Consider the following 144179-nt stretch of genomic DNA (forward strand, 5'->3'; position numbering starts at 1 on the left):
AGCATATCTGGAAGTGACCTGTGGAGGGTCTACTGACACAAGGGGAGACTCAGGGTTTCCTCCTTTGTCTGACATGCTGATTCTAGTGTGGTGTAAGTGATGCACCTACCTACACTATATGTTTGCCTACTGATCCCTTGCTAAGAGTTGTAGCCAAGGTGTGCTAAGCCTTGAGGAGCTACAACAGCTGGTTCAGTAGAACTCAGAGTATTCTAAGCTAAGTTATATGTACCTGGAGTACTTATGTGATCTTTCACAAGATATTCTTAGGATACGTGTGGTAAAACAACAGCAAGCTCAAATCCCAACCGCTGCTCACCAATGTGAGAAGGTGGCCTGATATGCAGTGCTCACTATTCTAGTGATCACTATGTATCAGTCCAACAACCCTTATTGATGATTGGTTGTAAGTCAACCTTATAGACCAGCTATCCTAGTAGCATGGATACGAGCAGTCTTCGGGCTAAACTCTAGAGGGCGTGTTAAGCCAGCTGTTATACCATCACATATACCCCTTGAACACCAAGTGAAAGGACACCACACAAGTGTTATGAAAATAAACAGTGTATTTATTAAAATCACAACAGCCCTGTACTCTTTATGAGGACAGGGTACTAAGCACACAACAAAACTCGTACGAAAATACTTTAAGTTGCACAATTTACACAAATGCCCGAGGGGCACGAAAAACCATATACTATGGAAGTGGAATGCGAAATTACTAGCAGGTAAGTACTGTACTAATAGGCTTTGGAATCGCTAGGACTACGTTACTGAACCTTCAGATTACTAGTAGGAGGCCTATGGGACTCGTGTGCAGAGTGTGCACTCTCACGCGGGATGCGGGACAAAGTCTATGGTAGCTAGTAAAGACTAAGTTAGTGTTCTCGGGCGAACCCGATCAGGTAGATCGAAAACGACAGTGGATTCTGACCCTTGGATAGTGAGGTTATGCTGGGGCACCGAAATGCCGAAGTTACCTAGCCCAGGGGCTGCAGCTGCATATGTCTCAAAAGACGTCGGGAATCCTCGTAGACGAACCAGGAGCCTGAAGAAAGAAGTTGCTGGCAGGCGACCAGTGAAGAGAGTTCGAGTGATCCAAGCCTGGATCGAAGATGGATGACACCTGAAAGCAGAGGGGACCAAGTTCGTGACTGACTACTAGCCAGTAGTCAGGGGGCACCCGGAGGGCACCGGATGGTAGTCACCTCGACTAGGTGAGTGGGCGACGCTGTGCTCTGCAGATCTCACGGACCAGGAGGCGTTGTCGGCGACCAGGATGGAGGAGCGAGCTGTCCCACGATGGATGAAGCTGTCGACGTCGCTGGACCCAGGATTGGGGCAACAAGTCTTGGCAAATTCAAGCCCACGCGGTGGACTCAAAATGGCGTCTGGAGTGGACCAGGAGGGTCCGGGGTGCTCCTCTTTTGGAAGGCGTAGACTTTTTCAAGCCTTTAAAAAAAAAAACCAAAAAACTGTGATACTCATTTTTGAAACGTTTTTGAAAAATATGATTGCTTTCAAGGCTTCTTTGTAAATCAAAGTTATTGCATTGTAGATACAATTTATATGTTCTTTGTCGTGTGTGTATATATGTAAATAGCGTGGTTTGTGAGTGGTATGATTGAATGTATGTAGTATATGTTGTCCAAAAAAGTTCAAAACTTTCTATTTCTTGAAAAAAATTGTTTTCTTGTTTGAATAGGAAATCCTTTGTTGTTGTACATAAGGTCTTTAAAAAAAATTTCGTTTGAAATTTCTAAATGGGTGAGATCTAAATATAAAATAAATATTTCTCTAAATAAAAGAACCCAATTGAAAAGGACACAAATTGGTCAATTGCAACATTTGTTTCATGGTCATATGTTCAAATCAAAATAAAAAAGTTAGTGATTGGCAGCACCTGCAATCTCCGTTGTTGTTTAGCCTCTTTTGGAAGGGAGCAAGGGCCAGTCTGGAGCAACCAGACCAGCAGCAGTGATGTCGTCGGGCGTCGTTGAGAAGGCCACAAGCCAGCGGGCTAGTAGCCAAACAACGCGGTGAGCAGCAAAAAGCAGAAGGGCCCCACGCAGATCGTGGAGATGCTGGGAGGCTGGACTTCGGTGCTGGAGCTGCTCAGGGTCGGGGCTTCTAGGACCCCAGAGCACTCACCAGAGGATCCCTCGGTGGTCGTTCTGGATAGAAGTCGTGCAGTTTTGATGATGGCCGGTCCCTCGAGGTCTCGTCGCACCTACGGTTCTCAGCTTAGCTGTAGAGGTAGGTAGAGGTCAGAGGAGCCAGGGAAGCCGGGTCTCGTCGTACTGGTCGGTCGGATTCTTGAAGAAGGACGTGCAGCAAACCGCTGAGTTCTTAGATGGTGCCTGCGGATGCAGGGTGACTACTCCTTAGCCAGAAGGGAGAAATCTTGAGAAGAGTCTTGAAGTCCTTTTGTAGAAAGTCGTTTCTTGATTCAAAGATGATCTAATTTGGAAGGGTCCCCGCTCCTGCCTTTATCCTAAAGAAAGGGGTGGGTACGCGACTAGGTCCTGCCCTAGGGGTGGGACCAGGAAGGGGGGTGGTTACATCCCTCTCCCATGCCGGACTTCTCCAGGCCAGGGGCTGGTGTGCCCCTGGAACTGGTTCTAGCCAGCAGATGCGTAGTGAGCACCGGGGTGCCACTCAGCAGTCACCTTCCTGTAAAACCCTGCCTACCCAGGATACACAAAACCCTGTCTGGGATGGTGCTAGCACCGCCCCTGACAGGAAACCCTTTGTCCAAGCTCTCCTCGCTGGAAGGACTCCCAGCAGCAGGAGGTCAGACTCGTGTCTGTGGTGGCAGCATCCATTTTGTGGAGCTGAGGCTTCAGTTAACTTTAACCGGGGTTCACAGTTACACACATGTCGTGTCCCTTTAGAAGGGTGGAATGCTAACCCCGTCGCCAGAATTGGCGAGGGGTTAGTATTCCAATTTGTATGACACCTTACTCGACATGTTTTGATAAAGCAATACCAAAGATAGCATTTAACCGCGAGGAATATAATGCACTTAAGAGTATATGGTATGCGTTATCATGGAACAGCTATTAGGACTTGGTTCCGCAAGCTGCATATGGGCTCAGCTCATGCCAGAGCACCATTTCACACGATTCCAAGCACTCTGCCTTCAGGATTGTCAAGACCTGCCATAGGAGTGACTGATAGGAATCTGTGTCTCCATTTTAGGGTTAGATATAGGTATACTATATCTATAGCAAGGGGTGATTACACCACCTTGCCCCAGCTGTCGTGCAGCCAGTTGTGTCAGATTTAGATGGCCATCCAGGGGTGGCATAATACATGCTTCAGCCCCTGGTAGGCCCTGGGTACACCTATGCCCTGAGTTACAGTGTCTGATAAGGTGGCCCAGTCCCAATTGGAGAATGCACCTAAGGTACACATGTCAATTTAGTGAGAGAACAGCTAGGCTGTGGGTCTGATTGGCAGCCCCACAGCCAGAGAAAGTCGTAAACCAGTGAAACAAAAGCAAAAAAATCTGGGTGATCATAGGATTGCAGACCCTACTCTCCTACAGTTGGTTCTCTAACGTAGGAAAATATTTTGTAGGTAGAATACTGATGCCAACAGTGGGAGTAGCCCTGCTGATTTTAGGGATAATAATTTGTTGCAAATGTCGCAAGCATAAAAAGACATAGACAGTGAATAAGAAAGGAAAGAAGATAAATGTTAATGACATTGAATTAGAAGAGTTGAATGGACATTTGTACAGAAAGTGAAAAACTTTCACATGAATAAAGTTTGAAGAAATTGAGTTGGGAGAAATGTGAAAGTTGGCATTTGTTTCATTACTATATGATGATATAAAATATCAGCAAAGAGGGGATTGATGGAGCAAGGTTACGCACGTAAAGCTACTTGCTTGTATAAAATAATATTAATGTACTACTAACATGTTTAGTCATATTAATATTGCATTATACAACATTTTTAGTATCTAGGGGAAGCTTTCCAATGTGCTTTTACTAAATGTAATCAGCTCGCATTAAAATGGTTGCTGCTACGCAGGATTTTCTATTGCGCATGCGTCTGTCAAACTCACGTGACATGACGTATTACTCTGCTTGGTGGGAAACTTTTGCTTCGACGCACTAAAAATGAGATGGCTGCTCTGTGTCTTAAACGTGCAAGAAGCTTGCATTGCTGCTTTTGCTAATCTGTTCGTTCTGCCTAATCCTTAATGCAACAGTTAAAATAAAGTAATGGGAATAGAGTAGAGATAATTGGTATACAGTGCATTCATTTATTCTGTGTTCTAAAACTGTTTCTCTTCTATTTTCGAACGTAACGCATTTGGGCCTGAAATGTACTTCTGAACTCCATCTTTGGAGGAACTGCGCCTGTGCATAGAAGCTCAAGCTATTGTAACCGTGGCATTGAACCATTGCCAGCATCAGACACGATCTGTGAAAACTATGAGAACATGACCTCTTAACCCTGCCAAAGGAAGCTGAATTGTACAATTTGTTAAAACATTGTATTTTATTGATACATTCACTGCCGGGTGGAATAAAAGATGCATGGGAAAATAAAATTATGGGAGGGAACGTAATTTAAATAGAATGCAAGTTACCTCATATCAATATGGTGTGATGATCTCTCCTCGTCTTTTGACCAATCAAATTGTGGGATTCACAATTTTGCCTCATTGGGGAGTGGTAAACTGCCCTGGTAAATAGTATATCTAAGGTAGGCTTAGCTAGTTAGATTGTCCGACGTGTCCGAATAGCTGACCTGTCACTGACCCAACGCACTCAATAGGCAATTGAGAGCAGAGGTGCTGGCGGAGCACTCTGTCAGAAGATTCGAAATCCAAATCGGGGTTCTGGAAAGGAGCTCAATAACCCAATCGGGGTTCGACTGTTATATGCAGAGAGGGTTTACAACTCTGGTATTTGAACTTTTGCTGTGGTACGGGTCTTAACCTGTGGTGGTCCTGTCCTTATTCAATTTGGTCTGTACCTGTCCTGATTGCTGGTCTGCACCTGTTTATTCGTGCTGGCACCTACACTTTCGGATTCTATCCTTTAACCCAGCCTGTGGCCAGGGTTGGTCTGCACACCATTCTAGGTAACTATAAAATATATGTGGGTACGTCTTTGTACTGTTTCCCCTTTTCTACCCTTCCCATGTTTCTATGCTTAAAAACGAAAGTTTACTCATTCTATTCTGCTTAATCATAATTCTTGTTGATTAAATCATGTTTTTCGATTATTGCAGTTATGAACATTGACATTTAAAATTTTACAGAGATAAACAGTTAAACTTTTCCAGAGTCTGTGGTTATTTAATTAGTGCAAACGGTATTGCCTATCATGCTAACACCCTTGATCACTTAGGACTTTAGATACCAGCGATAAGGTTTTTTAAGTCAATGGTATAGGTCCCGAATGGCTAAACAAAATTGATTGAGTGTAGGATTACTTGTTCAATGTGTATATAGTTGTATGGGCCCAGGTGAGTATCATAAAATGAGCAGATGAACACGCGCTCTATCAGTGCCCTGCCATCGGGGGAAGAGCTGGGTGTAGGTAAAGTCATCCCATTGCTAGTAGAAATCCATCAACGTGGAGGTGCCTCATTGCAGGTCAGGTATGTACAGAATCACGCCATCGTTTTCATTATTGCTTAACGGTTTGGTTCCTTTGCCTCTGAAACACAGAGAGTACAGCATAAGTTTACGTACATTTAGGGGTTGCCCCTCCCCCTCCAACCATGTGTACCTAGTAATCTCGCTATCCCAGATTTCCTGGCATGGGTGTTTATGCTAGGATTGGCCTCCCTCCCATGGGACTCATTTCCCCCATGTGATCGAGATGAGCAGCCCTGCACTGGATTTCCATGTCTGGGGTCCATTTGTTATTAAAGAAGGTGGTCCCGAAGATGTTATGGGCCACCTTGGGACCACAGACAGGGCGGAAGCAGACGTATGTGTGCACTGGTGCAGTGGTCTTGCTACCTCCAGGAACCTCTTGTCTACAAAGTCAAACAGTGTTCTCCCCTATGGTGCCCCTTCTGCGCATCCTGTCTACGTCAGATTCGCTAGGCTCGGTGAAGAGATACAGGGCATTGGGGTTGGTCTCATACTGGGTGATGTTTACTATTGTCCTAAGGGGTTCTACTCTATTGGGTTTGATCTTTACCCTGATCCTACATAGGTTTATATGAACGAGGCATTTTCCTATTTCAGGGGCTATCTCCTTGGATAGGTAACACCTGTCTGCGCTACGGTGTGGGGTTTCAGTGAACATATATACCATGACCTGTTCGAGCTTGAGTGCCTACAGCAGTCATGTGTTGGTCCGAGGGGCTGTGTAGGAGTGTGCTGTGTGGTGCATGAGGAATACTAGCATTTGGTTCAGTGTAGGTTTATGAGAGATGAGAGAGGTCGCTGCACGTGTATTGGATGAATGTAGAAGTAGAGTTTATGAGATTAGGTATATGCCTGCCTCCGGAAGGGCTCAAGAGAACCCCGGCCAAATAGAAATTGTACAGAAATCCAAAAACACATGACTGAAAAACATTTGTATGCTGTAGTATCGTCTCAGGGTGAGGTGTCTGTCAAACTTACTCTGGTTTCTCTTCAAAACGAAAAAAAAAATTGCCTTTGGGTGAGGTGTCTGTCATCTGATTGCCCAGCGGCGTCTTGTCTTGGTGCAGTGCAAAAATGACTCTCAAAGGGTTGTTGCAAAGGTGCACAGTCAAAATATCAAGTCAATGATGTCGACTTGCAGTAATATCGACTCCTAAATATCTAAGGTAAAAAGTTTAGATGTTTTGTATATCGAAGTATAAAATATTGTTTTTGATTAGTGTGAATAATATCGAGGTAAGTAATGTTGACATACATTTTTTTCTAAATGTTAAAATATAGTATTATGATTTATAAGTTGTAATTTTGTAATTTTTATGTATGGTATTTTTTTAAGAAGTATTTAATCAATTTTAACTTTTTAAAATGTTTTAGGAGCGGGATGTTGGGTTTATAGGGGATAAGGGTGGGAAGTGTTCTAAAAATGTGTATTTAATTTAGAAAATAATTATTATTAAATAGGAAAATAAACGTTTTAATTTTTTTTTTTTTAATAAATGTTAGGAGTGGGATGTTGGGTTTATAGGGGATCAGGGAGGGGAGTGTTTTAGAAAATAATATTTATTTTTTATAAAATTTTAATTGAAATAGGAAATTAAAATTTAGGATTTCTGAATTAATTAAAAATTTTAGGAGCGGGATGTTGGGTCTATAGGGGATATGGGTGGGGAGTGTTTTAAAAAATATTATTTATTTTTTATGAATTTTAATTTGAATTAGTAAATTAAAATTTAGAATTTCTTAATTAATTTAAAATTTTAGGAGGGGGATGTTGGGTTTATAGGGGATAAGGGTGGAGAGTGTTTTAATGTTTTTTATTTAACTATTAAAAAAAGTTATTTTGAAATATGAAATCAAAATTTAGAAGTTCTAAATTAATTTTAAATTTTAGAAGTGGGATGTTGGGTTTATAGGGGTTAAGGGTGGGGAGTGTTTTAACATTTTTTATGTAATTATTATAAAAATAAATTTGAAATAGGAAATTAAAATTTAGAATTTATAAATTAATTTAATATTTTAGGAGTGGTATGTTGGGTTTATAGGGGATAAGGGTGGGGAGTGTTTTATTTTTTTATGTAATTATTGGGAAAATACATTTGAAATAGTAAATTGAAAATTTAGAATTTCTAAATTAATTTGAAATTTTAGGAGCGGGATGTCGGGTTTATAGGGGATAAGAGTGGGGAGTGTTTTAAAAAATATTTATTTTTAAAAAAAATTAATTTGAAATAGGAAATTAAAATTTAAAATGTCTAAATTATTTTTACATTTTAGGAGCGGGATGTTAGGTTTATAGGGGATAAGGGTGGGGTGTTTTTTAAAATGTTTTATTCAATTATTAAAAAAATAAATATGAAATAGGAAATTAAAATGTAAAATTTCTAAATTAATTTTATATTTTAGGTGCAGGATTTCGGGTTTATAGTGGATAAGGGTTGGGAGTATTTAATAAAATTTTATTTATTTATTACAAACATTATTTAGAAAAAGGAAAAAATATTTTAAAATGTATAAATTAATTATATTTTTTAGATTTGAGTGGAAATAGTAAATTAATTAGGTTCAGTGCCTAGAACCTACCCTAATTAAATGTAGATTGGTTTGGGAATAACAAATTAATTAGGTTCAGTGTCCAGCAACTACCCTCATTAAATGTAGATTGTAGTGGGAATAGTAAATTAATTAGGTTCAGTGCCCAGCACCTACCCCCATTAAATTTAGATTGGAGTGAGAATAGTAAATTAATTAGGTTCAGTGTCCAGCATCTACCCTAATTAAATGTAGATTAGAGTGTGAATAGTAAATTAATTAGGTTCAGTGTCCAGCACCTACCCCAATTAAATGTAGATTGGAGTGGGAATAGTAAATTAATTATGTTCAGTGTCCAGCACCTACCCCAATTAAATGTAGAATGGAGTGGGAATAGTAAATTAATTAGGTTCAGTGTCCAGCATCTATCTCAATTTAATGTAAATTGGAGTAGGAATAGTTAAATAATTATTTTTATTGTACAGAATTTATTGTAAAATAAATTTATATTATAGTGGGAGTAATGTTTTAGTTAGGTTTATTTCAAATATTTGTTATAGTTAAGTGTCCAAGGGGGGCGTGGCTTGGACGTCGATCGGGATGGCGGCGTGAGCTCGCAGCTCCGCGCGGAATCCCGCTAATTCTCCTGTTTTCGGAACCCTAGGCGACCCGGAGACGACGCTCCTGCCCTCTGAAGTGTAAGGGGACAGCTGGGCACAATCGGAGAGTCGCTGGGGGACTGCTGGCCCCGAGAAGATCGTGTTGAAGAGGCGGCCGAGGTGTTGCCGAGGGTGCGAAGAAAATGGCGGCGAGGAGGTCGGACGGCCCCGAACTTCAGCCCTGAGCCAAGTTGTCGCAGACTGGCAAGAGATCCTGCAATCGGCTGATTGAGGCACTAGGATCGGCGGTGCTGTGTCCTGGGACCAGGGGACGCTGACTTGATTCGCCCGGAGCTTGGGGACCCTCGTTGGCCACCGCCCTAAGACTCATCCTTCCCCCCTCAGGCTTCCGAGGGGCGCGGCGGAACGGAGCTCGTCTAACTGGTCATTGCTCCTGAGAGCGTCGGTGGGGACATTGCACGGCCCGGTGCCCGGAGACTGGCACGGAACTACGGGCGCCAACGCAAAACGGGCTCCTGGACCTGTGACGCAGCACCCTGGGATGGCGGCGATCGGAGGGCCGATGGCTGAGAGACGAGCTGAGGGGGACTCGGCGACATCAACTCGGCTGGGCGAGAGTCCCTCCCCGGAGCTCGACCAAGAACAGCGGCTGAACCGGCGTTTGGATGCCATACTTGATGCGATCACCTCAACTAAGGAAGCATTGCATCAAGACATTGCCCAAGTGGCCACGGGCCTGGGGCTGCTACGCGCGGATCATGCGAAGCTAGCGGACAGGGTCAAGTTTCATGACCAACTGTTGCTGGACCTGAAGCCCTCGGTGGTGACCGCAGAGCACAGGATCACGGACATATTGGCCCAGCTGGACTCGCTGGAGCGGAGGGCGGAGGATGCCGAAGGCCGCAATAGACGGAACAACGTGCGGGTCGTAGGCCTGCCGGAACGGATTGAGGGGGAGGATGCGGTGGCCTATATGGAGAACTGGTTCCGCACTGTGGTAGCGCCGGAGGGGCTTACTCCTTTTTTCACTCTGGAGCGAGCTCACCGGGTACCTGCTCGCCCGCCGGGGCTTGGCCGCCCCCCCCGACCGATGGTGGTGCGGCTCCTCCACTACAAGGACCGGGATCTCCTCATCCAGCGGGCCAGGATGTCGGGCCCGTATGAGGTGGAGAACAGTAAGGTTACAATCTTCCCGGACTATACTCAAGCGGTCCAGAAGAACAGGGCATCGTTCCTAGCGGTGAAGAAGGAGCTCAGGGAGGAAGGCATCCAGTACTCCTTGCTCTACCCGGCTAAGCTGCGGATCATTATGGATGGCTCTACGCACTTTTTTCAGACTCCGGATGAAGTTTGGCAATGGCTGGAGTCGTATAGAGCGGGGACGGACAGATCGCATAAAAGTAGGCGAGACCAACCCAAGCAGCCCCGGGTGAGGCAATCACAACGCATCAGATCCCGCAACAGGCGCCAGCGGGAGAAACGGGAGGCTCAAATGGCGGCGGAGAAGAGGGATGCGCTCGCAGCGACGGCGGCCATTACAGGGTCGCAACAGAACAGTGAACGGGCAGAAACGGACTCGGGAGGGGAAGGTAGCAGGACGGAAGAGGAACTCTCAGAGGCGGAAAGTTCGAAGGGGCCGATAGTGACCCCACAGACGTCGGATGGTATCTTCTGCGGCTGAGATTGAATTGGGACTACATCGAGACTTCATGGTAGGGTGGTATCCTGTTGATGGAGGGCGGGATGCCGGGTAGGGGAGCTGTGTGCTTCGGAGGGGATGAAGGCGCGGGGCGCGGGCTCCGCTTGCTGGGGTCGGCGGTGACTCACCCCCCTTGGGCCCTTAAGGCCGACTGTGGTGGAGACCACAGGGTAAGAGTGCGAGACGTTGGTTCAAGGTTTGGATGGGGGCGGACATTGGGTTTGTGCGCTCTGTCCTGGGGAGTGGGGTTTGGGAAGTTTTTCTGTTTTGGGTATGTTCGGGGGGGGGCAACTGCATTGGGGGGGCTATGAACCATCGTTATTTGAATCGGACTGTACAAAGCTGGAATGGGGACATTACCTAATTTGAAATGCCTGACGTGGAATGTCCGGGGGCTGCGAACTATGGTGAAACGTCACAAAGTCCATGCCTATCTAGTACGCAGGGGGGTTCAGATTGCTATGCTCCAGGAGACTCATCTCACTAAAAAGGAGTGCGGTGCCCTGCAGAAAAGATGGCGGACCAGGTGTTCGGCACCACTTACTCAGCGTATGCCAGGGGGGTGTTGATCTGGGTGAGGGCGGGGATACCCTTTCAAGTGCTGAATCAAGTAGTGGATCCGGATGGCCGGTTTGTGGCGGTGGAGGGGAGGTTATATGGACGGGATGTGGTTTTCTGCTGTGTATATGCACCAAATACTGATCAAGCTCGATACTTTGAAAGCCTCTCGGGGTCCTTGGCCTCTTTCCTGGCGGGCCCGATAGTGTTAGGGGGGGACTTCAATTCGATCACGGATGTGGCTCTGGATAGGTCCCATCCCCCCCTGGTGGACTCCCCGGTGCGCAGGTTGGCTGCACACAGGAAGGACTGGCAGGATAGATGGGGGTTGCTGGATGTCTGGAGGGAGCGGCACAGGGGAGCCAGGGATTATTCCTTTTATTCTGCTCTCCATGATCTGCATGTCAGGATTGATTTGGTGCTCTGCGGTGGATCCCTAGCCCCATTGATTTCCCATGCGGAGTACCTGGCTAGGACTATCTCTGATCATAACCCCCTATTGGTACACATTCAGTGGCAGAGAGAGCGCTCAGTGATACCAACATGGCGGCTTCGGCCGGAGACGCTTGAGGATTCTGTGTTCAGCGACGCGGTTTGGCAAGGCATTGATAGCTATTTCGGAGTGAATGAGGGCACGGCCACGAGTAGGTCCACTGAATGGGATGCGATGAAAGTGGTGGTGAGAGGGGTGTGTTTGGGTAGGTTCTCGAATGCTCGCACGACTGTGTTGAACGAACTCACGAAAGCGGAAGAAACTTTGAGGGACTTGGAGCGCCGCAGGCCGGCTAGGCCAGATTTACAGACCCAGTTATTGGAAGCGAAGGAAGTGGTTGCCACCGAGACGGAACGTTTGAGGTGCTATGACTACAGGCAGTATATCATCAGGGCACATGCAGAAAGGGACAAGGTGGGTACCCTCTTGGTCAGACTAGCTAACCCGGAACTTAGGGGCTGCCCGATCCTCAGCATTAGTAATGCGCAGGGAGACATGGTGTACTCCCAGGCAGCGGTATTGGAACGTTTTAGGGGGTATTATGAGTAATTGTACCAGAGTCAGCTGGGAGTGGAGGTTCAGGACATTGCGGAATACCTGGGGGAGAGGCAGCTTCCGGTCCTGGACGAGGAGGACGCGAAGGAGCTGGGTAGCCCGATCACGCTCACAGAAATACGAGTGGCCATCAAACATATGGCCCGCAACAAAACGCCCGGGGTGGACGGACTGCCGATTGAATTTTATCAACAGTATGTGGATAGCTTGGCTCCCAGGCTGCTGGTGGTGTATACGGAAGCTTTCGAGGCTGGGGTATTGCCTGGGTCCATGCAGGAGGCCTTGATTGTACCGCTCCTAAAGCCTGGCAGGGATGCCGCGGATGTGAGGTCTTATCGCCCGCTATCCATGCTGACGGTAGATTATAAGATTCTGAGCCGAATCCTAGCCACCAGGCTGGCCCCACATATGACGGGCCTGGTACACAGGGACCAGGCCGGGTTTATACCCACGAGGAGCCCGGCGCTGAATATCCGCCGCCTAGTGGGAATAATGGACGCCATCTTGGACGAGGATGGAGCTCCGGCGGTCCTGTCCGTAGACATCGAGAAGGCCTTTGATAGTTTGGAATGGTCTTTCCTGGATGGAGTGTTAGAGAGGTTTGGCATGGGCGAGGGGTTCCACAGGTGGACGAGGGTCTTGTATACCTCGGCGACGGCGAGAGTGCGTTTGGGCGGCCTGGTGTCTGCGGCGTACCCGGTGGGCAGGGGCACACAACAGGGTTGTTCTCTGTCCCCCCTATTGTTTGCTCTGGCGCTGGAACCCTTGGCGGTCCATGCGAGGTCAGGTGACAGGTACGCGGGGATAGCCAGCGGCGGGCAGTGGCATTACATATCGCTATATGCGGACGACTTGCTCCTGTACCTCGCTGACACCTCGCGGGCATTGGTCGGAGCGATGGATCTGTTGTCTGAGTTCGGCCGGCTGTCGGGCCTTAAGGTCAATTGGGCGAAGACTTGTGTGTTCCCGCTGCGAGCGGGATCGCCAGACCCTGGCGGCGACTTGGGCGTGGTGTGGGAGCCCTCTTGCTTCACCTATCTGGGTGTTCGCATCTACCACGCGACTGCGGACTTATTGGAGGGCAACATTGGTCGCTGTGTCCGGGCACTGAGGGGCAGCTTGTCTTTCTGGTCGACCCTCCCGCTGACGGTTCTGGGTAGGATTGCACTTTTGAAAATGGTGGCGCTCCCCCGCTTCCTCTATTATTTCCGAACGCTGCCTGTCTGGATTCCCCAGGGGGTCTTTAGAGACCTGAGGTCCATGATTATTGGCTTCCTATGGGGGCATGGCCGCCGTAGAGTGGCCCTGAGCACGCTACTTCACCCCAAGCTGGAAGGGGGCATGGCTGTGCCCGACTTCGAGCTGTATTATCTAGTGGCGCAGTTGCAGGTCCTTACACAGAACGTAGCTAGGGTGTTTCGGGGTACAGAGGAGGACCGGGACCGGGGGATTCAACGCCACGTGCTGTCCTATATCATCATGCAACAGAGGCTCGAGTTGCGGGCCCTCACCATGGAGGAGCGGACGCTCCGGCTGTGCTGGCAGAGGAGCCTTCGGAGAGCGAAGGCGTCGCGGCCTTATGCACCGGAGATCCCGATTGGAATGCTGACGGCCTTGCCGCACGGGGGTGACTGGTCCCCGTTGCTGGATTGGGAAGAGGCGGGACTGCAGGTAGTAGGCGACTTATACATAGACGGAGCTTTGGCGCCGTTCGAAGCGCTCCGGGACCAGTTCGGGCTGCCCGATGGGGGGTTCCTCCTACACGCGGCAGTGGTGGCTGCCATGCAGAAGCACTGGAAAGGGGGGCTCATGGAACCAACAACGACTATGGCGTGCCAATATGTGGTGATGGCAGCAGGTACGTTCAAAGCTGTGACGTGCCTCCATAATAGGATGCTGAACGAGGGACTGGAACCGCTCCGAGGGCTCAAGGCTAAATGGGAGGAGAGCGTGGGCCGGCCTATACTGGATACGGCATGGGGCCACATCCTGCGGCGCACGTGGAAGGGCACGAGAAATGCGCGCTTTCAGCAAGTACATTTCTATGTGCTTCATAGGGCTTATTTAACTCCTGAGAAATTACAGCGGTACTTCCAGGTACCGGATGCCCGATGCCCACGGTGTTCGTCTCTAGGAGCGGACATGGACCATTTGTTTTGGGGGTGCTCACACTTGGGGACCTATTGGGCGGAGGTAGGGGAACTCCTGAACGAAGTGACTGACAGGGAGGTGGAATTCGATATGGCGGCGTGCCTGCTGCTCTGGTTCCCGCATACCAAACACACCAAGGTGACGAGCAAATTCATTGACCTGGGTCTGATATTGGCGCACAGGGAAATAACGTTGCATTGGAAGTCCAGGGGGGGACCCTCACTGCGTAGATGGAAGAATGAATTGCTGCGGTGGTCTGACTGCGAGAGTGTGCTCCGGATGAAGCAGGCTGTCAAGATGGGGAATGAGAAGGCATTGGATGCGGCGCGTGCATGGGAGTTAGTGGTACAGGCTTTGCGTGATTCCTTGGTAGAGGATGAGGATGGTGAGAACTAAGCCGGTGGACACCGCGGGGCGAACACAAGAGTATTATACCCCGCACTGTAGTGGATCCATTTAGCTCGACAGGACGAGGCATACACCTTAGCAGTTGCCAGGGGAGGGGGGGTTTTGGGGGGTCTGGTTAATGGGAGTTTGGGGTGGGCCGGAAGCCATTAGATGGTAGCCCGCTAGGGCACCTTGGATCTACTAGGATGGTGGGTACTGTGTGGAGTGTGGAGTGGCTGGGGGGAGCGGCCAGGTGTGACAGACCCATAGCCCCTAGGGCAGGTCCCGACAAGGGCTGTACCACTGATTATAACTGGGATGGCTGACGGGAGTGATGTTGTGGGTGGGGGGGTAAAAGCAGATACGCAAAACGACATTTCAACCATGGTCCCTATGGGACGTGCACAGTGATGTTTTCCTATTGAGTGAAGTAATATGCCGCCCGGCCTCCGGGATGCGGGCTGAATGGCTGTGTACGATTTGGATTTCTTATTGAACGGGGGGATGTCACGAGTGAACTGGCTGATTAGTTGTATCCTGTGGTTTATAACTCTGCAATAAAAATATATTTAAAAAAAAAATAGTTAAGTGTCCAAAGTGTCTAATGTTTAATTTAAAATATATTCAAAGTCATATTTAATATAATAATTTTTAAATGTCATGTTATAATATGTGTTAAAATAATTATTATTGTAAACATACTTTTTATATGTTTAAAAAAAAGTTTTATTTTATTTCATTTAAAATGTTGTAATACATATAAATATATATATATATATATAAATTGTAAAAAGATATACATTTTTGTACAATGGTAGTAATAGTTATTTTAAGGTAGTCAAAAGAAATTACAAATTAAAAAAAATATATATATTATATAATTCAGAGAGTACATAAGTAAAAAAAAATATTTATTATAAATAACAGTATAAATGTTTAACTAATTTATAAGTATTTGTATTTTTTTATTTTATACAAATTATTTTTCATTTGTATAGTTGTTGAGACACCTACATTTTAGGCACATAGAAACAGATTAGTGAATGAAAATACATTTAACATTTAAATATATTTTGTACATATAGGGGGTCATTAGGATGACGGGCGGACTTAGTTCGTTCAGCATCCTATCGGGACTAGGGACTGCCCGCGGTGGTCCCAATGGTGGAATTAGGATGCGCCCGCCACAATGGCGGGCGCATCCCTCAGTTTTAACATTGTGGCGGGCGGTGCTCTCTGCACCGCCCGCCTCAATGTCAAAAATGAATGTATGCATTTGCATACAAGAAGCGGCAGGCACCGCGCGGTGCCTGCTGCTTCTTGTATGCAAATGCTGGGGTACCCCCCATGTGCACCCCCTACTCACCTTCACTCTGGGGGCCCGCAGGGGGCCCCCAGAGTGAAGACCGCATGCCTTTCTGCCGCCACGGAAAGGCATCTCCTTTGGCCCATAATAATATGTCTGGCGGTGTCTATTAGACACCGCCCCCATACTATACCTTTTCCGCCCTGGCCGCAAGGCGACCGGGCGGAAAAGTGGCGGACGTCCACCGCGGTCCCCCCGCCATCCTAATATGGCGGGGAATTCTGGTGATGATGTCGGGCCCCCGGTATATATTTTGTTATATGTTTTACATATTACTTTATTGTTAAAATCATGGTATACATGTTAATATACATTTACACGGTGCGTACCCCTGCGATCATGGGGTGTACGCACCATACCCCATGTACGCTGGGTGTACGCATGGTACCCCATGTATGATGGTACACCCATCGTACATGGGGTACGGTGTTTACACCCCATGATCGCAGGGGTACGCACCGTAACCCTGTGATCATGGGCTGTATGGACCATACTGTATGTATGTGTTTGTGTGCTTTTCCGTACGACTCGCCCTTACCTGACATGGACTGTACAAATCGTGTACTCCTACCCCGGTCCGGATCATACTCGTCGGGTCGTACAGCATGTGTATGAGTCGTACGGCATGTGTCCAAATAGTACGGTTCACGGTTTCAGCCTTTCAATACGTACGGATCGCGACGATTCAGACGGATTCACGGAATATGGATCGTACTACGCGACTTGGACGGACGGGAACGATTCATACAGAGAGGGCTCCGGATACAAATCGTACGGACGTTTTATTTTCCCGAATCGGAATCGACCCCTAGGTGGATGGTTGTGTTCAGTTGTATTTATTACACTTGTTTCCCTGGTTGTTGCATGCCCATAACATTTGTTTGAGTAATACTTAGAAAATTTCCAGTTTACTTTAAGGTCTGTTTGTTTTTCTTGAGTATAAATATACCCTATATAGCACAACAATTATTTCCCTTTCTGAGATGTAATACATTTTGCATCTTCAGTCATTGTGGACTTCTTAATTCTAGGAAAAATTTAGAAAACATTATAAGAAAATGTATTTATACTTTAGGCATTAGTTATAATATATGTACTTTAATTTTATACTTACCAATTATAATTTAGTTGAATTTGGATGTAGTTTTGGTCTTGTTTGGTCAATGCTCTTCTGTATTTTAGTGGTCTGTGGAAATAAAGTTAAGTATATTTTAGTGCATGTTTAAATGTATATTTGGTGTTAGCATTTTGGCGGATACAATATTTTATGAACAATATGTTACATTTATTTTATAAACATTTTATACAAGTATTACAAAAATAGAAAAGTTATTTAATGAAGTTAAATTTTAACATTGTTATATAGTAAGCATGAATAATAGTACATGTGTATTTTTTATATACTTACCAAGTGTTTATTTGCAGTTCAATGTTGATGTTTTCTTAATATTTTGCTGCTTTTCTATTTTAAGTGGTCTGTGGAAATAAAGCAAAGTATGTTTTATGCTATGAATTTTATTTATATGCGAAGTTGGCCTTTTTTTAGGAGTAATTTACATTATCTGTGTTTTAAATATGTGTTAACACTTTTTGACAATTAAGAATGGAGTTTGTTTGATGGTTAGAACATTTTAGCAGTTTTCTTGTTTTTTACTTAGGGGTCGATTCCGATTCGGGAAAAAAAACGTCCTACGATTCGTATTTGTGGCCGTTTCCGTACGATGCGTAAAATGCCCTCAGAATTGCGATGTACGATCCATTTACAAAGATTCCGTCCGAATGTTTACGAACCGTACGAAAAACCAGCGAAGAACCGTACGATACGAACTCAGCTAGTGAACCGTACGATTTGTAAACATGGTGTACGACCCGCCAAGTACGATCCTGATCGAAGATCGTTACCCCGATTCGTACGTGAAAACGCCGCCGAATATGAGCTGCGATTTGTATGGAAAACATTGCGTATGAGTGAGCCGCACAAATAAATAGAAAGTTAACCCCCATTAACGAAGCGGTGCGTACCCCGCAAATACATCGCATATGAGAGAGCAACACAATAAAGTACGAATCGAACCCCCCTCAACGAAGCGCACGCATACCCCGTAAATACATCGCGTATGAGAGAGCTACACAATAAAGTACGAATCGAACCCCCCCTCAACAAAGCGCACGCATACCCTGTAAATACATCGCGTATGAGAGAACTACACAATATAGTACGAAATGAACCCCCTTCAAAAAAACACACGCGTATTTCAAAAACAGCACAAGGAGTGTTCAAAAGAGTCACACAACACTACAAAACATATCTCCTGCGTACAAAGTAATGTCCTGGCCAAATCAAAAGTGGCAAACAGAGGGCCCGACTCAGACCCACCCCTTATAACACTTCCACCCAAAAAAATCAAAATAAGCCACACCCACAAATGGACCAATAAAAAGGGCCCACACCCACAAACCAGCATCCTTTGCAACATACCCATTTACCTACAGAGACTGACAACACACCAACAACTGCACACATCCACCTTCACACATACCCACAATCATATTCAGACCCGCACACCCCTTCACATTCTGACCCACACCCCCATCCATACACACAGTCACCCCCCAATCACATTTTCCCCACAACAAGACTACACCAAAGAATCCAAAGTTCACAAACCAGGAGATGGAGATCCTTGCAGATGAAGTCATCAGAGTAGAGCAACAGCTGTTTGGCGCATTGGTCAGACAGACCAGCATAGCTGACAAAATCCGGCTGGGGAGAGGATCCTCAATAGGGTTAATGCTGTTGCACTCATCAGGCGCACCAGGAAGGATTGCCAGGCCAGGTGGTACGATCTGTGGAGGATGGTCAAACGCAAGATGGATGAGGACTAAGCCAATAGCCAGGACACTGGAGGTGGTGGTCTCCACAGACCAGTACAGTTCCAGCCCTGGGAGGAGAAGGCCCTGCTACCACCGGTGGAAGCACATGGAATTCCAGAAGTCGTGGAGCCTGGTGAGTATACAAACAACTCATGTCACATGGGTGGACCACCAGCATTGCCCAGACACATGAGGGGTGGATGGATATTACTCCCTGCACTATCCAGACATAGGAGGGGTGGCTGGATATGACTCTCAGCAGTGCCCTTACATAGGAGGGGTGGGTGCACAGGACTCCCAGCAGTGCCCAGACATAGGAGGGGGTGTGGATATGATTCCCAGCATAGGCCAAAAGTAGGGGCCTGGTGGATATGACTTCCAGCAGTGGCCAGACATAGGAGGGGTGGCAGGATATGACTCCCAGCAGTGCCCAGACATAGGAGGGGGGTGTGCGTAGGACTCCCAGCAGTGCCCAGACATAGGAGGGGGTGTGGATATGACTCCCAGCAGTGCCAAGACATGGGAGGGGGGTGTGCATATGACTCCCAGCAGTGTCCAGACATAGGACATAGGAGGGGGTGTGGATAGAACTCCCAGCAGAGCCCAGACATACGAGGGGTGGTTGGATATGACTCCCAGCAGTGCCCAGACATAGGAGGGGGTGTGGATATGACTCACAGCAGTGGCCAGACATAGGAGGTGTGCGTGCACAGGACTCCCAGCAGTGCCCAGACATAGGAGGGGTGTGTGTATATGACTCCCAGCAGTGACCATACATAGGAGGTATGGGTGCACAGTGCTCCCAGCAGTGCCCAGACATAGGAGGGGTGTGTGGATATGATTTCGTAGCATAGGCCAAAAGTATGGGGCTGGTGGATATGCCTCCAAACAGTGCCCAGACATAGGACATAGGAGGGGTGGCTGGATATAATTCCCAGCATAGGCCAAAAGTAGGGGGCTGGTGGACATGACTCCCAGCAGTGCCCAGACATAGAAGGGGGGTGTAGATATGACTTCCAGCACTGGCCAGACATAGAAGGGGGGTGTAGATATGACTCCCAGCAGTGGCCAGACATTGAAGGGGGGTGTAGATATGACTCCCAGCAGTGGCCAGACATAGAAGGGGGGTGTAAATATGACTCCCAGCAGTGCCCAGACATAGGAGTGGGGTGTAGAAATGACTCCCAGCAGTGCCCAGACATAGAAGGGGGTGTAGATATGACTCCCATCAGTGCCCAGACATAGGAGGGGGGTGTGCATAAGACTCCCAGCAGTGGCCAGACATTGGAGGGGGGTGCGGATATGACTCCTACCACTGGTCAACAGCATGGGGGTGGGTGTAGGTCTCAGGGCCAGAAGGCTGCAAGGGAGTGGTGAAGAATCTTAAACTAAGGACAACACTGTCACCACTACTGTGTACGCACAAGCCCAATTGCAAGCATCCCATATGGACCAGGTACACACCCATGGACCATGCTCAATGTACAGGGAGTGAGAAAGTACTGACAACATAGCTGACACTGGGCCATGGTGTATGCTGCAAAAGGTCATCCTGTGACCAGTGCAAACAGTAACATCAGGACAACAAGGTGAGATATCTTAAACCGGAACTCACAACCATGGTCATGGCACCATGCTCCATGGGGGGACAGCCACACCATGAGGGAGGCACAGTTCCAATGCATACTCAAAATACCAGCACAGCCTGTCACACACACACCCCTTACATAAACATAGCCAGCTAGGGCAGGCAATGTAGTGGCCCACTGTCACCACCCTCATGTAACACTACAAATACAGATTTCAAGAAGCATCTAAGCCAAAAATGCACAGGCCTGATTCACAAGTCACTTGCACTTATACCACGATGCCATAGCTTCACGTTATTAACGCAGCAGACGCACAAATATTACTGATATGGTGTTGGGTATTGACAAGGTGATACACATGGGAGATGTGTCACGTTGTAAAGCCCTGCGGCAGAAGTATGTGGACTGGTCATGGTGTGGTTGTGGTGTGGTGTGCATTGGCTGCCTGTGAAAGCACAGCAACACCTCCCAAAAGTGGCTGACTGAAATATTAACAATTCCACTCAGCCACTTTCATGCGCATGCTGCCTCAAAAACATGTGCATGCCTGAAGCAGACGTAAGGTTTGACACAGTATTGTGCAGATAGGGCTGCACAGAGCATTGCTGGATCAGCGTTGCACCAGCGACACAACTCAAGCAATGTGCCACATCCATGGCACAGATGCAGGAAACACCTGTACTGTTATCACACTATGGGGATCCACAGTGTGAAAGTATTGCATACATGCTGACATAGGTATGGTGCACAATGACTGTCAAATCACTGCTGAAATGCCTGCCAGTGCCATTCAATGTAAATAGACCCTCACATTAAAATGTGTCCTGAACACAGATCAATCCGACAACACCAGTGAACAGTGTGAAAAATCTAAAGCAGGTGTAACAGTGATAACGAAAATGTATATGAAACATATTTTTTTGCATTAAATGCCATTAACATCGTCTGTCTCTCACATACAGGGCAATGTGCACAATCTACCCCCAACCAGGGGGGAGAAGGATCACAGTCACAGGCTCCACAGGACCCTGATCCCACCAACAGCGACGTCTCTCATCACTCCATGGATGACACAGACCAACCTGGCACCTCTGGATTCCAAACCAGTGCAGCAGCTGGATCAGGGGCATCTGCGCCAACCACCACACCCATTCCTGCCACATCCCAGCAGACAGCTCGGAGCCCTGCCTACAATCCACAACTGAGCCAGTCTGACAATGAGGGAGAAGCTTCGACGGACACCCAGGAGAAAGCAGACAACACCACCACTGTCAACCCTCAGGGGTCCAGTCGAGCTGATGTGCCCACAACAGCAGGCCCGGCTCGTGTGGGCAGGGGTGGTGGGAGTGGCTCAAAGCAGAGGCAAGAACCTGAGCTGCAAGCTGACGGGCCCGGTATGTCTGAACTCAGAAACATCTTGGAGGGATACCGGCGGGATACCAGGGAGTTCAGCCAGGGAGTGAGGGTCCTCATTGCTTTAAAAAAAACAGCAGGCCGAGCAACACGCCAGTCAACGACGACACCAAGGACGGATGGAGGCAAGACTGGATGAGCTCTTGGCTGTGCAGAGGGACATCAGCCATTCACTCTGTCGGATTGCTGACAACATGCAGCACCCTCTATGTGTCAGTAGGCCACAAACATCCAGGCAGAGACTGCCAACAGGCACAGGGAAGGAGGAGGAGTTGGATACATCCAACGGAGAGTCCCAGGCATCGTCAAAGCCTGCATATGAGGGTCCCCCAAGGAAGGTGGGTCATCCACGGAGAAGACGTTGAGAGGCAGAGGGCCATGCACATCTCCCAGGTCACCTGGTCTGGCATCTTGCCTTTCTGTGCAACAGCAACACCTTATTGACTCTCACACTCTCCCACATGGGCTTGCTGGTCGCAGTGTCACCAATGATGCCAAACACTGTGTTCTGGACTCTGTTGACTGAAACTGCAAGGCATCACATCTCCTTTTGTGAACTTTGGATTCCCCACATGTTTGTTCAGCACCTAACACCTACTCACATTTCACTCACAAGATGGAGAATAAAATAAATATTACACAATATGTATTGATGTAGAAGTATTTTTTTCACGGAGTCAACAACATACGTGTTGGGATATGTCAAAGTATGCCAAAGTGTTGAACAAACACAAGCCATGCATACACTGGGATCTGAGTCTGGTTGTGGACACACATAGGTCACAATGTATGATCAACTACATCCATTGTGGTAAATACTCACAATGATGGTTACTATCTGCTGGGGGGGGGGGGGTTGCCATACTGCTCTGACAGACAGTCACATAAGAGTCTCATGCAGGTGTACAGGTCATGGGTAATGTGTTGGTGTGCAGGGAGGGACTACCAGGTCTGTTTCTTGATGTGGGATATCTATCAGCCGCATGCAGTTGTACTGTGAAAGTGATGAATGTTGTCCAGGGCAAGGGTGGCTGGATGGACTACAGGCAATGTGGTGTTGGATGGGAGACGTCCATATTAATATTTTTGGGTTGTGGTTGTGGAGTGCCTACTGAGTGCTGGCTGAGGAGTATGAAGGTCTGCCCGTAGTTGACAGTGGCACTCTCACACAATCAATCAAGCAGGATGTTTCTAAAGTGCGCTACATACCTGTGATGGTTTGAAGGCGCTGGGTGGAGGGGAGGGGGCTACTACTGATCGAAGAGGCAGGTATTGAGGAGTTTTCTGAAAGGCAACAGCTCCTGGGTCTGATGTAGGTTGTTTGGGAGAGTGTACCAGGTCTTGGTGGCGAGGTGGGAGAAGGATCAACTTCTGGCGGTGGATTTCTGGATGCGTTCAACAGTGGCGAGGGTGAGGTTAGCAGACCAGAGGCTGCGGGTAGGGGTGTAGAAGCTGAATCGGTCATTGAGGTATGTTGGTACGGCGTTGTGTAGGGATTTTTGTGCGTGGATGTTTGAAGGTGATCCTCTTGTTGACGGGGAGCCAATGCAGCCCTCTCAGGTGGTGTGTGATGTCATTGTGTTGGGGGCGTTGAGGATCAGTCGTGCCGAGGCATTCAGGATGTGTTGCAGCAGTCTCAGGAGCTTGGTTGATGTTCCTGCATAGAGGATGTTCCCGCAGTCCAGTCTGCTGGTGATGAGGGCCTGGGTGACCGTTTTACTTGTGTTGGAGGGGAAACTTTTGAAGATCCGGCGGAGCTATCACAGGGTGTAGAAGAATGATGCGGAGACAGCGTTGACTGGCTTGGTCATGGAGAGGGCGGATTTGAGGATGAACCCCAGGTTGTGTGCGTGGTTGGTGGGTGCTGGGCCTGTTCCTAGAAATTTTGGCCACCATGAGTCGTCCCAGGCTGATGGGGTGTTGCTGTGCTGAGGATTAGGACCTCCGTCTTGTCTTAATTCTGCTCCAGCCTGCTGTCCATTATTCATTCTGCAAAGGCCTTCATTCCCCTGTGGAGGTTGGCTTTGGTGGTGTGGGTGTCTCTCGTGAGTAATATGATCATTTGGGTGTTGTTGGCGTAGATGATGTTGAGGCTGTGTTGTTGAGCAACGTGGGCGAGTGGTGCCATGTAGATATTGAACTTTACTGGGCTGAGGGATGATCCCTGTGGGATGCCGCAGATGATCTTGGTGGTCTTGGAGCAGAAGTGTGGGAGGCGTACATTCGGGGTACTGCCGGAGAGGAAGGATGTGGTCCAGGCCAAGGCCATCTCTTGTATTCCAGCTTCATGGAGGCGTGCTGTTAGGGTGCAGTGGCTGACCGTGTTGAAGGCTGCTGATAGGTCCAGAAGGATGAGTGCGGCTGGTTCTCCTTTGTCCATCAGGATCCAGATGTCGTTGGTGGTGGTGATGAGGGCCGTCTCGGTGCTGTGGTTGCTGCAAAAGCCGGACTGGGATGGGTCCAGGATGTTGTTGTCTACTAGGTAACGGGTCAGCTGTCTGTTGACAATCTTCTCCGTGAATTTGTCGGGGAAAGTGAGCAAGGAGATGGTCTGGAAGTTATTTAAGTCATTTGGGTCTGCCTTGTGTTACTTCAGTAGGGTGTTGATCTCGGCGTGCTGCCAGCTCTCCGTAAAGGTTGCTGTCTTGAATGAGATGTTGATAGTTTTTTGGAGATGGTGTGCGATGGCTGTGCTTGCTTTGTTTAAAACATGGTGAGGGCATGGGTCAGGTGGGGATCTGGAGTGGATGGAGTCCATGGGCTTGATGGTATGTTTGTCACTGACGTTGGACCAGGCGCTCCGGTGACTAGTGCGTGTGGGGGTGGCAGGGGTGGTGGTCTTGGTAGTGGATGAGGGAGTATCGGTGTTGAAGCTGTCGTGGATGTTGGTGATCTTGAAGTGAAAGAAAGTCGCCACTGATTTGCACAGGTCTTGTGATGGTGGAATGTCATTGGTGTTGGAGCTGGGGTTGTAGAGGTCTTTCACGATGTTGAAGAGCTCTTTGGTGTTGTGTGTGTTGTAGTGTAGACGGTCCTTTAAAGTGGGCCTCTTGGTAGTCCTGATCAGTTGGTGGTGTTTGCGGGTGGCATTCTTGTGGGCTGTGTAGCTGTCTGGTGTACAGTTGCAGAGCCAGTTCTCCTCCAGTTTTCGACAGGTGTGTTTGGAGGGCCGGAGGTCTTTGATGAACCAAATTGTCTTTCTTGTTGTTGTGATTGGTTGCGGAGGTCGTGTGGGTGGGGCAAGGGTGAGTGCGCAGTTGTTGATCCACTGTATTATGTTGATGGTAGTGGGATTGGGGTTGGTGGGGGCGGTGGGTGGGCCCAGGACGAGGGTGGTGGTCCCTTGGTCCTTGGTGACCTTGCCCTGGCAGAGGCGTGGAAACTGTTGGGTAGGGTGGTGTTTGGTCTGCTTCCTGAAGGTGAAGTGTATGCATTTGTGGTCCATCTACTAATGTTTGGTTGTGTGGTTGACAGAGACGTGGGGACTTGGTGACAACATGGGGTCCAGTGTGTGTCCAGTGGCGTGTGTGGGTGTTGCCACAAGCTGTTTGAGTCTGAGGTTGGCAAGGTTGTCGATCAGGGCGGTGGATTTATTTTTATTTATTTTATTGTTTTCATTTGTATGGCGCTCAGCTACCCAACAAGGGTTTCCCGGCGCCTTTGACATTAAGTTGGATGAAGGAATATGCTGAGTTGGATTTTAGCACAGTTGTTTCTGGAAAAGCCAGGTTTTTACCTGTTTCTGGAAATTAGCGTAGCTTTCCTCTTTCTGGATGTGTGGGGGGAGTGAATTCCATATAATTGGCCCTTTGACAGAAAACGATCTCCCGCCAGTTCTTTGCAATTTGAATCTGGGTACAGCGAAATTCGCTGCAGTTTGGGAGCGGAGGTTTCTTGTTGGCAGGTAGGGGGAGGCCAAGGCTTGCAGATAGGTAGGTGCCATTTTGGTTTTGATTTTGAACATGTAGCTCAGGGTTTTGAAGCTGATCTGATGTTCTATCCTGAGCCAATGTAAATTGTTCAGGTGTTTTGATACTCTTTCAGACTTTGGTATCCTACACAGGAGTCGGGCGGCAGAGTTTTAGATCATTTGGAGTCGCTTGATCACTGCTAGGTTCGCGCTTAGGTAGAGGATGTTTCCGTAGTCAATACGCGATGTTATTAGTGCGTTGACTACGGTTTTTTGTGTGACAGGGGGCAGCATCCAGATGATTTTCTTCACCCATTTTATTATGGTGAAGCAGAGGCCTGCGACTTTGTTTGCCTGCTGTTTCATTGACAGAGTATTGTCAATAATGACTCCTAGATTTCTTACCTGTGTAGCTGGATAGGGAAGATTGCCCAGCTCAGGTGGCCAATGGCAGGGGTTCCAGAGCTCCTTATTCCTTCCCAATAGGAGTACCTTGGTTTTATCTCCATTTAGTTTCAACTGGTTGGTGGTCATCCAGTTGAAAATTTCCTGGAGACCAGTTTGGAGTAGAGATGGGGCTGAGGGTTTTGACTCTGATAGGGAAAAAATGATTTGAGAGTCATCAGCGTAGGTCATTAAAGTCAGACCTGCGCAGTCCGCCAGGTTGGCCAGTGGTCTGAGGTACAGATTAAAAAACAACGGGCTCCGGATGGAGCCCTGTGGAACTCCATGTGGAGCGAGAAACGTGTCTGAGCATGCGATACTGGATTTGATCTGGAAGGTTCTCTCGGTGAGAAAGGACTTAATCCACTGTAGAGCATCACTGCGAATGCTGTTTCTCTCTAGAGTAGCCAGGAGAGTTTTGTGTGATATGGTATCAAACGCCGCACTCAAGTCTAGAAGAATGAGTGCGACCATTTGACCCTCATCCAGGAGTTTCCGAATCATTTCCGTTACTCCCAGTAGGGCGGTCTCCGTGGAGTATCCCGCTCGGAAGCCTGATTGTGATGGGTGGAGGAGATTGTTTTCCTCTGTGAAGGCAGTGAGGGCGGAGTGGATGTGCCTTTCCATGAGTTTGGAAAATGCAGGGAGCAAAGATATAGGTCGATAATTAGAAAGGACAGTGGGGTCGGCTGATTTGGCGTTGTTGTTGTTTTTAGAGTTGGAAGTTCAGGTCCCTGAGGAGGATAAAGTCCGTGGATGCAAGGGCGTGTGTGCTGATGAGGTTGGTGATGGTGTTGCTGAAGTGTGGTGGGGGTCTGGGTGGTCTGTATACGAGAGTCACTCTGAGGCTGGTTTTCGGGTCGGTGTGGATCTGGAAATGCATATGCTTGGCGGTGCTGAGGGTGTCATTGGTGTTGTTTGTGACTCTGAGGGACTCCTTGTGGACACCCCCATGCAGCACAGCCCTCCAGCTGTTGGCGCACCCCTGCCCTGCGCCACAGGCTCGTCCCTGACCTTGGTGCCCCCTCGATGCCGCTGGTTCTTCCTCCCTCGTAGCTCTCTGCATTTTCACCAGCTTGTCTCAAATTGTACTTGTAGTTCGCCAGTCTGTCTTAACTTGTATTATTTCTTTATTAATTTAATGTTGTGCCTCTTGTTGGATTGTACCCTCTGTTGTGTGTCCCCCCGCTCCCCGCTTCCTGCCGCTGCCCCCTTGCGGCCCCCCCTTTCCTTTCTGTAAACCCCATTGTCCGCCCCGCTCCCGCCTCCAGCTGCTCCTCCCTCCCACTTCGCCTCATATAGAGACCGCACGTACGTGCAGCGGGCGCGCCGATTGTGCAAAGAAGGCGCCCCAAAGGCAAGCCCGCCTGCGCCCATCTGCGCCTGGACCGCGCCCAGCGCCAGGACCCCTGGTTCCCGACGAGGCCAGCGCACCCGACGGACCTACAGCACCGCCACCCTCTACGCACTCAATGCCAGCCGGAAACCCGCCTGCTACCGAGCCACCCCGAAACGCACCCACGGACCCTTCACCTGCCAAGCTTGCCGATTCACCTGCCTCCGGACCTGCACCGCACCGCACCCACCAAGCCAAGCACCAGCAACAACCACCTCAAGTGCATCCTGCTCAACACCCGCTCCGTCCACAGGCACACCGTAGAACTCTGGAACCTCCTCGACACAACCTCACCAGACGTTGCCTTCCTCGCGGAAACGGGAATGAACGCCTCCTCAGCCCCCGACATAGCCATAGCCATCCCAGACGGCTACAAGATCACCCGGAGGGACCGCATCAACCAGACCGGAGGAGGCATCACCATCGTCCACAAGAACACCATCCGCATCACGACCAACTCCGACGACACCCTCACCGCTGCGGAGTACCTTCACTTCCAGATACACACCGACCCCAAGACCACCCTCAGAGGCACCCTCATCTACAGACCTCCGGGACCATGCAAACAATTCAGCGAAGCCATCGCAGACTTCGTCAGTCCACACGCCCTCACCTCCACAGACTACATCCTCCTAGAGGATCTCAACTTCCTCCTGGAGAACAACAATGACAGCAACACTGCCACCCTGCTGGACAACCTCGCCAATCTCGGACTCAAGCAACTGGTGAACACCCCCACTCACTACGCCGGAAACACGCTTGACCCCGTCTTCTACATCTCTTTCAGCCACTCCACCGGACTACACTGAACAGACCACAGCTGCATCCACTTCAACTTCAGGAGAACCATGGCCCACCACCACCCACAACAGGTTCCCCGCGGAAGCTGGAGTAAGATCACCGCCGACCAGCTCACCACCGCCCTCAGCCAGAACCCGCCCACCAACACGACGGACCCCAATGAAGCAGCCTGCAACCTCACACAGTGGCTCACCAACTGCGCCGACGAACTCGCACCACTGAAGAATCCTGCCAGCAGACCCGGCAGCAGGAAAGCCTCGTGGTTTACCATCGACCTCAAAAACTCCAAGAAAACCTGTCGCACCTTCGAGAAAGCCTGGCGCCTTTGACCTGACAGCAGAGAACATGACCGTACTCAAGAACGCCACCCGCAAACACCACCAGCTGATCCAAAGCACCAAGAAGACAGCAGTTAAAGAAAGACTGGACAACAACACCCACAACAGCAAGGAGCTCTTCAGCATCATCAAAGAGCTCTCAAATCCCTGGTCCTGCAACACCGACATCACTCCCTCGCAAGACCTCTGCGACTCCCTCGCCTCGTTCTTCCACCGCAAGATCGCCGACATTCACAACAGCTTCGGCGCACAAACAAAGCACCCAACCGCCGAACCAGCGCCACCAACCACCACCCTCTGCACCTGGACCCCTGTCAGCAGCGAAGACACCACCCGCATGATGAACACCATCCACTCCGGCTCCCCCACCGACCCCTGCCCACACCACATCTTCAACAAAGCCGACTCCACCATCGCACCCCAACTCCGGAACATCATCAACAGCTCCTTTGCATCCGCCACCTTCCCGGAGAGCTGGAAACATGCCGAGCTGAGCGCCCTCCTCAAGAAACCCACAGCAGACCCCACGGACCTGAAGAACTTCCGCCCCATCTCGCTCCTCCCCTTTCCAGCCAAAGTCATCGAGAAGATCGTCAACAGACAACTCTCCGCCTTCCTCGAGACCAACGGATCCCTCGACCCCTCACAGTCCAGCTTCTGAGCAAACCACAGTAACCTGTGTCAATCAATGACCACAGGGCCTTGCACTGTGCACGATGCATGCGCTGACAGGCCTGCCTTTGTCATGGATGTGGTGGAACTGTGGCACGGACAATCTGCTGTCTGCCTTAAGAATAGATTGATGGATGGTGGAGCATATTGGAGGCGTGTGCGTTGCAGAATCTGACCACTGGCTTTTTGTAGTGTCACTGGGGATGCAGCATCCGGAAAGTCTGAACACATGATGGCTGAAGGTGTGAGACACCATGCAAAAGTGGCACACAAAGACAAGGATATTTGCATAGCAGCATGTTACATGTGTATGGAAAGGAAGGAGTGTCTGGTTACTCATGGGTCACTGCTAGAAAATGTGAGAACAATCACCAAATATGACGGACACAGGACCAGGCACCAAAAGGCCAAGCGGGGTACAGGACAAACAGCGTCAGCAAGTGTTGCATGTCTGTTGTGGGTATTAAGCTCAAACAATACATACACAACCATGTATGTCAATCACAATATGGACCATGACATATTAAAAAAACCATGCATGATGAACCAGTACACATAACCACATATGCACAATCATTGTAAAGTATTTCATAGATGACGCATGCAGACTGACAAGAGATCTGCGGGGACAGTAATGGGGCACAATATACACTTTGGAAAACATTTCATACATAAATGGTGCAAGTTTGTTGTGGGGCCATGCTGCTTTAGGCAATGTACATGGCCATGGCATTGCTCAGAAGAAAATAACTGTCATGCAATGAGGGTACCTGTAATGCTGGTGAAACAATGTCCACACGACTGCCAGGGACTGTCGGTACCTTTGATCCTCTGATTTGTTTGATGCTCAAAGCGGTCCATCTCCAGATAGCCCCTTGGTCTGAGTATGAATAACAGACTCAAAAGGGAGATCCGGCGAGGGAAGGAGAGGATGGGAACAGAAGGGAAGGAGATCTGAAACAATGGTAAACAAGCATTACAATTCAACTGTTCTTGGCACTGATTCACATTATACTAATGACTTACTCTGTAACTGTTAAACCTGTGTACATTAACCACAGCCACTGTATCCAATTTGTCTGCACATGTTTAGACTGTCTGCACCGGCTCTTACCTGGCCGTCGGTACCTCTGATGGTCTTCCAAGCCGTCAGGAAGGTACCGATGCCTGGAGCCCCAAATGTTTATAAAGAGGCCATGGAGAATCCCAAGCGAGACCGGCCTCCGCGTCGTCACACAGAGCGAGATCCCGCGGCTCGGGAGTTCTCGCTACTCGCGAGACCACGCGAAAATTAGCCTAGTGGCAAACCCCGAATCATGGGAAATGTAGTTACCTAGACTGAATGTGCCTATTGTATGCATTGTACGTAATATATATGCCTGAGACATTAAGTATTCATAAAAAATAAAACAAAAGAGGACACAACCTACATGTAGATAGGCATGATTATCTCTGTGTTCATATTGGTCATAGTTTCTAGAGCCTATATTGAGTGGTTGCAGATAGTCCAACATGCCAGACACACAATGTATCTAGAGCGTAGCATGATATATGATATTACACCTTAGCCCTAGTACTTATTAACTAATATGGCTCATGACTTCTGGTGTCACATTAATCTCCCAGTTGGTATTGTTAATGAGTACCCTTTTTGCATATGTAAATGTATTTAACCTTGTATATACAAACTGGAGACTGGAGTCAGGTGGTATTCCTAAGGGTCTTAGAATCTGATATTTCCCAAAAGAGCCCTGTCGCTATTTATCAGAGCAGGATAATAATATATATGTATCTGGATATCTTACATCACAGAGTGAACCACGGAATAAATTAATTAAGCCCCTTAGTGTCGCTCTTGAGCCTAAACACCCATCTCTGTTCCCTTAATAAAAGGAATTTAGATATGTCAGTAGTGTGCTCTGGGATAAAGGGTTGTTCAAGAATAGTCCAAACCATGTCCTCAGGCCGATTATTCATCTCTAGGTAATGGGAAGTCAGACGTGTAGCTTGTTTCTTACACCTCACGGTGCTCATGTGTTCCATTATTCTAAGCTTGATTTTTCGAGTAGTCATCCTTACGTACTTCAAATTGCAAGGGCAAGAGATCAAGTACATTGTTGTGTAAATGTATTTAACCATTTATATACAAACTGGAGACTGGAGTCAGGTGGTATTCCTAAGGGTCTTAGAATCTGATATATTCCAAAAGAGCCCTGTCGCTATTTATCAGAGCAGGATAATAATATATATGTATCTGGATATCTTACATAACAGAGTGGACCAGGGAATAGAGTCATTAAGCCCCTTAGTGTCGCTCTGTTCGCTCTGTTCTCCAAGACTTTTCTATTTTTCTCTGTACCTTTTGTATCTCCTATAGATCTTTCAAAAGATACGAGGATTGCGAACTGTGAGAACTAAGCTGTAAGGTTGTATTGTTCCACAGTGTATCCTTTTTGGTACTATTTCCCGTTTTTGTGTTATAATCACTTCACGTTGCAGTAGCATCAATATTAATTAGGTCCTGAAGAAAGCATTAGGTGTACATTTGCCTTTACATGCTGAAACATGTTGACCGATTGATTAGTTATGGACAGCTATCTGTTGAAACTGTTCTTTTGCACTGTTTTTAACCCTTGACCGTATCAGACAATAATAAATTTGGGGTCTAATTACGCTTCAATTTTAGACTTCACATCACTTATTGCACTGCACTTTCCCATACACTCTATTAACATATTTGCTCACATCTGTATTGACATCTTAAAACATCCTTGGGCTCCTCCATCATTAGGGTGGAGTTGTAGCCCTATGAAAAGAGATCCAGATGATGAAGCATGTCACCTGGAATGGTGAGTGATGGGAATCCATACAATTTTCGTATATTACAGTGAAGTCTTTGACAGTTAGAGTATTTGTGGTCCTGATTACTAGACCTCGGGATATCTGTTGTGTTTTTGTACGTTTTGTATGGGGCTGTATATCCCGCTGAGTCTCTAAATATTGGCCTCTGACCTTACCCTAAGTATAGTGTGTTTTGTTCTTGTGCAGCTACGGCTGTGGGTTTTTGTGATAGGTCTTGCATTGCATCTGGACCTTGTTTGAAGCCACACAAATTGTGTGACTTCGCTCCGTTTTCTCATTCTTCTGTTTGTTTGTTGACACGATAGAGCTTTTTCACTCTCACACATTCTTCATCATGGCAGGGAATTGGGGTCTGGCTTACGATGATGACGGATTACAGTCCATCTTATCCCTCAATCCCAGTATTCTGGATAGTCTTCCATCTACGGCGGCAAGTAATGAGGACGAGTGGTATAACATTCGAGGCTTGAAGGAATCACATTCATGAACTATTGTCCATGGCCTTGCCATGGCAGAGTATCTAAGAGGGAACTGTGCTCCAACAGGCCTTGTGGTAACTAATGCCCCAAGATTGTTCCTTAAGGATAAACAATTCGTGAAGGACTGGTCCATGATTGCGTGACGCTGCACATGCGACTGGCTTACATTAATCATCAAAACAGCCAAGCGTGTGGCAGACACCATCTTGATCGCAATTCAGGTGCTAGAATCCCAAATTAAAACAACTATTAGTACGTCTTTTAAGAAAAATCAAGACAAAATGAATAAAAGCAATAGAGAATTTAAAGACAACATTCTCTATACAAAAATTGAGAAATTCAAGAAGGATCTCGCCAAACTTACTTTTGATAAGGTGTACCCATATCCAAGCAATAGCTATGTCCCTCAAGAATATAACACCAAAGGACATAGGCTAGGGTCCACATATGGTTCATCATCATCGGATGATAGATCGAATTCAAGCGATTCTGACACATCCTTGAAGAGTGGCCAACAGGGTAGAGGGAGAGGCAAGAATTATCAATCAAGATGGCATGGGGGTCCACCTAATCACTACCAACAATGGTGGCAACCTAACCCATGGCAACCTCATTTCCCCACAGGCCCAATGAGGCCAATGGGACCAATGGGGCCTGTCCAGCCTAACTACACTGGGAATTTTCCTAATAAGCCTTTTTTAGGGTTTGGCCAGGGACCCCCGAGGGGGAGACGCAGAAATCAAAGAACCCAGGTCCATTGGAGCCCACCAGCATCTCCCCGCACTCTTTGCAGTTCCAAGAAGAAGGAGGTGGGGCAGGCAAGGCCCAGCACGGAATCGGACTAGTCATAAATCTCATTTCCAAAGTACTGAGTGCAGATGAAGAAAATGTGCTCAATAGAAGACTCGGATTTGTCACAACAACAAATGGAGATCCTTTCAAGACAAACTGGCAGATGGCAAACTTCTTCCATAAGTTGAGACTGCATTTTTTCTTTAAATATAAAAATGAGGAAGTAGAGCCCATTGACACCAATACAGGATTGAGAGAGAAGTCTACCTTTTATCCCCCCACTCATATGGTACCACCTCAGGTACTAACATTCGAGAAGGCAGTGAGTGACGACATTTCTCGTATTCTTGACAAAGAGCAGAAGACATTTTCTAATCTATCTAGAAAGGAAGAGATAGCCTTGCCCAGCCTCATGTCAGACTCTAAGATTACTATCAAACCGGCTGACAAAGGCGGTGCGATAGTCCTTTTGGACTCTGAGACTTATCTGACTGAATGCTTGAGACAGCTGGGAGTGAGAAGTGCCTATCGCCCTCTGAAAGAAGACCCTACTGAAAGAATTAAGAGTAACATCTCCACTATGGTGGAAGAAGCATTGAGTGAGGGTTGGATAACAGCACATGAGGCTATTTTTCTACAGACCAAGCACCCAGTAATGCCTTATTTCTATTTTCTTCAAAAAGTCCACAAACCCACTAGACCACCAGTGGGTCGCCCAATCATCTCTGAGATTGGTTCACTTTTAGAACCATTGTATACCTTTGTAGTCTTTTTCCTCAGTGCCATAGTCAAAGACATGCCGAAATTTTTACAGGACATGACAGAGGTGTTGAGACTACTTCCTGATGTCGAGTTTGATTATGAAACAGATTTACTTGTCTCTTTTGACGTTCAATCATTATATACCTCAATTCCGCAGGATGAGACACTTGACAAAGTCAATCCGTTATTACAACAACGGGATCGTTTTTCTGGAGAGAGGATTACTTGTAAATTTGCCTGCTACAACTGGGAGAGACTGCCGCTACTGCTTGCCGAACCCGCTTCGCGGGTGCCGCTTCGCCATCAGGAACAAGTAGCAACTAGATACACGCCGAGATTTGTGACCTTGGGCAGTATCGAGCAGGAGAACCAACCGGCCATTTAACGCTAGCAGGGACTCAATCTACCAGGAGTCCCTGCTTTACTACGCACACCTGGTCCCGCGTTCCGCCGCCAACCACGCCCACAGACCACTAAAGGAAGGTTAAAAAGCATCTGGCGCTTTAACTCCCTGGGTGTCGTTTTTCTGGAGAGAGGATCACTTGCAAACTTGCCTGCTACAACTGGGAGAGACTGCCGCTACTGCTTGCCGCACCTTTGCCGTCAGGAGCAAGTAGCAACTAGAGACACGCCTAGATTTGTGACCTTGGGCAGTATCGAGCAGGAGAACCAACCGGCCATTTAACGCTAGCAGGGACTCGATCTACCAGAAGTCCCTGCTTTACTACGCACACCTGGTCCCGCGGTCTGCCGCCGGCCATGCCCACAGGACGTCCCATTGGGAAATAAAACATAATATGGTATCCACTGCGCTGGAGTGCACGGGAGCGTCCCGGGAGAAGCCCGGGACAATGGCGGGACCGTTTTGTGGCCGTTCTGGGGCCGGAGGAGGCCAGGCTGGGCCGCCCCCTCTTGGCCCTACGAAAGGATATTCCTGGGACATCTTGCATCCTGAAGTAAGACTTATCACCTACTGGTTACCCCAGACTGCTTCTGACTTCTGGTAACATATGTTATAGAGAAACAGAGTAACTCTTAGCGCAATTAGTCTTAACCCTGGATTCTTGCATTTGGTCATCGTGCATTGATCCTTTTTAGCACTTAATACAGGGGAAAAATTAGCTTACAAACTAGTCTACTGAAATGCCTGCCCCAGTAACAAAGAAGCAGGGGTTGTTAAAACCCACTCTACCCAGTTTGACGGCGATCAACCGCATGCTCCAGAAAACGGGGTGGTGGTAAACGCCATTGAGCATACGGAGAGACGCCTTTCACTTCCTGCTGGGTCTCTTCCCCCTTTGTCATCAACTAACATATCTGTGACCACCATTAACTCACAGGACTCATTTCTTGCTCCATCTTTCGAATCCCTCCCAGGCATTCACCATGCTGCAAATACGTACATAAGTCCCTCCACTAGAGGCAAAGTGCCCTTGGAGTGACAGCCCCTGCCAACCAGATTATCCCTGTCTCCTCCCACGCACAACAAACGTTCATCTCTGGGGACGACCAAAACAGTTATTACTCCATCAGACCAGAGTGGGGGGGAAATTTTGAGGTTGACATTAGTATCCCACTTCAGTTACGAGATCAGAATAAATCAATGGAATTGAATAAAGATACATCACAGGTAGATATACCATTAGAAATGTCATCTGAGGACCAATCTCTCGTTGATCCACCCATACCTACCCCTCCTAATAACAAACAGGCCCAGACCAACCCGCAAAAAAAGAGAAAACGTAGGGGGGGCAATCATCAATGTAGGAGCGCTAAGACACCAAAAGTAGCACAGAGCCCATCTAGGAAGGAAGGTACACATATGAAGCCATGCACTCCAGCTAGGAAAAGTGGGTCGGAGTATCAACCCCCGCATTCCCTCTTCATGAAAGAATTAATGGGGAATATGGAACAATTAGTAAGATCCCTAATACTTCCCCTAGTACAGAGGGTCAAAATTATGTCAGAAAAAATGGGGGAAATCGAAAACATGATAAAGAATAGTGTAGACCAGACCAGGGAGCTAATAACAAACACACATAAAAACCTCGGGGCATATTATCAAGGGGGTTTATCTCCGCTTTTTTGGCTTTAAAAGCCAAGAAAGCGGAGATAAAATTATCTCCCTATTACCAAGCTGTCGCTAACACCAGTTAGTGACAGCTAGTAGGAGATAGCGACCATCTTGGGCCCCACTTTGCATGTCAGTGATATTTATCACTAATGACATGCAAAGTGGGCGTGCCAAGATGTTAGCGACTGGAAACAGTCCCTAACATCGTTATCTCCTATTACCAACTTTTGGAGATATTCGCGCTAAGCTCGAATATCTCCAAAAGCTAACACCTGCCCTGAGCAGTTCTTAGCCATGTTATCCAATGGGAGGTGGATAACATGGCTAAGAGAATTTGCTCGATAATGCATGAATATCGCTGACTTTTCAGCGATATTCATGCATTTCGGCCGTTTTTTATCGCATTTGCGATAAACCTTGTTAATAGCAAAGTTTATCTGCGATAAAAATCGCCAATGTGCGGCGATAATTTTTGTCTCTAAACAAGTTAGAGACAAAAATTATCGCTAGTTGTTGGTAATATGCCCCCTCATTTGTAATCCATCCTCATCATCCCTACCATCCGACAAAAAACATAGCGAGGAATTACAATCTGCATCAGAGCAGGAAAAGCAAGACCACTGGTAAAATAGTCAAGGGTCACACAAATACCAATGGAAAAAAAGGGAAAGGACAAGCCAAAAAATCAGGAAATGGCCAAATTGGAAAAAGCCAGATGGAAGAAAGCAGGACTCAACTCCACCTTAACCCCCCAAGGGCGCATAGGATGAAGGTAGACCTTCCTCCACAGGCTGCCCCCTACGTAGTGATTCTAACGGGGGTACCAGAATTAGAGGAAGGAAAGACTGAAGACTTTTGAACCCTGAAGAACAAGGTGGTTAATTGGTTGGCAAACAATAGGCCCCTGCCTCCAAATATAAACGGGGAAATACTCCACGTTAGAAGAATAGGATGGCTGGGCCACAGACCCAAGGACTTAAGGGGGGATGTGATCATCATAAACTTTAAGGATTACAGAGTAACTAAACACATTGGGGAATGGTTCAACGACAGAGGTGGGGAAGGAATTATTACATGGGACTTAACCTATTTTTACCCCCAGTCGCTAGTGTTAAGACCCCCTCGTCCACCTTTCATATGGGGTCTTAATACTAACCACCCAGGCTCTAACATCCCCACATTTAACCGTTATTCCATGCTTGCGGGGATGGAAGGAGTCAACTGACTCTACAGCCGGGACTTGGGGGACTCTCCCAAATGTAATTATTGCGTAAATATAGAAGCCCCAAACATTGAGAACAGTGGTAGCTCACTACAATCTCAGGATATGGGCAGTCAACAGTAGGACAAAAGAGTATGGGAAAACTCGTAGTAGACAACAATAATCCTAGTACCAATGAGGGTGGATCTCCCTCTCCTCTATAAGAAAAGGCACAAGTAGGTAAAAAAAGTGGCAACCCACAGTTAGCAAAGGAAGGAATGCTACAAGATAAAGTTCAGGTAAAGGATGGACCTGCAATAACGCTTCTTTTCTGTAATATAGCTGGTCTCCGCTCCAAGATAGAAAATGGCACAGCGGTGGAATTCATGCAAGATTACAGCATAATTTGTCTCCAGGAGACCTGGTCAACCACCGAAATTCATTTGACAGGGTATAAAACCTACTTCTCTCCCGCAATACCGGCAGCTTCTGGCAGGGCGAAAGGTGGTTTAACCATTTTTATATCAAATACAATAGTCTTTCAAGATTTTCTCTATGCGGTCCAGGCAATTCACTGATTGAGCGGCGCCATCTTCAAGATCTGAGGTGCGACCTTCTGTCGTATCCAACCTTTTATCATGGATGTCCACTTTCGCCCCAAGTGAGTCCAAGCACTTTATGAGCATAACAAATCTGTTGTCAATCGATTGGAACCCAACCCTGAATTCTGCCAGTAGAGCTGTGTGAGAGGATCAGCCCCCATCACTGCAGCCTGTCCTTGGTCAACATCCACCATAGTGACGTTAGTATCCTGTGCTATTTCTGCGGCAAGTGGAAATGTTAGCACTCTCTGCTTGGGGTCTTTTCTGCCCATACCTGTGTGCCCGTGGCCAGAAGATTAAGCTGCCGTGACCCATAACAAAAAAAAGAGAGAAAGGCTGGGTCCTGTCTCTGACCGGCTGGACCACTCTTTTATACCAAACACAAGAAAGTGCCGGACAGTCTGAATAGATGCAAACAAATGCACACCTAGTATAAGTAATTGCTAGGTGGACAACCCATTCGTGATTGATCACTTATATTTTATGGAAAAGTTTTTTGAAACGTTTTTGGCATCAGAGAATACACACCACATTCACAAAAAGTACACAAATGCATTGAAACCAAAATACAGTACATAACATTACAACATACACATATAATGATTGTGATTACAATGAACAACTGTGCAATGCCTCAAAATGTAACGTTATACTGAGGCACCAATCCTGAATTACAAATGAACAAGTGGACAGAGAAATGAAATACTAGCCTACTTGTTTCCACCACCCTAGATACGTGTTAATTTTAACATGTGGTACAAAAATAGGAACACACAAAAAACTAAGCAGACATGTAGAATTTGTGCGAATTCTGTTCCTATTGTGCCCTAATATTCGCAGTATCTGGGTGGAGCAGGACGCCGACGCGTTTCGAACCCATAGAATAAGTAGAGGGTTCTCCTCAGGACAAGGATTGGGGGTCGTTGTTGCTGTGAATTTAAAAAAAATGGTATCAATGGAATGTTGACTACCACCTTACTGAGACTACCACACTGTACATACACGTAAGGGTACCTTAGACTTGCAATGTCAGGAAACTCTCTGTGGGTTTTCCTGTGGGTGAGATGATATAAACCCTAATTAATCACTATGCCACATACAATACGTAAGGGTGGTGGAAACAAGTAGGCTAGTATTTCATTTCTCTGTCCACTTGTTCATTTGTAATTCAGGATTCAAAAAACTTTTCCATAAAATATAAGTGATCAATCACGAATGGGTTGTCCACCTAGCAATTACTTATACTAGGTGTGCATTTGTTTGCATCTATTCAGACTGTCCGGCACTTTCTTGTGTTTGGTATAAAAGAGTGACCCATAACAAGCAGAGATGAAGGCACATGAAATCAATGACAAATTTAGACTCGGGGGCACCTCGGTCCTCAAATGGAGAGGTACTGGGTGAAGGCTATATGGTAACCCTACACCCACCTCAGTTACCGGCCGCTAATGCAGGCCCCTGTCATAGCCACTGAGGCATCAGGATCAGGAGTCTGAAAGAGAGTTACCCTGCCAAAAATGGGCCTGTGGGATCGGTTCCACAAGAGAGTACAGGCCGCAGCAAATGAGCAGGTCGCAGGCAGAGATCTCACACAGCGCAGGGAGGGGCTGCAATGTCACTGCCAGCCACAAAGCTATCCCCAATGCAGTTAAGGGCCCTTAGAACGGAGTGTTACTCCCAGGCGCCCATCACCTTTCGTGCGGTGCAGACAGGGAAGCGTTCCCACTTGGGGGCGACTCAAGTAAAAAGGTAAGCTTCAAATACAGGTCTCCAGTCTTCACAGCCAGACCAGGCCTCTATCCAGTGGATGGTAGGGGCATCAGCATTCCAGAGCCCCCCTCATTTCACACACACAGCCGGATGGCTGCCTCCCTGGCACACCCGAGGACCCTGTCTCTGCGGGGGCCTACGAGAGCATCGACGGAGCAATATGTGGCCCCCACGTCAGCTTGCAAAGAGGGGGGGTGCACTGCGATGGCCGCCTGGGGGCAATGGACTGGGGAGATATTCATACGAAGCGCTCGCCGCTGCTCAAATACCACCGCGGGGATACTGTGCACCACCAGTGTGCTCCCGCAACTGTTCCAGCCGACGGCATCATAGGCTGCACTGGCTCCGCCCCCTCAGGTCTCCAAGCAGATTTCAGCTTGTTGGAGGCAGATTTTGTGGACAAAATATCACCGGCGCCGCTCTATCGGGTACGGTTTTTAACTGCCTTGTTTTGCAAAATCGCAACAAGCCGTTTCAGCAGAGACAGCCGGATCGATGCTGCACCACCATTCGGAGCCTCATGCCCCATGGCCATCTTGGTCCGCGGCTTGGCCACGCCCAGAGTCTGATATCTTGTTGATTATTTTTAATAATAATGTTTTTAAACAAGATGTGTGTGATATAATTGATAATTTGACAAATTTCCAGGAGAATTTTTATCAGTATTTAAGTAGGGAGGTTGTCTGGTTGTGGGCAGGGAATTTTTATATTTAATTTTGCCCCCTGGAAGACAGTTAACTGTGTGATTTTCCTATAGAAAACAATGTTAATAGGGCACACTATACACACTAGGGGATGCCTTGAACACCCTTATATTAAAATATGATTCCATATTCACATCTGCTGTCATACCAACAGTAGGTGAAACCATCCCTACATTTACAGAAAGTTGCCCACAGAGTACTATTGGTTTTATATTAATATCTGAAGAAGTTTCTTCACTTATTTTGGATTTTAAAATTGTTCCTTAATTCTTTAGCAACCATAATCCATTGAACATTACACTAACAAGTAAAGTAAAGATAACCCTTGAGGATAAAAGTCACAAATCAGTTTACTCAAAAAATAAACGGGTGAGAGCCCAGTGGGACACAGTTGATTCTGTGAAATTTGAACCAAAAATAAGTAAAGATAATATGGAGTCTGTTTTGATTTACATATATTCTGCTATATAAGTAGAGTTTGACATTAAGGTAGGTCAATTGCAGTTGGATTAACTATAAACTGCCCAACCTCATGAGATACCATTACAACAATGGTTTAGTATGGCATGCTTCGCTGCTCATAAATGGCCGAAGTCCACACTTAAATGAACCCCCTAATCCTTAGTAGATGTTCAAAAGGCTAGATGCCAATATAAAGAGATACTAGAATAAAGGAAAAGGGAGATAAGGAAACATAGCAAGGGAGGACTTATCAGCCACTGTAATGTTGAGGGGCAGCACTAAGTTATAGGAGGTAATAAATCACCTGTTTTATTAATGATTATGATACATCAAAAGAGGAATCTCTGACTCCGGAAGATGAGTGGATGAGTCACTTTACTGAAGTATGCCAGCCAAATGAAAGATGCTTGCAGGTTAGGGATGATCTGTTAGAAATTGGATTTCTGGTTGGCTGAGGCTTGCGCCACAGCCAGGCAGAAACCACCACTCTAGTTAGGGCAAGGAAGCTACACTCCAAAGATAACCCCTGCTCACCCCCTTGGCAACGTGACACGAGCAGTAAGGCTGATCCCCGGGGAAATGCAAGTTAAGTATTTGCGCACGCACCCACGAGCAACAACATCCAAGGCTCCCCATAAAAGGAACTCCACACAAGGATATATAAAAATAGCCTTTGTATTACCAAACACATCAGATAGTAAACACACACTTTACAATGTGCCAGAGGCACGGGCAGAATTTACAGGGGATTATATACATAGGACATGGTCACATGGACCACTGTCAGGAATAAGCACTTTTAGAACTAGCCGTTGGTAGAATTAGCACTTTGTAGGAGTAACACTTTTAGAACATGGAACATATAATAACTGGCGGCAGGTACGGACCGTGCCTTCCGTTCTGGTGGCGGGGGACCTCCTCGGCAGACCGGAGCGGGCGGGAGGCGGTCGGTACGCTACAAGTGTGCGGGTGTTTCCCGCCTCCCAAAGGGGGCTCTGGGCTTTTTCTGAGGCTGGGGCGACCAAAGTGTGCGACTCAGAGGAAGAAGGGGCAGGGTGCGGGCAGCCCAGCGAAGCGGGCGTGGCTCAGAGGAGAGCGGCGCGGCTTGAGGCATTTAGGGCGGCCAGGCACGGGACAGGGTGCGGGCGGCCAAGCGAAGCAGGCGCGGCTCAGAGGAGAGCCGCGCGGCTCGAGGCATTTAGGGCAACCAGGCACGGGCTGCAAAAGGGGGGCGAGCGAGGCACACTTCATGCGGGGCTCCAGTGGCACCAGGAGGTCAGACAAATCCCAGCAACTTGGCAGGGAAGGCACAATAGAGTCCACTTGTCCTGGGACTCTGGTCAGGGGCGAGCTCAGTATCAAGCCCTTGGAGATAGTTTTAAGCACCAGATAACAAATGTATCACACAACCAGTATCCACTGGTAAAAGGTAAGTACCACCTACGCAACCCTAACTACCTTAGGAAAATATCACGTAGGGAACCATGAACTCACTAGCATAACTATACTAGGAAAAACAGCCACCTAAGCATAAAGATACATTTAGGGGTATAGGCCAGAAACTTTATACATGATGCATAAAAACACATTCAGAGGTGTCAGAACACAGGGTGCGCAAAATATACTACACACAGTACATTTCCTAACACCCAAAGCATTAGCACATAAACCATAATACCACATAAATCACATTTAGTGCAGACATCACATGTAGCACATAACTCACATCCAAGTCCAGGTTGCGACACTGCGCCAAAACCTAAACGTAGCAGCTGCCCACTACTTGCTGGGCAGCTGGGGACAGAACAGGGCCTAAACACTGCAGCTGGCACTAAGTGCTGTGCAGCTGGGGAAGGCCAAGATAGGGATGAAGGAGTGCATCTCACTCCTAAGTCCAGAGACCTGTCCTTAGGAAGAAAATCTAAACGGAGCAGCTGCCCACTACTTGCTGGGCAGCTGTAACTCAAACTGCGACATGGGCCCTCACTGGCCCTTGGAACCAACTCTGCGACAACCGGGAGCCTTCTAGACTCTGGGACAGACATGTGCGCCCTTATGGGAGCCTTTCTAGCCTCTAAAACAGTGTGTCCCCAGAAGCCCCTCGTGGGCTCTACACAATAATGCAGAAATGGGGGGAAGGCTTGGGACCTTTAAAGTAAAGATGTCCTCAGCGATAGGGCCACACACAGGCTTGGGGCCGAAAACATCACCCCTCACGTGGGAGCCACGTGGCTCGGGTAGGAACTTATGCCCGTGGAAGTTCGGGGTGGCCCACTGCCATCGGGGCCGCCCGTGAACAATGGCACCAGTAAGAAGCAATGGGGTCCCCACTACCCGGGGACCTCTAACCAATTATTTCACTGTTGGAGCGGCCCCCAGCACCAACGGGGCAGTCTGACCGGGGCCTCTCTGCTTACCGGCACTGCGGCTGACTCAGGACAGCAGTCTTCCCTTTTACGCACCAGGGCTCTTGATGCTGCCGGTCGGCTTTCTCTCCTCTCTCGTGGCGCCGCAGGACTCCTCTGTCGGGGCTCCCTCCAGGACACGGGAGCCCTGCAAAACTTGGGCTATTGCTGTTGGCGGCCCCATGGCTCTCCCTACTTCACGGGGGCCACGGGAGGGCGTTCCTCTCTTCTTACAGGGGCTCGAGGAGGTGGGGTGAGCTCCCGACCTCCTTTCTCGAGGCATCACTTCCGCGTTGCCGCGTCACTTCCGTCCGGGGGTCCTGCCCACAGTCAGGTGGGCCGCGGACGGCGGCGGCCTCCTTTGGGCAGAATATGAGGGGTAGGCTCCCTCGTAGTATGAAATAAAAGCAGACATGGGGTGGGCACCCGGTATAGGCTCCTATAAACGGGGTGGGCACCCGTGTAAATTTATAAAGAGGAATCGGCCACAATGCAGGGTGGGAACGTGTAATGCCTGGACAAAATGGGGGAATCCCTACACTGGGATTCCCTCGGTGGCGATCACAGCCCAGCGCTGCCAGGGGGGAGAGACAGAAGCGCTCCCAAAGTGGTCTACGTGCTCTCCATTAGCTGGGAAATCTTTACAAGAAAAATAAAGCGCTCCTCAGGCGCTGGGGGGCATGTAAACAACCAAGCCCCCAAGGAATGACCCTTTAAATCAGAAAGTGGGGTCCCATGCAGCAAGGTCCAAAAGAAAAGTCCATCAAGCATCCAGGGGCTGGGCAGGGCCCAGGGAGGCAAACCTTACCCTGGGCCCCAGGAGCAGCACGCCCATGGTAGATTCCAGTTAAAAACAAGAACATTGAACATGAGGTCACAGCCTCATTTTATACAGAAAATCGCTTTGTCTCTAGGGTGTAGGGTGGGGGAAAAACCAGACGCAGCTGGTTTGGGAGCACTCTGATGGGCTCAGCCCCTCTCAATATTCACTGGCCAGGCTAGGGTCATTAGACGCACCACAGGAGGTGGAGCCAGCATTGTGTGGGGAAAGCCCAGCCCTATTCAGGTCCCAGGTGCAGCTCCTCCCTGCCATCAACAGGCGGATCTCCCCATTCACCACCAGGGCAGACCCATCCAGAGTCCAGGAGCCTGGCACACCAGCCAGCTCCAGCCAATCACAAGCCAGCACATTCAATGCACAGACACACCAACTTCTAGAAGTGGCACTTCCACACTAGACACATGAACGCCGCACACATCATTGCGCAGCATTCAATCTCACGAGTTCGCACATACCAAACTCAACCTTGCACTCCCCATGCATCATGAATTACCATGGACACACACATTTCCCATGTATTCCTAAGGCAGAGCAGGCCAATCTCACACACGCACTCAGAGAGCACACGCACTTTACACTGCGCCACAGTGCTAAAGTCCGCAAAGACCAGAAATCATTATAATTATGTAACACTAAAAGGCAAAACGTTCAGGGGTGAACCTGCCAGAAGGGCCAAGTCCAACATGATCCAACTAGGCTTTTCATCCCAGATCTAGCCCCACACTATTTTACTCCTATAGCTGAATTACACAGCTCTGATGGACCATTGGATGGCTGGACTAAGCTCAACCTTTACTGGTTTGGGCTTATAAGTAAGTTTAAAATGACTGTCCTACCACGGATCTTGTACTTATTTCAGACGCTTCCTTTGGTTCCCCAGGCGAAAGCAATGCGGGCACTACAGCTGGCAATAAATACATTTAAATGGGGCAATAGGAAGGAGCACCTTTCCGTAGTGCAGCTGTCTGCCCCAAACACGAAGGGGGGTTTAACTTACCCATGGTCCACAGATATCTCCAAGTCGCCCACTTGAAATATTTGCTGGCCCCTCTCCGAATAGCACTGGACCTTCATGGACCAGGCAGTAGCCAGCGCAAATGTCTAATGAGCGATCTGGCTTCCACGCCGGTCGTGATACTGGGGTCTCTACTCCTCCCTATAGGAAGTGAAATCTGACTACATGGTTGCCCAAACTTTTCTCCTGGTGTTTTGATGGTTTTTGACTTAGTTTGGCTGAGACCCTGCTATTCAGGGCACCAGCCTATTTGCTTTCCTCTGTAAATTGATTGTATGTACATTAGGTACACTCCAGAATGGTTACTGGGTTACCCTTGTGAGTCCCTAGTATATGGTACCTTAGGTAATAGGGTCATAGTTACCCCAGAGGCCTGCCAGAGGCTGAAGCATGTATTAAGCCTCCCCTGGGAAGCCTTACAAAATGGCATAACACTAACAGGCCTGCTACTGCAGCCTGGGTAAGGTGGTGCATGCACCCCTCACTGAGATATAGGCTACCTATATCTACCTTAAATGACAGACACATATAAACGTATAAGTCACTCCGATGGCAGGCCTTAACAATCCTGAAGGCAGAGTGCTTGGTTTTGTGTGAAAGGGTGCCCAAGCATGAGCTGAGCCCCTTTGCAGCTTTCAGAATCACTTCTCTGTAGCTGTTCTGTGATACAGCCATACCATATACTGTTAAGTACATTATAACCTCTCGTAAATGCTAACTTTGGGATGGCTGCATCAAAACATGTTGTGTTTGGTGTCAAACACTTTGGAATCCTACCCCCACACCAGTCCTGGTGGCGGGGGCAGAATTCCACCCTTCTAGAGGGAGAAGACATGTACAAACGTACTTAAACGGTAATAGTTTTAAAGAGCCCTGGCATCACAAAATGGATGTCACAGACACAGACACAGGTCTGACCTCCTGCTGCTGGATGAACATCCAGCAGGGAAGGCCTGGATAATAGATTTCCTTTCACAGGGAGTTGTAGGCACCTCCCGACAGGCTTTAGTGTATTGGGGCTGGGTGGGTGCATTCATAGAATGCTTTTTCAGACAGTGCTGGGGGCACACTTGATGTCCCTGTGCATACCCCAGTTCAAACCAGTTGCAGGGGCACGCATCCCCTGCTCTGGTACAAAACTGGAAAAGGGAAAAGGGTGTAACCACCCCCACCCTGGATCCTCCCATAGGTGGGACCCTAGAGTAAGTCCAACCCCTAAACTTTGTATAAGTATAGAAACTCAGTCCTTGGGACTTTAGATTACCCTGGACGAAACTCTGCAACATATATCCTGGAACTTCGACATTCTTTTTCAACTATTAGATGGAAGAATCTCCCTTGGGGTCAAGTAGTGACTCCCCTGTTCAAACAGGCACCAATGAAGCTTCTTGCTGGTCTGCATTTCCAAGGCTTCTGCTGGAACCCGAAGGTTTTGTGACACAGGACATGGACTTCCAGACATTTCTGAGGCCAACACGAGATCCCAGCAAAGCTGAGACCTGTAGCCATCACGAGTGACGAGGGACCAGAACTCCTGGACACTGTGCACATTTGCTAGTGCACCTACTACCCAAGGTTTCCCGAAGTTGTACATTGGGCTACTCGTAGTCCAAGTCCTGAGCACCATCTGCACTGAAGATTGTGGGACTATTCTCCACGAGTGTTCCGTGGGCCCGCGTCTAGCATTTCTGCTTGAGGCCCCTTTGTGATCCCTGCTCCGTCGACTGGAGGGTCTCCATGAAGGTAAATCTTCTGTTTCTTGGACTTTCCTGGTTGCTCCAGATGTGCCCTGACTCTCCTCCAAAGGGTGAGTCCCTCAGACCTTGCTGGTCTGCATCACAGCCAATCTTTACTTTCTGCATCGGTTGCTGTTGCCAAGGCTTGTTGGGTCTAATACGGATACCAACAATGCAGCACTCAACATTTTTTATGGGACAGCTCGAATCCAGCTCCTGGTTGTCGTCAACACCTCTTGGTCCTCGGGCTGAAGAGTCAAGCTTCACCTTCTTCACCTGAAATCACCCAACATTGGTTGGCATTGTCTCCTTGCCTCCTGAGTCACTGGCTAGTGACCCAGACTCTGTCCCCTCTGCTTTCAGGTTCTTCATATCTTCGATCCACCCTTGGATCCATCCGGACACTTTCCACTTGGTCACCTGCAGCACTTCTTTGCAGCTCGCCACAGGAAACGACAACGAAAACCGACACCAAAATACACCTATACACCCGGCTTCTCTGGGTGAGGTAACATGAGTACTCCGATGCTCCCATGGGTATTGACTCTCGAACTGTCTAGTTCTCAAGGGGTTTCTTCCAAGTCCACTCCTAAGTGTCCTTAATCTGTAATTTTCCAACCGCGACTTTCCCCATAGAAGTTAATGGTGATTTGCGGCTGTGTTTAGACACTGCACGCGTCCCCCGTGGGTCCCCTGTTACACTACCATGGGTGGTTCCTGGAGGCCCCAGAGGATCTAAAGGCTCTAGGCCTTGTATCGATGTCAGTCATGGTTCTTATTCCACTTTCTTAGTATATGGTTTGTGACGCTGAAGTTCTAGAAAAATATACCATAGAGCTATACTTACCAATAGCCCATATACCTTATTTACCATACATAAATCAGTCGGCAATGGAAAAGGTTCAATCATTTATTTTGCACAGCGCCCTGTACAGGGGAGCCTCCCTCTGGTCACAGCTCGCAAAGGTGTGCAGAGGAGACTGCTTGATCATGTTCAAAACAGTGCATATATACTTTCAACATACCTCATAGAAACCCGTACATGGAAAAGTACCAGTTCAAGAGAGACCAACCGGAACACCCATATAAGGCACAATATATTGGTTTGAAACTCTGCTAAAGTTATTCCGGGTGTAGGTCAGTAAAGGTGCCTCCCTTTCGTTCTGGTGCATGGGAGTACAGGCATGGCGCCTGCAGGAATATGCTCATCCTTCAAGAAAGAGCAGATGTGACCTTGAGTTTCCTAAGTTAGAAGCAATGCTCTGTTCATAGCCTAGGCCGACCTTTTAGGCTCTCCTCTTAGCAACATGTCACGTGTTTTCCTTACTAACAAAAGAGGGAAAAAGGCCTCGGGAAATGAAACCAAGATGGTGCTTGTTCAATTCGGGCCCAATTCGTAAGATGTACATGGGTCGAGTGTATTTACAAGGGGCCTCTATCGAAATAGCAGAAATATATTGGCTACATTATGACAACATTATATAGCATTGTTTTTATATTTCTTCAGACTGCCCTTTTGGCGTGATGAAGCCAATATATAAAGGCTGGTCTACTAATCTAAGAACACACCCTCATCTATCTGCATAAGGTCGGGCACCTCCTTCTGCACTAACTGCTTTTCAATTTTAGTCTGTCGGGAAACTGTCAAGGAGGAAGTAAGTTTTGCTGCACAATAGAAGCAACATGCCGGGCCACAATGAAGGCACAGGCAAAAAACAAATACCACTCCCAGTGCTCCAGACAGAATCATGATAAATCTTCCAGCCCCAAGTAGAGAGGAGATCCCAAAACCACCCAGTAAAAGACCAAGTGCCAGTGTCAGCATGGACTTCCGCAGTTAAGCGATGTAATTTTTGAATAGCTAAATGTATATTAGGATCAGAATCTGGAATATATACACAGCAGGAGCTGCCGATCACGCGAACTGCTCCTCCTCGATCAGCTAGGATGACATCAAGCACCATCCGATTTTGGAGCGTGACAAGCCTCGAAGCCTGAAGCTCTACAGTGAGGTTAGTCAAAATCCCAGCAGTAGTTTGAACTACATTTTCTACTACTCTAGAGAGACGCCTAACGTCTCTCCTAGATGAAATGGGACCCCATATTGGAAAGAGACCCTACGCTATGTCCACTAACTGCTGAGCAGCAGTATCAGTCTGATCAGTGACTTCAGTACTAACACTTCTTCATACTCGATAAGGATCTAAACTCCGTTTAGTCAGCTGGTGTGTTTGTGATAGTTAGAAGGAGCTATATACACTGTAGGACACAAGAAGGACAGGTAACATTTTCCGGCCCACCCTTGCGGAAGCCAAGTGTAGGCATTTTCTCCACATACAAAATATGCATTGGGAGGAGTAATTAGAGGTGGTGTACTGGTAGTATGCAAAATGTGAGCATAGTTACATTTACTATTCCCTACATTAACATGACCTTTCTCTTGTATACAAAAGGAAGCAGTACTATTCAGAATAGGAACTGGCATTGCCTTATCATTGGTGACATTTCGATCCTGGAAATGCTGAAAATATTGGGTAGAATTGAATTTTTCAAAATCCAACATTTCCTCTTGTAACCAAGTAGCGTTTTCATAAGTGGTGTACATATTCATACAAGCATCCGGATCTAAAGATCCCTCCCCCTGGTTCCCCTGAGCATCAAATCCCAGGTCTTATTCTATATATTTTAGAACAGCTTCATAATCCTTTTCAGTATATCTTTTGGGGTCAGCTACATAATGCAAATACATGAGTGATAGTAACTGAAACCAGGCTTCACAACTTGCCAAGTGTGATAGCGGTAAGGAAATAAACAAATCATGGCGATGCTTTACAGATGGCAAGAGACCACATACCCAGCAGTTTGTCTTATTTGTAGTGCTATGAGCCTCATGTAGCATTTCTATAAACGCATTTTTAACATAGGTTTCTCGATGTTGCTCTTTATGGGGAGGCAAAGTATAAAAGAAATGCTCAGGTGGGGTTGCAGTGGTACCTAAAACATGGTGCATTGGATATTGAAATTCTAAATATATAAACATGCTCATTAAGGTTATCATAATTACTGCAATAGTTATTACAAAGGCTATCTTCACTCTGGTAGCCCAACTGGAGAACATGGGGACATTTTCAATAAAAGGTCTAGGAGCAAGAGGTCTCTCATCTTCAAAAACAAATCGGGCAAAGGGATACATCCTAACTAAAAGTCCAAACTAAACTCTGGAAACAGATGCAAGCCAACTGCCAGAGGGTTTCTTCTCCCTGTGTCCGTTTAGAGCCTCACAGGCAGGCTCTTGCTATCCATCCACAAAATGATCTTCCCAGTAATTTTGTACCCTTTGTTCTCCCTCTTGTGTTAGAACCCCGTCTCAGTTCTGTTGATCAGAGGAAAGTGGTAAGGGTAGCTTCTTCACATGTGACGCATGGATCCAATTCTTCTTCCCATCCACTTTCACTGCTGTCCGAGTGGCCAAGAGAATCTGGTAGGGACAGATCCATCTCGGTTCCAGACTCGATTTTCGTTGGTAATTCCGTACAAGGACCCACTGTCCTGGTTCTAGGCGATGTCCGGGACCCTCCGGTAGCGGCTGCAGTACTGCTGAGACCTGTTGATGAATAGAACGCAGATCTTTAGTTAAAGCGTACAGGTAGTCTGTCATCATAGGGTAATCAAGATCATGGAAGGATTTGGGTCTTGGGACACCCCACATGTTGGCTGGTCGTCCAAAAACAACCTCATAAGGTGACAGCCCAGCCCGAGTATTGGGGGTAACTCGTATTGACATTAATGCTAGGGGCAGCGCATCAGGCCAACTTAAACCCGTACTCTCTTGTATCTTTGCCATTTTCAATTTCAATATGCCATTATATTTCTCGACCAATCCTGCAGATTGTGGGTGTTGTGCTGCATGAAATGTTTGTTTTATTTGCAACCCTGTACAAACATCCATAATGATTTCTGCATTGAAATGTACCCCATTATCTGTCCATATAATTCGGGGCAAACCGAATCAGGGCAAAAATTCTGTAATTAGGGCTTTTGCAGTAGCTAGGGCAGTGTTTTCCTTGGTGGGGTATGCTTCAACCCATTAACCAAATGCACAAACCACCACTAGCACATACTTGAGATTGTTCACTCTGTCAAATTGAATATAATCCATCTGTAAAACTTCAGATGGCAAAGAAGGGGGGGGGGCAAAATTTCCACTAAGGACTGTCTCTCTTCCTCCAGGATTATGCTGCAAACAAACCATGCAGTATTTAACTACATGGGCGGCAGTTTAAGGAATATTCGAGTTATTCCACACTGGGTCCAATAATGAACAAATGCCTTTTGCTCCAATGTGAGCAGTGCCATGGGCCATCACTACTACTGCATACACCAGAGCATTTGGCAATAGCCATCTCTGTCTGTCCGTCAAATCAATCCAGCAATCATTCTTGTCTAACTGCCCTATTTCCTGTTCCCATCTTAACAATTAATCATACGTGGCCTCTTTCTGCAATTCCTTAACACTTTCAATAGTGTTATCAAATACTGTAGTCTCCGCCACCCATCGAGTTGCTACACTGGGGAACATTGTGGACGTTTTAGTTTGTGCTGTTTCATTCGCTACTTGATCAGCAAAAGCATTTCCTTCTCCTGTAGAATCAATGATTTTCTTATGGGCACTACACTTGATGATAGCTACCTTTTCCGGTAAAGTTAAAGCATATAACAGTCTTTCAATCAACTGGCCATGTTGTATTCTTTGACCGTGAGAAGTAAGAAATCCTCGTTCCCTCCACAGCCGCCCAAAACTATGGGCCACACCAAAGGAGTATTGGTTGTCAGTAAAGACATTTACTCTTAACCCTTCACTTAGCTCACAGGCCCTTAATAATGCTATTAGTTCAGCTGCTTGCGCTGAGTGCTGAGAAACCCAAGCGGTCTCTACTACTGTTCTAAGAGTAGTTATAGCATAAGCAGCTGTGGTCGTGCCATCTGGTAACTTGAAACAAGAGCCATCCCCATACAATTCCCCTTGTGGGTCAGATAAAGGGGAGTCGGTGAGGTCTACACGTCCCTTCGTTTCTTCTTCCATCCGAAATATACAATCATGGACATCGTCCTTTTGATCACTCGAAGGGAGGGGTAGTAACGTGGCTGGGTTCAGAGTGGCACATCGTTTAATTTTAATGTGGGGTGCGAATAAAGTTAATTCATAACCAGTCAACAGTGCACTTGTGAGGTGCTGAGTTTTTGTTCTGTTCAGTAATATGTCCACAGCGTGCGGTACCATCACTGTGAGGTCGGTATTTAAAACAATCCCCTCCGACTGTAGAATGGCCACCGCCACACCAGCAGTAGCCCTTAGACAGCTAGGAAGGGCTCGGGCAACAGTATCCAATACTGCTGAGAAATATGCACAGGGTCGTTGTTTTCCGCCAAAATCCTAGGTTAACACTGAAAGAGAACAACCGTCCACTTCACGCACCTAAAGTACAAAAGGTTTTCGGTAGTCCGGAGTACCCAGAACAAGCGCAGAGCAAAGAGCAGATTTCAAAGAATTAAAAGCATCTTGACATTCATCTGTCCAGGGTAAGGGTTCATGCACATCTTTTGTAACTAAGTGCAACAGAGGTTTAGTCTGAAGAGAAAAATTAGGAATCCATTGGCGACAGCAAGAGGTTATGCCTAGAAAAGTACGAACATCACGTTGAGTACGAGGCACAGACATGTTAGTAATAACAGTTATTCGTTTAGGAGTTAATCGTCTCCCCGCTTTCGACAGTAAGTGACCAAGGAAGGTTACTTCCTGTTGACAATACTGAAATTTGGACAGGGATACTTTGGGCCCGATTCACAGAACTAACTTAAGACAAAATCCTAAACGTACTACTTTTGGTATTCACAGAAGTTAGGATTTTGTCTTAAGTTTGTCTTAAGACAGACTTAAGACAGACTTAAGACAAAATCCTAACTTAAGTCTGTCTTAAGTCTGTCTTAAGACAAACTTAAGACAAAATCCTAACTTCTGTGAATACCAAAAGTAGTAAGTTTAGGATTTTGTCTTAAGTTAGTTCTGTGAATCGGGCCCACTATTACCATTAGTAGCCAGATGATGCAATAATTTAACAGTGGCCTCCTTACAACCATCCGCCATATCAGATGCCACCAAAATATCTTTCACATATTGGATGAGAACATTACCAGAATGGAGAAGTAATTCATCGAGTACCGGTTTTAGAGCCTGGCTATAAATACTAGGACTTTCAGTAAAGCCTTGGGGTGCGCGACAAAATCTAAAACTGCGACTAGATAATGAGAATCTAAAAATGTGATGGTTATCTGGATGTATGGGGATACTAAAGAAAGCGTTCTTTAGATCGATCACCGAAAAATACTGCGCGGTAGGGGGAATCATAGTCAAGATGGCAGTGATATCAGGCACCACAGGATACTGAGGAATCACTATTTTATTAACATCTCTAAGGTCAATTACAAAATGATAAGTAACTTTATAATCAGGATCACCATCTAAAGGGGCCTTTTTCAAAATCGGTAAAATGGGACTATTACAAATATTTGATGCTGTTTCCTCTACAACTCCTTTCTTAATCAAATCACGAATAACATGCAATAAAGCCTGTTCACCTTCAGGCAAAATTCGATATTGTGGAATACGTGGTAAATTCGCATTTAGTTTTAGGGTTATGGATACAGGTGGTATTTTCAATAATCCCACATCCAAGGTCCCCTTTTGTCCAAAGAGTGGGTGGTATATCTTAGAACTCAGGAGGGAGGGGTGCATTTTTGACTAAACATTGAGATACACGTTCAATGGGAGGCTGCAATGTTAGGTACAACCATCAGGAGAACAATAAATACGAGCATGCAACTTTTTCAATATGTCCAAGCCTAGCAAATTTTCGACGCAACTAGAAGTAAGCAAAAACAGTGATTCTACAGTAACAGGTCCAATGGTAAAGGGAAGTGGTTTTGAAACGGGGCTGACCACGGGGATTCCGGAAAATCCCACTGATACGTTATTTTGCCCCCGGGACCAATGTATGAGCCACAGAACTTTTCAAAGCTCCAGTATCCACTAAAAACTTCTCAGATGTCCCCATCAATTTCCCCTGGACATAAGGCCCCTGCTGGTCAACTGGTACTGGTATATGGCCCCTATTCTGTCCGTGGCTGTCTCATGCATAATTGTTTCCACAGTAGCTGTCTTCTTGATAATCCTCATTGTAGTACTGCCTTCCTTGAAAATCATCAAAATAGTTTTTTCCTGACTCATCACCGGACCGGTCACCACGTCTCATACTACTTTGATCAGTACTTCCTCTTCCTCGTCCCCTATTGAAACCACCCCGTTCATACAATAATGGACACTGGGCTCGCCAGTGTCCCTCCTGTCTGCAATTCGAGAACTGATCATACCTTACAGGGGGTCCCTGTCCTCCACCTCCTCTCATAATTGCGCCCCTAGGGAAAGGGCCCCTGCTTGCTCTTCTTCCATTTTGCCCTCTGCTAACTTGCTACAGCTGCACACGAGTTTTCAACTCCTTAACCTTTTTGTCCGACTTATCCTTACTATCATTTTCTCGATGCTCATAATACTGAGCCATGCTAAGGGGTTGACGTAGTCCAAGTACTTTCGGCAGCCTGTAAACGTGTCTTTATTTCTGGTAACAAATTAGTGACAATACTGTTGACAAATAGCTGTATGCCACCTTCGGTGGACAAATCCTGTCCACTGAAGTCAATAAATACTTTCTCAAACTGGGTAAAGAAATCTGACACATTTTCATCCTTTTTTTGGATGCAGGCTGTTAACTTATCCCAGTCCACTTTCCACGGGGGAATAAGGGTTTGCATAAATGTAATAATTTGAGCTGGTACAGCTAAAATCTCGTCTTTAGGTTTATTGCCAGGCTTTCGATCTTTGTCCTATGCCTTAATTTGCTCTCAAGTCCCTCCAAGTTCGGCGGCATGATCTGAATCATGCACTTGTTTCCATATGTCCACTGGGACTAAAAGACCGAAAAAGAACTCGATATCAGCTAGAGTCATAACGGCTGAATTTGCGGCTTCAGTTAATTCTTTGTAATAAGCTGTAGGATTTTTCGGAGGGTCAGGGAGCTGAGCTTTTAAAGTAAGGACTTCACTCCGTTTCCAAGGGGTATAAACCCACTGGTCTCGGAAATATGTCTCTACACGTGCTCTAATGATCTAACCTCCTCCGTCCAATACTTCGGGAACCTCGGGGTGAAAGAGGGAGTGCACGTCTCTCATAGGGTACTGTGTCCCTACATCTGGACATCTCCTAATCATTCGGTCCCGAGAATTTATCAGGGTTTCAACATTCTGGAACACCTTGTGGGCCTGTAATTTGAACTTAAATGCTCGATCTCTGATGTCACACAATATCTGAGGGGCCAGATCTTCGTGAAAGCATTGTTCCCATAAAGAAATCAGTCTTATTTCCATGTGTTCTGATGCTAGTTGTTGAGTAACTGGTTCAAAATCTTTCATAGTACTCCAAATGTCCTCTAACGTATAAATTGGATTCCGCATCCATTGGGACGCCTGAATCACTACAGCCCGTCTTTCTTCATCACTTAAGGATGATCGAGTAAAAACTCGACGACCTTCCATCCCTCCCATAGAGCATCGTGGGGTATCATCTGAAGAGGCAGCGGTCATCCCTTCAGGGGTAACGCCATTCCTCTAGCCGGGGGTGTTAAAAATACTGGGGAGGCGGGGGAAGCGACCACCGTCCTGGGTCACAAGGTGATTAATTCTGAGGTAGTGGGACGGAGGGTAGGAGGGACAGACAATGGAGCAGGAGGGTGCACAGCTACTGGAGCAGTCGCAACAGCTGCTCCCATCCCTCCCTTTCGGTCCACTGGAACGGCTGGGTACAAACCCTGGGGCACATATGGTGGCGGAGGGCAAGTCTCCAACAGTTCCTCTATTTCAGCTTCCGCTTCGGTTCAGGTCACATAACTTTTATCAGTCTGTAATCTAAACTGTCTATGTAATTATTCGATATTCTTCTCTACTTTTTCTTTTTTGTACGCCACTGCCTTTTGGGTTACAGTCTGTCCTGCTTTAATTTTTTCTAATTTCTGTTCTCGTATTCGCCGTCGCTTCGCCTCCTTGAACCATAAGGTTAAGGAGTCAAACATAGTCTGACGGCTCCTTCTTAAAAATAATTTGTTTATTAAGTAATTTATTTTCCTTTCATCAAAAGACCCTGTTAAAGGCCACTGTAATTCTTCATTTGCTTTAGTATATTTGTTCCACAATGTATTAAACAAATAGGAGTAAGCCCGTGTTTAACAACTAGGACTGTCTTCCGGAGGAACGGGCTGTCTTTCTTCCAGCCGCCCACTTTTCCGTCGACAGCACCCAAAACATAATTTACTAAAACAAGACATTTTTGTTAGATATTCAACAGATCATATCATTCCAACTGCAGTCACACTCATAGACGCGTCTACTCACCATACACTCTTTCACTTTTTCCACTTACGACAAGTCAATATACATAATATACTTAAAGTGCACAAATTTCGATCGAGAAAAAAAAATACTCCGGTCATGACTTTACAATTTCTTACGCCATGTCTCATAGGCAAACAGAGCCCGCCGACTCCTGTCCGGGGAATCGATCACCCTGGATTCCAGACCACCAAAAGATTTCACAAAAGAGACAGTCCAGAGAATGCCCTGGGATCATCAGACAGGCGAACCACGGACCCTCTTACAGACTATCCCCCAGTCCTGTGCTGGTTGGGCCAGGCGTTAAGGGCGCCACCCCAGACCCTGCGCTTACCCAGTTGCTCCTGGGGGCCTTTCCGAAGACGATCCGGCTGAGTGAGCACCCACCGTGCAACACAACGGCGTCCGACGTTCTCCCAGTTATTCACCAAACAAGTCTGTGGAGCATCAGCCCGTGCAGTCACACCTCTGCCACGTCAGACCCCCAGATTCCCTTGTGGTTCGCTAACCACCATACCATGCGGAGTTAACTGTTCTTCTGAGCCACTTCTCAAAAGCGCTCATTTCATACCATACAATTCACTCACCTGGTGCACGCAGGTCTGATTGAACGTTCTCCACCGCCAACTTCCTTTATAGACCAACACGGTCAGCTGTTCCCGGGTTAAGCCTGAAGGACTCCGGCAAAGGGTTATTTAGCAGCTGGGAAGGTCTCTGGGTCGAAGAGTGGAATTTTCCACTTCTACCACAAACTGATTTCTCCATTAGGATCCTTTTTCAATCCACCCCCTTGACCAGAACCCCTCCTCTTCTCCCGATTACAGGAGGGGACAACCCTATCGCGGAGTCCCGGCGGAGTCGCCAACTGAAGTACTAGAAAATTATACCATAGAGCTATACTTACCAATAGCCCATATACCTTATTTACCACACATAAATCAGTCGGCAATGGAAAAGGTTCAATCGTTTATTTTGCAAAGCACCCTGTACAGGGGAGACTCCCTCTGGTCACAGCTCGCAAAGGTTTGCAGAGGAGACTGCTGGATCATGTTTAAAACAGTGCATATATACTTTCGACAAACCTCATAGAAACCCAGTACATGGAAAAGTACCAGTTCAAGAGAGACCAACAGGAACACCCATATAAGGCACAATAGATTGGTTTGAAACTCTGCTAAAGTTATTCCGGGGGTAGGTCAGTAAAGGTGCCTCCCTTTCGTTCTGGTGCATGGGAGTACAGGCATGGCGCCTGCAGGAATGTGCTCATCCTACAAGAAAGAGCAGATGTGACCTTGAGTTTCCTAAGTTAGAATCAATGCTCTGTTCATAGCCTAGGCCTACCTTTTCGGCTCTCCTCTTAGCAACTTGTCACGTGCTTTCCTTACTAACGAAAGAGGGAAAAAGGCCTCGCGAAATGAAACCAAAATGGCACTTGTTCAATTCGGGCCCGATTCTTAAGATGTGCATGGGTCGAGTGTATTTACAAGGGGCCTCTATCGAAATAGCAGAAATATATTGGATACATTATGACAACATTATATAGCATTGTTTTTATATTTCTTCAACGCCCCAAGGGCTATTCATATATTGTGCTAATTTACAATGTGCTGAATAAGTTTACTTGTGTACTTTTGCCACTAGCCTCATAAAGAGACAAGGGGGATGTGTTCAGAATAAAATGATATATTTTATATAAACCTGGTGTGGTTTTCCTTTCATCTGGTCATTACATGAGATTATAGACTGGAAAAACAAGCTGCTTTACATTCCTTCAAGACTGAGCCTGAAGACTGCTCTCCACAGCTACCACTAGGATAGCTTTCTATAAGGTTGTCTTTAACCTACCATCAATAAGGGGTCATTTGGACTGGTGCAAGTTGCCCACTAGAATAGTGGACAGCATATGCCAGGCCAACTTCTCACATTGGTGTGCAGCATGTGGGGTTCCAGCTTGCCCTTGTTTTACCAGATAATCACAAGTGTGTGATTATTTGAACACCACTAAAGGTACCAGAGGTACATATAATACAAGCTTAAATACAGTAAGTTCTACTGAACTTAGAGTTGTGTGTCAAGGGCTTATGCACACCCTTTCTACAACTCAAGAGCAAACAGTATGTACCCAACTAGAGTAGGTAGTTCATACACCACTCTTCACTAGTTATGTCTTCAAGGCCAGGAATCAGTGGATCCCTGCCAGATGTAAGTAGATTACAGACATCCAAGTATGACGCATTCCCTTTTCAAGAGTTAGGGGCTCTGTGTACTATGAGGAAATTGAAGAAACCAAAAAATACAGCCACCCAACATCTGAGAGAAGTGTTGATACTTGATGACCAGAGAAAGGTTTCAGAGCCTGAAAGGGTAGACAGTGTGGTGGATGTAACTGAAGGGGAGGAGGCCAGTGGAACCAATCCACAGGACTCAGACTCTGCAGTTGACCAGGGAGGTGACAATGACCTAGACCTGGAGAACCCAACTCCAAATGGGGAGGAAGAAGGCCAAGATGACCCTGTCTTTGTCCCCCCAGGAAGAGTTGGTGGTGGGCCCAGAAGATCCAGATCACCTTCAGTGTAATCTAATCATTCTGACTCATCAGTAGGAACGTCTGCTTCCTCTCATAGGAGAGTCACCTCCCAGGAGAGGAGAAAGAAACAACTGGAGTTTGAAAAAGCCCAGCTGGAGATAAGGAAACAGACTGTAGCCTTAGAAAGGGAGTTCCTAGACCTTGAAAGACAAAGGAAAAAGATGGGACTAGAGTCCCATGGTGGCAACAAGGTCCCTAGAGATAGGGATAGGTCTTATGACCATATAAACTTAAGCAAGATTGTCCCTCCCTACAAGAGAGGGGATGACATCCACAAATGGATAACTGCACTAGAGTGGGCCTGCAAAGTACAAAAGGTACCCCAGGGGCAGTGGGCAGCAATCCTGTGGCTCTCCTTTGCAGACAAAGGTAGAGACAAGCTCCTCTCTGTCAGTGGAGAGGATGCTAATAATTACAAAGTCCTGAAGAGTGTACTTATAGATGGGTTTGGCCTAACCACTGAGCAGTACAGGATACAGTTCAGAGAAACCCAAAAGGCACAGACACAGGACTGGGTTAACTTTGTTGATGGTGCGACCCAGGCTCTGGAGGGCTGGTTACTGGGCAGTAAAGTGTGTGATTATACAGGGTCGTACAATTTGATTATGAGAGAGCAGATCTTTAATAATTGTCAAAACCAGCTTTTACATCAGTACCTGGTGGACTAGCAGACAAATGGGTCAGAACCAGGTTGAGGCCTAAGAATCAAGGTGGTGACCAGAAGAAACATTCTACCAAGTCCTCAGAGAAAGGTGGGGATAAATCTAAAGATAACTCAACAACAGGGCCCAAAAATCCTCTGAAACGGGTGGGTCCCAAACTCCTTCCTCTCTTTCCAAGAAACCTTTTTGCTATGTTTTTAAGAAACCTGGCCACTGGAAAACTGAAAACAGTTGCCCAAAAGCCAGCAATAAGGAAAATATTCCTCCAAGTAATACTCCAACACCTCCTGTTACTACTAGCAGTAATCCCCCAGGTGGTGGGAGTGCCCCCCAAAGTTTTGTTGGGTTTTCTTATGAAACTGAGGCAGAGTCTGGCCTAACCAGGTCTCCTACTGTAGCAACCCTAGTCTGTGATAGTGGCATGGGGTTTGACAATTTCATTGCTTGTCCCATTACCTTGGGTAAGTACAGACAAGAGCCCCATATCATTGGTCAGAAAGCTGTGGCCCATGGGGACACAGGGGCTAGTGTCACCATGGTGACAGAGAGACTAGCACCCTCAGAACAGCTTTTACCTGAGTTCACATACCAGGTGACCAATATTGATGGAGTAAGGACAGATAATGCCATGGCTGTAATTCATCTAAGCTGGGGAGGAGTCACTGGCCCAAAGAGAGTGGCAGTGGCCCCAAACTTGCCTGTAGATTGTTTACTAGGCAATGATCTACAGATCTCATCCGGGACTAAGGTAGAAAAAGAGGCCCATTCCAAAATAGTAGGCCTTAATGAAAATGTTAGCGGGGCTATGAGGGCCACAGCCCAATCCCAGACTGATTTTAGTGTGGTGAAGCCTGAAACTATGGATATCTCCACTCAGACAGAGAGCGTTGGGGAGGAAGGAGAGTTTCCCTCCCACCAGACTATAGGTGAGGGTGAGCCTCCTCAGGGAACTGACCCTACCCCTTGTGAAAGAACTGCTACAGAGGGAGTCAGGCCTGGCCTGACAGGGCCCCTGATGGCAGTGGACCCTTCCAAGGTGATACCCAGTCTGAAGCAGGTAACCCGACCCTCTCTACCCTGCCTCAATCAGCCCAGGGCTGCAGATTTCAGGGATGTCAGTGGACCCTACAGGGCTCCCTGTCCAGAGGACCCCCCCCATCAGCAGATCAAGGGCAACCAGTTTAGCCAGGTGAGAATTCCTCAACCCTCTGAGGGAAGACTTTTGACATTGAATAGGGACCACTCCTAGATGGGCTCTGTTGGGCAAAGGCAAACCTGGGACCCAGCGGTCCCAAACCTACCATGTCCCTTCAGTGTCCCCACCAAAGGAGCCAAACCCCAAGCTGTAGGCGGCCAAATGTTGACCCTTAGAGCCAAGTGTAACTCAGTCATAGAAAGAAAGGCATCCATGATGACCAGTGATCTGCGGAAGCTGAGACCAACCTTAGTAGGGCCTCACTTCCCCACTCCGACACCTCACCAGCCTTTTACTTTACCAAAACACACCTAAGCTAGTAATACCCCATGGTGGAGACCCTCTCATTCCCTTAAGGTGAGGGATTGCTTTGTGGACCATAAGACAGAGGGTAACCATGCTAGTGCAGGTACTTTCTTATATGGCCATTTGGTCAATAGAGGCACACCTGGACAAGGTTAGCCTCATCTCCTTTCATTTGGGGGAGGGTGGGTTATGTAGGAAGGTGGAATCTGACTACATGGTTGCCCCCACAGTTTTCCTGGTGTTTTGATGGTGTTTGACTTAGTTTGGCTGGGTCCCTGCTATTCAGGGCACCAGCCTATCTGCGTTCCTCTATAAATTGATTGTATGTACATTAGGTACACTCCAGATTGGTTACTGGGTTACTCTTGTTAGTCACTAGTATATGGTACATTAGGTACTAAGGGCATAGGTACCCCAGATGCCTACCAGAGGATGAAGCATGTATTAGATCGCCCCTGGAAAGCCTAACAAAATGGCACCACAGGTCTTCTACTGTAGCCTGGGTAAGGTGGTGCATGCAACCCTTACTGAGATATAGGCTACCTATATCTACCTTAAATGACAGACACATATAAACCTATAAGTCACTCCTATGGCAGGCCTTAACATTTCTGAAGGTAGAGTCCTTGGTTTTGTGTGAGAGGGTGCCCAAGCATGAGCTGAGCCACTCTGCAGCTTTTGGAATTACTTCTCTGTAGCTGTTCTGTGATACAGCCATGCCATATACTCTTAAGTGCATTATAACCTCCTGGTGAATGCTAACTTTGGGATGGCTGCATCAAAACATGTTGTGTTTGGTGTCAAACACTTTGGAATCCTAACACCAACCAGTCCTGGCAGTGGGGGTAGAATTCCACCCTTCTAGAGGGAGAAGACATGTACACACTTACTTAAACGGTAATAGTTTTAAAGAGCCCTGGCATCACAAAATGGATGCCACAGACACGTGTCTGACCTCCTGCTGATGGATGAAACTCCGGCAGGGGATGCTTGGACAATAGGTTTCCTGTCACAGGGAGGTGTAACCACCTCCCAGACAGGTTTTAGTGTATTGGGGCTTGGTGGATGCATTCATTGAATGCTTTTTCAGACAGTGCTGGGGGCACACTTGGTGTCCCTGTGCATACTCCAGTTCAAACCAGTTGCAGGTGCATTCAGCCTCTGCTCTGGCATGAAACTGGACAAAGGGAAAGTGATGTAACCTCCCCCACCCTGGGTCCTCCCATAGGTGAGACCCTAGAGTAAGTCCAACCACTAAACTTAGTATACGTATAGGATCCCAGTCCTTAGGACTTTAGATTACCCTGGACAAAACCCTGCAACATATATCCTGTAACTTCGACATTCTATTTCAACTAGAAGACAGAAGAATCTCCCTTGGGGTCAAGGAGTGACTCCCCTGTTCAAACAGGCACCAACGAAGCATCTTGCCAGTTTGCATTTCCAAGGCTCTCGCCAGAACCTGAAGGTTTTGTGACACAGGACACACACTTCCAGACATCTCTGAGGCCGACACAAGATCTCAATGCTGCTAATCAATTAGCCAAAATTCTTTATCAAAACATCTGAATTAAACAATATGCTTTGTACTCGTATCTAATTTCAGTCATTTTTATTTGACTCTGTGCTTTTTTTGCTCTTGAGTTTAGTTCCTTTAGTTTATCAAATTTTCATTTTTTGAGACCTTATGTACACGACAAATACATTAGTTCAAACAACAATTCAATAAGACATTATATACATTTCAAAAGAGATCATTCAAACATTCAGTCATACCCGTCTCATACAACCACAGACAACATAGATATATAAGTAAAAATAAAACGCTGGAATTCTACTAATCACAGCAAAGCCATCAGTATTTTTTGCTTTTATCAGAACAGCCTATTATTTATCAGTTTTCTTTAACTTGTTCTATCCTTTCGGCTTTTGACAGTCTACGCGTTCCGAACTCGCGTTGTTAGGGAGTTCTCATCAGGACCATAGTCTGTAACAAAGCAAAAAACCTTTCTTTAGGGATATGATTTCTATTTGCGGATTGCTACCTCTATTACTACTAGCCTCTTATCTTACCTCTCTGTATTCAGAGCGCATGTAGTATAAATTTACCCCGACGTACAAACAATTCTGTTGTAGAGTGAATACAAAAAGTCATTCCCAACATCTATTCTTTCATATCCATACGCTGCTTTGCGGTTTTTAATTACACTTACTTTTTATGTGTTTTGGTTGTCTCACTGTTGAAAGGACTGCCTGGCTCTATAACAAAGGAAAAGGACGTTTTTGTAGGTTTGCTACTGTTTAGCGCTAGCATGTGTGGATCACTCAATTTTTCATTGCTGTTCTTACCTCTCTTGTCGGCTCAGGCTTCCGTGTACCGAAGTCAGATGCTCCCGCCTGAAATACATCAACAAGGAGCCTTTGTTACTCTCCCTTAGGTTCTGTTGCAGATTCTTACTGAAAAGTATGTCCAGCAAAACCGTAATATATTACCTGCAAGGGTCGGGGCATGGAGCTCTAAGTGGTGGCCTTAGTTGTTAGGAACCCCGTCCACGTCGCCGAACGCGGGCTTCCGGGTCCGCAAAGGATCACTGGAGGTGTAGTTTGGGGCCAGCTATGTACGGTTTTATGCCTTGGCGCTACCATAATTGTGGCTTGTCATTGTGGTCCCAATCTGACTGTGTTGTTGCAGTCCTTGTTGTCCTCATTATGGTTTATGATTAAAAGGTTTGAAGTTGTTATGTCGATTTTTTACGCTAGAAAAGCTTCATGAGAAAACAATTTTTTTCATTAACACCATTTCAATATTTAATGCGCACCTCGTGATTAATATTTAAACTGATGTTGTCCTTATATCTGTGCCCCTGGGGTGCTGGTACTTTGATCGTATCTAGATCGGCCAGGTGAGGGAAGGATCATGGGATATGTGGTTTAGTGTTCTGTTTGGGTGCAACTCCTCATGTGCCTCTTAGTGAAGTAATGTTTGTGACATATCTCTGGTGACGTGTTCCCTCAAATTAAGACACCCCTTGCAATGTTCTCTTGTCGCATTAATGACTACCCATATGGTACTGTCTTCATGGTTGCAGATCTGGCTATTCAAGATTCTAGATGTTTCAAGTTTGATCGGGTGATTTATTTTTATTACGCATAATGCCCCAGTTGAGAGTGTTGTTAGGATGGCTTAGCGAAACCCCTGGTGACTTCTTGTGACCTGGCACTGGCAAATCTGTAATTCATTAGTAATGCAGAGGATCGTAGGTCAATTTTCTCAGGTATGAGTCTCAACATAGTTTTAACATCTCTGTAAGCTCATTTAGACCTTGTATTGCAGAGTTGAATTTTACGATTAACATGGCTTCTCGCCTTGAGAGCTTGTCTTCCAGGTCTCCACCTCTTGCGTCATTTTCAACTTTGGATATTACTGTCCAAAATTAGGTCTGTCTCCTTGTGATTTCTTTCACGCCAATGGTTGACCAGGGGAGCTGTTATTACATTGTTCTTAATTCTGGATTTGTGCTGTTGTATCCTCAATCGGACTTCTTGATTAGTTTTTCCGATGTACACTTGATTACAGGGGCAAATGATTCCATATATCACGTACCGAGATTTGCAGTTCGTGAATGCCTCATGTTTCCAGATTATATTTTTATGTTCGAATATGGTTCCTTCTTTTGTATTATCACAGCATGAGCAAGTCCCACATTTTCGATGTCCCTGTATGGGAGGTAGAACTAACATCGTCCGCAGGCTTGGATTTTTTTCTTTAGGAAGTGCTGCTCTTACTAATTGATTAGCAATGCTGCAGTTCTTTTTAAATGCAAATAATGGTTCTTCTTTAAAAGAGTCATCCAAGTTGTTTAGCAGATGCCAGTTTTTTTTACCACCTTTTTTAATGTGTTTGAATCTGGGCACAATGTTGAAACAAATACCATTCTATCAGTTTCTTTTTTTGTCTTTTTTTCAAGTGGACTTTCACGTGGTGTCCACCACGCTCTCTTAAGGGATTTTTTCAGTAGTTTTTTGGGGTAGCCACGTGCTAACAGATTAGTTGTCAATTTCTCTGCGTGTCTTAAATACTCGTCCTTATATTGGCAATTCCGTCGGATTCTTAGATATTGCCCATACGGGAGGTTATCTTTAAAGCTGCGGGGATGATTGCTTTTAAAATGGAGTGCCTTATTGCGGTCGGTTGGTTTTTTGTAGAGGGTTGTCACTAGGCCGCCTTCAGATGGGTAAACCTCTACGTCGAGAAATGGCATTTTTTTCTTTGAGTAGTCCATACTGAATTTAATTGTTGGAGCTTTATTGTTAATCCATTCATAGAATCTCTTTAAATCATCCTATGTGCCGGTCCAGACAAAAAAAATATTGTCTATATATTGATACCAATTGTTTATCCATTGTGCATATGAATTGTTCTGATATATAAAAGTCTCCTCATATTTCGACATGAACAGGACTGCCAATTCTGGGGCAAAGGGACATCCCATGGCCACCCCGCCTGTTTGGAAATAGAACTCTCCATTGAAGGTAAAGTAATTTTTTTTCAAGGCAAACTCTGCGAGTCTTAGGATAAAATCCGTAGGTATTTTGTGAGGTCTTTCCCTTTCTTCCAGAAATTCTTCTAACACATAGATACCCTCGTCTTGAGGGATTTGTGTATATATGGACGTAAAGTCCATTGTCACCATCCAGTGATTGTCTTCATTGTATTCGATTGTCATCAGTTTGTTTATAAAATCAGTGGTATCTTGTATGAAGGATTTTACATGTAATAGAAAAAGTTTCAGAAAAAAATCCACAAACTTAGAGATGGGTTCTAATAGGGAATCACAACCAGAAACTATTGGTCGACGAAGGAGTGTTTTTTCATTTTTACGTATTTTTGGTAATACATAAAATAATGGAGTCCTTGGGTGTTTGATTTTGAGATATTCCATCTCCTTTTTTCCTAGGAATCCTTGTTCAAAACCTTCGTCAAAAATGTTATGTAGTTCATTTTTCAAGTCTGATGTTGGATCTTTATTTATCTTCCGATAACAAGTCACATCGTCCAGTTGTCTTTTGACTTCCAGAATGTTCAAGCCCCCTTTATCGGCCTGTTTTATAATGACCGTGGTGTCCCTTTTTAACTTCATTAATGCTTGTGACTCCACTTTTGATAGATTGTGTTTGGTCCATTTTTTCTTTGTTTCCATTTCACTCACCGCAGATAAAATTGTTCTTTCAAACGTGATTACTTCTTTGGGAACTTTATTGTTAGGGGGGCAGAAAACAGATTTGTTCTTTAGTCCTGAGTTTCTGTTGATGATTGGTACATATTCTCAATAAAAAAAGATTTTAGTCTCTCTTTTCGGCAGAATTCAATCACTTCTGTTTTTAGTTTGACAAAGTCCGTCCGTCTAGTTGGGACGAATGTTAGTCCTTTTCCCAATACCTTCTCTTCATCGCTCGTTAGAATTTTATTTGATATATTAAATATGGATGACGGAATTAATTCTTGTAATGTTGTCGTCTTGTCGACATCTCCCATGGTTGTTGGTTGTATCTTGTTTTTCCGCGAGGTTTTGTTTGGCCCCTGACTAAAAAAGATCCTTGATGTTGGTGTTGGAATCCTCCTCGTCTGTTATTATTTCTCCGGGGAGTTGAGATTTCTCCCTCACTACTACTTCCAGAAGAAGATGCATCCGAAAATGTGATTAAATTGTTTTGTGATCTCCCCTGGTATTCCTGGAGATGTTTTCGAGCTTCTGGTCTGGAGTAAAAATCCGGCTGTAGAAATGGGTACACTTTCTCTAAACTGAAGATCTTTTTATCCTTTTCGAATTGGGCTGTTTTTTGGTTTATCGTGTAGTCTTTGAACTCTCCAATTTCCTTTCGGACTTTATCAAGTAGTGTTTTTGAGTCAGTTATTCATTGATTTGTCGAGATTGAGGTTTCTAGTGTTTCTAATTCTTCCAATTGTAGTTTCGATAGCCGTTGGGCTGTTTCAACTGTAAGTACCATCAGATCTCGGCTACATTTTGTTTCTATGTAGCTATATCCTTTTTTGTAAAGTGGGTCTTCTGTAAAAATTACAGGAACGTTTTTAATCTGTAGTCCACCTGGAATTGTTCCAGCTCTTAAATGTTGAAGCAAGAAGTGACCATGCAGGTCAGTGCGAATTTGTTTTTCCTTTAGTCGAGTTAATTTAGCAACTTCAGTTTGATTTTGAGCTGAGGTGCTCAATGATGCAGAAGCGAATAATGGGGGCGCAGACGGCAATTTTTTTATATGTTCTTCGCTATGTGCAAATGTTTCACTTTCAGACATACTACCACAACCTTACACTCAAATCTTACACAAAGAAGGTCCACAACCACAAAAAATGGAACACGCACGCAGGACCCCAATCACTGCTTGAAAAATCTCAATGGACAACACAACATCCAACAAATCCTTACTCAGCTATGTTTAGACTGGGACAAGGACCACACAGGCATCGCCTGCAAATACTACGAAAAACCACCACTGGGCCTGGGCTCCCAAAAGCACAGCTTAGCCACAAGCTACTAGTAAACAAAAAGAGGTGCCAATGCTGCTAATCAATTAGGCAAAATTCTTTATCAAAACATCTGAATTAAACAATATGCTTTGTACTCGTATCTGATTTCAGTCATTTTTATTTGACTCAGTGCTTTTTTACAATGAAGATGGTGATAAAAGTCATGGCTGTACAGATTACATCACAATCATGGAGAGATGATATCTTAAATTTATTGTTACAAAAGTGACATTTCAAAATTTAACAAAAATGTGTAACTTTATTAAGGTCAAACAAAACATTTGTAACAATGATGAGAAGGCTTAATAATACATAGGAGTGAGAAATTGAGTTGTCGTTTTGAGTGAGGTATGAGCCCTGGTCAAGCAACAGCCACAATCCCTTGTAGGATGAACCACAAAAAGTCACTAAAATAACCTGTGCTTAACTCTGGATAGCTTGTCACAAAAGGCATGAGTCCCTTTCTCACTGCTCCATCAGGATTCAAGCAAGCCGGGCCGAAGAGGCTGAAATGCCAGAAACCGGTCCCCGGTAGCTTGTCTCCTTTCTGGTAAAGAATTGGCTTGGTAGTTTAGTCTGCCCTGTTCCCATGATGCACTGGGCCAGGGACAGACTGATTTGCATATAGCCATGTTCTGAGCTGGGATGGGGCAGTGAGATAAATAACGGTGATGGATCAAGCCCTGATCTTTGGACTGGGTAAGAGTGGTCTGCTCAATTCAGACACTCTGTTCATCACCACCCCCCTTTTGTAAATCGATTTTGGCCACTATAGGTGTGGCAGGGTATACTCAGACATGAGTCCCTTTCTCACTGCTCCATCAGGATTCAAGCAAGCCGGGCCGAAGAGGCTGAAATGCCAGAAACCGGTCCCCGGTAGCTTGTCTCCTTTCTGGTAAAGAATTGGCTTGGTAGTTTAGTCTGCCCTGTTCCCATGATGCACTGGGCCAGGGACAGACTGATTTGCATATAGCCATGTTCTGAGCTGGGATGGGGCAGTGAGATAAATAACGGTGATGGATCAAGCCCTGATCTTTGGACTGGGTAAGAGTGGTCTGCTCAATTCAGACACTCTGTTCATCACCACCCCCTTTTGTAAATCGATTTTGGCCACTATAGGTGTGGCAGGGTATACTCAGACATGAGTCCCTTTCTCACTGCTCCATCAGGATTCAAGCAAGCCGGGCCGAAGAGGCTGAAATGCCAGAAACCGGTCCCCGGTAGCTTGTCTCCTTTCTGGTAAAGAATTGGCTTGGTAGTTTAGTCTGCCCTGTTCCCATGATGCACTGGGCCAGGGACAGACTGATTTGCATATAGCCATGTTCTGAGCTGGGATGGGGCAGTGAGATAAATAACGGTGATGGATCAAGCCCTGATCTTTGGACTGGGTAAGAGTGGTCTGCTCAATTCAGACACTCTGTTCATCACCACCCCCTTTTGTAAATCGATTTTGGCCACTATAGGTGTGGCAGGGTATACTCAGACATGAGTCCCTTTCTCACTGCTCCATCAGGATTCAAGCAAGCCGGGCCGAAGAGGCTGAAATGCCAGAAACCGGTCCCTGTAGCTTGTCTCCTTTCTGGTAAAGAATTGGCTTGGTAGTTTAGTCTGCCCTGTTCCCATGATGCACTGGGCCAGGGACAGACTGATTTGCATATAGCCATGTTCTGAGCTGGGATGGGGCAGTGAGATAAATAACGGTGATGGATCAAGCCCTGATCTTTGGACTGGGTAAGAGTGGTCTGCTCAATTCAGACACTCTGTTCATCACCACCCCCTTTTGTAAATCGATTTTGGCCACTATAGGTGTGGCAGGGTATACTCAGACATGAGTCCCTTTCTCACTGCTCCATCAGGATTCAAGCAAGCCGGGCCGAAGAGGCTGAAATGCCAGAAACCGGTCCCCGGTAGCTTGTCTCCTTTCTGGTAAAGAATTGGCTTGGTAGTTTAGTCTGCCCTGTTCCCATGATGCACTGGGCCAGGGACAGACTGATTTGCATATAGCCATGTTCTGAGCTGGGATGGGGCAGTGAGATAAATAACGGTGATGGATCAAGCCCTGATCTTTGGACTGGGTAAGAGTGGTCTGCTCAATTCAGACACTCTGTTCATCACCACCCCCCTTTTGTAAATCGATTTTGGCCACTATAGGTGTGGCAGGGTATACTCAGACATGAGTCCCTTTCTCACTGCTCCATCAGGATTCAAGCAAGCCGGGCCGAAGAGGCTGAAATGCCAGAAACCGGTCCCCGGTAGCTTGTCTCCTTTCTGGTAAAGAATTGGCTTGGTAGTTTAGTCTGCCCTGTTCCCATGATGCACTGGGCCAGGGACAGACTGATTTGCATATAGCCATGTTCTGAGCTGGGATGGGGCAGTGAGATAAATAACGGTGATGGATCAAGCCCTGATCTTTGGACTGGGTAAGAGTGGTCTGCTCAATTCAGACACTCTGTTCATCACCACCCCCTTTTGTAAATCGATTTTGGCCACTATAGGTGTGGCAGGGTATACTCAGACATGAGTCCCTTTCTCACTGCTCCATCAGGATTCAAGCAAGCCGGGCCGAAGAGGCTGAAATGCCAGAAACCGGTCCCCGGTAGCTTGTCTCCTTTCTGGTAAAGAATTGGCTTGGTAGTTTAGTCTGCCCTGTTCCCATGATGCACTGGGCCAGGGACAGACTGATTTGCATATAGCCATGTTCTGAGCTGGGATGGGGCAGTGAGATAAATAACGGTGATGGATCAAGCCCTGATCTTTGGACTGGGTAAGAGTGGTCTGCTCAATTCAGACACTCTGTTCATCACCACCCCCTTTTGTAAATCGATTTTGGCCACTATAGGTGTGGCAGGGTATACTCAGACATGAGTCCCTTTCTCACTGCTCCATCAGGATTCAAGCAAGCCGGGCCGAAGAGGCTGAAATGCCAGAAACCGGTCCCGGTAGCTTGTCTCCTTTCTGGTAAAGAATTGGCTTGGTAGTTTAGTCTGCCCTGTTCCCATGATGCACTGGGCCAGGGACAGACTGATTTGCATATAGCCATGTTCTGAGCTGGGATGGGGCAGTGAGATAAATAACGGTGATGGATCAAGCCCTGATCTTTGGACTGGGTAAGAGTGGTCTGCTCAATTCAGACACTCTGTTCATCACCACCCCCTTTTGTAAATCGATTTTGGCCACTATAGGTGTGGCAGGGTATACTCAGACATGAGTCCCTTTCTCACTGCTCCATCAGGATTCAAGCAAGCCGGGCCGAAGAGGCTGAAATGCCAGAAACCGGTCCCCGGTAGCTTGTCTCCTTTCTGGTAAAGAATTGGCTTGGTAGTTTAGTCTGCCCTGTTCCCATGATGCACTGGGCCAGGGACAGACTGATTTGCATATAGCCATGTTCTGAGCTGGGATGGGGCAGTGAGATAAATAACGGTGATGGATCAAGCCCTGATCTTTGGACTGGGTAAGAGTGGTCTGCTCAATTCAGACACTCTGTTCATCACCACCCCCTTTTGTAAATCGATTTTGGCCACTATAGGTGTGGCAGGGTATACTCAGACATGAGTCCCTTTCTCACTGCTCCATCAGGATTCAAGCAAGCCGGGCCGAAGAGGCTGAAATGCCAGAAACCGGTCCCCGGTAGCTTGTCTCCTTTCTGGTAAAGAATTGGCTTGGTAGTTTAGTCTGCCCTGTTCCCATGATGCACTGGGCCAGGGACAGACTGATTTGCATATAGCCATGTTCTGAGCTGGGATGGGGCAGTGAGATAAATAACGGTGATGGATCAAGCCCTGATCTTTGGACTGGGTAAGAGTGGTCTGCTCAATTCAGACACTCTGTTCATCACCACCCCCTTTTGTAAATCGATTTTGGCCACTATAGGTGTGGCAGGGTATACTCAGACATGAGTCCCTTTCTCACTGCTCCATCAGGATTCAAGCAAGCCGGGCCGAAGAGGCTGAAATGCCAGAAACCGGTCCCCGGTAGCTTGTCTCCTTTCTGGTAAAGAATTGGCTTGGTAGTTTAGTCTGCCCTGTTCCCATGATGCACTGGGCCAGGGACAGACTGATTTGCATATAGCCATGTTCTGAGCTGGGATGGGGCAGTGAGATAAATAACGGTGATGGATCAAGCCCTGATCTTTGGACTGGGTAAGAGTGGTCTGCTCAATTCAGACACTCTGTTCATCACCACCCCCTTTTGTAAATCATTTTTGTCACAAAAGGCAGTCAGGCTTAACTTAAAAACAATGTGAAAAGTATTTATGCAGCACAGAAGCAGTGACAAAGTAAAAGTCCCACTCAAATAAGATCCCAAACTAATTTAATAAAATAGAGTAAAGTGAATACATGATTTGACATCAAAATGACAAAAATACAAGCAGTAGACCGGAGTTTTAAGTTATTTCCGTTTTTCATAAAAACTAGCACTTAAAAGTTAAAGCACCAACCGCAGACATCTAGTCAAATCAGAAAAATATGGCAGACCATGATAGAGCATGTTTCGGATAGTAGAATTGGATTGGACCTGATCAGTGCTTACTTTCGAACTTAGACTAATTTCAGAGAAAAATGTTCTGAGAAGGTAAAGTACACCTGGGCAAGGTTGCAGGAGGTGCCGGTGGAGGGAGTGTCATTTTTGGCTAGCCCGTGGTCGAAGCAGTGGTGAAGATGTCTATGTTCAGGGTTAGGTACTAAGTTAGATCTCGGCTGACTGGTTACTGTGTCACAATGGTGATGGATATTCTGTCAGCTGAAATACAAATCCCATCATAGCCTAAAGGATTTATATTTTGGCAGAAAGGGATATCTGTCACTGTTAAAAATGATTAACTTGTCCGCCAAGATCTAAATCAGGTCCTTAGTCTCGGAAATGGAAGTAAAAAATCTCTAGCAGGACAAAGCAGAAGGCTGTAGCCGAAGACAGTTCCACAAAAAGGGAATATCCCTTTTGGCAAATGATCTCTGAAAAGGATATGCTGCTGTGGAGGATAATGTCTCACGAGAAACCACAAAGTCAATCTGACTGGCAATGCACCCTTTGGCAGATAGGCGAGCAGGCTGGTCTCGGTCCCCTCTTGACTCTCAGAGCAGTTTTTACCCAAAAATTGAGGCTTCACTTTTGGGTTTTGGATATCTGGTCATCTTAGCAGCACTTCAATGGTACAGGACTGAAGCAGCAGCACTTGGAGGTTCAGGATTCACGCAGGCTGCATCCTGCTGTTAGTTCAAGATGGAGTAAGTCTTTTGTGTCCCCGTGACTTTGAACAGGAGGCCAGCAAACTAGCCCTCATGAGTTACTCTGGAGGTCCTGGGACAATTGGTGATCCAGACTTTATACACAGGCAGAAGCCTGCAAAGCAGCAGAGTAACATGGCAGCAATCCAGCTGGGCAGCTGTCTTCCAGAGTAGCAGTCTTGCAGAGTAGCAATCCTTCCACCAGCACAGCAGTCCTCTTCGTGTCAGAGCATCCACAAGTCCAGAAGTGCACTAATGAGCTGGAGTCTGAGGTTGCATTTTAGGTTTCACCTACACTTTTTATTGGTTTTCATGCTTGCTACTTACTTTTCCTCCATTTCTATTGGATGCACACACTATTTCCTGTTGTTGCTCGTATGTTTTCTCTTATCAGTCTACCGAGGCGCAAGTACTCATCTGCTTTGGTGGAACTTCTCTTTTATGAGAAAGCCTGTCAGCACCTCTGCTTGTCCTCTCCTTTCCTGACCTCTTCCCCAGGTGCAGCAGCTTGTTTTTTCAGGTGAGGAGACATTGAGTTTCCCAGAAACGTATGTCATTGAGCTCACAGCAGGACTCAAATCTGCTTCCCCAGTTCACAGTGCTCTTTGTTTTATCTCAGCAAAAGACACACAATTGATGGACGGAATGCAGAACAAATCAAAACAATCACCCCAGTCAAGAGATCTGGGTTAAATCCATCATTCTTTTGCTCACCATGCCACCCCAGTTTAGATCTGGCCATTTGCAAATAAGTCTAGACCCTGTGCCTCATGGGAACAGTCCAGCCCGAATTGCCAAGCGAGGTCCTCCCTGGCCCGGAAACAAGCATCCTAGGGCCGGTTTGGGGTTTCACCCCTCATCAGCCAGGATGGCTTGATTCCAGTAGCACTGTGAGCCCAGGACCCACGTCTGGGCATACCTGGCGCAGTTAGGGTGAGGAAGCAAAAGACACACAATTGATGGACGGGATGCAGAACAAATCAAAACATTCACCCCAGTCAAGAGACCTGGGTAAATCCATCATTCTTTTGCTCACCATGCCACCCCAGTTTAGACCTGGCCATATGCAAATCAGTCTTGACCCTGTGCCTCATGGGAACAATACAGCACAAACGGCTGGGTCCAACTTTTCACCCTAAATGGGATGGGTATGCCCAGACGTGGGTCCCTTGCTCACTGTGCCACTGGATTCAAGCTAGCCTGTCTGAAGAAGGGTGACATACCCTGAAACCGGTCCCAGGATGCTTGTTTGCGGTCCAAGAAGGACCTGACCTGGCAGTTCAGTCTGGACTATTCCAATGGGGCACAGGCTCAAGACTGATTTGCATATGGCTGAGTCCAAACTGGGGTGACGTAGTGGGCAAAAGAACAATGGATTTAACCTAGATCTTTTGACTGGGGGAGAATGTTTACATTGTCAGCACTCCATCCATTATTTGTTTGTTGTAACACTTTTCGCCCTAAGTTGGGTGGGTATGCCCAGACGTGGGTCCCTTGCTCACTGTGCCACTGGATTCAAGCTAGCCTGGCTGAAGAAGGGTGATATACCCTGAAACCGGTCCCAGGATGCTTGTTTCCAGTGTAGGGAGAACCTGGCCTGGCAGTGTTGTCTGGACTGTTCCAATAGGGCACTGTGTCAAGACTGATTTGCATATGGCTGAGTCCAAAGTGGGGAGGCGTAGTGGGCAAAAGAACGATGGATTTAACCAAGATCTTTTGACTGGGGTAGAATGTTTGTATTGTCAGCATTCTGTCCATCATTTGTTTGCTGTAACACTTTTCTCTCTAAGTGAGATGGGTATGCCCAGACGTTGGTCCCTTGCTCACTGTGCCACTGGATTCAAGGTAGCCTGGCTGAAGAAGGTTGACATACCCTGAAACGGGTCCCAGGATGCTTGTTTACGGTCCAGGGAGGATCTGGCATGGCCGTTCAGTCTGGACTGGTTCAGTGGGGCACAGGGTCAAGACTGATTTGCATATGGCTGGGTCCAAACTGGGGTGGCGTAGTGGGCAAAAGAACAATGGATTTAACCAAGATCATTTGACTGGGGGAGAATTTTTGCATTGTCAGCCTTCCGTCCATCATTTGTTTGATGTAACACTTTGTTTTAACTCGTCATCTTCAACATCTCCAATGATCTGTACAGCATGGCTGCTTCCCATTTTTACACTGTATGGCCGTTTTTATGTTAATTGAAATCCCTACGCAAAACATTTTAACTCTGAGTGCAACAAGTACAACATGCTGCTGTTTCTCTGTTTGCAGATTGTTGACACAGGTGTTGTAAGCCGGTCAGTCTGACTGTGCTCCTGGGCCACTGCTGGTGCACAGGTGTTTGGTCTCCTGGCCTTTAATTCTCAATCCTCTCTTCTTTCCATTCCAGCATTGAAATCCCAGTGAGTGAGTCTTTGAGTCTGTTACAACACTGGAGGTCAGTCACGACCATGAATGGCACTGCCAGCGCAGTCACCATGAGGCAGGAAAGGAGTCCGCTGATGAAATGGCTTTTAAACGATCAGGTGAAGGTAACACGCTCAGAATTCCATGTATTCACTCACAAATGGAAGCTGCAGTGTGACCTGGGTCATCATAGATGATTTAAGTCTTTGTTACCCATTGTGTTAAATTGCAGAATGTGCTGCTTTGGCAGAGGGGTAGTTGGAACAGAAGAAGCGACTCTCAGACCTGCATGTTACCCAGATGTGTTTCTTTCTCGTCTCACCCTCAGTGTTGCTGTCTGGACTTTGCAAGGACCCCAGACAGTGGCTTCCAGTGGTCTGAAATGAGATATGTATCTTTTTGATGGTGCTGGGCATGCACATGTGCCTTTCTTTTGTTTAAGGTGGCCCCTGGCAATGGTTTTGCTCACTCACGAATACGGACCCCCAGTCTCATTCGATGGATCAATCTTCCACCTAGCATCAGTTCTTGCGATGGCAGTGATATCTGCAAGAGCCAAAAACCTGGGGCGTAAATAATCTCAGCACAGTGTAGGAATGGCATCATGATGACACCAAGAAGTCCTTTTTGTGACAGTAGTTATAATTACGCCTTGTACATTCATTCATCCACTGTCACCTTTTGTTGCACAGATTCATACTCTGACACTGCACCTGATTTTTGGCTTTTTCTCAGTGTATAAATAGAGAGGGCATTTCAATCCACCGGCATAATTTGTGATCCGTGGCGGACACAATGTTGCAAAAGTCCAGTATGCTTGTCACACTAGAATCGAGAAGCAATAGCTTCTCAACTTGCCCTGCACCGAACCTCATAGTCAAATCATGGGGTAAATCTCTGTGGTGTACTGTTTATGAAGTATTTATATACCAAATTCTCTCTAACTGTGTTTTTAATAATTGCCTGTGTATCATGAGTAGTCATAGCGCATTAAGATCTGACTACCCACTGCCATCATCAGGATTTGACTCCTGTAACTGGTTTTGAGAATAGGGGAACAGAGTGTTCATAAAGACACCTGCGGGTGTGCGTTCAGAAAATCGCTGGAAAGGACTGAGTTCTGTCAACACTCCTGTGTTTACTGAGTGACTAACTGCAGTGCTGTACTTTTTGTGGAAATTACTTTATTTTGTGCCTACAGTGCTCACTGATGTAAACATTTTGCGTTGGGTAGGTGAGTATCTTTGACAGACGTGCCTTTTGTGCTCATGGGGACATTTGGAAAGATTTCCTCTAAATGCATTCCACCCATTGCTTGTTGTGTTTGTGTTTACATTATTTAATTACTCCCCAAATTAGTTTGTGTTTCCATTATTTATTTACTCCCCAAATTATTTCTGTTCCAAGTATGACACTGTTCCTTGATGAGGCAAGGAAATGTTGTTACCCTATCCTCTCTTTACATTGCCAGCTAAAGGGGTATTGTAAGTTACTTATGCTCCTGGGCCCTGGTGAAATTGCTCATCTTGCACCATTGATAACTAGCTCTCTTCCCTGCATAGAAATGCACACAATGTTATCCCTCATTAGCATTTTTCATTTTTTCCAAAACATATTTAATTCAGGTTTACTCTTCCTGCCTAACTTGTTCCTTTTATGGAAAACCAAAAGTTGCTATTCTACAAAATACTTAGGGACTCATTATGAGTTTGGTGGTCCATATGACTGCCGAACCTGTAGTGGCAGTCTGACCACCACCACATTGGGGGACAGCCTGCTGTATTCATACTGCGGTGGTCGGACCACCACGAGACCACCAGCTCTGATGGGATCAAGGATCCGCTGGTCCAGTGCTCTTTCATCAGCAGATATATGTTGGTGATGCCGCAGCTGGCACTACCAAGCATATTCCATGTTGCCATTTCGCAGCCCTTTTCATAGCAGTGATCCCACCATTAAAAGGGTGGCAGAATGGCTACAAAGGGAGCCCTAACAGGCTCTCCCGATAGATTTGGCCCTGGGGTGAATAGGGGCGCACCCCTATATTTGCAACCCCATTTCCTGAATGGTGCAGCATATATGCAGGAAGGTGCAGTTGGGTCACTGGCAGAGGCAGTCTGCATGTGAGGTACCTCTATGAGCCTCACAGACCACCACTATAAGGCCACCGCGGGACCACCTGCCAGACCAGGATTTGACTCCTTATCTGGTGGACAGTCACACCACAGCTCTGGCAGGCAGTCACACTAGACTGTGTTGCACTGTCCGCTCTACAACCACCAAAGTCGTAATAGGTCCCTGAATCCAAACCTAACCAGACTTTTAGCAAATTATTCCACATCTGTCCTTCAATGTCCAGCATTTCAGTAAGATGTCAAGCTTTACTTCAAATAATGTTTCTTTCTCATGTCACAAGCTGCCATTCGGTCACAACCATTGTGCTTTAGGTTTTGGCTGCACTGTGCTTACGCTGTGCTTCTTTGTTTTTTTTCCTTCCTTTACCTAATCTCACCATAGCTGCACCCATTTCAAGCATACTTGTTGGGTGTAATTTTTTCATTCTTTAACTCCGCCCTTTACCTAATCTCTCCGCTTTAGAGTACCACCAGTAACAGCACAATATATTGCCTTTCTTAATTAACAAATCAAAACATTTTAACAGAGTTTCAGTAACTTGTAATGCACAACTGCTCACCAAACTGCAACATACAACAAAAGCAGCTCATTATTAATCACATAAGTGAAACCTATTCCATTACCAATACTTGTTGTACCCTGGGGCCCTCCTTCTGGAAGGTGGGAAAACTTCTCTGGATGCTTTTTGAAGTGCATGGAATTTCCTGACTCCCCTGCCTTGGATTCAACCTGGCTTCAGTGACTACTTTTGTTTGAAGGCAGAGCACATCTTATTCATCTGCAGGTGGGGCTATGCTCAGCACCCCTCATCCTGCCAACAGATGGCCGAAATACTACAATTAGGTAACTCGTCTCCTATTGTGGGTGGACATTTTCATCTCATTTGAGAGACTTTATTGGACTGTTCCTCTACATTTAAATTTCTACCTCACGAATCCTTTTCTGGAGATTAGCTCACCCTACAGACTAAGAATTTACTTTTTATTCTAATGCCTATTCTTCTTTCTCTAGGATTGATTACCTATTGACTTCACATAATCTATGCCACATGATTAATGAATCTGTTATACATGCTATCACAATTTCTGATCATGCTCTAATCTCCTTTTCCTTATCTCTTTCTGACTCTCATACTTTCAATAAAAGTTGGAAAATGAACTCTGACGTCATTCTTAATCCAATTAATTCTACAAACTTGCCTCAGCCATTAGAGAGTATTTTTTGCATAATGATCTATGTGATTCCTCCAAAATTATCCACTGGGATGCCTTTAATGAATATATTCGAGGTGTCACAATTTCTATTAGGAATCATGACAATTAAACATTCTATGTTCACCTTTCCAATTTAGAAAAATACATGGCAACCTTGGAAATAATTTCCATGGCATCTTGAGACCCGCAATATAAGTGCCAACTTCAGAAGTATAGATATGAATATAATTGTATACTTAGTAAAATAGCAGGAATACTTATTTCAAAAGAAAAATCAAACTTTCATTTCAACACAAACAAATCTGGCTGACTTTTAGCTTACTAAATACGTATTAAGCGTGATAAAATTCAAATTCCTGCCATCAATGCAAGTAATGGTACTCTGCTTACAGGTGTTGAGGACATAGATATTGAGAGTGTTTTTATCATTTTATATCTCTTAATACCATGAACCTCTCTCTCTTCAAAATTAAGTCATGATTGACTTCCTCAATACTTGTCAATAACTTCACATTTCTTACACTGATAGACTAGATTTAGAAAACCCAATCGATATTCAAGAAATAATCACAGCTATCAAAGTAGTAAACCCCAATAAAGCACCTGATCCAGATGGTATTCCAGCTGAATTTTACAAATGTTTCCAAGACCAACTATCTCCTATTCTACGCTCCCTATTTACAGAATTTCAGAACACTTACATGATGGGTCGTTCTTTTAATGAAGCCACTATAATTGTCCTCCCTAAACCAAATAAGGATTCTACCTTAGTTTCAAATTATCATCCCATATCTCTGATTATTCAGGATTGTAAAATATATGGCAATATTTTCACAAATTGACTATCACTCCTACTGTCCTCAATTATTCAACCTGACCAGACTGGCTTTATGAAGTGTAGATTGTCAGCTCATAACACGCGCTTACTTTGTCATGCTCTATCTATCGCTAAGGACGATAATTGTCGTATTGGTGTATTGGCCTTGGATGCATAATAGGCATGTGATAAAGTAAACTGGCAATTTTTATTTAACACATTGGTAGTTTTTCAGTTTGTTTCCACATGCCTCAACATTGTTAAAGCACTATAAATCTGCACCTTCGGGCGGCTTCTATTATGTTCATAGTGCTTGTTCTTCTCCATTCTGTCTATATAGAGGTACACATCAAGGATGCCCACTATCCCCTTTATCAGTTCTTATTGCCATTTAACCTCTCTTGTGCTCTCTCTGTATTAGTGACAAATACAGAGGTGTTTTTTTGAGGAATTCTACTATAAAGGTTTCTGCATATGCTGATAATGTGTTATTATATTTTAATGATCCTCTGCCTCCCTCCCTATTATTCTCAATATTATTGCTGCAATTTCTGGTTACTCCTGGAATATTATTAAAACTGAGCTTTATCCCTTAAATGTTCTTTGTAATTCCAAAATGTTGGCAAATACTGATATAATATGGTCTCCAAAGACACTCAAATATTTAGGCATAACCTTTACTAATTCGATTAAATGTACAGTTAAAACCAATTGTTCTACCACACTAAACAGCACCAAAGAGAAACTTGATACATGTCCACTCTTCATTTAATTTGTTGGGGACGTATTGAGGCATTTAAAATTACTATAACTCCACAAATCCTTAATTTGTTGTTCATGTTACCCCTTTCTTTTCTTTCTACTTTTTTTGTAAACCTTTACAAATTATTTACTAAGATTATTTGGAACAATAGGCCTGCAGGCAATAGTCTCAAAATGTTAAAATGCCCAAATGTGAGGGAGGGGTTGGTCTTCCGGATTTTAAGAGATATCATTTATCATTTCTTGTGGCACAATTTTCGTTATGGTTACATAAAATCTCTTATTCCAACACAATGAAATGGCTTACTGTGGAGGAAAATATACTAGCACCATATCCATTACCTGCCTGCCTAACCATAGCCAATAGTTAATTTGGCAAGTGATCACCCATTATTGTGACTTCTAAGATTACCCTATTATCCTTCGATTAAATATTTTCTGTAGCCATTGTGTCGACTAAGAAAGTTTCTCTTTGGTTTAATCCTAAACTCCAGTACAATAAACATATTTCCTTTTGGAATTTATGGATTGTTGATGGTATTTTTTATGTTGCTGATATGTATCAGGGAAATATGTTTTGTTCATTTGATGATGTTAAAGCCAAATATAAATTACCCTTATCTGAATTTCCTAAATAAGTGTTACTCTGCAACGCCATTCTTAATGTGTATACTCAATTGTTACCTATGAATCAACATTCTAATATGGAGTTTTGTGTTAAGATGTTTAGTCATGCAGGTCATATTGCCTCTAAGTGTATAAACAACTTTCTACTCCTATTTCATCTTTTACACTTTTTACCAAAAAATGGTCAGAATACATAAATATTCAGCTCTCAAATGTATCAGGGAAGGATATTTGGAGATCCAACACTGCTAGTTATCTCCAAGCTTCTGTCACACAAACTAAAGTTTATTTTCTATACAAATGCTTCTGGTCTCTGGATAAACTATGTACAGCTAAACTTTTGCACACGCCGAACTCATGGCATTATAATTCCATTACTGAAGAGTCACATTTATTTTACAAATGTCTTGTTATTTTTCAGTTTTAGTTTTGGATTTCCTTATTTCTACTGCTTTTAAATCACCTCTTTGAATTGAAAAGATGCTAAGTTGCTATCGGTTAATGTTTGGTGGGAATGGATTTTTTTTTAAGACGTGGGCAATCCCCTTTTCTACTTACTCATAATGAATCATTTACTTCCAGACCTAACATATAGTATAGCTTAGATTCATATATTACTGCTTGCACTTCAATTTAAAACATGTATTATAGTTCTCACTCGTCCTTATACTTTCACTGGAGCCCTTTTTCGTTGTTATTCCTTGTTCGGATACTTATTGTTATAGTCTCATACTTGGATGTAAAACAATGCTTTATATTTTCCTTGTGCTTTCATTTTATTGCATTCTTTACAGTTTTGTATTATTCTTTGTATTGTGTTTATTGTATGATAAACTTACATTTTAAAAAAAGTTTTGAACACAAAAAAAATAAAAGACATCATTGGCAGGCTTGGGACATGTTTTAATGTGCTACTCAAGTGGGTGGCAAAATTAATGCTGCAGGCCTACTGCTAGTATTTAATTGACAGGCCCTGTATATATAGTATACCACTCTACAAGGGACTATAAAGTAAAATAAATAGACCAGTTAGGTATAAGCCAATTTACCCATTTTTAAATGAAAGAGCACAAGCACTTTAGCCCTGGTTAGCAGTGGTAAGGTGCACATAGTCCTAAGATGAACAAAAACCAATTCAGCAAAAAGTAGAAGGAAAAGGGTAAATCATTTGGGGGTAACCCTGCAGAGAAGGCGTCCACCAACATTAGAGAAGTAGAAGTCTAATGAAGTCATGTATGAAGACATACTGTAGCTTCACTTAGCAGTCTTCTCTCCACCAGGGATTCCTGCAAAACGTTCAGTGTGGAGGATTCCATTCATCTTCTACTCCCAGATAAAATGGTTCATGGACCTGTCTGCTGGGCCTTTAGGTGGTCTTTGGAGCCTAGGCAAGTCACTCTCCCCAGCTGATCATGCAAGTGCTTCCTACTTTTCTCCTATGAACGTCTGCAGTTAAATACTTCATTCATTCTTGGAACAATTCTATCCCACATTTGCTTCGTCTGTGAAATAGTGGTATTCTGAGCAATGGCACCAAATAGCTGTGTCTCTACCTTAATAATCTCAACTACCATGACAATTTATTTGGTGTCTAAAAATCTTGGGGTCCTCCTTCCACCCATGGTAATAAAAAGAAAAGAGTATGTCAATTAACAAGAGCAATAAAGGTGACAAAAATATGCAAGATGGAGAAGTAGAAATAATTGCCTATATCTTCCAGGTTTCAAATGACAAAAGAAATGGTTAGTGGTTTTAAATGAGGTGTGTTTAATAGTGTGGTGTGTAGATGTAATTACTTTGCACATTAACCACAGGTGTGAGACGTTGTAGGAGAGTAGGATCTGCTTCTTATGGTTACCCCCACTTTTTGCTGTGTTTCACTGTTTTTTTTCGACGTTAGTCTGGCTGTGGCCCTGCTAATCAGGACTACAGCGTAGCTGTTCTCTATCTAAATTGGTTACCTGTATATTAGGTACACTCCAGATTGGTTACTGGGTCACCCTTGTGAGTCCCTAGTATATGGTACCTTAGGTACCAAGGCCACAGGTATCCCTGAGGCCTACCAGGGGTTGATGCATGTATTATGCCCCCCCTGGGAAGCCTTCCAAAATGGCACCACAGGTCTGCACTTGCAGCCTGGGCAAGGTGGTGTAAGCACCCCTTACTTGGATATAGTATACCGATATCTACCTATTACCTACTGTCGGTCGCCAGTAGGTAGTTATAGTTAGGGTTTTTTTCAATGCAAAATCTCAAAATTCTATTGTGAATAACTTTGGCGTCAGTTGACGAATCTGCCTGAAAATTTCCCCAAATTTGCCTCGCGGAGCTCCGGTCCTTCCCTGAAAGTTTGGGGGGGATTCGTCAAGCGGGGGCCGAGATAAAAGGGGGGTCCCAAAACATGTTTTCCCCATGTTAATTTCGAAAGGGCGGTCAAACTCATTTTTAGCCCGAACGGCTGAATGGATTTGCACCAAACTTGGCAAAATTGTAGGGCCTGGTAGCCTGATGTGCCTTTGCTATGTCTCAAGATATGTGCTCCAGTGGTTTTTACGAAAATTAACTTTGAAAAAATATATATTGGGCTACGTTGGGCTATATATATGTTAGAGCCGAAATGTAGCCCAATGTAGCCCAATGTAGCCCAAAGATGGCCACCAGAGACAAAAAAAAACAAATGTAGCCCAAATATCAGCCAGATGTAGCCCAACTATAGCCCAATGACAGAATGTCCCAGAGTGTTCTAAAGAACAACTAGAGCGCTAACAGGCTTACTTATGACAAAAGTATGGCACACCCGAAGTCATCTTGATTGGAATAAAGTGTTAACACTTAAAACATTTAATTTGCAAAGGAACAAAATGAGGGGGTTCATTTTGCCATAGAAATTATGATTAGTGCTGAAGAAAGAAAAATTAGGGCACATTTTGAGTGACTTCTCAAATCCTCTTATATTTCATTAAAACAATTCTGATATGCAGTCTCCCAAGATGGCCACCAGAGAAAAAAGAGCCCAAATGTAGCCCAAATATCAGCCAGATGTAGCCCAACTATAGACCAATGTCAGAATGTCCCAGAGTGTTCTAAAGAACAACTAGAACGCTTACAGTCTTACTTATGAAAAAAGTATGGCACACCTGAAGTCATCTTGATTGGAATAAAGTGGTAACACTTAATACATTTAATTTGAAAAGGAACAAAATGAGGGGTTTCATTTTGCCATAGAAATGTTATATATATATATATATATATATATATATATATCTATATATATATATATATATATATATGTATATATGTATAGATATATATATAAATATATATATATATATATAACCTAGGTAGTTATAGTTAGGATTGTTTTCCATAGGAAATCCTCAACATTCTATTTGGAATAACTTTGGCTCTGGTTGAAGAATCTTAGCGAATTTCTCAAAGCAAATGGCTCGGTCCGCTGCGCTCCTTCCCTGAAAGTTTGGGGGGGATTGGTCAAGTGGGGGCAAGATATAAGGGGGGTCCCAAAACGTGTTTTCTGCATGTTATTTTCCATAGGACCTTTAGACTCGGCTACAGGTCGAACGGCTGAATGGATTTATAAGAAATTTGGCAAAACTGTAGAGTCCGGTTCGCAGATTACGCTTTTTTTTTGGAATGGTGTAAATCTGTTCAGTACTTGTTGAGAAAATTAAAGTTAAAGTCAATTATACATCCATAGGCGCGCACGGGTATGCGCACTCAAGCGGCTGCGCGTGAGCGGAATTTTTTTTTGCTGCGTGACGTCTGTTAACGTTCGATTCGAAGGAAATCAGGAAGTTTTGTCCGCCATTTTGTCACTGCGAGTAAATATATTGTTCATTTCAAAGCGTTGAAACATGGAAAGGGGAGAAGGTAGAGATTGTCTTGCTGCGTAGGTTTTCTCGGGGTGTACAGTAAGGCCCTTAAACGCGAAAAGATATAATTTTTTCCCGAAAAAAAATACGGGGTGCGCGCACCCAGTCGCGCACACCTATTTACAAGAGTGTGAAAATGGAGATAAATCAGAAGTTTGAGTGCTTAGATATAAGGTGGCTCTGAAAAGAGCCATTGAGCGTTTTCTGCATTTATAAGTAAGTACCGATGCAGAGCCTGATGTTGCAGAGGAAGATTCTGTTTCCCTCATTCGTGAAATGAACACCGTCTCTCCTATAGACGTCTTGCATGTGGTATCGCAAGTTGTTGTGGTAAATAGAACCCATGCTATAATCTCTGAGGAACGCAGAAACAGATTTATTTACATGTCTCCTTGCTTTCTCAAATTGTGCACAATGTTGATTGGACCAATTCCATTTCTGTCTTTGGCATATATTGGAATATACCAAGGCAGATCGAGGAAAAAGTGTCATCAATTGTCGAAAGGTGTCTTTTAGAAGCATTTCCAGACCTACCCCAGTGATTGTGCCTAGATCGTTCCCACCACAGTGCACAATTATAAGGTCTGGTTCTGGGAGATGCATAAAAGTTTTCACCAATGGAATCAATTGGTGACATTTCAATCCTCTTTTGGCAATCCATGTTATGTGTACATTTGGTAAGCCGAGGTTGCAAATTCGTCTGCTTACTGCATATTTTTCACTCCAGTGAATATAACTGTGTCCTATTAGCCAGACCTTCATTTTCAAGGGATTTGTAGTCGTCCTCCGATCGGTTCTGGAAGTGGAATGGTAGTTAGAAGTTGAAATTCTAAATAAAGAAAAAGGAAGAGGCTGGGTGTGGTTAAAAAAATAAAAATGATTGGTTGATTGTAATAAGTGGAGATTGAAGAGTACGTTGCATGTTAATGTTTATGTTAAACGAAAAGTACTATTGGGTGTGAAAAAAAAAGACATGTAACAGAGCTGTGGATTGGCAGGTGTTTCTGGAGGGAAAACAGTCTTCTTAGTTTGCTGTAGAACGTTGAGACATGAACTTTTGACCTGTGCCTTCAGCAAGGTGCAGAATGAGGTGTAACCATGGAAACAGCCGGAGATGGCAGTTGGTGATGGGTTCACTCTTTGGTGCCTCTGCATCTGACTCTGTTCTGTGGTGGCAGGCGGGGAACTGTTTGTTATTGTGGAGATGAAAGGGTGATAAGGAGAGAAATACGACATAGCGTCTGGCCTGTAGAAGCGTGGGAGCAGTGATTAACTCTGAGTGAAGCGGAACTGTGGCGGTGCTTGGTAACAGTAAAAAAAATGTTTTAACAGTGGTATAACTGTCTGTACGGTGCGCGACCTACTAAGAAAGAGTTCACGGGCCGTAATTGGCTTGCAGGTTCTAGTATCAGTAAGTGAGGTCGAGAAAAGAAAACATTCAGGACTTTATTTATGAAGGCCTTGCGCCACCGGTGTGTCACTTTTTCTCATTTTAAAAAATGAGGCACCGGCGGCGGAAGGTCTTCATAAATAAGGTCCTCAGTGACTACAGTTAAGGTTATGTGGAACCCATGAATAGTTTTTCAATATGAAATCATTTCAGTTGAGATTATGGATCAAAAGAGAAACCGTGAATATTTGAAATGTTTATTTAGAAATGTACTGTTTTAAAGGCAAATCATTATGTAATATGAGTACAGAAATTGTAAAAAACACAGTACTTGGTATTGTCAGTAGTACATGGAATACAAACGCTATAGTTGAAGAAAAATGAATATAGTTGGAAAAAAACATTGTACACTCTTATAAGGAAGTATATCATATTTTAATAAATGGAAGAAGGTCTCTGGCCTTTCAGTTAGGGAACGATATATGAAAATGCAAGTGGTTATACATCATTACTTTATCAATCAGCTGTCTACATGCGAAGCACTATCAAGTTTGTGTTATGTCAGTGTGTGAGGGGAAAAAAAGGCGCCAAAAGCGATAAAATGGTGAGAGGTGCATGTATGTAATCTGTTGGATGCTGCGCAAATCACTATTGAGGAGAACTACTGTATTGAGATATCTTTTGAAGGTTGCAGTATTGCATTTGAAATACAGCACAAGTAATAATGGAAATATTGTTGAAAGAACATATTTTTCTGTAAAGTATTTTAAAAACATAATTTTATAGGAAATTAAAGGAGTAGAGGCGTGTGAGGCGGAAATAAGCAGTTGAGATGCGAAATGGCGTTTACAGTTATAAAAAACTCGTTTAAAATGTACACATTAATTAGGGCACATGTAGCATATATTAGCGAGTTTTGCATCGAGTACGTTTGAAATAACCTTAGATAAGATATGCAATAGAATTGTTGAGATTAGACTGTAAAAAAATAAAGTTGAAAATCGAGTAGCTGAAGAATCAAATGTAGTCCACATAAAAGACCAAAATTTAACCAGCACGAAATCATAATGTCCACTGTTAGTAAAGCCAATAGGTCTCTTCTTCAAAAGAAAATATGGAAAAGAACGTGAAGAATATAGGGAAGCAAAAGGAAATGAGGACGTCAATGACTTGTATAAGAGTTATTGAAGCATTGTTTAGGCAAAATAGGTAGCTTCTGCTTCTAACAGGAAATCACTTTTATCATTTGAAAGTATGTCAGCTATCCAATGGAAAAGAGTAAAGCAGTACTCATGATCTGTTAAAATCGGAGCCTCTTTTATTATCAGAGGGCAGCTCGGTGGGTTTTCGATGTAGTTCTCTGTTAGGAAATAGTTAACCGTCCATTGTGTAGGCAAAGTAGGCAGCAAGTGCTTCTAACAGGAAATCACTGTTATCATCTGAAAACATGTCAGCCATCCAATTGAGAAGATGAAAGGAGCATTCATGATCTGTCATTATTGGAGCGTCTTTTACCATCATAGGGCAGCTCGGTGGGTTTTCGATGTAGCTCTCTGTTAGGAAATCTTGCGCCGCTGCGAATATATTCCAATGACCCAGAACTCCTTGCATCGCTGCAAAGGCCATAAACCCTCCGTTGTAACAAAGCTGTTCATGATCAAGTAACGGATTCATGAGGTGATTGTAATTCGCTTCAGGAGGTACCAAATTGCAGAGACATAAATCCAGGGCCCACGTGAAATCACAGCTCAGGCAATGAAATACAGGCTGCACACAGGTGAAATACGAATATCGAAATGATAATCGATATGAAGTATTCAAAGTTGAGAGTGCTAAGGTGCCGTAGTACAGAAGCATTCTCTGTCGAAATAGTTCTAAGTGGTCCGGCTCATTTGCGAAGGCAGGAGGGACATCCATTTTGAATTTACCAAGATGGTAAAGGAAACAGCGCAGCACTGCCGGTTGTATAGCAACTCCACAGAATTAGGTCGCCGGCTATGCAGTGGAGAGGAGCAGAATGACTTGATAAATTTTCTAGGAGTCTAGTCACTTAAATATTGCTTAGTAGTTATCAAAAAAGTAGCTTTTCTTGAAGTGGAGGATGCGTTAAAAAATAAGGGAGTCATTTGAGCAAGTTGTAAAGCAAGGTCAATTTTTTTTTACATCAATGCTGTTTTCTGTGAATGTTAGCTAAGTGAAAAATATGTGTGTGAGCAGATGCTACGTTCAGTTTTAAATGTGACAATAGAGCTCTTGTTCATGTCTTCCGATTCAAGGTCGGTATTCGCTGCCAAATGCAAATATCAAGAAACGCATGCGTGGGGTAGATAGTCTGCATTCTTAAAGGAAAGCAAATGGAGGGTTATTTTTACCGCGTTAGCATTGTCGTTTAAAAAGTTACAGTGATTTTCATTATATGTTAAGAAAGTGTCACTGATGAAGATTGAAAATAAATCCTTATAAATAACAGGGACTGGTGTATTTTAGAAAAGGTGTGTAACATTACATGAATTGTAAAAAAAAAAATAATGTAATTGAAAGTGTATGGTTTGAAAATGAAATGTAGAGGTTTATAGTTCACGCTTTGAAAGCGGTTCTAGAGGGTCAGATGCATGATAGATTTATAAAAAATAGAACATGCTTTTCAATAGTATTATGGAAAAAATATGTGCCTTTATGTACTATTTAGATTATCTGCCTGTTGCCTATTGTTTGAGTTTTAGTAATCCTGTGTCTTATAAGTTTTCCAGGGGCGGTTTGAGGTTCATGGTGGGCTTGGGCAGGGAGGGTAGGTTGGGGGTTTGTAATAGGGGGTCCGGGTGGGGTGGAGTGTGGAGTTTAATGAAGAGTGAGGGGGGCGGGGGTTAGGGTGTTTGGTAATGGAGCAGAGTCAGTGGACGCCAAATTTCTGTTATGGGGTGCCACGGAACTATGTATCCATTCTCAGAGGTGTATTATATTAAGGATATATATTAACATGGTGGCTCTTGTGGTTTTGTGGTTCTGTGCATGTGTATAATGCTGGCCCTGTAGTTTTTGTCTATGGACCTCATTACGACACAGGGGAGCCACGTTGCACAGTTGGAGATCAGAGACTTAGGAAATAAAACTTTATGATAGCAAGGGCTCTAAGCGATACAAATCGCCCGTTCTCGGTGTAAAAAATATCACCGCTATTGGTGGTATTTTCTACGGTGTTAGTGCTCGAAGGAGAATAGTAACATATATGTGAAAGAAAATTCTGTAACAGGCTCAGCATTTCACATTATCGCGTGAAAACAAAAGTTGTTCTCACATAGCAATAAGTCTCTTATAATTAAGGAACGGAGTGTATATAGTGCTATTTACTACACTGCTATGTGAACGATGTCGAATGTTTCATAAGAGGAGGCTTTAAAAGTTTTTCGATAAACTGGTTTTCCAGGGAAGTGGGTGGAGTGTTCCGTGTAAATTGCAGATTAGAAACTAGTAAGAACCAATTGGAAGTGTTGTTCTAAAGTCACATGACTTCACATGCATGTGTCGCTGCCTCTGTGCGATTGGTGGGTGCGCGCACCTGGTCGCGCACTAAAAGAAAGCGGCGAGAAAATATCAGCTAATATGCTCTTGGAGCTCGTTTTGGTACAAAGAGTTAGTTCTGAAAAGAACTTTTTTTTTTTTTTTTTTTGGAAACAATTGTTATGATGCTTTTGATTTCTTAAAGTTGCTACGACATTTTTCAGTATGTCATACTATCCAAATAAAGTGAAGAAATGTAACTTTTCTTGGAGCATTTATGACTCTCAATTTTGTGTTTAATTAGAATAAAGCTTTGCTCTCCGTATACAAGAAGTTTTCCACAGTTCTTGCATTTCATGTGCACGTTCGCCAGATATGGTTTGAAGTCCATCTCAGCACTCAATGGAGATACAGGTCGTTCTGCAGAAGATGTGCTGGTCACTTCTGATGGTTATAGCGTGGCCTCCGTTTTTCTAGTCAAAGGTGGTCGCTCATTTCCTTCAGATTCGGAAGATGAATGCGGAACGGTAGCCATTGCAGCAAAGTCTTCGGGAAGATGTTCAACGTTGTTCTCTATTGAGAGTAGAAAAGAAAGTGATGGAAGTGGGTGGAGTGCTGTGTGTAAATTCCAGAATAGAAACTACCAACAACCATTATGGATGGATCAAAAGAGAAACCGTGAATATTTGAAATGTTTATTTAGAAATGTACTGTTTTAAAGGCAAATCATTATGTAATATGAGTACAGAAATTGTAAAAAACACAGTACTTGGTATTGTCAGTAGTACATGGAATACAAACGCTATAGTTGAAGAAAAATGAATATAGTTGGAAAAAAACATTGTACACTCTTATAAGGAAGTATATCATATTTTAATAAATGGAAGAAGGTCTCTGGCCTTTCAGTTAGGGAACGATATATGAAAATGCAAGTGGTTATACATCATTACTTTATCAATCAGCTGTCTACATGCGAAGCACTATCAAGTTTGTGTTATGTCAGTGTGTGAGGGGAAAAAAAGGCGCCAAAAGCGATAAAATGGTGAGAGGTGCATGTATGTAATCTGTTGGATGCTGCGCAAATCACTATTGAGGAGAACTACTGTATTGAGATATCTTTTGAAGGTTGCAGTATTGCATTTGAAATACAGCACAAGTAATAATGGAAATATTGTTGAAAGAACATATTTTTCTGTAAAGTATTTTAAAAACATAATTTTATAGGAAATTAAAGGAGTAGAGGCGTGTGAGGCGGAAATAAGCAGTTGAGATGCGAAATGGCGTTTACAGTTATAAAAAACTCGTTTAAAATGTACACATTAATTAGGGCACATGTAGCATATATTAGCGAGTTTTGCATCGAGTACGTTTGAAATAACCTTAGATAAGATATGCAATAGAATTGTTGAGATTAGACTGTAAAAAAATAAAGTTGAAAATCGAGTAGCTGAAGAATCAAATGTAGTCCACATAAAAGACCAAAATTTAACCAGCACGAAATCATAATGTCCACTGTTAGTAAAGCCAATAGGTCTGTTCTTCAAAAGAAAATATGGAAAAGAACGTGAAGAATATAGGGAAGCAAAAGGAAATGAGGACGTCAATGACTTGTATAAGAGTTATTGAAGCATTGTTTAGGCAAAATAGGTAGCTTCTGCTTCTAACAGGAAATCACTTTTATCATTTGAAAGTATGTCAGCTATCCAATGGAAAAGAGTAAAGCAGTACTCATGATCTGTTAAAATCGGAGCCTCTTTTATTATCAGAGGGCAGCTCGGTGGGTTTTCGATGTAGTTCTCTGTTAGGAAAGAGTTAACCGTCCATTGTGTAGGCAAAGTAGGCAGCAAGTGCTTCTAACAGGAAATCACTGTTATCATCTGAAAACATGTCAGCCATCCAATTGAGAAGATGAAAGGAGCATTCATGATCTGTCATTATTGGAGCGTCTTTTACCATCATAGGGCAGCTCGGTGGGTTTTCGATGTAGCTCTCTGTTAGGAAATCTTGCGCCGCTGCGAATATATTCCAATGACCCAGAACTCCTTGCATCGCTGCAAAGGCCATAAACCCTCCGTTGTAACAAAGCTGTTCATGATCAAGTAACGGATTCATGAGGTGATTGTAATTCGCTTCAGGAGGTACCAAATTGCAGAGACATAAATCCAGGGCCCACGTGAAATCACAGCTCAGGCAATGAAATACAGGCTGCACACAGGTGAAATACGAATATCGAAATGATAATCGATATGAAGTATTCAAAGTTGAGAGTGCTAAGGTGCCGTAGTACAGAAGCATTCTCTGTCGAAATAGTTCTAAGTGGTCCGGCTCATTTGCGAAGGCAGGAGGGACATCCATTTTGAATTTACCAAGATGGTAAAGGAAACAGCGCAGCACTGCCGGTTGTATAGCAACTCCACAGAATTAGGTCGCCGGCTATGCAGTGGAGAGGAGCAGAATGACTTGATAAATTTTCTAGGAGTCTAGTCACTTAAATATTGCTTAGTAGTTATCAAAAAAGTAGCTTTTCTTGAAGTGGAGGATGCGTTAAAAAATAAGGGAGTCATTTGAGCAAGTTGTAAAGCAAGGTCAATTTTTTTTTACATCAATGCTGTTTTCTGTGAATGTTAGCTAAGTGAAAAATATGTGTGTGAGCAGATGCTACGTTCAGTTTTAAATGTGACAATAGAGCTCTTGTTCATGTCTTCCGATTCAAGGTCGGTATTCGCTGCCAAATGCAAATATCAAGAAACGCATGCGTGGGGTAGATAGTCTGCATTCTTAAAGGAAAGCAAATGGAGGGTTATTTTTACCGCGTTAGCATTGTCGTTTAAAAAGTTACAGTGATTTTCATTATATGTTAAGAAAGTGTCACTGATGAAGATTGAAAATAAATCCTTATAAATAACAGGGACTGGTGTATTTTAGAAAAGGTGTGTAACATTACATGAATTGTAAAAAAAAAATAATGTAATTGAAAGTGTATGGTTTGAAAATGAAATGTAGAGGTTTATAGTTCACGCTTTGAAAGCGGTTCTAGAGGGTCAGATGCATGATAGATTTATAAAAAATAGAACATGCTTTTCAATAGTATTATGGAAAAAATATGTGCCTTTATGTACTATTTAGATTATCTGCCTGTTGCCTATTGTTTGAGTTTTAGTAATCCTGTGTCTTATAAGTTTTCCAGGGGCGGTTTGAGGTTCATGGTGGGCTTGAGCAGGGAGGGTAGGTTGGGGGTTTGTAATAGGGGGTCCGGGTGGGGTGGAGTGTGGAGTTTAATGAAGAGTGAGGGGGGCGGGGGGTTAGGGTGTTTGGTAATGGAGCAGAGTCAGTGGACGCCAAATTTCTGTTATGGGGTGCCACGGAACTATGTATCCATTCTCAGAGGTGTATTATATTAAGGATATATATTAACATGGTGGCTCTTGTGGTTTTGTGGTTCTGTGCATGTGTATAATGCTGGCCCTGTAGTTTTTGTCTATGGACCTCATTACGACACAGGGGAGCCACGTTGCACAGTTGGAGATCAGAGACTTAGGAAATAAAACTTTATGATAGCAAGGGCTCTAAGCGATACAAATCGCCCGTTCTCGGTGTAAAAAATATCACCGCTATTGGTGGTATTTTCTACGGTGTTAGTGCTCGAAGGAGAATAGTAACATATATGTGAAAGAAAATTCTGTAACAGGCTCAGCATTTCACATTATCACGTGAAAACAAAAGTTGTTCTCACATAGCAATAAGTCTCTTATAATTAAGGAACGGAGTGTATATAGTGCTATTTACTACACTGCTATGTGAACGATGTCGAATGTTTCATAAGAGGAGGCTTTAAAAGTTTTTCGATAAACTGGTTTTCCAGGGAAGTGGGTGGAGTGTTCCGTGTAAATTGCAGATTAGAAACTAGTAAGAACCAATTGGAAGTGTTGTTCTAAAGTCACATGACTTCACATGCATGTGTCGCTGCCTCTGTGCGATTGGTGGGTGCGCGCACCTGGTCGCGCACTAAAAGAAAGCGGCGAGAAAATATCAGCTAATATGCTCTTGGAGCTCGTTTTGGTACAAATAGTTAGTTCTGAAAAGAACTTTTTTTTTTTTTTTTTTGGAAACAATTGTTATGATGCTTTTGATTTCTTAAAGTTGCTACGACATTTTTCAGTATGTCATACTATCCAAATAAAGTGAAGAAATGTAACTTTTCTTGGAGCATTTATGACTCTCAATTTTGTGTTTAATTAGAATAAAGCTTTGCTCTCCGTATACAAGAAGTTTTCCACAGTTCTTGCATTTCATGTGCACGTTCGCCAGATATGGTTTGAAGTCCATCTCAGCACTCAATGGAGATACAGGTCGTTCTGCAGAAGATGTGCTGGTCACTTCTGATGGTTATAGCGTGGCCTCCGTTTTTCTAGTCAAAGGTGGTCGCTCATTTCCTTCAGATTCGGAAGATGAATGCGGAACGGTAGCCATTGCAGCAAAGTCTTCGGGAAGATGTTCAACGTTGTTCTCTATTGAGAGTAGAAAAGAAAGTGATGGAAGTGGGTGGAGTGCTGTGTGTAAATTCCAGAATAGAAACTACCAACAACCAATTGCAAGTGTTGTTTTCAAGTCACATGACTTTACATGCGCTTCTCAGGACGTGTAGGCGGTGACACTATCTAGTTACAAACGTGATTTGGAAGTAGCGATGTTCTTTAGTGAAGTTTAAAAACGTGAAAAGAAGTGAATTCAAACACATACGGATTTCACATATTTTTAGAGCTCGATTTAAGTATACAATTATTAAATTATAAAACCTTTTATATTTTTTAAAAAAAATATTAGGGTGTGTACAATCAGTCACGCACGAACGATTTAAAAAAATTCGGCTCCATTTAATTGAAAGGTTTGTATGACAAAAAAAAAGCCTAGGGTCAGTGTCTTAACGTACTATAAGTTCTTTCATTGGTCTATGAAGAAATTCATTAGGTTTAAATTGGAAAGCTTTCATGAAATATATAGGTGGGTGCGTGCACTCAGTTGTGCATGTAAGGTTGGTATGTCGATATTTATTTCAGGTATATCTTTCATACTTAGGAACTAGCATTCAAAAAACCTATAAAATTCACTGAAAAAACCATAGGTTTTACACACGTTATAGTTAGGAAATAGCATTTGAAAAACCTATGAAATTCACTGAAAAAACCCTAGGTTTTACACACGTTATAGTTAGGAAGTAGCATTTAAAAAACCTATGAAATTCACTGAAAAAACCATAGGTTGGACACATGTTATAGTTAGCTGGACATTTTACTCATATAAAACCAATGAAATTCCCCGTTATAGTTACTTCAGCTAACTATAACTCGCGCGCCCGTAATGCACTGGTGATGACTTCACATATTACATCACTCATGACATGGTCATGACATCACTCATGACATCACTAATGACATCTCAAATGACATCACTGATGACATCATCCTTGTGGAAGAGTGGCAGACCTTCACTCACCCTAATATAACCTTTATTACAGACACTCAAAAAGTAGAAAATAACAATTTCAATACAATAGCCATACCAATGCCACTTAAAACACACCTATTTAGTAATTCGAAGATCTATATACACAACCACTTATTCATCAACAGATATATACAGTAAATCATATATTATATACAGTCACTCATATATGTATTCAGTCATCATATGTTCTTATACACTGATACATCCTGATCATCCTGTTTCACACCGACACTCAAGCATAGAGTTATTCACACATAAGTTATATGTACTAGTTTAAAACATATGTACTTACTCAGAAATACACTATTAAAACAGTTATTCATTCACTTAGACAGTCATATATACACTCATACAGAAAAAAAACAAATAATAACCTATATGCCTTTCACCACACAAACTCACTCACCCATACAGTCTAGCATATATGCTGCCTACAACACATACAAACAGTAAGTCACTCATTCATGCATCTATGCACTACATAAGATCTCTCAACGAAGCATATTGACACTTAGACACTCAGACACTCCAACTAATAATCAAACAAATAATAACCTATATAGACATTATGTATCACTCATATAGCTACTCACTAACACATGCAGCCACTTACATAGAAACTGAGAGACAGATACATATATGTATATATTTAAACATTACTCATTAGCCCATGTACTCATCAAGATATACTTAATCAGTCAGTAATACAATCTATTTTTCACCTAAAAAGCAGCTATTTATACACTTATATGCTCAATTCTTCCACAAGGATGATGTCATCAGTGATGTCATTTGAGATGTCATTAGTGATGTCATGAGTGATGTCACTGACCATGTCATGAGTGATGTAATATGTGAAGTCATCAGCAGTGCATTGCGGACGCGCGAGTTATAGTTAGCTGAAGTAACTATAACGGGGAATTTCATTGGTTTTATATGAGTAAAATGTCCAGCTAACTATAACATGTGTCAAACCTATGGTTTTTTCAGTGAATTTCATAGGTTTTTTAAATGCTACTTCCTAACTATAACGTGTGTAAAACCTAGGGTTTTTTCAGTGAATATATATATATATATATGTATATATATATATATATAGATATATATATCTATATATATATATATATATATATATATATTCACTGAAAAAAACATAGGTTTCACACCAGTTATAGTTAGGAATTAGCATTTAAAAAACCTAATAAATTCACTGTAAAAAACATAGGTTTCACACCAGTTATAGTTAGGTGGAAATTTTACTCGCATAAAACCGTTGAAATTCCCACGTTATAGTTAGTTGGACTCACTATAACTTGCGCGTGCAATGCACTGCTGATGATGTCACATATTACATCACTCATGACATGGTCAGTGACATCACTCATGATATCACTGATGACATCTCAAATGACATCACTGTTGACATCATCCAGGGAATGTGTATCTTTCTGAAAAATAAATATTTTTTATATTTGTATATCTAAAGGTTTATGGAAGAATAAATGGGTAAATAAATGTCTAAATTGATTTTTTTTGGTGTAAAATTGATTGGTTAACTGACTTATTAAATGTATCTTAGTGAATACATATATTAGCGAGTAATGTTTAAATATTTAAATATCTGTATCTGTGTCTCACTTTGTGTATAAGTGGCTGCATGGGTTGGTGAGTAGCTACATGAGTGTGTATATGGGTTATTAGTTATTTTTTTGAGTATCAGTATCAGTGTCTGTATGGTTCGGTGGGGGATATTACTTAGAGCACAGATGCATGAATGAGTGACTCACTATTTGTATGTATTTTGAAGACAGCATGTGTGCAAGACTGTATGGGTGGATGATTGTGTGTATGGGTGGGTTAGTGAGTATGTGTTTTTATAATTGATTGTTTAAGAGAGTAAATATGTTTCCGTTTCTGTAGAAGTATGTGTAGTGGTGTGCATATAGCAGTATAATCAAGTAAATGGTTTTTTGATAGTTTATTTGCATGTATGAATTTGTGTGTGAGTAACTATATGGATGAGTATTAGTGTGTAACAGGATGTATGAGTAAGTACATGCATGAGTGACTATATAGAACTGTTGGTGAATGAGTGGATGTGTATGTAGATGTTGGAATTACCTAATAAGTTGTTGTAATTGGTATTGGTTTCTCCTTTTTTAAGAAAATGTTAGTTTCTATTTTTGAATGTGTGTGTCAAAGGTTATTTTATGCTGATAGGAGGTCTGCCACTTTGTCACAAGGATGTTGTCATGAGTGATGTCATTTGAGATGTCATCAGTGATGTCATGAGTGATGTCACTGACTATGTCATGAGTGATGTAATATGTGACGTCATCAGCAGTGCATTGCACGCACAAGTTATAGTGAGTCCAACTAACTATAACGTGGGAATTTCAATGGTTTTATGCGAGTAAAATTTCCACCTAACTATAACTGGTGTGAAACCTATGGTTTTTTCAGTGAATATATATATATTTAGACACATTTAGACCTATAAGTCACTCCTATGGCAGGCCTTGACAATCCTGTGAAGAATCTGCGACACAGGACATGGACTTCCAGACATCTCCAAGGCTGACACGAGTCCCCATCAATGCTGAGACCTGTAGGTATCACGAGAGACGTGAGACTTGAACTCCTGGACATCCTGCACATTTGCTAGTTTATCAGCTTCCCGAGCTTTTCTGAAGTTGTGCATTGGGCTTCATGTAGTCCAAGCATTGAGCACCTTTTGCATCAAAGATTGTGGGCCTACACTCCACGAGTGTTCCGTGGGCCCACTTTCAGCATTTCAGCTTGAGGTGCCTTCGCAATCTCTAGTCCGTTGGCTAGTGGGTCCCCACAAATGAATCTACTTTGTTTCTAGGGCTTTTCTGGTTGCTCCAGATGGGCCCTGACTCTCCCCCAAAGGGTGAGTTCCTCAGACCTTGCTGGTCTGCACCAAAGCCAATATTGTCTTCTTGCGTGGGTTGCTGTTGCCAAATCTTCTTCGGTCCAATACGGTTACCGATGCTGCAGCACTCGACATCCGACATGGGACTGCTCGAATCAAGCTCCTGGTTGTCGTTGACACCTCCTGGACCTCGTGGCTGAAGAGTCAAGCTTCACCTACTTCACTTAAAAGTACCCAACATCAGCTGGCATCTTCCTGTCGCTATCCTGGTCACTGGCTAGTGACCCAGACTCTATCCCCTTTGCTTTCAGGTTCTTCATATCTCAAATCCACCCTTGGATCCATCCAGGCACTCTTCTCCTGGACGCCTGCAGCACTTCTTTGCAGCTCTCCACTGGAATCAATGACGAAACCTGACACGAAAAGACACCTATGCACCCGGCTTCCCTGGGTGACGTAACACGAGTACTTCGGTGCTCCCATGGGTCTTGGCTCTCGAAGTGTCCAGTACTGAAAGGGTTTTACCATAGTTCACTCCTAAGTGTACTTGAACTGTAACTTTAAACTTTCTCCATAGAAGTCAATGGTGATTTGCGGCTTTGTTTAGACACTGCGCACGTCCCCCGTGGGTCTCCTGCATCTCTACCTTGGGAGGTTCCTGGTTGCCCCAGCGATTCTACAGGCCCTAGGCCTAACTTCAATCCCTCATGAGGTTTTTATACCACTTTCTTAGAATATGGATTGTGAGGCCCCTAGGGCAAAACGTATACTGTGCTAATTTTATTTACCGTGTGCTATTTAAGTTCTTGTATTGCATTTTTGCCTCTAGCCTCATAAAGAGACTACATATATACCTGGTGTGGTGCTCTTTAATTTGATTATTCAAGAGATTATAGACTGGTAAAACAAGATGCTTTACATTCCTTCAAGACTTAGCCTGAAGGCTGCTCTCCACAGCTACCACTAGGATAGCTTTCTATAAAGGTTGTTTTAAACCTATCATCAATAAGGGTCGTTTGGATTGGTGCAAGGTGCCCACTTGAATAGTGGACATCATATGCCAGGTCAACTTTTAACAGACGTCATTAAGATGAGTGGCTAAGGCTAAGGAAAACATGTCAGGGACATAATTACTCCATCAGTACCAACCTGAAAGGTCACCGAAATGATGGACACATATAATTTTGGTGACCGCCAATGGAGTATTATCAAACACCAGACGTCTGTAGGCCGACGATGGAGGATAACCACAGGTTGGATAGATACACTTCTGTCAAGGCTGACGGAGTCTCTTCCCTCAAGTATATAAATTAGGGCTGGGCATAGTTTGCAAAGTAGCGCTACGCGTAGCTACGCGAAGTGCACTTCACACTAAGCGAGCTACGCGTAGCACTACGCGAACTGCGTAGTACCCTGTTCGCACTTTGCAAGATGCCGTTTTCAATGATTGCACAGTGCGGACAAGCATCCAGCACTGTGCAATCATTGAAAACGGCATCTTGCACAGTGCGAGCTGTAGTTTTCTGCCGCTCAAGTAAATTTTTACTCGAGCGGCAGCTTTCTCAACACGGACTGGTAGTTTCTCATCGCGAGCTGTTGCAAGCATAGGCGACCACTCGCAATGAGAAACCTGACCTCCCTGCGTTGAGAATCTCGCCGCTAAGTTTATTTTCCACGCTCGCGATCAGCAACTTGATGTTGCTGATCACGAACAAGGAAAAAGTCTTGCGGGGATGTCATTTTGCTTTCTCGCAGTCGCCAACTTGACGTTGAGGACCGCGAGCAAGCAAAAAAAGACAGTTGCACAATGCTACGCTAAGCTTGTTTGCACTGTGCTACATGCAGTTTGCGTAGTGCGAAGTAGCACAAACTTTGCAAATTACATGAGCGTAGCATAGTGCTTTGCCCAGGGTTAATATAAATAGAAAGTCAAAGTAACTAGCCCTGTGTAGAGGTGGGTGGAATTTGAGTAGTCGTGCTACGCAAATTATTGTGAAATTGTTAAAAATCTCTGCAAGCACGCAGAAACTCCACGAAGGGGCAGTTGCTTGTCCCGGCCGTTCGCAATGTGTTTTCGTGTGCTCAGAGGAAAATATATCGCTAACTTGCCCATGCGGTCGTTAATGGGCGCGGCCACCTTGTTTTTCACTTGTCCCGCCCGCTCGCGATGGTTATTTCCTTTTTCGGGTCACGTATTGCATGCTCGTGCCCGCTTGTGACGCTTATTTCCTATTTCGGGTCGCGTATTGCATGCTCCTGCCGGTTCACGATAAGTATTTCCTGTTTGGGAACGCGTATTACGTGTTCGGGAATGCTTTTTGCGTGTCCGGGGGAAAATATTGCGCAAACTTGCCCATGTGGTCGCAATGGGCGCTGCCATCTTGTTTTTCACTCTATTGCTATGGTTCTGTGCCTGATTTTCAATCCTTCCTCAATCTTTTAATCCTTTGTTTCTGGAAACTTTTTAAAAATCTTTTTCCTGATTCTATAGTTTGAGTTTTTTTTCTACTTTTTGTGTTTTTCACTCTTTTTTCTATTACCTGCTTTTTTCATTTCCTTTACTTACTTTTTTCATTCATACCTTTTCTTTTCTGACCACCCCCCGCCTACCCAGAACCATGGCAAAGGGCCGCAGGGCTTGTAGTCGCAGACAGAGCCTCGACCACCTTCCTTGCGGAAGGCAGTGCCATCACGGGGTGCAGCCACGGGCCTTATTTGGTGAGGCAGAAGAGGCCGCACTGTTTTTTTTGGTGCATGCCACCTCCCCTTAACCTTGGCAGCAGGCCTGGGTCCGGATACGGGCTCCGTGAGCATTGGCAGCAGTCGGGAAAGGTGCGTTGTGCAGTGTTTCACTGCTCTGGTGTCTGGCGCACCAATAACCAGTTGACAAACCGGTGGTCCGATATTCTGGACCGGCAGGAGGACCTGCTGGACCTGCTAGGAGTGGAGGTGGCTTGGTGAGTAGCTATTTAATATTACTGCTTTGTGTCCTTCTGCTCTGTAGTATATATTGCGAATATATTTTTTTCCGACCAGCAAGAATGCTGCTGCTTACATTGCAGGTAAATTATGTTTACAAATCTTCTGTGATTGTTATGATACAGGTCCTCAGCACTACTAATCTTACTTGTTTGCAACTTTGCGCGCGCTTTGGCCTGATTATGTAAGAGTTTACTTTAGAGAACTTAAGTTAGGTAATGCTAGAGAGACTCTAGTCCTTCCTTTGTCCTGTGCCAATAAGAAGAGATAGTTGTGGATTGATAGGTTTAGTTACTTATAAGTATTAGTTGGTAATTTTTAAGTGGTGTGGGTGACGCATCCTCTTTCAATTCACGTGCTGCTGAGTGCTGCTTACCCCAGTCCTCAGTAGAACCTTTTTTCGTTTGTTTAGTGAGTGTTAATAGGTTTATCATCACTAGCAGAACATCAGCATCTACTAACCAACAATTTGGTGTATGCAAATATGTATGCATGTGACCTCCATCTATACAAATTTTAGGACTAATATAAATGGAAATGCAAACTTAGTGAACAATTGGCCCGTCTGGAATAGGTGGGCTAGGTCATGTGGTACATAGGCTTACTGGAAGGTCCATGAATCTCGCAATACTACTAGTTGATCAGATTATATTGGTCAATTTTATTGCAATTCTTGATCACAAAAATGTTTTTGGAGCATATTTTACAATATTTTATATGTTTCACACCAAACATTAATGTTGGTCTCTTTCTTTATTAAATATTACATGATCAGCACCCAGGGGCAAGAAGACGGGGTCCGAGTCAGCGGAACCTGACCATCATGCCTCCCAAGGCAAGGACCACTCCTCTACAAAGCGTTCTGCTGCTGGCCCCAGTAAGTCCTCCAGTGCCCAATATTAATAATTATATTTCCCTAACTTTTCCTGTACCTTATTTTTTCTGAATATTATTTCGGTTTTCTAATTTTTCTTTTTACAAATTCTTCTTCGATCTAGACTATCTGTTTCTAAATTCTTGTTATCCCTGCCTCTAACTGCCTCTGCTAGACTCTCTGTACTACTACTATTAGTCTGTCTGTAGCTAAGCTTTCCCAGTTGGCCACTCTTTATTTAAAAGGTTTTAAATAAAACTCAGATTCACCAATAGCTCTAGCCATTGAGTCCAGTCTTTTGGGTTGTCTTCTTCTAGTCTTATTAATCTTGAGATTTTTTTGACAATTCCCACCAAAAAAATGCCCAACCATAGAACATACTACTACTGTTGTAGGGATTCTGCACAATCAGAACTTTTCACAAGAAAATAGGGCGTGGTGATGGGAGGTTGGACCTTCCTCACACCTCAATCAGAACCCACCACAATCCCCTGACCGACTAGTTATAGTGTCTCATTGCTATTAGCTCTCCGAACCCCCCAAGATACCTAATGAGTAGACAACCCAGAACATAACACTGCCAACCTCTCAGCCGCAGAAGCAATGCACACCCTTTCACTCACTCACTCGTGTAAATCCACATCAAATACCACTGAGTCGATGTAAGTTCAAAAGGTTTATTTTCAACTGACAAGCTATGTACATTGTTCTATAATACAGTACCAACAGCAAAATGGATGAGAGTAAAACAGGAAACCTTGTTACACTTAGTAACACTTACAATTACAAATCCATAGGAGACAAAAGGCGAAATCATGATAACGGCAAAAAAAAAGGGGATGATCGACGGAGTGTTGAACATTGCAAGCACTCACCCCCAGTCAACTGATCTGGGTTTAATCCAACATCATTCTTTATCTCACGCCGTCACCCCAGTTCAGACATGGCCATATGTAAATCAGCCTGACCCTGTGCCTCACAGGAAGAGCCTAGCCTGAACTGCCAAGCCATGTCTTCCCTGGACCAGAAACAAGCATCCTAGGACCAGATTCAGGCTAATCAGCCATCATCAGCCAGGCTAGCTTGAATCCAGTGACAAAGTGAGCAAGGGACACACGTCTTGGCATACCCTCCAACTTAGGGCGAACAAAGCAAAACCAAAAGGGGTGATGGACAGAGTGTTGAACATTGCAAACACTCACCCCCAGTCAACTGATCTGGGTTTAATCCATCATCATTCTTTAGCTCACTCCGCCACCCCAGCTCAGGCATGGCCATATGCAAATAAGTCTGACCCTGTGCCTAATGGGAACAGTCCAGCCTGAAATACTAAGTCATGTCTTCCCTGGACCAGAAACAAGCATCCTTGGACCAGTTTCTTGCAAATCGGCCATCATCAGCCAGGCTAGCTTGAATCCAGTGGCAAAGTAAGCAAGGGCCACGTCTGGGCATACCCTGCCAACTTAGGGTGAATAAAGCAAAACCAAAGGGGGTGATGGACGGAGTGTTGAACATTGCAAGCACTCACCCCCAGTCAACTTATCTGGGTTTAATCCATCATCATTCTTTAGCTCAATCTGCCACCCCAGTTCAGACATGGCAATATGCAAATCATTCTGACCCTGTGCCTAATGGGAACAGTTCAACCAAACTGCCAAGCCATGTCTTCCCTGGACCGGAAACAAGCATCCTGGGACAGGTTTCTGGCTAATCAGCCGTCATCAGCCAAGCTAGCTTGAATACAGTGGCAAAGTGAGCAAGGGACACACATCGGGGCACATCCTGCCAAGTTAGGGCGAACAAAGCAAAACCAAAGGGGATGATGGACGGAGTGTTGAACATTGCAAGCACTCACCCCCAGTCAAATGATCTGGGTTTAATCCGTCATCATTCTTTAGCTCACACCACCACCTTAGTTCAGACATGGCCATATGCAGATCAGTCTGACCCTGTGCCTCAGGGGAACAGTCCAGCCGGAACTGCCAAGCCATGTCTTCCCTGGACGGGAACCAAGCATCCTCGGACCGGTTTCTGGCTAATCATCCGTCATCAGCTAGGCTAGCTTGAATCCAGTGGCAAAGTGAGCAAGGGACCCACGTCTGGGCATACCCTGCCAACTTAGGGTGAACAAAAGCAAAACCAAAGGGGATGATGGACGGAGTGTTGAACATTGCAAGCACTCACCCCCAGTGAACTGATTTGGGTTTAATCCATCATCATTCGTTAGCTCACCCGGCCACCCCAGTTCACAGAAGGTCATATGCAAATCAGTTTGACCCTGTGCCTCATTTGATCAGTTGAGCCCGAACTGCCAAGCCATTTCTTTCCTGGACCGGAAACTAGCATCCTGGGACCGGTTTCTGGCTAATCATCCGTCATCAGCCAGGCGAGCTTGAATGCAATGGCAAAGTGAGCAAGGGACACACATCTGGGCATATCCTGCCAACTTAGGGCGAACAAAGCAAAACCAAAGGGGATGATGGACGGAGTGATGAACATTGCAAGCACTCACCCCCAGTCAACTGATCAGGGTTTAATCCATCATCATTCGTTAGCTCACCCCGCCACCCCAGTTCACACATGGTCATATGCAAATCAGTCTGACCCTGTGCCTCATTTGAACAGTCGAACCCGAACTGCCAGGCCATTTCTTTCCTGGACCGAAAAAAAGCATCCTGGGATCGGTTTCTGGTTAATCAGCCATCATCAGTCAGGCTAGCTTGAATCCAGTGGCAAAGTGAGCAAGGGACCCACGTCTGGGCATACCGTGCCAAATTAGGGCGAACAAATCAAAATCAAAGGGGATGATGGACGGAGTGTTGAACATTCAAGCACTCACTTCCAGTCGACTGATCTGGGTTTAATCCATCATCTTTCTTCAGCTCTCTCCGTCACCCCAGTTCAGACATGGCCATATGCAAATCAGCCTGACCCTGTGCCTCAAAGGAACAGCCTAGCCCGAACTGCCAAGCCATGTCTTCCCTGTACCAGAAACAAGCATCCTGGGACCAGATGCAGGCTAATCAGCTCTCATCAGCCAGTCTAGCTTGAATCCAGTGGCAAAGTGGGCAAGGGACCCACGGCTTGGCATACCCTGCCAACTTAGAGCGAGCAAAGCAAAACCAAAGGGGGTGATGGACGGAGTGTTGAACATTCTAAGCACTCACCCCCAGTCATCTGATCTGGGTTTAATCCATCATCATTCTTTAGCTCACTCCACCACCCTTGTTCAGACATTTCCATATGCAAATCAGTCTGACCCTGTGCCTCGCAGGAACAGCCTAGCCCGAACTGCCAAGCCATGTCTTCCCTGGACCGGAAACAAGCATCCTGGGACCATATTCAGGCTAATCTGCTCTCATCAGCCAGGCTAGCTTGAATCCAGTGGCAAAGTGAGCAAGGGACCCACGTCTTGGCATACCCTGCCAACTTAGTGCGAGCAAAGCAAAACCAAAGGGGGTGATGGACGGTGTGTTGAACATACCAAGCACTCACCCCCAGTCAACTGATCTGGGTTTAATCCATCAAAATTCTTTATCTCACTCCACCACCACAGTTCAGACATGGCCATATCAAATCAGTCTGACCCTGTGCCTCATGGGAACAGTCCAGCCTGAAATACTAAGTCATGTCTTCCCTGGACCAGAAACAAGCATCCTGGGACCAGATTCAGGCTAATCTGCCACCATCAGCCAGGCTAGCTTGAATCCAGTGGCAAAGTGAGCAAGGAACCCACGTCTTGGCATACCCTGCCAACTTAGGGCAAACAAAGCAAAACCAAAGGGGGTGATTGACGGAGTGTTGAACATTATAAGCCCTCACCCCCAGTCAACTAATCTGGGTTTAATCCATCATCATTATTTAGCTCACTCCGCCACCCCAGTTCAGACATGGCCACATGCAAATCAGTCTGACCCTGCGCCTCATGTGAATAGTCTAGACCGAAATACTAAGTCATGTCTTCCCTGGACCAGAAACAAGCACCCTTGGACCAGTTTCTGGTTAATCAGCCATCATCAGTCAGGCTAGCTTGAATCCAGAGGCAAAGTCAGCAAGGGACCCACGTCTGTGCATACCAAGACAAATTATGGCGAACAAAGCAAAATCAAAGGGGATGATGGACGGAGTGTTGAACATTGCAAGAACTCACCTCCAGTCTACTTATCGGTGTTTAATCCATCATCTTTCTTTATCTCACTTCGTCACCCCAGTTCAGACATGGCCATATGCAAATCAGCCTGACCCTCTGCCTCACAGGAACAGCCTAGCCTGAACTGCCAAGCCATGTCTACCCTGGACCAGAAATAATCATCCTGGGACCAGATTCAGGCTAATCAGCCATCATCAGCCAGGCTAGCTTGAATCCAGTGGCAAAGTAAGCAAGGGCCCACGTCTGGGCACACCCTGCCAACTTAGGGTGAACAAAGCAAAACCAAAGGGAGTGATGGTTGGAGTGTTGAACATTGCAAGCACTCACCCCCATTCAACTTATCAGGGTTTAATCCATCATCTATCTTTAGTTCAATCTGTCACCCCAGTTCCAACATGGCCATATGCAAATCAGCCTGACCCTGTGCCTCGCAGGAACAGCCTAGCCCAAACTGCCAAGCCATGTCTTCCCTGGACCGGAAACAAGCATCCTGGGACCATATTCAGGCTAATCTGCTCTCATCAGCCAGGCTAGCTTGAATCCAGTGGCAAAGTGAGCAAGGGACCCACGTCTTGGCATACCTTGACAACTTAGTGCGAGCAAAGCAAAACCAAAGGGGGTGATGGACGGAGTGTTGAACATACCAAGCACTCACCCCCAGTCAACTGATCTGGGTTTAATCCATCAAAATTCTTTATCTCACTCCACCACCACAGTTCAGACATGGCCATATCAAATCAGTCTGACCCTGTGCCTCATGGGAACAGTCCAGCCTGAAATACTAAGTCATGTCTTCCCTGGACCAGAAACAAGCATCCTGGGACCAGATTCAGGCTAATCTGCCACCATCAGCCAGGCTAGCTTGAATCCAGTGACAAAGTGAGCAAGGAACCCACGTCTTGGCATGCCCTGCCAACTTAGGGCAAACAAAGCAAAACCAAAGGGGGTGATTGACGGAGTGTTGAACATTATAAGCCTTCACCCCCAGTCAACTAATCTGGGTTTAATCCATCATCATTATTTAGCTCACTCCGCCACCCCAGTTCAGACATGGCCATATGCAAATCAGTCTGACCCTGCGCCTCATGTGAATAGTCTAGACCGAAATACTAAGTCATGTCTTCCCTGGACCAGAAACAAGCACCCTTGGACCAGTTTCTGGTTAATCAGCCATCATCAGTCAGGCTAGCTTGAATCCAGAGGCAAAGTCAGCAAGGGACCCACGTCTGTGCATACCAAAACAAATTATGGCGAACAAAGCAAAATCAAAGGGGATGATGGACGGAGTGTTGAACATTGCAAGCACTCACCTCCAGTCTACTTATCGGTGTTTAATCCATCATCTTTCTTTATCTCACTTCGTCACCCCAGTTCAGACATGGCCATATGCAAATCAGCCTGACCCTCTGCCTCACAGGAACAGCCTAGCCTGAACTGCCAAGCCATGTCTACCCTGGACCAGAAATAATCATCCTGGGACCAGATTCAGGCTAATCAGCCATCATCAGCCAGGCTAGCTTGAATCCAGTGGCAAAGTAAGCAAGGGCCCACGTCTGGGCACACCCTGCCAACTTAGGGTGAACAAAGCAAAACCAAAGGGAGTGATGGTTGGAGTGTTGAACATTGCAAGCACTCACCCCCAGTCAACTTATCAGGGTTTAATCCATCATCATTCTTTAGCTCAATCCGCAACTCCAGTTCAGACATGGCAATATGCAAATCATTCTGACCCTGTGCCTAATGGGAACAGTTCAGACCGAACTGCCAAGCCATGTCTTCCCTGCACCAGAAACAAGCATCCTGGGACTGGTTTCTGGCTAATCAGCCGTCATCAGCCAAGCTAGCTTGAATCAAGTGGCAAAGTGAGCAAGGGACACACATCTGGGCATATCCTGCCAACTTAGGGCGAAGAAAGCAAAACTAAAGAGTGTGATGGACGGAGTGTTGAACATTGCAAGCACTCATCCCCAGTCAACTGATCTGGGTTTAATCCATCATCATTCTTTAGCTCACTCCACCACCTTAGTTCAGACAAGGCCATATGCAAATCAGTCCGACACTTTGCCTCATGGGATCAGTCCAGCCGGATCCGCCAAGCCATGTCTTCCTTGCACCGGAAACAAGCATCCAGGGACCGGTTTCTGGCTAATCAGGCTTGATCAGCCAGGCTAGCTTGAATCCAGTGGCAAAGTAAGCAAGGGACCCACATCTGGGCATTCCCTGCCAACTTAGTGCGAAGAAAGCAAAACCAAAGAGTGTGATGGACGGAGTGTTGAACATTGCAAGCACTCACCCCCAGTCAACTGATCCTGGTTTAATCCATCATCAATTATTAGCTTACTCCACCACCTTAGTTCAGACATGGCCATATGCAAATCAGTCTAACCTAGTGCCTCAGGGGAACAGTCCAGCCAGAACTGCCAAGCCATGTCTTCCCTGGACCAGAAACAAGCATCCTGGGACAGGTTTCTGGCTAATCAGCTGTCATCAGCCAGGCTAGCTTGAATCCAGTGGCAATGTGAGCAAGGGTCCCACGTCTGGGCATACCCTGCCAACTTAGGGCGAACAAAGCAAAACCAAAGGGGGTGATGGACGGAGTGTTGAAAATTGCAAGCTTTCCCCCCCTAGTCACCTGATCCGGGTTTAATCCGTCATCATTCTTTAGCTCACTCCACCACCTTAGTTCAGACATGGCCATATGCAAATCAGTCTGACCCTGTGCCTCAGGGGAACAGTCCAGCCAGAAATGCCAAGCCATGTCTTCCCTGGACCGGAAACAAGCATCTAGGGACAGGTTTCTGGCTAATAAGGTGTCATCAGCCAGGCTAGCTTGAATCCAGTGGCAATGTGAGCAAGGGACCCACGTCTGGGCATACCCTGCCAACTTAGGGCGAACAAAGCAAAACCAAGGGGGGTGATGGACGGAGTGTTGAACATTGCAAGCACTCACCCCCGTCAACTTATCTGGGTTTAATCCATCATCATTCTTTAGCTCAATCCACCACCCCAGTTCAGACATGGCAATATGCAAATCAGTCTGACCCTGTGCCTAATAGGAACAGTTTAGACCGAACTGTCAAGCCATGTCTTCCCTGGACCGGAAACAAGTATCCTGAGACAGGTTTCTGGCTAATCAGCCGTCATCAGCCAAGCTAGCTTGAATGCAGTGGCAAAGTGAGCAAGGGACACACATCTGGGCATATCCTGCCAACTTCGGGCGAACAAAGCAAAACCAAAGGGGATGATGGACGGAGTGTTGAACATTGCAAGCACTCACCCCCAGTCAAATGATCTGGGTTTAATCCGTCATCATTCTTTAGCTCACACCACCACCTTAGTTCAGACATGGCCATATGCAAATCAGTCTGCCCCTGTGCCTCAGGGGAACAGTCCAGCCGGAACTGCCAAGCCATGTCTTCCCTGGACCAGAACCAAGCATCCTGGGACCGGTTTCTGGCTAATCATCCGTCATCAGCCAGGCTAGCTTGAATCCAGTGGCAAAGTGAGCAAGGGACCCACGTCTGGCCATACCCTGCCAACTTAGGGTGAACAAAAGCAAAACCAAAGGGGATGATGGACGGAGTGTTGAACATTGCAAGCACTCACCCCCAGTGAACTGATTTGGGTTTAATCCATCATCATTCGTTAGCTCACCCGGCCACCCCAGTTCACAGAAGGTCATATGCAAATCAGTTTGACCCTGTGCCTCATTTGATCAGTTGAGCCCGAACTGCCAAGCCATTTCTTTCCTGGACCGGAAACTAGCATCCTGGGACCGGTTTCTGGCTAATCATCCGTCATCAGCCAGGCTAGCTTGAATCCAGTGGCAATGTGAGCAAGGGTCCCACGTCTGGGCATACCCTGCCAACTTAGGGCGAACAAAGCAAAACCAAAGGGGGTGATGGACGGAGTGTTGAAAATTTCAAGCTTTCCCCCCCTAGTCACCTGATCCGGGTTTAATCCATCATCATTCTTTAGCTCACTCCACCACCTTAGTTCAGACATGGCCATATGCAAATCAGTCTGACCCTGTGCCTCAGGGGAACAGTCCAGCCAGAAATGCCAAGCCATGTCTTCCCTGGACCGGAAACAAGCATCTAGGGACAGGTTTCTGGCTAATAAGGTGTCATCAGCCAGGCTAGCTTGAATCCAGTGGCAATGTGAGCAAGGGACCCACGTCTGGGCATACCCTGCCAACTTAGGGCGAACAAAGCAAAACCAAGGGGGGTGATGGACGGAGTGTTGAACATTGCAAGCACTCACCCCCGTCAACTTATCTGGGTTTAATCCATCATCATTCTTTAGCTCAATCCACCACCCCAGTTCAGACATGGCAATATGCAAATCAGTCTGACCCTGTGCCTAATAGGAACAGTTTAGACCGAACTGTCAAGCCATGTCTTCCCTGGACCGGAAACAAGTATCCTGAGACAGGTTTCTGGCTAATCAGCCGTCATCAGCCAAGCTAGCTTGAATGCAGTGGCAAAGTGAGCAAGGGACACACATCTGGGCATATCCTGCCAACTTCGGGCGAACAAAGCAAAACCAAAGGGGATGATGGACGGAGTGTTGAACATTGCAAGCACTCACCCCCAGTCAAATGATCTGGGTTTAATCCGTCATCATTCTTTAGCTCACACCACCACCTTAGTTCAGACATGGCCATATGCAAATCAGTCTGCGCCTGTGCCTCAGGGGAACAGTCCAGCCGGAACTGCCAAGCCATGTCTTCCCTGGACCGGAACCAAGCATCCTGGGACCGGTTTCTGGCTAATCATCCGTCATCAGCCAGGCTAGCTTGAATCCAGTGGCAAAGTGAGCAAGGGACCCACGTCTGGCCATACCCTGCCAACTTAGGGTGAACAAAAGCAAAACCAAAGGGGATGATGGACGGAGTGTTGAACATTGCAAGCACTCACCCCCAGTGAACTGATTTGGGTTTAATCCATCATCATTCGTTAGCTCACCCGGCCACCCCAGTTCACAGAAGGTCATATGCAAATCAGTTTGACCCTGTGCCTCATTTGATCAGTTGAGCCCGAACTGCCAAGCCATTTCTTTCCTGGACCGGAAACTAGCATCCTGGGACCGGTTTCTGGCTAATCATCCGTCATCAGCCAGGCTAGCTTGAATGCAATGGCAAAGTGAGCAAGGGACACACATCTGGGCATATCCTGCCAACTTAGGGCGAACAAAGCAAAACCAAAGGGGATGATGGACGGAGTGTTGAACATTGCAAGCACTCACCCCCAGTCAACTGATCAGGGTTTAATCCATCATCATTCGTTAGCTCACCCCGCCACCCCAGTTCACACATGGTCATATGCAAATCAGTCTGACCCTGTGCCTCATTTGAACAGTCGAACCCGAACTGCCATGCCATTTCTTTCCTGGACCGAAAAAAAGCATCCTGGGATCGGTTTCTGGTTAATCAGCCATCATCAGTCAGGCTAGCTTGAATCCAGTGGCAAAGTGAGCAAGGGACCCACGTCTGGGCATACCGTGCCAAATTAGGGCGAACAAATCAAAATCAAAGGGGATGATGGACGGAGTGTTGAACATTCAAGCACTCACTTCCAGTCGACTGATCTGGGTTTAATCCATCATCTTTCTTCAGCTCTCTCCGTCACCCCAGTTCAGACATGGCCATATGCAAATCAGCCTGACCCTGTGCCTCAAAGGAACAGCCTAACCCGAACTGCCAAGCCATGTCTTTCCTGTACCAGAAACAAGCATCCTGGGACCAGATTCAGGCTAATCAGCTCTCATCAGCCAGTCTAGCTTGAATCCAGTGGCAAAGTGAGCAAGGGACCCACGGCTTGGCATACCCTGCCAACTTAGAGCGAGCAAAGCAAAACCAAAGGGGGTGATGGACGGAGTGTTGAACATTCTAAGCACTCACCCCCAGTCATCTGATCTGGGTTTAATCCATCATCATTCTTTAGCTCACTCCACCACCCTTGTTCAGACATTGCCATATGCAAATCAGTCTGACCCTGTGCCTCATAGGAGCAGTCCAGCCCGAAATACTAAGTCATGTCTTCCCTGGACCAGAAACAAGCATCCTGGGACCAGATTCAGGCTAATAAGCCACCGTCAGCCAGGCTAGCTTGAATCCAGTGGCAAAGTGAGCAGGGACCCACGTCTTGCCATACCCTGCCTACTTAGGGCAAACAGAGCAAAACCAAAGGGGGTGATGGACGGAGTGTTGAACATTACAAGCCCTCACCCCCAATCAACTGATATGGGTTTAATCCAGCATCATTATTTAGCTCACTCTGCTACTCCAGTTCAGACATGGCCATATGCAAATCAGTCCTACCCTGTGCCTCATGGGAACAGTCCAGACCGAAATACTAACTCATGTCTTCCCTGGACCAGAAATAAGCATCCTGGGACCGGTTTATGGCTAACCATCCATCATCAGCCAGGCTAGCTTGAATCTAGTGGCAAAGTAAGCAAGGGACCCACGTCTGGGCATACCCAGCCAACTTAGGGCGAAAAAAGCAAAACCAAACACTCACCCCCAGTCAACTTATCTGGGTTTAATCCATCATAATTCTTTAGCTCACTCCGCCACCCCAGTTCACACATGGTCATATGCAAATCAGTCTGACCCTGTGCCTCATTTGATCAGTCGAGCCCGAACTGCCAAGCCATTTCTTTCCTGGACCGAAAAAAAGCATCCTGGGAACGGTTTCTGCTTAATCAGCCATCATCAGTCAGGCTAGCTTGAATCCAGTGGCAAAGTGAGCAAGGGACCGATATCTGGGCATACAGTGCCAAATTAGGGCAAACAAAGTAAAATAAAAGGGGATGAATGATGGAGTGTTGAACATTGCAAGCACTCACCTCCAAGTCAACTTATCAGGGTTTAATCCATCATCTTTCTTTAGTTCAATCTGTCACCCCAGTTCCAACATGGCCATATGCAAATCAGCCTGACCCTGTGCCTCGCAGGAACAGCCTAGCCCGAACTGCCAAGCCATGTCTTCCCTGGACCGGAAACAAGCATCCTGGGACAATATTCAGGCTAATCTGCTCTCATCAGCCAGGCTAGCTTGAATCCAGTGGCAAAGTGAGCAAGGGACCCACGTCTTGGCATACCTTGACAACTTAGTGCGAGCAAAGCAAAACCAAAGGGGGTGATGGACGGAGTGTTGAACATACCAAGCACTCACCCCCAGTCAACTGATCTGGGTTTAATCCATCAAAATTCTTTATCTCACTCCACCACCACAGTTCAGACATGGCCATATCAAATCAGTCTGACCCTGTGCCTCATGGGAACAGTCCAGCCTGAAATACTAAGTCATGTCTTCCCTGGACGAGAAACAAGCATCCTGGGACCAGATTCAGGCTAATCTGCCACCATCAGCCAGGCTAGCTTGAATCCAGTGACAAAGTGAGCAAGGAACCCACGTCTTGGCATGCCCTGCCAACTTAGGGCAAACAAAGCAAAACCAAAGGGGGTGATTGACGGAGTGTTGAACATTATAAGCCTTCACCCCCAGTCAACTAATCTGGGTTTAATCCATCATCATTATTTAGCTCACTCCGCCACCCCAGTTCAGACATGGCCATATGCAAATCAGTCTGACCCTGCGCCTCATGTGAATAGTCTAGACCGAAATACTAAGTCATGTCTTCCCTGGACCAGAAACAAGCACCCTTGGACCAGTTTCTGGTTAATCAGCCATCATCAGTCAGGCTAGCTTGAATCCAGAGGCAAAGTCAGCAAGGGACCCACGTCTGTGCATACCAAAACAAATTATGGCGAACAAAGCAAAATCAAAGGGGGTGATGGACGGAGTGTTGAACATTGCAAGCACTCACCTCCAGTCTACTTATCGGTGTTTAATCCATCATCTTTCTTTATCTCACTTCGTCACCCCAGTTCAGACATGGCCATATGCAAATCAGCCTGACCCTCTGCCTCACAGGAACAGCCTAGCCTGAACTGCCAAGCCATGTCTACCCTGGACCAGAAATAATCATCCTGGGACCAGATTCAGGCTAATCAGCCATCATCAGCCAGGCTAGCTTGAATCCAGTGGCAAAGTAAGCAAGGGCCCACGTCTGGGCACACCCTGCCAACTTAGGGTGAACAAAGCAAAACCAAAGGGAGTGATGGTTGGAGTGTTGAACATTGCAAGCACTCACCCCCAGTCAACTTATCAGGGTTTAATCCATCATCATTCTTTAGCTCAATCCGCAACTCCAGTTCAGACATGGCAATATGCAAATCATTCTGACCCTGTGCCTAATGGGAACAGTTCAGACCGAACTGCCAAGCCATGTCTTCCCTGCACCAGAAACAAGCATCCCGGGACTGGTTTCTGGCTAATCAGCCGTCATCAGCCAAGCTAGCTTGAATCAAGTGGCAAAGTGAGCAAGGGACACACATTTGGGCATATCCTGCCAACTTAGGGCGAAGAAAGCAAAACTAAAGAGTGTGATGGACGGAGTGTTGAACATTGCAAGCACTCATCCCCAGTCAACTGATCTGGGTTTAATCCATCATCATTCTTTAGCTCACTCCACCACCTTAGTTCAGACAAGGCCATATGCAAATCAGTCCGACACTTTGCCTCATGGGATCAGTCCAGCCGGATCCGCCAAGCCATGTCTTCCTTGCACCGGAAACAAGCATCCAGGGACCGGTTTCTGGCTAATCAGGCTTGATCAGCCAGGCTAGCTTGAATCCAGTGGCAAAGTAAGCAAGGGACCCACATCTGGGCATTCCCTGCCAACTTAGTGCGAAGAAAGCAAAACCAAAGAGTGTGATGGACGGAGTGTTGAACATTGCAAGCACTCACCCCCAGTCAACTGATCCTGGTTTAATCCATCATCAATTATTAGCTTACTCCACCACCTTAGTTCAGACATGGCCATATGCAAATCAGTCTAACCTAGTGCCTCAGGGGAACAGTCCAGCCAGAACTGCCAAGCCATGTCTTCCCTGGACCAGAAACAAGCATCCTGGGACAGGTTTCTGGCTAATCAGCTGTCATCAGCCAGGCTAGCTTGAATCCAGTGGCAATGTGAGCAAGGGTCCCACGTCTGGGCATACCCTGCCAACTTAGGGCGAACAAAGCAAAACCAAAGGGGGTGATGGACGGAGTGTTGAAAATTGCAAGCTTTCCCCCCCTAGTCACCTGATCCGGGTTTAATCCATCATCATTCTTTAGCTCACTCCACCACCTTAGTTCAGACATGGCCATATGCAAATCAGTCTGACCCTGTGCCTCAGGGGAACAGTCCAGCCAGAAATGCCAAGCCATGTCTTCCCTGGACCGGAAACAAGCATCTAGGGACAGGTTTCTGGCTAATAAGGTGTCATCAGCCAGGCTAGCTTGAATCCAGTGGCAATGTGAGCAAGGGACCCACGTCTGGGCATACCCTGCCAACTTAGGGCGAACAAAGCAAAACCAAGGGGGGTGATGGACGGAGTGTTGAACATTGCAAGCACTCACCCCCGTCAACTTATCTGGGTTTAATCCATCATCATTCTTTAGCTCAATCCACCAGCCCAGTTCAGACATGGCAATATGCAAATCAGTCTGACCCTGTGCCTAATAGGAACAGTTTAGACCGAACTGTCAAGCCATGTCTTCCCTGGACCGGAAACAAGTATCCTGAGACAGGTTTCTGGCTAATCAGCCGTCATCAGCCAAGCTAGCTTGAATGCAGTGGCAAAGTGAGCAAGGGACACACATCTGGGCATATCCTGCCAACTTCGGGCGAACAAAGCAAAACCAAAGGGGATGATGGACGGAGTGTTGAACATTGCAAGCACTCACCCCCAGTCAAATGATCTGGGTTTAATCCGTCATCATTCTTTAGCTCACACCACCACCTTAGTTCAGACATGGGCATATGCAAATCAGTCTGCCCCTGTGCCTCAGGGGAACAGTCCAGCCGGAACTGCCAATCCATGTCTTCCCTGGACCGGAACCAAGCATCCTGGGACCGGTTTCTGGCTAATCATCCGTCATCAGCCAGGCTAGCTTGAATCCAGTGGCAAAGTGAGCAAGGGACCCACGTCTGGCCATACCCTGCCAACTTAGGGTGAACAAAAGCAAAACCAAAGGGGATGATGGACGGAGTGTTGAACATTGCAAGCACTCACCCCCAGTGAACTGATTTGGGTTTAATCCATCATCATTCGTTAGCTCACCCGGCCACCCCAGTTCACAGAAGGTCATATGCAAATCAGTTTGACCCTGTGCCTCATTTGATCAGTTGAGCCCGAACTGCCAAGCCATTTCTTTCCTGGACCGGAAACTAGCATCCTGGGACCGGTTTCTGGCTAATCATCCGTCATCAGCCAGGCTAGCTTGAATGCAATGGCAAAGTGAGCAAGGGACACACATCTGGGCATATCCTGCCAACTTAGGGCGAACAAAGCAAAACCAAAGGGGATGATGGATGGAGTGTTGAACATTGCAAGCACTCACCCCCAGTCAACTGATCAGGGTTTAATCCATCATCATTCGTTAGCTCACCCCGCCACCCCAGTTCACACATGGTCATATGCAAATCAGTCTGACCCTGTGCCTCATTTGAACAGTCGAACCCAAACTGCCATGCCATTTCTTTCCTGGACCGAAAAAAAGCATCCTGGGATCGGTTTCTGGTTAATCAGCCATCATCAGTCAGGCTAGCTTGAATCCAGTGGCAAAGTGAGCAAGGGACCCACGTCTGGGCATACCGTGCCAAATTAGGGTGAACAAATCAAAATCAAAGGGGATGATGGACGGAGTGTTGAACATTCAAGCACTCACTTCCAGTCGACTGATCTGGGTTTAATCCAACATCTTTCTTCAGCTCTCTCCGTCACCCCAGTTCAGACATGGCCATATGCAAATCAGCCTGACCCTGTGCCTCAAAGGAACAGCCTAACCCGAACTGCCAAGCCATGTCTTCCCTGTACCAGAAACAAGCATCCTGGGACCAGATTCAGGCTAATCAGCTCTCATCAGCCAGTCTAGCTTGAATCCAGTGGCAAAGTGAGCAAGGGACCCACGGCTTGGCATACCCTGCCAACTTAGAGCGAGCAAAGCAAAACCAAAGGGGGTGATGGACGGAGTGTTGAACATTCTAAGCACTCACCCCCAGTCATCTGATCTGGGTTTAATCCATCATCATTCTTTAGCTCACTCCACCACCCTTGTTCAGACATTGCCATATGCAAATCAGTCTGACCCTGTGCCTCATAGGAGCAGTCCAGCCCGAAATACTAAGTCATGTCTTCCCTGGACCAGAAACAAGCATCCTGGGACCAGATTCAGGCCAATAAGCCACCGTCAGCCAGGCTAGCTTGAATCCAGTGGCAAAGTGAGCAGGGACCCACGTCTTGCCATACCCTGCCTACTTAGGGCAAACAGAGCAAAACCAAAGGGGGTGATGGACGGAGTGTTGAACATTACAAGCCCTCACCCCCAATCAACTGATATGGGTTTAATCCAGCATCATTATTTAGCTCACTCCGCTACTCCAGTTCAGACATGGCCATATGCAAATCAGTCCTACCCTGTGCCTCATGGGAACAGTCCAGACCGAAATACTAAGTCATGTCTTCCCTGGACCAGAAATAAGCATCCTGGGACCGGTTTATGGCTAACCATCCATCATCAGCCAGGCTAGCTTGAATCTAGTGGCAAAGTAAGCAAGGGACCCACGTCTGGGCATACCCAGCCAACTTAGGGCGAAAAAAGCAAAACCAAAGAGGGTGATAGACGGAGTGTTGAACATTGCAAGCACTCACCATCAGTCAACTGATCTGGGTTTAATCCATCATCATTCTTTTGCTCACTCCACCACCTTAGTTCAGACATAGCCATATGCAAATCAGTCTGACCCTGTGCCTAAGGGGAACAGTCCAGCCAGAACTGCCAAGCCATGTCTTCCCTGGACCAGAAACAAGCATCCTGGGACAGGTTTCTGGCAAATCAGCTGTCATCAGCCAGGCTAGCTTGAATCCAGTGGCAATGTGAGCAAGGGACCCACGTCTGGGCATACCCTGCCAACTTAGGGCAAACAAAGCAAAACCAAAGGGGGTGATGGACGGAGTGTTGAACATTGCAAGCACTCACCCCCAGTCAACTTATCTGGGTTTAATCCATCATAATTCTTTAGCTCACTCCGCCACCCCAGTTCACACATGGTCATATGCAAATCAGTCTGACCCTGTGCCTCATTTGATCAGTCGAGCCCGAACTGCCAAGCCATTTCTTTCCTGGACCGAAAAAAAGCATCCTGGGAACGATTTCTGCTTAATCAGCCATCATCAGTCAGGCTAGCTTGAATCCAGTGGCAAAGTGAGCAAGGGACCGATATCTGGGCATACAGTGTCAAATTAGGGCAAACAAAGTAAAATAAAAGGGGATGAATGATGGAGTGTTGAACATTGCAAGCACTCACCTCCAAGTCAACTGATCTGGGTTTAATCCATCATCTTTCTTTAGTTCAATCTGTCACCCCAGTTCAGACATGGCCATATGCAAATCAGCCTGACCCTGTGCCTCGCAGGAACAGCCTAGCCCGAACTGCCAAGCCATGTCTTCCCTGGACCGGAAACAAGCATCCTGGGACCATATTCAGGCTAATCTGCTCTCATCAGCCAGGCTAGCTTGAATCCAGTAGCAAAGTGAGCAAGGGACCCACGTCTTGGCACACCCTGCCAACTTAGTGCGAGCAAAGCAAAACCAAAGGGGGTGATGGACGGTGTGTTGAACATACCAAGCACTCACCCCCAGTCAACTGATCTGGGTTTAATCCATCAAAATTCTTTATCTCACTCCACCACCACAGTTCAGACATGGCCATATCAAATCAGTCTGACCCTGTGCCTCATGGGAACAGTCCAGCCTGAAATACTAAGTCATGTCTTCCCTGGACCAGAAACAAGCATCCTGGGACCAGATTCAGGCTAATCTGCCACCATCAGCCAGGCTTGCTTGAATCCAGTGGCAAAGTGAGCAAGGAACCCACGTCTTGGCATACCCTGCCAACTTAGGGCAAACAAAGCAAAACCAAAGGGGGTGATTGACGGAGTGTTGAACATTATAAGCCCTCACCCCCAGTCAACTAATCTGGGTTTAATCCATCATCATTATTTAGCTCACTCCGCCACCCCAGTTCAGACATGGCCATATGCAAATCAGTCTGACCCTGCGCCTCATGTGAATAGTCTAGACCGAAATACTAAGTCATGTCTTCCCTGGACCAGAAACAAGCACCCTTGGACCAGTTTCTGGTTAATCAGCCATCATCAGCCAGGCTAGCTTGAATCTAGTGGCAAAGTAAGCAAGGGACCCACGTCTGGGCATACCCAGCCAACTTAGGGCGAAAAAAGCAAAACCAAAGAGGGTGATAGACGGAGTGTTGAACATTGCAAGCACTCACCATCAGTCAACTGATCTGGGTTTAATCCATCATCATTCTTTTGCTCACTCCACCACCTTAGTTCAGACATAGCCATATGCAAATCAGTCTGACCCTGTGCCTCAGGGGAACAGTCCAGCCAGAACTGCCAAGCCATGTCTTCCCTGGACCAGAAACAAGCATCCTGGGACAGGTTTCTGGCAAATCAGCTGTCATCAGCCAGGCTAGCTTGAATCCAGTGGCAATGTGAGCAAGGGACCCACGTCTGGGCATACCCTGCCAACTTAGGGCAAACAAAGCAAAACCAAAGGGGGTGATGGACGGAGTGTTGAACATTGCAAGCACTCACCCCCAGTCAACTTATCTGGGTTTAATCCATCATAATTCTTTAGCTCACTCCGCCACCCCAGTTCACACATGGTCATATGCAAATCAGTCTGACCCTGTGCCTCATTTGATCAGTCGAGCCCGAACTGCCAAGCCATTTCTTTCCTGGACCGAAAAAAAGCATCCTGGGAACGATTTCTGCTTAATCAGCCATCATCAGTCAGGCTAGCTTGAATCCAGTGGCAAAGTGAGCAAGGGACCGATATCTGGGCATACAGTGTCAAATTAGGGCAAACAAAGTAAAATAAAAGGGGATGAATGATGGAGTGTTGAACATTGCAAGCACTCACCTCCAAGTCAACTGATCTGGGTTTAATCCATCATCTTTCTTTAGTTCAATCTGTCACCCCAGTTCAGACATGGCCATATGCAAATCAGCCTGACCCTGTGCCTCGCAGGAACAGCCTAGCCCGAACTGCCAAGCCATGTCTTCCCTGGACTGGAAACAAGCATCCTGGGACCATATTCAGGCTAATCTGCTCTCATCAGCCAGGCTAGCTTGAATCCAGTAGCAAAGTGAGCAAGGGACCCACGTCTTGGCACACCCTGCCAACTTAGTGCGAGCAAAGCAAAACCAAAGGGGGTGATGGACGGTGTGTTGAACATACCAAGCACTCACCCCCAGTCAACTGATCTGGGTTTAATCCATCAAAATTCTTTATCTCACTCCACCACCACAGTTCAGACATGGCCATATCAAATCAGTCTGACCCTGTGCCTCATGGGAACAGTCCAGCCTGAAATACTAAGTCATGTCTTCCCTGGACCAGAAACAAGCATCCTGGGACCAGATTCAGGCTAATCTGCCACCATCAGCCAGGCTTGCTTGAATCCAGTGGCAAAGTGAGCAAGGAACCCACGTCTTGGCATACCCTGCCAACTTAGGGCAAACAAAGCAAAACCAAAGGGGGTGATTGACGGAGTGTTGAACATTATAAGCCCTCACCCCCAGTCAACTAATCTGGGTTTAATCCATCATCATTATTTAGCTCACTCCGCCACCCCAGTTCAGACATGGCCATATGCAAATCAGTCTGACCCTGCGCCTCATGTGAATAGTCTAGACCGAAATACTAAGTCATGTCTTCCCTGGACCAGAAACAAGCACCCTTGGACCAGTTTCTGGTTAATCAGCCATCATCAGTCAGGCTAGCTTGAATCCAGAGGCAAAGTCAGCAAGGGACCCACGTCTGTGCATACCATGACAAATTATGGCGAACAAAGCAAAATCAAAGGGGATGATGGACGGAGTGTTGAACATTGCAAGAACTCACCTCCAGTCTACTTATCGGTGTTTAATCCATCATCTTTCTTTATCTCACATTGTCACCCCAGTTCAGACACGGCCATATGCAAATCAGCCTGACCCTCTGCCTCACAGGAACATCCTAGCCTGAACTGCCAAGCCATGTCTACCCTGGACCAGAAATAATCATCCTGGGACCAGATTCAGGCTAATCAGCCATCATCAGCAAGGCTAGCTTGAATCCAGTGGCAAAGTAAGCAAGGGCCCACGTCTGGGCACACCCTGCCAACTTAGGGTTAACAAAGCAAAACCAAAGGGAGTGATGGTTGGAGTGTTGAACATTGCAAGCACTCACCCCCATTCAACTTATCAGGGTTTAATCCATCATCTTTCTTTAGTTCAATCTGTCACCCCAGTTCCAACATGGCCATATGCAAATCAGCCTGACCCTGTGCCTTGCAGGAACAGCCTAGCCCGAACTGCCAAGCCATGTCTTCCCTGGACCGGAAACAAGCATCCTGGGACCATATTCAGGCTAATCTGCTCTCATCAGCCAGGCTAGCTTGAATCCAGTGGCAAAGTGAGCAAGGGACCCACGTCTTGGCATACCCTGACAACTTAGTGCGAGCAAAGCAAAACCAAAGGGGGTGATGGACGGAGTGTTGAACATACCAAGCACTCACCCCCAGTCAACTGATCTGGGTTTAATCCATCAAAATTCTTTATCTCACTCCACCACCACAGTTCAGACATGGCCATATCAAATCAGTCTGACCCTGTGCCTCATGGGAACAGTCCAGCCTGAAATACTAAGTCATGTCTTCCCTGGACCAGAAACAAGCATCCTGGGACCAGATTCAGGCTAATCTGCCACCATCAGCCAGGCTAGCTTGAATCCAGTGACAACGTGAGCAAGGAACCCACGTCTTGGCATACCCTGCCAACTTTGGCAAACAAAGCAAAACCAAAGGGGGTGATTGACGGAGTGTTGAACATTATAAGCCTTCACCCCCAGTCAAATAATCTGGGTTTAATCCATCATCACTATTTAGCTCACTCGGCCACCCCAGTTCAGACATGGCCATATGCAAATCAGTCTGACCCTGCGCCTCATGTGAATAGTCTAGACCGAAATACTAAGTCATGTCTTCCCTGGACCAGAAACAAGCACCCTTGGACCAGTTTCTGGTTAATCAGCCATCATCAGTCAGGCTAGCTTGAATCCAGAGGCAAAGTCAGCAGGGACCCACGTCTGTGCATACCAAAACAAATTATGGCGAACAAAGCAAAATCAAAGGGGATGATGGACGGAGTGTTGAACATTGCAAGCACTCACCTCCAGTCTACTTATCGGTGTTTAATCCATCAACTTTCTTTATCTCACTTCGTCACCCCAGTTCAGACATGGCCATATGCAAATCAGCCTGACCCTCTGCCTCACAGGAACAGCCTAGCCTGAACTGCCAAGCCATGTCTACCCTGGACCAGAAATAATCATCCTGGGACCAGATTCAGGCTAATTAGCCATCATCAGCCAGGCTAGCTTGAATCCAGTGGCAAAGTAAGCAAGGGCCCACGTCTGGGCACACCCTGCCAACTTAGGGTGAACAAAGCAAAACCAAAGGGAGTGATGGTTGGAGTGTTGAAAATTGCAAGCACTCACCCCCAGTCAACTTATCAGGGTTTAATCCATCATGATTCTTTAGCTCAATCCGCAACTCCAGTTCAGACATGGCAATATGCAAATCATTCTGACCCTGTGCCTAATGGGAGCAGTTCAGACCGAACTGCCAAGCCATGTCTTCCCTGCACCAGAAACAAGCATCCTGGGACTGGTTTCTGGCTAATCAGCCGTCATCAGCCAAGCTAGCTTGAATCCAGTAGCAAAGTGAGCAAGGGACACACATCTGGGCATATCCTGCCAACTTAGGGCGAAGAAAGCAAAACTAAAGAGTGTGATGGACGGAGTGTTGAACATTGCAAGCACTCATCCCCAGTCAACTGATCTGGGTTTAATCCATCATCATTCTTTAGCTCACTCCCCCACCTTAGTTCAGACAAGGCCATATGCAAATCAGTCCGACCCTTTGCCTCATGGGATCAGTCCAGCCGGATCTGCCAAGCCATGTCTTCCTTGCACCGGAAACAAGCATCCAGGGACCGGTTTCTGGCTAATCAGGCTTGATCAGCCAGGCTAGCTTGAATCCAGTGGCAACGTAAGCAAGGGACCCACATCTGGGCATTCCCTGCCAACTTAGTGCGAAGAAAGCAAAACCAAAGAGTGTGATGGACGGAGTGTTGAACATTGCAAGCACTCACCCCCAGTCAACTGATACTGGTTTAATCCATCATCATTCCTTAGCTTACTCCACCACCTTAGTTCAGACATGGCCATATGCAAATCAGTCTAACCGAGTGCCTCAGGGGAACAGTCCAGCCAGAACTTCCAAGCCATGTCTTCCCTGGACCAGAAACAAGCATCCTGGGACAGGTTTCTGGCTAATCAGCTGTCATCAGCCAGGCTAGCTTGAATCCAGTGGCAATGTGAGCAAGGGTCCCACGTCTGGGCATACCCTGCCAACTTAGGGCGAACAAAGCAAAACCAAAGGGGGTGATGGATGGAGTGTTGAAAATTGCAAGCTTTCCCCCCCTAGTCACCTGATCCGGGTTTAATCCATCATCATTCTTTAGCTCACTCCACCACCTTAGTTCAGACATGGCCATATGCAAATCAGTCTGACCCTGTGCCTCAGGGGAACAGTCCAGCCAGAAATGCCAAGCCATGTCTTTCCTGGACCGGAAACAAGCATCTAGGGACAGGTTTCTGGCTAATAAGGTGTCATCAGCCAGACTAGCTTGAATCCAGTGGCACTGTGAGCAAGGGACCCACGTCTGGGCATACCCTGCCAACTTAGGGCGAACAAAGCAAAACCAAGGGGGGTGATGGACGGAGTGTTGAACATTGCAAGCACTCACCCCCATCAACTTATCTGGGTTTAATCCATCATAATTCTTTAGCTCACTCCGCCACCCCAGTTCACACATGGTCATATGCAAATCAGTCTGACCATGTGCCTCATTTGATCAGTCGAGCCCGAACTGCCAAGCCATTTCTTTCCTGGACCGAAAAAAAGCATCCTGGGAACGGTTTCTGGTTAATCAGCCATCATCAGTCAGGCTAGCTTGAATCCAGTGGCAAAGTGAGCAAGGGACCCATATCTGGGCATACAGTGCCAAATTAGGGCGAACAAAGTAAAATAAAAGGGGATGAATGACGGAGTGTTGAACATTGCAAGCACTCACCTCCAAGTCAACTGATCTGGGTTTAATCCATCATCTTTCTTTAGTTCAATCTGTCACCCCAGTTCAGACATGGCCATATGCAAATCAGCCTGACCCTGTGCCTCGCAGGAACAGCCTAGCCCGAACTGCCAAGCCATGTCTTCCCTGGACCGGAAACAAGCATCCTGGGACCATATTCAGGCTAATCTGCTCTCATCAGCCAGGCTAGCTTGAATCCAGTGGCAAAGTGAGCAAGGGACCCACGTCTTGGCATACCCTGCCAACTTAGTGCGAGCAAAGCAAAACCAAAGGGGGTGATGGACGGTGTGTTGAACATACCAAGCACTCACCCCCAGTCAACTGATCTGGGCTTAATCCATCAAAATTCTTTATCTCACTCCACCACCACAGTTCAGACATGACCATATCAAATCAGTCTGACCCTGTGCCTCATGGGAACAGTCCAGCCTGAAATACTAAGTCATGTCTTCCCTGGACCAGAAACAAGCATCCTGGGACCAGATTCAGGCTAATCTGCCACCATCAGCCAGGCTAGCTTGAATCCAGTGGCAAAGTGAGCAAGGAACCCACGTCTTGGCATACCCTGCCAACTTAGGGCAAACAAAGCAAAACCAAAGGGGGTGATTGACGGAGTGTTGAACATTATAAGCCCTCACCCCCAGTCAACTAATCTGGGTTTAATCCATCATCATTATTTAGTTCACTCCGCCACCCCAGTTCAGACATGGCCATATGCAAATCAGTCTGACCCTGCGCCTCATGTGAATAGTCTAGACCGAAATACTAAGTCATGTCTTCCCTGGACCAGAAACAAGCACACTTGGACCAGTTTCTGGTTAATCAGCCATCATCAGTCAGGCTAGCTTGAATCCAGAGGCAAAGTCAGCAAGGGACCCACGTCTGTGCATACCATGACAAATTATGGCGAACAAAGCAAAATCAAAGGGGATGATGGACGGAGTGTTGAACATTGCAAGAACTCACCTCCAGTCTACTTATCAGTGTTTAATCCATCATCTTTCTTTATCTCACTTCGTCACCCCAGTTCAGACATGGCCATATGCAAATCAGCCTGACCCTCTGCCTCACAGGAACAGCCTAGCCTGAACTGCCAAGCCATGTCTACCCTGGACCAGAAATAATCATCCTGGGACCAGATTCAGGCTAATCAGCCATCATCAGCCAGGCTAGCTTGAATCCAGTGGCAAAGTAAGCAAGGGCCCACGTCTGGGCAAACCCTGCCAATTTAGGGTGACCAAAGCAAAACCAAAGGGAGTGATGGTTGGAGTGTTGAACATTGCAAGCACTCACCCCCATTCAACTTATCAGGGTTTAATCCATCATCTTTCTTTAGTTCAATCTGTCACCCCAGTTCCAACATGGCCATATGCAAATCAGCCTGACCCTGTGCCTCGCAGAAACAGCCTAGCCCGAACTGCCAAGCCATGTCTTCCCTGGACCGGAAACAAGCATCCTGGGACCATATTCAGGCTAATCTGCTCTCATCAGCCAGGCTAGCTTGAATCCAGTGGCAAAGTGAGCAAGGGACCCACGTCTTGGCATACCCTGACAACTTAGTGCGAGCAAAGCAAAACCAAAGGGGGTGATGGACGGAGTGTTGAACATACCAAGCACTCACCCCCAGTCAAATGATCTGGGTTTAATCCATCATCTTTCTTTATCTCACTTCGTCACCCCAGTTCAGACATGGAAATATGCAAATCAGCCTGACCCTCTGCCTCCCAGGAACAGCCTAGCCTGAACTGCCAAGCCATGTCTACCCTGGACCAGAAAGCAAAACCAAAGGGGGTGATGGACGGAGTGTTGAAAATTGCAAGCTTTCCCCCCCTAGTCATCATCCTGGGACCAGATTCAGGCTAATCAGCCATCATCAGCCAGGCTAGCTTGAATCCAGTGGCAAAGTAAACAAGGGCCCACGTCTGGGCACACCCTGCCAACTTAGGGTGAACAAAGCAAAACCAAAGGGAGTGATGGTTGGAGTGTTGAACATTGCAAGCACTCACCCCCAGACAACTTATCAGGGTTTAATCCATCATCATTCTTTAGCTCAATCCGCAACTCCAGTTCAGACATGGCAATATGCAAATCATTCTGACCCTGTGCCTAATGGGAACAGTTCAGACGAACTGCCAAGCCATGTCTTCCCTGCACCAGAAACAAGCATCCTGGGACTGGTTTCTGGCTAATCAGCCGTCATCAGCCAAGCTAGCTTGAATCCAGTGGCAAAGTGAGCAAGGGACACACATCTGGGCATATCCTGCCAACTTAGGGCGAAGAAAGCAAAACTAAAGAGTGTGATGGACGGAGTGTTGAACATTGCAAGCACTCATCCCCAGTCAACTGATCTGGGTTTAATCCATCATCATTCTTTAGCTCACTCCACCACCTTAGTTCAGACAAGGCCATATGCAAATCAGTCCGACACGTTGCCTCATGGGATCAGTCCAGCCGGATCTGCCAAGCCATGTCTTCCTTGCACCGGAAACAAGCATCCAGGGACCGGTTTCTGGCTAATCAGGCTTGATCAGCCAGGCTAGCTTGAATCCAGTGGCAAAGTAAGCAAGGGACCCACATCTGGGCATTCCCTGCCAACTTAGTGCGAAGAAAGCAAAACCAAAGAGTGTGATGGACGGAGTGTTGAACATTGCAAGCACTCACCCCCAGTCAACTGATCCTGGTTTAATCCATCATCAATTATTAGCTTACTCCACCACCTTAGTTCAGACATGGCCATATGCAAATCAGTCTAACCTAGTGCCTCAGGGGAACAGTCCAGCCAGAACTGCCAAGCCATGTCTTCCCTGGACCAGAAACAAGCATCCTGGGACAGGTTTCTGGCTAATCAGCTGTCATCAGCCAGGCTAGCTTGAATCCAGTGGCAATGTGAGCAAGGGTCCCACGTCTGGGCATACCCTGCCAACTTAGGGCGAACAAAGCAAAACCAAAGGGGGTGATGGACGGAGTGTTGAAAATTGCAAGCTTTCCCCCCCTAGTCACCTGATCCGGGTTTAATCCATCATCATTCTTTAGCTCACTCCACCACCTTAGTTCAGACATGGCCATATGCAAATCAGTCTGACCCTGTGCCTCAGGGGAACAGTCCAGCCAGAAATGCCAAGCCATGTCTTCCCTGGACCGGAAACAAGCATCTAGGGACAGGTTTCTGGCTAATAAGGTGTCATCAGCCAGGCTAGCTTGAATCCAGTGGCAATGTGAGCAAGGGACCCACGTCTGGGCATACCCTGCCAACTTAGGGCGAACAAAGCAAAACCAAGGGGGGTGATGGACGGAGTGTTGAACATTGCAAGCACTCACCCCCGTCAACTTATCTGGGTTTAATCCATCATCATTCTTTAGCTCAATCCACCACCCCAGTTCAGACATGGCAATATGCAAATCAGTCTGACCCTGTGCCTAATAGGAACAGTTTAGACCGAACTGTCAAGCCATGTCTTCCCTGGACCGGAAACAAGTATCCTGAGACAGGTTTCTGGCTAATCAGCCGTCATCAGCCAAGCTAGCTTGAATGCAGTGGCAAAGTGAGCAAGGGACACACATCTGGGCATATCCTGCCAACTTCGGGCGAACAAAGCAAAACCAAAGGGGATGATGGACGGAGTGTTGAACATTGCAAGCACTCACCCCCAGTCAAATGATCTGGGTTTAATCCGTCATCATTCTTTAGCTCACACCACCACCTTAGTTCAGACATGGCCATATGCAAATCAGTCTGCCCCTGTGCCTCAGGGGAACAGTCCAGCCGGAACTGCCAAGCCATGTCTTCCCTGGACCGGAACCAAGCATCCTGGGACCGGTTTCTGGCTAATCATCCGTCATCAGCCAGGCTAGCTTGAATCCAGTGGCAAAGTGAGCAAGGGACCCACGTCTGGCCATACCCTGCCAACTTAGGGTGAACAAAAGCAAAACCAAAGGGGATGATGGACGGAGTGTTGAACATTGCAAGCACTCACCCCCAGTGAACTGATTTGGGTTTAATCCATCATCATTCGTTAGCTCACCCGGCCACCCCAGTTCACAGAAGGTCATATGCAAATCAGTTTGACCCTGTGCCTCATTTGATCAGTTGAGCCCGAACTGCCAAGCCATTTCTTTCCTGGACCGGAAACTAGCATCCTGGGACCGGTTTCTGGCTAATCATCCGTCATCAGCCAGGCTAGCTTGAATGCAATGGCAAAGTGAGCAAGGGACACACATCTGGGCATATCCTGCCAACTTAGGGCGAACAAAGCAAAACCAAAGGGGATGATGGACGGAGTGTTGAACATTGCAAGCACTCACCCCCAGTCAAGGGTTTAATCCATCATCATTCGTTAGCTCACCCCGCCACCCCAGTTCACACATGGTCATATGCAAATCAGTCTGACCCTGTGCCTCATTTGAACAGTCGAACCCGAACTGCCATGCCATTTCTTTCCTGGACCGAAAAAAAGCATCCTGGGATCGGTTTCTGGTTAATCAGCCATCATCAGTCAGGCTAGCTTGAATCCAGTGGCAAAGTGAGCAAGGGACCCACGTCTGGGCATACCGTGCCAAATTAGGGCGAACAAATCAAAATCAAAGGGGATGATGGACGGAGTGTTGAACATTCAAGCACTCACTTCCAGTCGACTGATCTGGGTTTAATCCATCATCATTCTTTAGCTCACTCCACCACCTTAGTTCAGACATGGCCATATGCAAATCAGTCTGACCCTGTGCCTCAGAGGAACAGTCCAGCTGGAACTGCCAAGCCGTGTCTTCTCTGGACCGGAAACAAGCATCCTGGGACCAGTTTCTGGCTAATCAGCCAATCAGCCAGGCTAGCTAATCAGCTGTCATCAGCCAGGCTAGCTTGAATGCAGTTGAAAAATGAGCAAGGGTCCCACGTCTGGGCATCTCCTTATAACTTAGGGTGAACAAAGTGAAACCAAAGGGGACGATAACTGAACAGTGGTGGAAGATCCACCCTCCCCTTGTTAGGAATATAGTTTATATAAAATTATAAATGAAGATCTCTGAGCGAATTCAGGAGGACCCCTCACCTTAGAAGAACCTAATACTGGTTACATCATCAGCTCTGAAAGGCTCTGGTTCATAAAAGGGAAGATTCCGTTTGTTATGAGAGAAATGGTGCGCGTTAGTATATCGCAAGGCTTTCTCAGTCGTGCCCAAAAGTGTTGCATTTATGGATAAGCAATATAGACTAACACCAGAACTCCATAACAAAGTGGCTTGTTTTTTCGACCTTGTACGCAGCGCTCAGACAGTAGCAGTATAAGCTCATGTGGGCTCAAATGCATCTTACATAGAAAGCTGCGAGGTAACATGCACAAAAATAGAAGACACAAAGCTAAAATGGGTGCATGGCTCGGGCTAACTAAGCAAAGACTAGAATGACCCTAGGGACCAACGCTACTAGTGTCTACTCTACCACCTGATTTGTACTAGTGATGTATCTTGTATATGTATGTATGTATGTATGAACATTTTTTTCAATCTGGCTAGTGAAAAATAGGTGGAGGTGTATATGGCATCTAAAAAATGTGGAATGTTTTTTCTAGGCGTACTACCGACCACCAGTACCGGTTCCAGCAGCAAAGGCAACGTGGCTGCTGAGGGAGGAGATGCAGCCGTTGCAAGAGGAGCTGCAGGGGGTGAGCGAACAGCAGTAGCGGGTGGTGGAAAGTTATATTCGTAATCCTTACTTATTGACATTACACTCACTGTAAGGGTGTACTTTATACTGTACTGTTGAGAATTGTTAAGTAAGAAGTTGTTGTGAACAGTTAACAAAGACACCGTTTACTTAGCATTAGCAAAAGCATTAGCAGCGAGATTTTTGAGCAACCAATGGCTTCTTCTATCTGACTTCAACTCAGCTGGGAAAATTTTATGGAGAAGACTAAAAGTCAGATCTGATGACCTTGATGGATGGGTTGAACCAAAAAGGGAAACAAGGATGGAAGGAGGAAGGACAGTAGAGATGTAATAATTATGACTGGCAGAGAAGGATACGTGGGATGCATGCATGCATAGGTGGCTGATAGGAATCAGATGCATGGGTGGATGAATGCCTGAAACACCCATAAATGTTAGAGGCAGAGGAAGTGGGAGGATAGATACATACCACAAATGTTATGTACTGTGTTTTCTACTGCTACCATGCCATTATGTGTAGAATTAATTTGTCTTACTGCTTTGCTAAGAGTATATTTTACAATAGTCTTTTTTTTCTTCTTGATATAGCTACTCCTTGCATAGGGAAACCGGATAGGAAGGAGTGGGCAGCCAAGGCCCGGCGCTGGAAGCTGGAGGCCATACAAACAGAATACCGGTGGCTGGTGGTTCTGGTGCAAGAGGAGGAGGCGGCAGCAGCTGTAGCCTCCTCCAATGCCCCGGGTCCCAGCCTCCCCCTCCAGTGTTATGGTGCCAACATCTGGCAGCCGACCGCCGCCGCCCTTCATTTACTAGCACTGCTGCCCCCGTGGATGCAATTGCCGCCCATTGAAGTGCCACGTGGCCCGTCTAGAGGAGCAAGTCTGTGTCCTCCTGGAGAGGCAAGCCCACTGATAAACAGACCCTGTTGATTGCCCTATTTTTATTGCTTATTTTGGTGGGTGGGGTCACTTTTTTGTATAATTGAACATTTCATTTGTTGGAATTTTTCGTTCCAGATATTCGTTGGGATTAGGGAGAGGGGTGGGTCAGGTGTTGTTGTGGGATTTTTTACATTGTTTATTTTTGTTAGGGGATTAAATTATATATTTACACTTTTTGTATGATGTTATTAATGTTTTGTGGGTGGGGTTACTGTTTTACGTCACACTGTTTCCTTGCTGGTGCCGGGCCACAACCAGTGTTTGATTTAAATAATTGGCTGACTTTGTAAGACACAAACAGATAGATGATGTACCCATCACTGAGTGTCTTGTCCTACTAGTGATGTCAGTTTCTCCTCCTAGTCTACACATACTGCAACTGGACTCAAAGGGGTGTGTGAAATTGAATTAATGTAAACATTTCCATTATTAATTATGCTTCCCCCAAACTTCTTCTCTTACCTGGGCTTGATGTTTAACTTAGGCACAGCGATGGCTGCATGGTGATGATTGTTTTCTTTCCCAACATGCCATGGTTGTGGTGGTAGTAGTAGTAGACACTGGCAGTAGCATTTGCAAAAAAAGAAAAGGAGACAGTCAGTCGCCTGAGAGAGACTGTTGGAGGAGGAGTAGTAGAGCGAAGTACAGTACAGAACTTACTGTCAAACAATCATGATATGCTAAAATATAATAAAACATAATGGTGGCAGGGATAGCCTTGTACATAGAGTTACAAACTCTAGTTGTGTTGAGGTACTCGACTATGCCTACAGTACACTTAACACAAGCGTAACCGTTAGTGCTGTGTAGGAGGATGACAACAAATCCAATCGATGCTGGAAACTAATGGTGATGTATTAGGTTCCTTTGGTAAAAGAATTACCTCACAAATACACTACTATTGGGTGGGCAAGAAGAAGAAGGTTCTCACCCTGCCTTGAAATTGAATTAGTGTTGCTTTTGCCATATCCACCCCAGTAAGCGTGTGATAAATTATTGGTGTACATTTAATTTAGTCACACCTCGTTAAGTCACACAGCCCGGGGGAAGAGTGTTAGGAAAGGGGGGTTTGGGGAAAGGTTTGACAAAGAAAAACAGTACGCATGGACAACAACAAAAGAAAACACAATCTTGGAAGATGGCCATATCCATAAATCTATTTAGAGAGAAAAGGAAATGCATGCATGATGATGATAACTTGATGGTTAATGAAGTACTTACTAACTACTACTAGACAATTAGACAGTACAGGGCAGCAGTATATTATGCAATTTTCCTTGCCTGTCTGCCCTCCGGGAGACCCAAATTACATACGGTTTCTGTTCTGTTGTACCGGTCCAGGCTTACTATTAAAGATAGCAAAGAGTATTCAAAAGTAGCTGTAGGGATGAATTGAATTATAAGCAGAGAGCAAACATAATAATAACAAACAACACACAGTAGTAATGACTGAAGCAAACAAACTAATCAAATTATGGAAAAGATTATGAAAGTTGATATTGATATTGTATGTTATACTGGTCAAAATGGGGAGTTGCATCTCAGCATTCCTCTTGGTCCTCCCTTCCATGGACACTCCGGCCATCAAACATGGGTGACGCCACTGCCTGCCTGGAAGATGAAGATTCATTGGTAAGGTAGGTGTGAGTTGTTTTTCCCAGAATAGCACAGGGTAAAGGCCGGCCTATAATTGTAGATGGAAAAAGAAAAGGGATATTGAAAAATCAAGAAGAAAAAAAATGCATAAATTAAGGTGGAGTGCAACAAGAACACTTTCAGAGGTGGCATGGAAACATCATGTCTACTCTAGTATGTCTCCAATATTAACCTCCAACTAAAACAGGACAGAGCAGGCCCACGGCACTCGTCGTGACTCGTGACCCATTCGCCATTTAGCGTTCATTTTTTGACAGAGGCAGACAAAGCACATATACCGCAACATAGCATTTTTCAAATTAAGTGACTAAATCAATGCACCGCTCTCAGTCATACCACCACACTTGAATCCATCACTACACAGACATGTAGGTCTGTAGTGGTTTTTGTTGACTTGTTTACCTTTTATCCGACTCGTGAAACGCCCTGAGTTTGATTGCGAAGATATTATGTCACGGTGGTCATCATCATGGTGTTGTCCAACTCGGTGTACATTGTACAGATTGAGTCCCCTTTCCATATTCAAAATGCAATGGATCGCCTGCAGTGGAAGTACAAATTTGTTATTAAAAAACAAGAAGGGAAACAAACATTGCCTTGAGTTACTTTTAGTGTGTAGAATAGATAATAGTGCACAATGAATTAACTTCCTGCACTACAAACAACAACACAAATCACTCAGTCAGCATCCAATGCATGTCATCATTCATTACCTGTTCCTTCTCATCTTCAGTTAATGGGCAGTCTCTCTCGGCTCAGAAAGGAGGATAGCTATAAGTAGTCATCATCATGTTCCACTTCTTTTGGAGGGACTCAACAAGGCAAGATTTTTTTTTTCTTCTGTTATGCTAACTCCAATCATCATCTGGCTTGAGGGCAATAGATTTAGGGCGATTCAGGAAGACGGAGGAGCAGGACTCGGAGGGGTGGACTGAAATGCAGACAGCTAAAACTCAGATGGCAATAAAAGACTAGAAGACGGTGGTGATGGATTTGTTGTGATTCAAAGTTTTCAACCAGAAAGACAGACACACAAATTAAAAGTAAATAAGGGAGGAAGACCATAAGAAGTAGAAGCCTAGTTGTCAGGGAAGTATAGCTCGTCTTCAAACTCTGGGAGTCCAACTAGAAGTAGGTATTCATTATCTCAAAAAACAACAGATTTCCCTTTTCCACAATTTTGTCAAGGATGATAATCCTAGCAGGTCATTAAATACTAAAGCGCCCTTCCCATCAAAATGAGTAACTCATTTTGATGGGAAGGGCGCTTTAGTATCTAATGACCTGCTAGGATTATCATCCTTGATAAAATTGTGAAAAAGGGAAATCTGTTGTTTTTTGATATTGTAACCCATTCCTTTTCTGGTAAAAGGGGTAACTCCCTCCTTATTTTGGTATTCATCATCTAACACACTACTTCCATTACCTGAGCCGCTGTCCTCATCTTCCTGGGTTGATTCATGTATTATGTAATTCTAATTCAGTGGTATAAATTGCTGATTCATTTTGATCATAGTTAACCTCTCCACGCTTTTGGGCGAGAGACTGGTCCTTTTCACTGTTACAATGGAACCAGCAGCACTGAAAACACGTTCAGAAGAGACACTTGCGACAGGGTAAGCCAGATAGTTTATTGCCAGCCTGCTGAGCACTGGCCATTGGCCCCTTTTGCCATTCCAATACCGCAATGGGTTTTGATCAATGTAAATCTCTGTTGGGTCATTCAGATAGGCCTGGACCATCCGTTTAATACTCAGGGGTGCTACACTTTGTTTGGCCTCGTTTGTCTTTGAATCAGCACTGGACCTAGCAAATCCTTGCTGTAAATACCAATCCTGTGCCGTTTTTACTGGGGCCGATGATCAGGTTCTTGCTGTTGTCGATAGTGTTGTGTTGGTGACATATGTGAACCAAACGCACTGCAGTACTTGTTGTGGGTTTGAGCAGCGGCCTTTAATTACCAGCCATTCATTTTCCAATTTATTGGCTGCCTCAGCTATCCAAGTTTTGTACCTGGCAACATCCACTTCTGAAAAAGGGAGTAATATCTTCTGTTCAGTGCCGATTTTTACTGTTGATCTAGAATTGTGACACTAAGATTTGCACCCTTGCATTTTAAGTTAGGCAACATGATAAGCTCTCCACCAACTCACATGCTTCTTTTTTTCCTCCACACATATGTACACCTCCTTCAGCTGTTGCTCTAGCATGTGCAACAATTGGGATAACTTGGCCCATAGTACAGTCCTCCTTGCTGACTTCACATGTGAAGACCTCGAAAGGAAGAAGCATCTCTGTCAGGCATTTAACTAGGCACCATTGGTCCATCTGAAGGGTCATGCCTTTCACAGTCACATCCGCCCTTCGCATGACATATTCATTGATTGGTCTGTACTGCTCAAACAGATGGTCAAGCATGTAATACGTTGAGCTCCTACATGTTGCGACCTCTTGGATGAGTGCTTTGACTGGCATGCTATAGTCACATTGAATGTTCCTTTGCTGCTTCCGGGCTTTAAAATAATGGCTGAAATGAGTGCATATTCTGTGGCAGGTGGTCAGTAAGTTGCTGACTATGGTTTTTTTCCCAGAAAGTCTTGAACTATAATGTTAATGCAGTGTAACAAACACAGGACCCTGAAATAGGCAACAATCTCCATGGCTTTAAGTACATTACTACCATTATCCTTGGCAACAAAACCAATGTTAAGCCCTCTTGGGCGTAACCATTCAAAGACCTTGCTGTTAAACTCTTCCAAAACGTTTGCAGCAGTATGAGATTTGTCCATGGCGAGCGAGCATAGCTACAGTTGTATGCTTCCTAGTAGCATTAAAAATCTCAGCTGTGTCAAAAGCACCTACTTCAGATAGCTTTTCTCTAACTCCCACAAAAGAGACCCAGTGTGCAGTGATGCACATGTAATTAGTGGCTTGGCAACTGGTCCACATGTCTATTGTCAGGTGGATCTTGTGAACAGCACTCTGCTTCAGAGCTTGTCCAACCAATTCCAGCACATCGTGATTTAGTCCTGGAACAGCAACTCTGGCAAAATAGGACCGGCAGGGAACTTTCCATTTAGGGCAGATAGTAGACACAAATTCAAGGGACCCCACCCCTTCCACAATGAAACAGGGAGAAGGCCTAGCTCTAACATTTTAGCCAGCTTTGCATTGTACAACAGTGCTGTTGGGTGGCTGCGTTGGTACTGCCCTTCCGAACTAAGCATGCTGTCAATGGTAGGCTGGATTATATTCCTTTGTGGTGCAGATGTCTTCTTGAACCCAATTAGGCTCATTGACAAAGCACTTTTTCTCATTGCATTATTCGGTTGCCTTGATGTCTCAGCCTGACTCTTACGACTGTACCACTGAGATGTTGCTGAGGAGGTGGGTGGTACCACTACACTATTGGGGACAGGGCTAGAAATGTCTCCCTCTTTTTCACCTTCCACCGCCATCATATCTTCCCCTACTTCTTCATCCCCAACAAAAGCAATGGAATCAGTTTTACTTTTTTCTAAGCGAAGTAGGTGAGCCTCCCACTATATGATGTGGTCTTTTTTTAGATGACTTGTTTGGCCTCCGGTACCATAGTTTGTACCAAGCTTACCCCGCCTAACAGCCTGCCAACAAATTGAGCATATTGCAATGTTCTCCTCCTTACTGCTAACTGAAAAGAAGTCCTGAACTGGGGAAGAGAACTTTCTGGAGCTGCTGGAGGCGCCACTTTCAATACCAGATAAACTGGAGAGTCTGCCTGGAATTTGACTACCTACTAAGGTGGTGTTAGTGCTGGATGTAGGTCCCTGCCAGGCCTTTGCATAGCCAAATATGGAAGCCGGAAATCGTGTTGGTGTTATCTGTGTTGGTGGAATCTGTGCTACATACCTCGCAGTGCTTTTGGATAGGGTAAAAATGTTGGTCTCTATCTCCTCTGGGCCAGGAGTGATGTTCAAGATGACTGGCTCATCATCATCATCATCCCCCTCTTGTAAATCTACCTCCCTAACTCTAAGGTTTTCTGGAACCTTCCTTTTCACTAGCATTGTCTTGTGGCATGCATCACTCTCAGACTGAGCTGGGGGTTCCAAGTTGTATTTAGATCATCAGAAGGGGGGCTTGAAGAAGAAGTTGATGGACTAACCCTCCTTTTCCTTGCTGGGGGTCTGGAAGACAATGGATCTTCTGAAACGGTGGCTTGCTTCCCTTCGTCTGCAAAAATCTCAATTTCCTGAACTGCCCCTACTTCAGGTGGAACAACTACTATTGTGGACTGTGGCTGTGGCTGTGGTTACACCTGTGCTTGTGGGTGTTGTTGCCCACTTATCTGCTGTTTACGCCTGCGAGTACTTTGATTAGGTACTATTTTGTGACAATAATATTTTAACATCACTGCTCATTAGTAGACTGGCTACATCTGCCACACTCATGGCCTTGGGCTTAGGTTGGTAGGATGGGCCCGCTGATTCGGAGGTACTGCTCCCAGCATAGGACCCGCTGGACACTGCTGCTGCAGGCGTAAGTTTTTTTTGCCCAAAAAACAATGAGGGCAGCACACCAGTCTTGGAAAGTGTCTCTTCCTCCTGCTGTTCCTTCTCACTGGCAACTTTCTTGGTACTGGAGAACCTGGTACCTTACTTTGGGGCCATATTCTACAGATGTCAGCAGGACGCAGGTACACAAGTTGCAGAGATGTCTGTGGTCACACTTGGACATGACATGGTTCACAGCAGGACTTCTGTCTGGCAGTACAACGGGTGATGACACCTCATTTTTATGCACCTAAAAGCAACGAAGCCAGGAGAATAACATCAGTGAAATGTTGCATTTGTTGTTGTGGTTACTACTAGTATAAACAAACAAATGAAAGTATAACTTAGTGTAGCCATTTGTGAGACTTTTTCAAAAACATGTTTCATGGTATAGTGTGTATGTACACTCTCAGGAAGGATAGGAAAGAAGAGGAACAACAACTAAAATACAAATGTAATGGAAGTGGACCCTGTTTGGCATTAAATTATTTTCTCCTCAACACATCATTCAGGGAGCTGCAGCTGGCAAAGGGGATGGATGAAAGCATTAAGTCAATAGGAAAACCATGCAGGCCTAAAAGGCAAAAGCTAGAAAAAAATACAGGGGTTCTGCCCAAATCACCCTCCCATACCTGAGCAAGGGACATCAAAAAGATGCAAAAGTAGAAACAATTGGTACTGAGGGATTAATTCAACATTTAATTCTACACAAGATATAAATAATTATCCTGTTTTTTTACAAATATTTGTAAACAAGTCACTATTCACAAATTATAAAGACATATATATGTGTCACAAGACAAAGTGGCACACTGAAAAAATATATATTAAATCATATCTCAAAAACACATACAATATATATACATATGACATATACACCATATCCATCACATATACAAAAATATACCCTAAATATATATATATATATATATATATAAACTATTCACTCCTTATTTAGAGTGATACACAACTGAAAGGGAATCCTCACAGCGCCTGAGATATGAATTCTCTCAAACAAACTGTTTTTCCAAGGCGCATGAAATTAAACAAACAAGTACAAAATTATGGGGACTCCGTATCACAAAGGTGTCGAAGCAGTCGCGGTCGCGTTTCTGCCAGTTGTCTTTTATGGCTTCATCAGGACATGGGTACTAGAATAATATTACAAAAACATAAAATATACTGAGACAGATTCATTATGCCGGTTCACTCTCACCTGTCTGTGGAAATGCAGCGCCAAAAAATCCCAAGTAATGAAAGCCAAGTGCTAATTAAAACAGAATCCAGTAAAAGGAGTGAAGAGAGGGGAAAAGGAACCTAACCCCAAAACCATACCACAGTGATTTGTATTACACTAGTGCGTAAATGACAAAAAACTAGGAAAAGTGCTGTGTAAAGCAAATACCAACACACGAAAAAAGCATTCCAAACTACAAAAACCACGGAAAGTGAGGTATCTATTATCACGGGGGTTCAACCAATCCCATGAAATTGGGTGGAAAAACGGCTTCCTCGTCTGGTGCACACTTCCTGTGCCCCTAGGGGAAATCATATACATCCTTACGGAAGGCTGAAACCTCCAAAGAACACACATACAGCGCAGGCAACAATGCCACATACCTTGAGCAAAAATGCAAGAACCCACTTCAAAGTCCGGGGGCAAACTCGTTTAAAACGAATGGCCGGAAGGGAGGGAGGGAGAATCTCGCTCATTCAAAACTCCTAATATCAAGATAAAGGAAAGACCAAGCAAAAACACAGGGGGGCCCTCATTAGTCACAGATAACACAGAGCTGGAGACAAACATCTGGGTTGGGGAGCAACAACAGTTCACAAAATACCTCCGTCTGTGGTCTGAATTATTCAACGGTCCATCTATTGGCACCCACGGCAGCAAACATCAGCGTTCTGCAAAAGCAACACACTTAAAACTCCCATCAGAAATGGCTACCAGCCCCATGGACAATAACAAATCACAAGCAACAAGCAGGAGGCTTAGGAAACAATTTACTGAAAACAGGCCTATAATAGCCAAGCAAAGGCTGAATGCTAAAGCACAGTGCTTTGCATGTAATGCAATAAAATGCAAAAACGAAAATCCACAGGGCTAAACAAGGTCTGCAAGGCACCCAACACACCACACACAACTAAGGCATTTATTTAACACACACCAAAGAATGAAATAACCCCCAAAAAACATTTTGCAACTCAATACAATGCCATCCATGCCCTTAATGATGTTTCAATTCAAAATAACACACAGAAACAGTTGTGTCATGCACCCATGACTACCTCTGAGCCTACTGGATGAAAGGCCTGTTGGCAGACTAGGTCACAAGCTTGCAGGCCTATGGCAAAACACACTGCCTGGCTTCAAAATGGCCACCAGCCACATGGCCATGCCCACAACAACAATGAGAAAGTGAAGACAGACAATGCAGGCCTATGGCAAAAAGCGCACTGCCTGTCTTCAAAAAGGCTGCCAGCCTTATGGCCAGGCCCACATCAACAAGAAGCCTAGGCCACAAAGGAAACACATGCAGGCCTATATGGCAAAAGCTGCACCCACAGCAGCATACATCAGCGTTCTGCAAAAGCTGCACACTAATAACTCCCACCCAAAATGGCCACCAGCCACATGGGTACTCACAAATGACAAGCAGCAAGCAGGAGGCCAGGAAAATAATGAACTGACAACAGGGCTATAATAGCCAGGCAAAGGTTGCATGCTAAACCACACTGCTTTGCCTGTAATGGAATAAAATGCAAAAACGAAAATCCACAGGGCTAAACATGGTCTGCAAGGTACACAACACACCACACACAACTAAGGCATTTATTTAACACACACCAAAAAAGTCAAATACCTCCTAAAAAACACTTTTTGCAAGTCAATCCAATGCCATCCATGCCCTAAATGATGTTTGAAATAAATAAATACATCACACAGCAAAGGAAAAGTTGGTTCATCATGCACCCACCCATGACTAGCTCTGGGCCTCCTGGCTACCAACAACTATTTTTTTTTAAAATGATGAAAAGTACCAAAATTGTAGTTGCAGCAACTGCAATGCCCACATAAAACAAAAAACAACACAAACTTACTTGTAAAAACTCAAATCCAAAAGTCCTCAAATCCAATGATAATGATGCAGCAGACACAAGGGTGATCCTTTCAGGTCAAATCCAAATGAAAAATGACCAGGAGATGGACAAAGCACTGGGAGGAATATAAGTAAATTTTATTTGCACAGTTAATTAAAACCAATGCAATACAATACAAAATATAGATTGAAGTAAAACACAATATAAAATCACATATATTTTAAAACCATCATGGAGGAGGCTGCTGGACAGGAGCAGGAAGTAGGAGACTCTGTTCTGTTTCACTTCCTCCATCTCTGGCGCGCCCGAATGTCGTGTTCACGAACACAATCTCTTTCGCGGTGCATGATGGTGCGGCGAATGACGTGTTCACGATCGCACACTCTCGCGGTGTCTGATGGCACGGCAAATGACGTGTTCGCGATCGCAAATTCAAAAGCTCGTGGCTTTCACGAATGGATAGGAAAACTCGTCGGCGAAAGCAGAATCCGGGTAAATCGCTATGGCTTGCGCTAGAATGCATTTTTAAAGCATGAACAAGAAAATAATTCCGCTACACTGCAGATTGCGTAATTGTTGACAATTTTGAGTTCTCAGCGGAATGCAAAATTGCCTACATTCCGCAAACGGAGAAGAATTTGACGCCCAGGCCTAGTTTTAAACCCAGATGCATTCTGATCACCAGAGTGCAAGGGTGTCTGCGAGCAGGTAGGTTTGCTCATGTACAGGAAGGAGAACCAAAGTATAGAATTCTCCCAGAGAATGGGGCCTCATCCCAGTTAGTGCTTTCCAGGGAGTGTACACATTGTGCACTGCCTGCAGGAATTTACCTGCACAAATTGTCCTAGTTAATATTCAGCAAAATGTGTGCAGTAGGAAAAAAATAAAAGTTCTCAAGTTTTGCATTTTAAAACAGAGAACTGTGTCCTTTTCCGGTGTTAGCTCCAATCTAGCACACACAATTGAGTTATGTTAAAAAATGTTATGTTAAAAGTGTTTAATACCGCGCACATACACCAATTGGTTTCTTGGCGCTCGAGGACCATGGAAGAGGACACAGGGAGTGTAGGCAGCTAACCGTGAGCAAGACGGAACAAATGAGTTTTCAGAGATTTGCGGAAAGTGGGGTAATCAGCAGTGAGCCGAATTGGGAGGGGAAGGGAGTTCCAAGTGGATGGGGCAAGGTAAGAGAAGCCAGCACCACCATGCTTCTTGCGTCTGAACTAAGCATGGGCGAATTTTGCGAATCTCGCGTTCGCGAATTTTGCGGATTTGCGAACTCGCAATCCGCAAAATCCGCGAATTCCCGCGAATTTGCGGATTTTTTTTTTTTGTGTTCGCCCGTGTTTCTGCCAGTTCGCGAGGGTTTTTACAATTTCGCAATTTGCGAACTTACCTGTCGGGTCGCAAGTTTTGCGAACTTGTTGTTTCTACGTGTCCAGCCTGTTTGGGACACTCTTCTTCATCACTGCCACTCTCTGTCACCACTGCCACTCTCTGACTACTCATGCCACCCTCTGGCCCACCCATGCCACCCTCTGTTTCATCACCACACCCTCTGGTTGTCCAGTGTACATTATTTTCGGCAAAGCAAAGCACACCTTCCCTGCCTCAAGTGACCTGAATTAATTTGGGGCTGATTAATGTGTCACAGAATATTTTTTTAGCTGGCACCTGCTTCCTTAGTGCGCCCTGATTAGTGATCTTTTGCACTTGCTAAGTGCTTTCATTGTTGCAAAATTAGTTACAACACCTGCCCTGCCCCAACTGACAATAATGAATTAGGGGCTGATTAATGGATTTTAACTTCCAGCCTGGCTCCTGCTTGTCTCCCTTAGCTGTAATTCAGGACCTTTGTGGCATATGTGTAACTATTCTGAGGTTCAGAGCAGGGTCGCATAATAGTTGCAACTGGCAACTGAACTCTGGAGGGGCCCCTCAGGAAGCACTACAGGAAATGGCTACTAATGATGAGCCTGAACTTTTGAACCTGGTAAGTAGTTTCAGTTTTGCTAAGATCGTATTTCTGCAATTTAGCACTTATTCGCGGGGCGCGAAGTTGTACTGGGAAGCCGCGAACTCACGCAAACAGTGCGAGCAGTGCGAGCAAAATCCGCTGCTCGCGGATTTGCGGATTTTGCGGGAGATTCGCGAATCTCGCGGATTGCGAATTTCCCGAAAATCCGCAAAATCCGCGAGCGAAACGGATTTTCCGCCCATGCTTAGTCTGAACCTGGGAATGACCAGCAAATTGTGGGCAGGGATTCTAAGGTGTCGGGAGGGAACATAAGGGTATAGGCAGAGAGAAATAAAAGCAGGGACAGAAACAAAAAGAGATTTAAAGATAGTGCAGCCAAGTTTAAAGATGCAACGTTGTGCAACCGGGAGCCAGTGGAGGGTTTTTAACAACGGGGTGACATGTTGATGTTTGGGTTGCTGGAAGATTAATCTGGCTGCCTGGTTTTGCACCAGTTGGAGCCGTTGAAGATGGTATGCTGGGATCCCCACATATAGACAGTTGGCATAGTCTAAACGTGAGGTAACAAGGGCCAAGATGACAAGAATAAGAGCCTCTGGAGATAGGAACCTTCGGATCTTCCCGATCCTGCGAAGGTGGAAGAAGCAGGCCGAGGTAACAGCATTAATATGCGGCCGCATCGAGAGGTCACTGGAGATGGTAACACCTAGGCTCTTCACGGAGTCAACTGGGCAGGGAAGGGGGCCGAGGGCAGGGGGCCAGAAGTTGGGAGTCCAAGGATGAGGGGGCCCACCAATCAGGACCAGCTCTGTCTTGCTAGGATTGAGCTTCAGCTGGCTGAAGTTCATCCACTCATAGATGGAGAGCATAGTGGTTTGGAAATTAGAGCAGGAGAGAGGGGAGGAGTCGATAGGAAAGATAAGTTGCAGATCATCTGCATAGTTAAAATTGAGTGATGGTTAAGTGATACAGCACTGGGAGAAAATTAGACCCTACTGTCTCCTTATTTGATGGGGCAGTGTGATATCTAGAGTAGATCTTCTCAACGAGGGTGTTCTTTTTTTTGTTTCAGGCTTAAGCTTTCGAAAAGTCTAAGGGGCATATTCAAAGGAGCTATTGGGGAATTAACTGCACTTCATCTCAGCCAAAGTCGTGATAAATTTACCCCACTCTTCACAAGCTATTGCTAACAGCCCACAGCACCACTTTTCCCAGGAAAGCAGCCGCAAAAAACATCTCCACAGAGGACCCCCGCTACTATCGCTAATGAGATGCAGAGTAGGCATTCCTGTGACAAAAGCCGCAACAACACCACACCTCAACATTCACATTGACCAGACAGATCGGCGATAAGAACACAAAACACGCGATAAGGATATTTTACAACAGCTCTGATCTGGTGTAAAGTCAGACCACAACCTGCACCACAATAGGGAGCCCTGCCCAGGGCTTCATCGGAAGGGCAACAGATGCCATGGAGCAACCGAACATGAGGCAAGGACACACAAGAGGGCCACAACACCCACCGGTACCCCCCCCGGACCACAACAGAAGCAGCTCAGACAATTACAGAGGCCCTCCAGGAAACGCAGCTGCCTCACAGGCACAACATCTGACAATGTTACTGTCCACTACAGCCTGAAAGGGACAACCATCCTATGCATCCTGGCCATCATCGCTT

This window comes from Lissotriton vulgaris, chromosome 1_1 (genome assembly GCF_964263255.1).
Source record: "Lissotriton vulgaris chromosome 1_1, aLisVul1.2, whole genome shotgun sequence".
Lineage (NCBI taxonomy): Eukaryota > Metazoa > Chordata > Amphibia > Caudata > Salamandridae > Lissotriton > Lissotriton vulgaris.